General features: G+C 38.0%; 10 protein-coding genes, 4 long non-coding RNA genes and 6 pseudogenes across 29 annotated transcripts; 12 read left to right on the forward strand and 8 right to left on the reverse strand.

Annotated features, from left to right (window-relative positions):
- Positions 1-3,703: 3,703 nt before the first annotated feature.
- LOC137719691 (LOB domain-containing protein 33-like) lies at positions 3,704-4,571 on the reverse strand. The gene is made up of 2 exons (XM_068458736.2): positions 4,244-4,571; positions 3,704-4,150 (listed from the first exon to the last, which is right to left on the reverse strand). The coding sequence occupies exons 1-2, from the start codon at positions 4,520-4,522 to the stop codon at positions 3,773-3,775; spliced, it is 657 nt and encodes a 218-aa protein (XP_068314837.2). The 5' UTR covers positions 4,523-4,571; the 3' UTR covers positions 3,704-3,772.
- Positions 4,572-9,366: 4,795 nt separating this feature from the next.
- LOC148699043 (LOB domain-containing protein 33-like) lies at positions 9,367-10,487 on the reverse strand. Its single transcript, XM_088679234.1, has 2 exons — positions 10,160-10,487; positions 9,367-10,066 (listed from the first exon to the last, which is right to left on the reverse strand). The coding sequence occupies exons 1-2, from the start codon at positions 10,436-10,438 to the stop codon at positions 9,689-9,691; spliced, it is 657 nt and encodes a 218-aa protein (XP_088535360.1). The 5' UTR covers positions 10,439-10,487; the 3' UTR covers positions 9,367-9,688.
- Positions 10,488-14,300: 3,813 nt separating this feature from the next.
- LOC137721232 (ribulose bisphosphate carboxylase/oxygenase activase, chloroplastic-like) lies at positions 14,301-17,191 on the forward strand (annotated as a pseudogene). Its single transcript, XR_015962879.1, has 7 exons — positions 14,301-14,449; positions 14,802-15,118; positions 15,242-15,347; positions 15,444-15,529; positions 15,934-16,406; positions 16,506-16,787; positions 16,921-17,191. The product of XR_015962879.1 is annotated as a ribulose bisphosphate carboxylase/oxygenase activase, chloroplastic-like (transcript).
- A 12,445-nt stretch (positions 17,192-29,636) lies between these two features.
- Positions 29,637-32,462, forward strand: LOC137720019 (L-type lectin-domain containing receptor kinase S.4). The gene has a single exon (XM_068459010.2). The coding sequence runs from the start codon at positions 30,027-30,029 to the stop codon at positions 32,118-32,120; it is 2,094 nt and encodes a 697-aa protein (XP_068315111.1). The 5' UTR covers positions 29,637-30,026; the 3' UTR covers positions 32,121-32,462.
- Positions 32,463-36,776: 4,314 nt separating this feature from the next.
- LOC137719376 (L-type lectin-domain containing receptor kinase S.4-like) lies at positions 36,777-39,034 on the forward strand. The gene has a single exon (XM_068458420.2). The coding sequence runs from the start codon at positions 37,133-37,135 to the stop codon at positions 39,032-39,034; it is 1,902 nt and encodes a 633-aa protein (XP_068314521.2). The 5' UTR covers positions 36,777-37,132.
- A 14,417-nt stretch (positions 39,035-53,451) lies between these two features.
- Positions 53,452-56,851, reverse strand: LOC148699044 (uncharacterized). 3 transcript variants are annotated; one of them, XR_015962895.1, is made up of 4 exons: positions 55,292-56,851; positions 54,666-54,729; positions 53,932-54,194; positions 53,452-53,658 (listed from the first exon to the last, which is right to left on the reverse strand). It is a non-coding gene; the product is annotated as an uncharacterized LOC148699044 (long non-coding RNA). The 3 variants fall into 3 exon arrangements; XR_015962896.1 differs by lacking the exon at positions 54,666-54,729; XR_015962894.1 differs by having other exon boundaries at positions 54,666-56,851.
- A 922-nt stretch (positions 56,852-57,773) lies between these two features.
- LOC137720119 (L-type lectin-domain containing receptor kinase S.4 pseudogene) lies at positions 57,774-60,005 on the forward strand (annotated as a pseudogene). Its single transcript, XR_015962901.1, has one exon. The product of XR_015962901.1 is annotated as an L-type lectin-domain containing receptor kinase S.4 pseudogene (transcript).
- A 1,816-nt stretch (positions 60,006-61,821) lies between these two features.
- Positions 61,822-63,747, forward strand: LOC148699045 (uncharacterized). 2 transcript variants are annotated; one of them, XR_015953138.1, is made up of 4 exons: positions 61,822-62,062; positions 62,155-62,199; positions 63,113-63,223; positions 63,500-63,747. It is a non-coding gene; the product is annotated as an uncharacterized LOC148699045 (long non-coding RNA). The 2 variants fall into 2 exon arrangements; XR_015953134.1 differs by having other exon boundaries at positions 63,113-63,747.
- A 4,632-nt stretch (positions 63,748-68,379) lies between these two features.
- On the forward strand, positions 68,380-70,960 carry LOC137720118 (L-type lectin-domain containing receptor kinase S.4). The gene has a single exon (XM_068459129.2). The coding sequence runs from the start codon at positions 68,600-68,602 to the stop codon at positions 70,679-70,681; it is 2,082 nt and encodes a 693-aa protein (XP_068315230.1). The 5' UTR covers positions 68,380-68,599; the 3' UTR covers positions 70,682-70,960.
- A 188-nt stretch (positions 70,961-71,148) lies between these two features.
- On the reverse strand, positions 71,149-74,435 carry LOC148699046 (uncharacterized). 5 transcript variants are annotated; one of them, XR_015962909.1, is made up of 5 exons: positions 73,825-74,435; positions 73,122-73,187; positions 72,988-73,023; positions 72,244-72,309; positions 71,149-72,163 (listed from the first exon to the last, which is right to left on the reverse strand). It is a non-coding gene; the product is annotated as an uncharacterized LOC148699046 (long non-coding RNA). The 5 variants fall into 5 exon arrangements; XR_015962915.1 differs by having other exon boundaries at positions 73,122-73,899; positions 73,998-74,433; XR_015962910.1 differs by lacking the exon at positions 73,122-73,187.
- Positions 74,436-75,695: 1,260 nt separating this feature from the next.
- Positions 75,696-79,421, forward strand: LOC148699047 (uncharacterized). 2 transcript variants are annotated; one of them, XR_015962920.1, is made up of 5 exons: positions 75,696-75,946; positions 76,038-76,135; positions 76,742-76,802; positions 77,109-77,202; positions 77,976-79,421. It is a non-coding gene; the product is annotated as an uncharacterized LOC148699047 (long non-coding RNA). The 2 variants fall into 2 exon arrangements; XR_015962922.1 differs by lacking the exon at positions 77,109-77,202.
- Positions 79,422-80,425: 1,004 nt separating this feature from the next.
- LOC137720980 (uncharacterized) lies at positions 80,426-83,955 on the reverse strand. The gene is made up of 5 exons (XM_088694701.1): positions 83,903-83,955; positions 81,885-83,707; positions 81,295-81,496; positions 80,996-81,192; positions 80,426-80,898 (listed from the first exon to the last, which is right to left on the reverse strand). Exons 2-5 carry the CDS (start codon positions 83,683-83,685, stop codon positions 80,819-80,821), a joined length of 2,280 nt encoding a protein of 759 aa, XP_088550827.1. The 5' UTR covers positions 83,686-83,707; positions 83,903-83,955; the 3' UTR covers positions 80,426-80,818.
- A 1,195-nt stretch (positions 83,956-85,150) lies between these two features.
- LOC137719693 (thaumatin-like protein) lies at positions 85,151-86,058 on the forward strand (annotated as a pseudogene).
- A 350-nt stretch (positions 86,059-86,408) lies between these two features.
- LOC137720301 (pumilio homolog 2) lies at positions 86,409-94,312 on the reverse strand. Its single transcript, XM_068459350.2, has 9 exons — positions 93,216-94,312; positions 90,942-92,431; positions 90,709-90,850; positions 90,453-90,560; positions 89,769-89,981; positions 89,531-89,641; positions 88,053-88,247; positions 87,092-87,266; positions 86,409-86,827 (listed from the first exon to the last, which is right to left on the reverse strand). Exons 1-9 carry the CDS (start codon positions 93,831-93,833, stop codon positions 86,784-86,786), a joined length of 3,096 nt encoding a protein of 1,031 aa, XP_068315451.1. The 5' UTR covers positions 93,834-94,312; the 3' UTR covers positions 86,409-86,783.
- Positions 94,313-105,757: 11,445 nt separating this feature from the next.
- On the forward strand, positions 105,758-108,712 carry LOC137721474 (glycerol-3-phosphate acyltransferase 5). Of its 2 annotated transcripts, XM_088694721.1 has the most exons (3): positions 105,758-106,571; positions 106,763-107,653; positions 108,413-108,712. In XM_088694721.1, exons 1-3 carry the CDS (start codon positions 105,999-106,001, stop codon positions 108,413-108,415), a joined length of 1,467 nt encoding a protein of 488 aa, XP_088550847.1. In that variant the 5' UTR covers positions 105,758-105,998; the 3' UTR covers positions 108,416-108,712. The 2 variants fall into 2 exon arrangements, with proteins under 2 accessions (XP_088550847.1, XP_068316669.1); XM_068460568.2 differs by lacking the exon at positions 108,413-108,712 and having other exon boundaries at positions 105,859-106,571; positions 106,763-107,828.
- A 2,020-nt stretch (positions 108,713-110,732) lies between these two features.
- LOC137720840 (putative E3 ubiquitin-protein ligase RHC2A pseudogene) lies at positions 110,733-112,314 on the forward strand (annotated as a pseudogene). Its single transcript, XR_015962934.1, has one exon. The product of XR_015962934.1 is annotated as a putative E3 ubiquitin-protein ligase RHC2A pseudogene (transcript).
- Positions 112,315-119,602: 7,288 nt separating this feature from the next.
- Positions 119,603-121,048, reverse strand: LOC148699048 (uncharacterized). Its single transcript, XM_088679375.1, has 2 exons — positions 120,627-121,048; positions 119,603-120,351 (listed from the first exon to the last, which is right to left on the reverse strand). Exons 1-2 carry the CDS (start codon positions 120,909-120,911, stop codon positions 119,620-119,622), a joined length of 1,017 nt encoding a protein of 338 aa, XP_088535501.1. The 5' UTR covers positions 120,912-121,048; the 3' UTR covers positions 119,603-119,619.
- A 6,766-nt stretch (positions 121,049-127,814) lies between these two features.
- LOC137721565 (aspartic proteinase PCS1 pseudogene) lies at positions 127,815-129,999 on the forward strand (annotated as a pseudogene). The gene is made up of 2 exons (XR_015962935.1): positions 127,815-129,424; positions 129,785-129,999. The product of XR_015962935.1 is annotated as an aspartic proteinase PCS1 pseudogene (transcript).
- Positions 130,000-131,893: 1,894 nt separating this feature from the next.
- Positions 131,894-135,130, forward strand: LOC137720302 (E3 ubiquitin-protein ligase SDIR1). Of its 3 annotated transcripts, none has more exons than XM_088694729.1 (10): positions 131,894-132,088; positions 132,370-132,440; positions 132,533-132,673; positions 133,009-133,063; positions 133,151-133,203; positions 133,309-133,537; positions 133,691-133,805; positions 133,966-134,011; positions 134,204-134,329; positions 134,659-135,130. In XM_088694729.1, the coding sequence occupies exons 3-10, from the start codon at positions 132,596-132,598 to the stop codon at positions 134,773-134,775; spliced, it is 819 nt and encodes a 272-aa protein (XP_088550855.1). In that variant the 5' UTR covers positions 131,894-132,088; positions 132,370-132,440; positions 132,533-132,595; the 3' UTR covers positions 134,776-135,130. The 3 variants fall into 3 exon arrangements, with proteins under 3 accessions (XP_088550855.1, XP_068315454.1, XP_068315452.1); XM_068459353.2 differs by lacking the exon at positions 132,370-132,440 and having other exon boundaries at positions 134,659-134,813; positions 134,933-135,130; XM_068459351.2 differs by lacking the exon at positions 132,370-132,440.
- A 178-nt stretch (positions 135,131-135,308) lies between these two features.
- Positions 135,309-137,114, reverse strand: LOC137719696 (peptidyl-prolyl cis-trans isomerase FKBP20-1-like; annotated as a pseudogene).
- Positions 137,115-143,107: the final 5,993 nt, after the last annotated feature.

Genomic DNA, 143,107 nt, shown 5'->3' on the forward strand with positions numbered 1-143,107 from the left:
ACCATTTTCCCAACCGCAACTATGGTCGTCGCCGCACCTCCACCGCCTCTGCCACCTACCCCAGCCCCAGATTCCTTCAACGACGTACCCCTGGGCTCGACCCCAATATGCTACATGACTTAATGAAGAAATGAAGGGACAGAAGTTTGAATTATAGATCTACCAAGAACCACGAATTTTTCTATCTAAATCAGAACGAAGAAGGTACACCAGATCCATACAATCTACCAAGAACCATGAATTTTTCTATCTAAATCAGAACGAAGAAGGTACACCAGATCCATACAAATTTTCCAAGAAAATCCACCCTACGTATATTTATATGACAAAAACTTCAAATTTATTATACCATCTTCGCCTTGCGCGCTATCTAATTACGATGTGGGGGAGGTAGATAGGTTCAACCGCTAGCGGCAACGACGGCTGGGGATGTGTCGACATCGACATGGTGTGCGACACTGTTGAGGAAGGAAAGGAAGCAGTGGAGGCGGAAGGCTCTTGCTCGTTGAGGAAGAGGTCCTCAGGAACCTTAAAGGTGCCGTGCACAAAGACAACTACGCCATCGACGGCAAGTAGGGGTGGGTTCGGTTTTTTGCGAAAACCGGAAACCGAACCGAAATTACTGTTCGGTTCGATTTTCTATCAGTTTGTGTTCGGTTTGGTTTGGTTTGTATTCGGTTCGGTTTCGACCCGGTTCGGTTTTTTTTTTTTTTTTTTTTTTTTTTGCTTTTTTCCCCAAGTAGGCAGCAGGTTCTCAAAACCAACAGGTATAAATAACCAATTATCAAATTATCAATTATCAAATCAAGATCAAGATCATTTGGTAAGCAGATCAAGATCAAGATCAATTATAAAAAAAAAATCAACATGTATAAATAACCAATTACATTTACAATTTCTGAAAGGTTCTCAAAACCAACAGGTTCTCAAAACCAACAGGCAGCAGGTTCTCAACATGTATAACCGATTACAAATTACAATTTCTGAAAGGTTCTCGAAACCAACATATCGAAATCGAATATTACAAACTACAATTTCTGAAAGGTTCTCAAAACCAACAAGGAAATAACCAACATATCGAAATCGAATATTACAGTATAACCAACAGGTTCTCAAAATCCCAGAAAACCATCAAAATCTTCAATCACGATTCACGACAAAGAATAATTAATCAAATATTACAAATTTACAATTTCTGAATTCTGAATCTGCATGCAATTTTAATGATTGGTAATTTGGTAAGCAGAAGCAGAAGCCCAGAAGGCCATAATCGGTAAGCACTAAGCAGAAGCAGTTAAGCAGAAGCCCATAATCGAATATCGATATTCCATAAGCAGAAGCAGAAGCCCAGATATAAGAGTATGAGACCAACCTTTTGCAGTCTCACGGCAAGATCAAAGACTGGCGCTGGCGGCGACTGGCGAGGGCAAGGTGTGACCGTGTGAGAGATTGAGACAATTTGAGAGTGAGAAAGGTCCGCCGGTCGCGAACTCGATGTCACCTCGGATTCAAGACTGAGAAAGACAGAGAGTTTGAGAGATACAGAGAGTGATTGAAGTTGAAGTCTTGAAGACCGAGAGAGAGAGAGAGAGAGGAGGCTAACCTTTTGCTGTCGACTGTCGAGACTTGAAAACGGCAAGAAAAATCTGACGGCGAGATGAGAGAGAGTGACTGACGACGAGGGCGAGGTGTGAGAGATTGAGAGTGAAAAGGGTCGCGCCGTCGCGAGTTGCCTGAGAGATTGAGAGAGACAGAGCGAGAGAGAGATGACGCTCAGGGCCTCAGGCTGCGCGAGACTGCGAGAGGGTTACTACTGGGTTTAGGCCCCTAGGCCTAGGGTTCATGAAAAAACTCTGAAGAAGAAGAATTGAAGGCAGGGAAGGGAAGTAGGGAACGAGAGAGAAGAGGCTTAAGGGTTAGGATTACAACAACTTACACCGGCGGCTTTAGTTACAGGGTTGTTATTTGTTAAGGCTTAAGGGTTTTGTTAAAAAGATTAAAAAATTAAAAATAACCTCACAAATCCTGGAGGCATGAGGGTTCGAACCCATGCCTCCAGCTTGTAAAGTTTCATTGAAACCAACTTGGCAACAGGTTCTGTTTTGTTATGATTGTATGACTAAACTATTTATAAATATTCAAAAAAATTATATATATATATATATCGGTTTGGTTCGGTTCGGTTTCCGAGCCTCAAAAACCGAAACCGAACTGGTCAGATTCGGTTCGGTTCGGTTTGACAATTTCGGTTCGGTTTTTTTGCGACCTCGATCCGGTTCGGTTGTCGATTTTTTTCGGTTTTCGGTTTTTTGAACTCACCCCTAACGGCAAGAGCGGAGATGAGGACGGATCTGACAGATGTGAGGAAGACGACGAAAACATAGAGGCGATGAGGCCCCATAAGGTTTGGGTTTCGGAGAATGTGTGGCCGAAGATGACGAGGGGCTGATCAGTGGTGCGGCAGTAGCAGTGGTTGCGGTTGGGGAAAATGGTACTGCGCCACCGTGGTGTAGGAGGAAAGGGCTGGGTTTTACATAGAGGACCTGTTCGTGAAGGAGGGCTATAGGAGGAAGGGGTTGGGGAAGTGAGGGAGAGGTGGGTTGGGAATGGAGGAGAGTGGAGTCGAAGAGAAGGGGAAGAGGAAAAAAATTTGATTTTGATTTTTTTTTTTTTTCCGAAGTTTTAAATTTTTTAAATATTCACATGGAATCATATTGACACATAGCTTCTAGTTATTGTCCACATGAGTGTTACGTCATAAGGTAACAGCTAATTTAACAGCAACTTTAACAAAGATATGAAGTTATTCCAAAATTATGATTTTAGGTACCATTCTAGAATAAAAAAAATTGATGTATCAAATGTTGAAAATCAAGAAACTCTAGAGTAGTAAATTAAGATTAATCTTTCTCTTTAAATATAAAAAATTTGAAATGCACATGAAAATTTTGGAGTGACAATACAATTTTAAAAAAAGTATGGGATAAAAATTATCAGTAATTCTCTTGCAAAAGTGCTTAGGAATTCCTTATTATTTTTGTCTAAATTTTATGTTTATTTCTTTATTCAGACAATAACACTTTTGCTAGAAATGAAAAACAAAAAAATTTCAATAAAAATTCAAGAGCTTTCTGCATGTTCACTTGCAGCTGCGTTTTCTAGAAGCACTGATTTGTACTTCCTCAAAAACCTCAGAACATCTAATTTCATAAGGCACGTTTATCTATTTTAGTCAAACCCTATAAAAAGTGCTTTATTTAGTTAGTTGAAATCACTTTCAACACTCCCATAAGACATAAGGAGTTTAAATATTGTCAAACACAGCCTTAATCATACTCACTCTCAACTGATCAATACAAGAGTCTGGCGTAGATATTATAAAATATAATGAAGGTTTCATGTTGAATATGATATTGGAAAGGATAAAAATAGGATTGGATACCATAAAGAGCAGGATGCTTCACCGATACAATTAATAGAAGGATAATTTTACATATGCACACTACGAAAATTTAACAATTATGACTTAGAACCTGAATAGATTAACAAAAACAAAAACCAAAGGAGAAGAACCAAACTAGTAGAAAATTTGCCTTTTTTCTAGATGCGCATTGTAGTGTGAAACCAAGGATTTATCCCCTTGCCTCTGTCTTACACTCACATGATTGTGAGAGAGAGAGACGAGGGGATAAATTTCCGGTTACACCCAAGTTTTTCTCCTGGTTGACCTATGCTAATATTGGACTAGCTCCTGCAATTTTCTGAAAGCTAATTAGTATAAATCCCATGTAGCAGTCTCATTTGGCCATGGATTGCTTCCCAAGTTGTCTTGCTCCATGCTTTCAAGAAATCTTTTTAAAGGATCTGGTGTAGAGTGATCCCCAATTAAGTTCACTTCTTCCCATTCCTGTAAAGGAGGCATCTCTATATCCATCTCACCGTTAAACCCTTGGTTGGCAGCTGCACTTCCTATGTGTGGAAATATTGGTGATTCTGGTAATTGATTCTGGATATGTTGTGTGTCAACAGCATCATGTTGTGAAAATACTTGCAACTGATCAACGAATGTGTTGCTATTACTTGGATGGCAAGTTGCAAAATCAACCATTTGGCTCCCAAGAGTTTCGATCTCCTCTTGTAAGTACGCAACCTGTGAGGAAAGACTGATGGGTAAATGGTCTACACAAAATTATGTATTGACATGTGCAAGTGAGAAGTTTGCAGAGGTTAGCAGCATGGAAACCTGTTGTTGGAGTGCAAAGATTTGCGAGACACATCCATACACAGGATCACGCATTCGAGCTAGCGCTTCATACGACATGGTGATGGCAGCATCACTTCGATTTTGCACCGGTAAGTGTAGTAGCAGCTTGGACACATTGCTTGCACCAAACACTTTGTGTACTGCTGCAAAGTGGTCTGCAGCTTGGTCGTAGCAGAAGTAAGGAGCGAAAATGCATTCGCTTGTGCATTTTCGCCGTAGGAATTTGCATGCTCCACATGAAGAGCCTAATCCTGCCATATTCCTAAGCTTTTAGTACTAAACCTGTGACAAGGGTTTTTTCAGGTGGTACCAGAAATTTACTGGTGCAGATCCAAAGTTTAGATTTAGTCTTTATAGCCATCACTCGAAAGGGTTTAGATTTAATCATTATCATTTATAATTTGAACGGTTATAATCATAAGCACAAACCTTTGTGATTCAAACATCAAAAATTTTGAGTAGAAATTCTTACTCATCTTTGAGTAACCAAGCAATGATCCCTATTTTTTTCCGGAGTAAGTTGGACCTAGTTCGGGTGAGACAAGAACAATAATGTTCTGAGTATGAAATCATCTTGTTTAGCCTAACTTTCTCCCTCTCAGTCGCATTATTAAGTAGACTTGGCCATAGTACAAATACTTGGTCACACATCATTAAATTGGTTCTTTTGACGAAGGATTTTCATAAAACAGGTATATCACTGTCATGACGTTGACGTCGGTACAGGATATTACGATAATGTTTCACTCGTTCTAGGTAAGCTGTAAACCATTTGGTGGGGATAAGTAGTAGTATTGGATAATCTTCAATGTAATCTTATGTTTAGTACTCAAAGCTCAATCTTACAGTTTTGAACTCAAGTTTCGAACCCCAAAACTTCCTAACTAGGCCCTTGGGACTCCGACCAAAGACCTAGCACTCGAAGACCGGACCTAGGATATGAAAACGCAAATTAAAATGATATTGTTCAATTAATCTAGCTCTTTAATCCTGTGTTATGCAATATATATATATATATATATATTTTTTTTTTTTTTTTGGTAAAATGTGTTATGCAAAATATTAATATTGTGTGGTTATTAAAATTGTCCTATCCAACCTTAGTGCTACCCAATACAATCATGAGTACTACAGGAGATTTTGGTTGTTAAATTATCAGAGAAACATGTTAAATATCTACTTGCATTAATATCGATATTGTCCTCAACTTGATAATTATTATCCACACAATCCGTCAGATGTAGGGTTTAATCACAAAACACCTCGGTATTAATTAGAGTAAAATTGTGATATTTAAACTCTTCTTTTTTCTTTTCTCTAGCCAATGTAGGTTATTCTACACAAGTAACTTGGAAGGATGTAAACAAAGCCGATTATTGCACTTATTTACTATTTATCACAAATTTTATCTACAATGATATATTTACTAAGGTTTGGCGAAATAATTTGATTTCAAACTCATCATTTACGAAATTCGAAATTAAAATGTTTTTCATTTACAAGTAAAGAAGAATACCATTAAACCATAACAATAAGTGTTACTATCTACCACATTAAAACATCACCATTGGTGAAAGTAGTTGATGGGAAAATCGATGCTATAGTTTCCACCCTTACTAATAGTTTAGCGCACCTATTCTTGTTACTCGTTGAGGCGAATGGGGAATATTGTGTACAAAATTCGTTATTTACTCATTGATGAACTGCAATTTTGAATCGGGGAGAACTAAAATGGATAATGTTTGTGTTCCTTCTATGAGAAAATCTACTTGTCCTCCCACCTAAGAATAATGCATCTTCACAGTAGAAACATCATAACCGAACCGTTCATTATCTTTATTATCATCTAAAAATCATACATGGAAAAAATCATTTAATTTGAAGATTATCTAGCCATTCATATGCATTCATTATGAGGATGCTACTTGTTATCAAAATTATTGATTGATTTGACATAGATAAATAGTTAAATAATTTACAAATTAAATACTTTTTTTTGTATATATAAATTTTAAATGGACGATAAAGAAAATAAATGATTCAAATTATGTTGTTCGTACGATAACGATATATTAATAGAGGTGGAAGAACAAATAAGTTCTTTGACAACGCAAGCATGATTCAATTAAAATACCACGGAGTACTATTCCAAATAAAAGATCATTAACTATTAAATGGGCAAACCCTATCCTCCCATAGAAAAAGAATAAACAAACAATAACCTAAAGCGATGTCTCTTCTCCTTCAAATTTACTTTCCCAAAAAGGAGTGTTTCTTTGTTAACCCAAAGAATTTTGTTTTAATGAATTGTTATTAGCATTCTAAAAATCTCATTTTACATTCCAAATTTTCTATATTAGGAAAGAAAAATATACTTATAAGGAGTATAGAATGAGATTTTTGAAGTGCTAATAATACTTCCTTTGTTTTATTGTGATGAGATGGTACTAATGGGGACTAAAAAAGGAATTATCATAAATTAAAGCATCTTCTAACTTTTATATTCGATGTAATTCTCAACACGTTTAAAGGTTGGTTTGGTATTGCTGTGCTTTGAAAAAAAGCTGATTATGCTGTGCTGTGAGAATAAGCGGCTGTGAAATAAAGCAGCAGAGTGTTTGGTAAACTTTTTTGTAAAAGTGCTTTTGAAAGAAAAAAACAGTATTATAGTGTTTGGTAAACTTTTATGTAAAACAGATGTGAAAAAAAACCGATTTTTCAAAGCTGGGTTTTGCAGCTTCTTGTTTTGGCTTTTTTTCACCAAAAACTGTGAAAAAAAGCTGAAGCTGAATGTTTACCAAACACAAAAACAGCTCCCAGCTTTTTTTGATACCAGCTTTTTTCAGAATCACCTCAATACCAAACCAGGTCTAAAAGGTGGGCAAGTACTACTGAATAGCGAATTGCTTTGATGCATAGGGTGAGTCGTGTTTCATGTTTAAGTACTCTTTTGTTTTTGTAGTTTAAATGAATTTAATATAAATTATTAATTATTATATTATTTGTAAAAAAAAATTAGTACTCTAAAATATTATTGTGCACTCTTCATATGGTGTAATTTTTTTTTTTTGGATTAATTTTAGTTTATTACTTTAAAGTTTATAGGTTTTGAACATTTGATACATCAAGTTTTTTTCATCCTACAATGGTACTTAAAGTCATAATTTTGGAACAATTTCATACCTCTATTAAGGTTGTTGTTAAGTTAGCCGTTAAATTATGATATGACTACAATGGTACTTAAAGTCATAATTTTGGAACAATTTCATACCTCTATTAAGGTTGTTGTTAAGTTAGCCGTTAAATTATGATATGACACCCACGTGCATAATGATTGAACGTCACGTGTCAATATGGATCCACGTGAATATTAAAAAATTAAATTTTTTTTTTTTTTTCACTCCCCTCCCTCTTCGACTACTCTCCTTCATTCCCGACCCAACTCACTTCCCCACCCCCTTCCTCCTAAACCACAGTGGCGCCAATACCATTTTCCCAACCGCAACTATGGTCGTCGCCGCACCTCCACCGCCTCTGCCACCTACCCCAGCCCCAGATTCCTTCAACGACGTACCCCTGGACTAGACCCCAATATGCTACATGACTTAATGAAGAAATGAAGGGACAGAAGTTTGAATTATAGATCTACCAAGAACCATGAATTTTTCTATCTAAATCAGAACGAAGAAGGTACACCAGATCCATACAAATTCGCCAAGAAAATCCACCCTACGTATATTTATATGACAAAAACTTCAAATTTATTATACCATCTTCGCCTTGTGCGCTATCTAATTACGATGTCGGGGAGGTAGATAGGTTCAACCGCTAGCGGCAACGACGGCTGGGGATGTGCCGACAACGACATGGGGTGCGACACTGTTGAGGAAGGAAAGGAAGCAGTGGAGGCGGAAGGCTTTTGCTCGTCGAGGAAGAGGTCCTCAGGAACCTTAAAGGTGCCGTGCACAAAGACAACTACGCCACCGACGGCAAGAGCGGAGATGAGGACGGATCTGACAGATGTGAGGAAGACGACGAAAACAGAGAGGCGATGAGGCCCCAGAAGGTTTGGGTTTCGGAGAATGTGTGGCCGAAGATGACGAGGGGCTGATCAGAGGTGCGGCAGCAGCAGTGGTTGCGGTTGGGGAAAATGGTACTGCGCCACCGTGGTGTAGGAGGAAAGGGCTGGGTTTTACATAGAGGACCTGTTCGTGAAGGAGGGCTATAGGAGGAAGGGGTTGGGGAAGTGAGGGAGAGGTGGGTTGGGAATGGAGGAGAGTGGAGTCGAAGAGAAGGGAAGAGGAAAAAAATTTGATTTTGAATTTTTTTTTTTCGAAGTTTTAAATTTTTTAAATATTCACATGGAATCATATTGACACATAGCTTCTAGTTATTATCCACATGAGTGTTACGTCATAAGGTAACAGCTAATTTAACAGCAACTTTAACAAAGATATGAAGTTGTTCCAAAATTATGATTTTAGGTACCACTCTAGAATAAAAAAACTTGATGTATCAAATGTTGAAAATCAAGAAACTCTAAAGTAGTAAATTAAGATTAATCATTCTTTTTAAATATAAAAAATTTGAAATGCACATGAAAATTTTGGAATGACAATACAATTTTAAAAAAAGTATGGGATAAAAATTATCAGTAATTCTCTTGCAAAAGTGCTTAGGAATTCCTTATTATTTTTGTCTAAATTTTATGTTTATTTCTTTATTCAGACAATAACGCTTTTGCTAGAAATGAAAAACAAAAAAATTTCAATAAAAATTCAAGAGCTTTCTGCATATTCACTTGCAGCTGCGTTTTCTAGAAGCACTGATTTGTACTTCCTCAAAAACCTCAGAACATCTAATTTCATAAGGCACGTTTATCTATTTTAGTCAAACCCTATAAAAAGTGCTTTATTTAGTTAGTTGAAATCACTTTCGACACTCCCATAAGACATAAGGAGTTTAAACATTGTCAAACACAGCCTTAATCATACTCACTCTCAACTGATCAATACAAGAGTCTGGCGTAGATATTATAAAATATAATGAAGGTTTCATGTTAAATATGATATTGGAAAGGATAAAAATAGGATTGTATACCATAAAGAGCAGGATGCTTCACCGATACAATTAATAGAAGGATAATTTTACATATGCACACTACGAAAATTTAACAATTATGACTTAGAACCTGAATAGATTAACAAAAACCAAAGGAGAAGAACCAAACTAGTAGAAAATTTGCCTTTTTTCTAGATGCGCATTGTAGCGTGAAACCAAGGATTTATCCCCTTGCCTCTGTCTTACACTCACGTGATTGTGAGAGATAGAGACGAGGGGATAAATTTCCGGTTACACCCAAGTTTTTCTCCTGGTTGACCTATGCTAATATTGGATTAGCTCCTGCAATTTTCTGAAAGCTAATTAGTATAAATCCCATGTAGCAGTCTTATTTGGCCATGGATTGTTTCCCAAGTTGTCTTGCTCCATGCTTTCAAGAAATCTTTTTAAAGGATCTGGTGTAGAGTGATCCCCAATTAAGTTCACTTCTTCCCATTCCTGTAAAGGAGGCATCTCTATATCCATCTCACCGTTAAACCCTTGGTTGGCAGCTGCACTTCCTATGTGTGGAAATATTGGTGATTCTGGTAATTGATTCTGGATATGTTGTGTGTCAACAGCATCATGTTGTGAAAATACTTGCAACTGATCAACGAATGTGTTGCTATTACTTGGATGGCAAGTTGCAAAATCAACCATTTGGCTCCCAAGAGTTTCGATCTCCTCTTGTAAGTACGCAACCTGTGAGGAAAGACTGATGGGTAAATGGTCTACACAAAATTATGTATTGACATGTGCAAGTGAGAAGTTTGCAGAGGTTAGCAGCATGGAAACCTGTTGTTGGAGTGCAAAGATTTGCGAGACACATCCATACACAGGATCACGCATTCGAGCTAGCGCTTCATACGACATGGTGATGGCAGCATCACTTCGATTTTGCACCGGTAAGTGTAGTAGCAGCTTGGACACATTGCTTGCACCAAACACTTTGTGTACTGCTGCAAAGTGGTCTGCAGCTTGGTCGTAGCAGAAGTAAGGAGCGAAAATGCATTCGCTTGTGCATTTTCGCCGTAGGAATTTGCATGCTCCACATGAAGAGCCTAATCCTGCCATATTCCTAAGCTTTTAGTACTAAACCTGTGACAAGGGTTTTTTCAGGTGGTACCAGAAATTGACTGGTGCAGATCCAAAGTTTAGATTTAGTCTTTATAGCCATCACTCGAAAGGGTTTGAAGTATTCTTTTTGTACAGAGGACATCCTCATTTTAGTGAAAGCTATTGTTCTTTTGGGTCTCCTTTATGGGGTACATCATCAATCTCAAATTGGGCAAGCATTCCCTGATTAATTAATGCCTCTAAATTATTAAGGGTCCTTGTTCTTAATTAAATAATCTTCAAGAATGAGTCCAATATTTGATGGAAGACCTAATCATTATCATCATAAGTTGGGCTCAAAAAATGAGAGAGCGTAGCTCTAATTAGTACATTATTCTTGACTATCTAGTAGAGACAAGTACAATAGCCATACATTTCTTTCTCATGTATGGAAAGTATATCTTGCGCAAAATAAACTTATGGGTTCTATAGATGTACCTTAATCAATCTTGTTTATGTAGCAATCGTGGATTATGACGGTTGGTTCAGTAGATCTATTCTCTTGCATTCGAGTTTAATTCATATTGAATTGTAAATGGAAAAAAAACACCTTATTAGTCAAAATTTGAGGGTTGCAAATATCAAATTGAACTACTTTACTATAAGCTTCATTAATGTAATTAAACTATATTTTACTCTACTAAAAGTTCATTAGTATACTAGATGGCCATGGAATTCTCCTCTATTCCACTTACTAGGGCAACCATTCGACGAGTCGATAAGCCAGTGCATGAGGAATTCATGGAAAACACTGTGTTGCAAATTATAATATACCTTGAGCCAAAATCAAACGATGGGGTTGGTGGATTCTGCTGTGTCATTCTTCCTCAACTAATGAGATTAGAGTTCACATTCTTATTAATTCATCCTATTTTCCTAGCTTAGAGATTGGATGTAGAGCCTGTGACTCATGGCGTCTCTACTTGTCGTTATGCTCCATTATTAACCTTGTTTTAAATCCATAATGCACGTCTTAATTAGGTCCCCATGTTTATATTTTAATCCTACATTATCAGGTTGGCTGTTGGCCACTTAATCCGGCCGGGTCGCTGCTAAGACGACTGTTCTTGTCTCTGGAACACCAAAAAAGCTTCAAAAATAGCAAGCTGCCAATCCCCCACAAACCCTAGCTATCTCCTGTTTGACAATGAGTTGTAATAAGTGCTTAAATTTCTTCTTCGGGCTCTAGGTTATAAAAGCAGAAATATTCGGGCAAATAAGAGAGTGAGTTGGAGGCGACAAAATGCTATTTTCAGCAAAACGCATAAACTTTTCTGCTTTCTGTCATTTCACATATCACAAATGTGAAAATTCCTTTTGGAATCGAGTGAGAATTAATTGATGCATGAGAAAGGAATGTATGAGGGGGATGGTGGGGGCGGTAGCTTTCCGTTTTCGAGTTTCGAGTTTAACGATGAAAGTGTCCTTCCCTATCATGGCGTCCTTTACAGTTTTACCCAGCTGCAATGCTAGTAGCTAGGGTTTGTTAGCTTCGTTCGCATTTTTTGGTGCTCTGTTTGTACTTGTTTGTTACCAATACCAACAGGGTTGCTGCATGTGAATCCTTTTCACTTGCGTTCTTGATAAAATTTTGAGCTGTCATCAACTGAAGTAATTGAATACAGTTTCTCATTTAAATGCTACACATCACACTGCTGAATCTTGAGAGAGTTTAAGAGTTTTTAATCATAAGGAAGAAGATTTAGTTAAAAGAATCATGGGAGTTGTTAACCAAAAATAAAAAAACAAAAAAGAATCATGGGAGTTGAAGTATGTGGTTTTGTGAGTCATCAGGATTAAGAGGTGTGATTTTCGGTTTTTTTATGTTTTAATTTTAATTTTTATATAAAACAATATTCTACACCAAATTAATCTAAACTACGGGAACAAAAATTCAAAATTTGGGTAGATCGGGGAGCGCTTTGATTACCCCAGGTCTTTGCTCCAGTCTTTCTATATATTAATTTGCTGGCTTTTCTTTCTTGCCCTACGTATTCAACAGCAAATGGTTTCAGGGAGACATGAACCTAATATTAAGAAATGTTTTTAACAACGTTTCTGTTTCGTATGACATACCATCTTAATAATTAGGTGGCCAGTTATCCAACGGGAGGAGCTCGATGCTTGCTTTTGATATTAACCAATTATATATTGACACGTGCTTATTCTTTTTAGAAAGATAAAAATAAATAAAATCAGAATAAGAGTTTGAATGTAATTAGAAGTTTCTACAAATGAGGACTCTTTTCATCTTTTTTTCCTTTTAAAAGGACCAATCATACTTATATTAGTATTATGACTGACACACAAAGGTTGTCTCTTTTATATTCCCAATTAATTTACAGGATTAGAATGGAACATAGGGTTTCTCATGTTGTGTTCATGGGTGAAATAGTCTATATATGTCTTCATATGATTGAAGAGTTTTACTTGTGCAATTTAGTGGTGTGTCGTGTTATAAAGAGTTAAAGGTTGTATATAAAAGCATGCCTAAGCGTTAACTAATTAACAACTTAATATGGTGCTAACTGTTCGATTAGGTCTCCTCTACAAATTGAACTTATGATCCGTTCATTTTTTAGTGCTCAGTCATATTATTCTTACTGAAATTGGAAATCATTTAATCTTTTAATTATTATTGTTTTTTAGGGAAACAAATGCAAATTCAGTTATCAAACAGATGTGTTTGTCGAGAGAGAGAGAGAGAGAGAGAGAGAGAGAGAGAGAGAGAGAGAGAGAGAGAGAGAGAGAGAGATAGAGGGGGGTTTGGATGATAGAAAGGGGACCTAATTATTAATTATCATTGTAAATCACTAAATTGTATTGTTTATTTATTTATCAAGTCCAGTTAAATAACTCATCTTCAATTTTAATTTTAATGAAATTTTACAGGATGATCTTTCATTGATAGCGTAAAACTTGTCAGTTCAAATTGTAAAAAATATTGTGAAACGAGTTTAAATGAGTAATTAGCACCATATTAAGTTACCAAGAGTACCTTGTAATTTTGTTTGTTACAAATGCTATTCTACACTAATATACACTAAGAAGAGGAGAAGCTTTGAACCGAAGAAGTAACGAATAAAGAGGAAGCTTCTCTAACTTCCAGTACCAAACAATCCATTACTTGTACTAGTTTGATAAGTTTTACTTTCACAATCAAATTGTATTATGTCGTGTTAACAAGTAAAATGGTTGATAGGCTTGAGATATGGGCCGGGCCAGGACTCTAAGAGGTTACAATCAGTGTACATTTCTGAGGCCAAGAATGTGGCTCAAAGGAACAAAATAACCAGCCCAATGTAATCTTATCTTCCCCTTGGTTTCTCTAAACATTTTGATTTACTGATCTTTGTGCCCTGGCATAATATATACATTTTTGTTAAAATTCTTCCACAAATCCAATTTATTTATAAGGAAATGAAAATTGTTGCTAGTCACTAACATTTTATTCATGGTTCACCTTATCTCTTCATGCATCTTCATTCAAGAAAACAACAAAATAAAACCCCACAATAATAGACATGGGTTTTTCCAGTTTCTTCCATTCTCAATTCTGTGGCCAATAGATTGTCTGATTTTTATTTTTTGTCACAAAAAAAATTGCTAATTTTTGGTGGAGAAGAAGAGAGCTTAAACACTAACCTCAGGTCCTCAAGCACCAAGAACCGAGTCAAATGACTGAGTTTCCAAGCACTCTTTGTTTGACACGTGGCATCAATGCAATCTTCATTCTATGGTCTCAAACCATTCAACAAGCAAATCCAAACGATGTCAAATTCTGTACACTCAGCAACACTATAAAGGCAAACCAGTTCTCATTTCTTTTCCGCTCAAAACACAATAGCATACTGTGCTTGCAGGCAACCAGGAGTGCCCCCCTGTCACTCACACTAGAACACAACCGTCCGATCCGCAGAGATCATGGCCACTGCTGTCTCTACCATTGGATCTGTCAACAGAGCACCCGTATTACGCCTTTCCCACCTTTTTTATGCCTTAACTTTTTTGTGTGTGTTGTATGCACAATCATCAGGTGCTGAGAAGCTAAACAGTAGTTAATTGTCATTAATTATATATTAGTTACCTACTTAGGGTAATGTTTTGTCACACTTATGTTTTCAAGTCTTCTAGATAAATACTTAAATTATTTATCCAAACTACATATACAACCAAGAATCAACCTAATAAATAGTTCATATTCATAGTTTTGGGAAACAGAAGTTATCATACCTATGTGAGTTTGGGAAACAATTTGTGAGTTTTGGAAGGTAATCACGATAAAACTAAAGGAAAACTAATCGTTGCACTTTTAATGAAGCTGAACCTGAATGGCTCTAGCAGCAGTGCTTTAGTTCCAATCTCAACCTTTTTGGGAAGCAGCTTGAAGAAAGTGAACTCAAGGTTCACCAACTCCAAGGTTTCCTCTGGGAGCCTCAGGATTGTCGCGAGTGTGGACGAAGATAAGCAGACCGACAAGGACAAATGGAAAGGCCTTGCCTTCGACACCTCCGACGACCAACAAGACATCACAAGAGGAAAGGGTATGGTGGACTCCCTCTTCCAGGCACCTCAAGAAACAGGAACTCACTTTGCCGTCATGAGCTCTTATGAATACATCAGTACGGGGCTTCGCCAGTAAGTTCAGAGATCATATATATTCTTATGAATATTTCACGGTTCCAAATCCACGACCAATATAATTGTTTCTAAGTTTCGGATTATTACAGTTAACAAGATAACGAGATGGTTCTTGAATAGGTACAACTTCGACAACAACATGGACGGTTATTATATTGCTCCCGCTTTTATGGACAAGCTTGTTGTTCACATCACCAAGAACTTCATGACCCTTCCTAACATCAAGGTAGATATCACTATCAAAGATTTAACTATGAGTTTCTTCCATAATTATATTAATTGCAGGAATTTAACTTAAATCATCACTTAACTTTGTTTGCAGGTTCCTCTCATCTTGGGTATTTGGGGAGGCAAAGGTCAGGGCAAGTCTTTCCAGTGTGAGCTTGTCTTTGCCAAGATGGGAATCAGGTTAGTTCATTTGTCACACGTGCTTTATGTCACTCAATTTAAATTGTTCATGTATTAAGATTTGAATGTCACACATTGAAAAGCTAAGTAACTAAAGGTCGTTTGGTAGCTATTTTTTTTTTCAGTTTTCAGATTTTGCATGTTTCAACTTTTTTTTTTTTTTTTATTTGAACAGAAAACTCCTTTATTTTCTTTAGTAACTTTTTTAGAACTGAAATGTTTTTTTGGTAATTGAATACTACTTTTGTGAGTTTTCATATTTTAGTTTGATTTTGGTTTTCAAATATAATTTCTTTGAAAACTTAGAACTGAAAAATAGTTACCAGTTTGGCAGTTTATGGTCACTTGGTCAGATAATAAGTGCGCTTCTTGCTCAACCTAGCTTTTTGATGATATTTTTTCAGCCCTATCATGATGAGTGCCGGAGAATTGGAAAGTGGAAACGCAGGAGAACCCGCGAAGCTGATCAGGCAAAGGTACCGTGAAGCAGCCGACATTATCAGGAAGGGTAAAATGTGTGCACTCTTCATCAACGATCTTGATGCAGGAGCTGGTCGGCTTGGTGGAACCACCCAATACACTGTCAACAACCAAATGGTGAATGCCACCCTCATGAACATTGCTGATAACCCGACAAACGTCCAGCTTCCAGGTATGTACAACAAGGAGGAGAACCCCCGTGTCCCAATCATTGTCACCGGTAACGATTTCTCAACATTGTACGCTCCTCTCATCCGTGACGGTCGTATGGAGAAATTCTACTGGGCTCCCACCCGCGAAGATCGTATTGGAGTTTGCATTGGGATCTTCAGGAGTGACAATGTTGCTAAGGAAGACATTGTCAAGCTTGTTGACACCTTCCCAGGCCAATCTATTGGTATGCTAAATGTTTTCGTGTACCTTAATTAAATAGTCTGACATCCTGACATGTTAGGTAATAAGATAGTCATTCTGACGCGATGTCATAATTTTGCAGATTTCTTTGGTGCCTTGAGGGCTAGGGTTTATGATGATGAAGTGAGGAAGTGGATTACGGGTGTTGGCGTGGATAGCATTGGGAAGAAGCTTGTGAACTCAAAGGAAGGACCCCCAACTTTCGATCAGCCGAAGATGACTATCGAAAAGCTCCTCGAGTACGGAAGCATGCTTGTCCAAGAGCAAGAGAATGTGAAGAGAGTTCAATTGGCTGATAAGTACTTGAGCGAGGCTGCTCTTGGTGATGCTAACTCAGATGCTATGAATACAGGAACTTTCGACGGTTAGATCCTTGATATTTAGAGAGCTCCTGTGGGAGGTTTGGATCCATTAACTTGATTTGGTAAATTTACAAAATGTATTAGGGCCCACGAAAAAATATATGTATTAACGGTTTTGTAATTGTCCTTGTGTAGGCCAAGCAGCGCAGCAAGTGAATGTTCCAGTTCCTGAAGGTTTTTCACTGATCCAACTGCAGAAAACTTTGATCCAACGGCTAAAAGTGATGATAGAAGTTGCTTGTACACATTTTAAGTCGTTTTCTTTTAGGTTATAATTGAGGGGAGGGTGGAAGGAGAGAAGCACTTTGTAAGGATGTTAAGGGTAAAAAAAAAAAAAAAATTTTGTCTTCCTATGTCGGATTGGTGTCATGTAATCTTGTATTGTAATGTACACTATGCAATCTCAGTAGGCGCAGCGGTTCAGTTAGTCATGTTGTGCTGCTTATCTGAGTTTATCTCCGTCGTTTCTCCCATGGAAGTCTCTTCTTTTTGTTAATGTGAACCCAAATGCGAAAATATACATTTAACTATTTCACACCATCGTACATCTATATTTAAAAACTTAGCATGTAAGACCATATGATTGATACAAGCAAGGTTTAATTTTCGGAAAGATCGAAATTGGGGAATTATATTTCCTTTTTTTATCAGAAGGGAAATCTAATTCCAGTCCAAACTATCGCAAAGGAATTTTCTCTCAATTTAAAAATGAGAAATTTTATTTGAACCCATTTAACCTATTTCTATATTCAACTTAAACTTTAAATGTGAAATATCTTTATTATCCTATTGCATAATTACCATCAAGTACAAGATAAAATTAACAAAAAAAAAAACAAGATTTATAAATAAACTCACAATCAATAACTAAACTCTAACCATTATGTAACTTTTAACATGCGTTTTGTTCTGGTAAAAACCCTAAGATGCTTTCATAAAGAAAAAATAAGCTCTTTTTGACAGTTGGAGAGTGATTTTGAAATTTTTAATCCTCCAACTAAAATATAAATTTGTCACATCCCAGACCGACTCCGCCATAGCACGATATTGTCCGCTTTGGGCCCCGACCATGCCCTTACGGTTTTGTTTCTGGGAACTCACTTGAGAACTTCCCAGTGGGTCACCCATCCCTGGGCTTGCTCTCGCCCGAACTTGCTTAACTTTGAAGTTCCGATAAAATCCGAAGCCAATGAGTTTTCAAAAAGCCTCGTGCTATAGGATCACCCCCTCTTCGTTGGTCAATGTGGGGATGTTACAATCCACCCCCCTTAGGGGCTCGATGTCCTCATCGGTACACTCGCACCACACGGCAGAGTGGCTCTGATACCAAATTGTCACATCCCAGACCGACTCCGCCGTAGCACGATATTGTCCGCTTTGGGCACCGACCATGCCTTATGGTTTTGTTTTGGGAACTCACGTGAGAACTTCCCAGTGGGTCACCCATCCCTGGGATTGCTCTCGCTCAAACTTGCTTAACTTTGGAGTTCCGATGGAATCCGAAGCCAGTGAGTTTTCAAAAAGCCTCGTGCTATAGGATCACCCCCTCTTCATTGGTCAATGTGGGGATGTTACAATCCACCCCCCTTAGGGCTCGATGTCCTTGTCGGCACACTCGCACCACACGACATTGTGGCTTTGAAACCAAATTGTCATATCCCAGACCGGCTTCACCGTAGCATGATATGGTCCACTTTGGGCCCCGACCACGCCCTCACTGTTTTAATTCTGGAAACTCACATGAGAACTTCCTAATGGGTCACCCATCCCTGGGATTGCTCTCGCCCGAACTTGCTTAACTTTGGAGTTTCGATGGAATCTGAAGCCAGTGAGTTTTCAAAAAGCCTCGTGATATAGGATCACCCCCTCTTCATTGGTCAATGTGGGGATGTTACAATCCACCCCCCCTTAGGGGCTTGATGTCCTCGTTGGCACACTCGCACCACACGACCAAATTGTCACATCCCAGACTGGCTTCGCCGTAGCATGATATGGTCCACTTTGGGCCCCGACCATGCCCTCACGGTTTTATTTCTGGAAACTCACGCGAGAACTTCCCAATGGATCACCCATCTTGGGATTGCTCTCGCCCGAACTCGCTTAACTTTGGAGTTTTGATGGAATCTGAAGTTCAGTGAGTTCCCAAAAGGCCTCGTGCTATAGGAGATGGATATGTACATATAAGGCACATCACCCCCTATCTGTTGATTGATGTGAGATGTTACAAAATTTATTTATGCGAGAGTTGAATTATTGATTTATTGATCGATATGCCATATACTAACATTCTGACTATTAGCTGTATAAGTTTATCAAGTATTTGTTGTTCCTTTTGGATACCATTTACTAAGTCTTCTACTACTTAATTTACATATAACCATAACATCCTGCTTTTGTTATTGGATTACATATCAAATTGCTACTACTTAATTCGAGAGTCACAGTTTAGATAATAGACAACATTGATTGGCTAAGTTCCTCATGTTTGCGTTCATAAAATATCTTACTGATAATATTAGTCTTTGCTTTGCAATCTAAATTCTAATTAGCCAAACCACCAACAGCTACGTTCTTTGCATCATTGTTTTTTGCATGTTTTCCAGCTCTTTTCATTTGATTTTGGTTTTTTATTTTTTAAATGGGTGTAAAGATAAATTTACATATTTGAATTGGGTTGTGAGGACAATTAAGGCAATAAATTTGGGTCTAAAGATATATTGAAAGTTTAATTAAAAATAATATGGGTGTAAAGAGTAAGCTGAGTATAGAAAGAGATTCAATGGGTTCAAATAAAATTTTCCTTTAAAAATTTTCAAATTTTAACATCTATTACGAGAGATTTTTTAGTGTGACCAGTACATAGGAAGATATACCACATATCACTATACAAATGGTGAGAAATGTGTGCTAAAAAGTTAATAACTTAAAAAATAAAATTTTTCACCGCTTCTAATAAAACACGTGGTGTACCACTTGTGTTTATGTTACAATAAAAAATTTCTCATCTATTACGATTCAAAAAATTCTGAAATTTGTTAGAAAATGTTAAAACTTCCAAGTTTAAGATTTTTTTTTAAAGTAATTTAAAGTAGAATATACTGAAGATTTCGAAATCTCCAACTTATATGTAAAAAGCCGAGGAGGTAGCAGCTCACATTTTGGGCCTTAGGTATATGTCATGATTATGGTTTAAAGCCGATGAAGTATCTTGGCAATAAGAGATGCATTTGAAAAATTGACTTTCAAGGCAAACTTTCTTTACTGAGACGTGTTCTATGTATTTTAATTAACTTCGTGTTTCACGTGGTATGTTATTTTATTTAACACTACAATTTTAAATTCATCTGAAACGCGCACATCATGTTCAAATTAGTTATGCTTCTACTTGGCTCTCAAATCAAATGGATATTATATATATTGAGAAACAAGTCATGAGCAGGCAACTGTGTGACTTTTGTCAAACAAGGCCATATAATAATAAATAATATCGCAAGAGAACAACCCGCAGTTGCGAGCAGCTGTTGACTTAGGCAACCAAGTAAAAAAGAATTTTGCACTCTTATTTTACTTACACACGTTTTTATATTTCATTTAACCTTATTATCGATAGAGTACTTTTTAAAGAAAAGTTAAAGAGCAAAAACAAGAGAATGATGCAAAATGAAGAAGGAAAAAAAAAATGAAAGTAAGAAAATCACATAATCTAATTAAATCATATTTTGGAAAACCGCATGAGAAGTTGTCCTAGCAGTTTTGTTAGACGCATATGTGTGTTCTAATTAAAGTTGTTCTAAAGGTGGCGATTTTCATTCTTATTAGTACATGCGCACATACAAAGTGTGTTTGAAATATTTTACTTTTATTTTTAAATTTTGAAGGGGAGAGAATGTGGGAGTGGGAGAAAGAGAGAGAGGTTTTTATTTTATTTTATTTTTTATTTTTTATTTTTTTTAATTAGACATGATACAATCATTTTTAAGTGATAAAAAATAAAAAAATTTAGTTTTGTGAAATTGCCTTACTATACTTAACTTTTTTGTTGATAAAAATGTTTTTTTCACCTTCTTTTGGTTGACAAATAAGGTTTCATTAATATGTAGTTTAGATTTTATTCATTTGTGATTGTTATTGGCAATCCAGAAATTTCATTTTGCACTACAAATTTTCTATAATTAGAAAGAAGAATACTTAGTAAGAAGTACGTAAGTAGAATGAAAATTTTGAAGTGCTAATGATAGTTCTCTTTCGGTTTAGTAATTAAGTAAACAAAAAAGTCTCAAAACATAAAAAAAATGAACGAATGCAAATAGATAAAAAGAGAACATGAAAAATCTTTACTATATTTCTTGCTCAAAGAAGTTAAGAGTGAATCGCAGTTGATCGAGTGTCCACTTTGAAATATGAACCATACTCCGCTATGAACTAAATATATAGAGTTAATGGGGTTGATCGAGTGAATCACTTATCAATTGACCAGTGGCTGAGCTGCTTTGCCTAGCCAGATCTGTGACGTCTCCTCCGGTGGATGCTATGGATACCTCTAAAAGCGGTGTAGTTGGCACCACGGTGTCGAGTTGATTAGTGGTTTCCTTCACGGAGTAGTTAACTTTGTTTAATGTTTTGTGTTGTGTCGCTTCAATGAGTGCTGTGACCTTGCTATTACATAGGTGGTGCAGTGTGGCCTCGATGCTTTAGCAGTGGTTTATGTCTGCATTCGGTGCCTGATTTAATGCGTCTATCGTCTTGAGTGATCGATTATACCATTTGCTTATAGTTCTTTTGTGTGGTACGTACCCATGTAGAGGTTTTATCTCATTTGTTGATTATGGAATTTCTCTCCAGACCAAGAAATTGGTCACCAAAGAATATGCACGCATTTGACAACTCTAATAAATTTGATTTGTGTTATGAAAGCTCTATATCGTTAGAAAACTACATACACAGTTTTAACAAAACATATATAATCTCTAACAGATTATTTAAGCGTCTGGGTGACTTCAGATGCCATCATAGCCGTAAGCATACAGTGGTTGAGCTCATTGGTCGTATTAACTTTTGTTAAAGTAGTATTCAATCTAGTAATCCAATTACGACCATGGCACTGAAAATGCAAAACGAAAATAAAATGTGATTTCAAATGGAAACACTGCAGACGTATGTCGAGAAGAAACTAAAAGATTCCCCAGCATTTTCTTGAATTCATTATGAATACGATTGAAGTTTGTTTAGCCATTTTCCTCACAACTTGCGTTAATTGGACCTTATCTCCATATCCATGGCGAATTAGTTTGGTACGGGAGAATAAGGGTACCTACCTTCTGGATGGACCTATCCTATGGAGTTCCATTCTTTTTGGGTCTCCTTGACGAGAGAGGAACCGGGAGGATCCTCGCCGGATCCTCTTTGTAAGAATTTTGGGGATTTTTCAATCACATCCGTTTATCGTATATCGTGCGGTCAGTTTTCGTCTAGTACTGTTTATATTCAATTTTAAATAAAAAAATTTACAATGATTTCTAAGGCCATCTCCAACCGAAGGGTCCAGAGGGACAAAAATAGTTCGAAAACCGTCTCCAACCGAGGGCCAGGCCAAAGGGCTCGTGGGCCCCACTGGACAAAAAAGGGCCAAATGGCCAACCAACCCGGGGCTAGGCCAGAATTTGAAAACCAAGGGTAACTAGTTGACGTTAGCTAGCTGTTTTTTATTTTTATTTTTTTTTATTTTAAATTATTATTATTTTTAATATAAATTTTATTTATTTATTTATTTACACAAAATTTGTTTTAAAAATTGTAAAAATTCTTTTTTTCCCTATAACTTCCTATAAACCATTAAACATTACCTAACATTAAGTAACTTGAAACAACATTAAACAACATAAAAATTATATAACATAAAATAAAACATTTAACAACATAAAACTTAAACATCATTTTTAAAAACATTTAACAACATAAAACTTAAACACCTGTTTCATGCTTCTTTTGGCCTAAAGATGTGCAACAAGATCATGTTGTAGGTACTTGTTTGTGGCATGAGAATGTATCATTCTATAGCGCCTCATGTACTCATTTAAAGAGATACTACCAATTCTAGGATTGAAAGGAAAATTAGGCCCATCATATATTTTTGAACGAGCCCTTCTTGACCTATTTGGATCGTCTTGGTCGTCATCGGACTCTCCATCAATATACCCATCTCACTCATCCTCCATAATCATGTTGTGTAATATAATGTAAGACATCATGATGGAGTCCAAATTTTCTCGACCTTACCCTTTTGCCGGTTTGCTGATGATCTTCCACTATGCTTGTAGAATACCGAAAACTCTCTTAACATCTTTTCAGTATGCCTCTTGGTGTAAGGTAAACAACTTTTCGGCGTCATTCGCAGGATTTGGAATTGTTTGGACAAGTGTCATCCACTTTGGGTAGATGTCATCTGCCAAGTAATACCCTATATTGTACTGACGACCGTTGATGTAGTAGTCAAGTTAAGGTGCTTTACCTTCCATCAGGCTATTGAAGATGGGTGAATGCCAAAGAACTGTAATGTCATTTTGGGATCCAGATATTCCAAAGAAAGCATGCCAGATCAATGTGTCATACGAGGCAACCGCCTTTAACACAATAATGGGCTTTCTTGACCTTCTGTTGAAGCCTCATTGCCATCAGGTGGGACAATTCTTCCAATCCCAATGCATGCAGCCTAATGACCCTATCATGCCTGGAAACCTATGGTCTTCAACTTTGCAAATGAGCCGATCCAGATCTATAAGATTCCACATCGCCCAGGTGAGTGATCCTTATATATATATATTCCCATCCCTACCTAGCACGAGGTCTTTTAGGAGCTCACTGACTTCAAGTTCCATTGGAACGCCGAAGTTAAGCGAGTAGCGTGCGAGAGCAATCCCATAATGGGTGACCCACTGGGAAGTTCTCGTGTGAGTTCCCAGAAACAAAACCGTGAGGGTATGGTTAGGGCCCAAAGCAGATAATATCGTGCTACGGTGGTGGAGCGGGCCCAGGATGTGGTGGACCCCGGGTTGGGATGTGACAATTTGGTATCAGAGTCTAACCTTGGCCGTGGTGTGCCGATGAGGACGTCAGACCCCTAAGGGGGTGGATTGTAAGATCCCACATCACCTAGGGGAGTGATCCTTATATGTATATTCTCATCCCTACCTAGCACGAGGCCTTTTAGGAGCTCACTAGCTTCGGGTTCCATTGAAACTCCGAAGTTAAGCGAGTAGCACGCGAGAGCAATCTCATGATGGGTGACCCACTAGGAAGTTCTCATGTAAGTTCCTAGAAACAAAACCGTGAGGGCGTGGTCGGGGCCCAAAGTAGACAATATGGTGCTACGGTGGTAGAGCATGCCCGGGATGTGGTGGACCTCGGGCCAGGATGTGACAAGATCTTCTTAATTTGGCTCGCGGAGGTGCTCGTCTTTGTAAAGCTGAACAATTGTGTCACAGAATTCAGCAAGAGTATCAAGCCATGTAGACTCAGACATACCATGGGTTTCATCCATCGAATCAGCTGGGGAGCCATAGACCATTATTCGGAGTACAACAATAACCTTCTGATAAGATGTAAAACCAGGGCAGCCCACTTTGTCATTCTTCTGTCGAAAGTATGGATTGACCTGCTAGACATCACAAAGTAAACACTCGTAGACATGACACCTTATCCAGAAGCGACGTCTAAAATCCTCTTCTGTGTACACCGAGTTGGGGTTGAAGTAGTTGTTCATCAGATTGGCATGCATCATTACTATGTTTCGTGGTTTGTTAGAGCGACCAGCAACAGAGCCACCCCATTGAGGTTGTTCCTCAGTTGGCTGATACACCATGGCCGCAGCCATGGCTGCCATATATTGTGTGTTGCGACATGCTTCATTTTCTTCATCAGACTCCTCATCTTCTCGTTTCATCTGCGCCCATTTTTCTTCTAATTTGGAATTGGATGAAGACCCTCAGTTGGAATTTGAAGAGGATCCAAAGTTGGAATTCATTGCAAACTTGAATTGAAAGAGATTGAATTCAAAGGTGTGTGAATTATAACCCAATATCCACCCTATTTATAGCAAAAAAAAAAAAAAAAATTAAATCCAACGGCTAGCATACGTCACTTAGCCATTGAATTTGAATTTAAGCTGTAGTTTTTAAATAATAAATTATGTTTGGCCCTATGGCCCTTTGGCCTTGGTTGGAAATGAATTTTTGTGACAGGGCTAAAACGAGCCTTATGACCTTTTGGCTCTCGGTTGGAGATGGTAAGAAATATGTCCATGTACTGTTCATTAGAATATTAATTTCTTGGAGGGCCAGAGGGCTAAAAGGAGCATTCTGGTCAGCCTTCGGTTGCAGGTGGCCTAACCGCATGATGTACGATGAACGGATGTGATTTGAGGATCTCTAGGATCCTCACGAAGAAGATCTCCGGGATCCTCACAAAGAGGATCCTCTCTCCTCCGTGACCTATCCTAGTTTTTTTTTTTTATTTATTTTTTTTAACAATCATTATTATCTACACTAAAGGGAGAAGGCTAGCCTTACAATGAGCTAGCAATAATGTGGTTCAAATTCACCTTTAGCAAGAATCGAACTAAGACCTCTTACTTACCAGTGAAGAGGAATACTATTAGACTGTAATACTAAGTGGCTTGACCTGTCCTAGTTGAGAATAAAGAGAATAATTGATCTTCTATTCATTTTTTTTCTTTGTTTACAATGTTAAAGGGTTTTTGTTTGATAAAATAGAGAATTACGCGATAGTAAACATTCGGAGTAAGGCTGTATATAGAATGCATAACACTCACCCTCAACCTCTTTTAAATATAGAGAATTAACAGATGTGACACATTAAGTGAGACTAATATGATTAGATGGATGATATAAAAATAAAACTATTATAGATTGATTTATCATTCTAAAATGATTTTCATGATTTCACCTCAGATTTGGTTTAGTTTTTGTATTTAAGCATCAGGATTGGTTTAATGACTTTTAATTTCTGTTTTGTTGAGAGAGGATCGAGTTTAAATCAGACCCGACGACCAGGACTAGGTTATGCTCCAACTAACCCCATATTAGAAAACATTTCTAATAATCAACCAAACCTAGCCTAATCTCATCAGTAATCTTATGACCTAAAAGACTCAGACGACTATTCTAATATCTGTAATTGGATCCGTATCTAGTCGAAATCTTATAGACGACACTCATTAAAAAAGAAAAGAAAAAGTACTCGTTGACCCTAAAAATTACAAAGCCTATGTGGCGTGCAGGCCGAGTAACTAATAAGCTAACTACGTCATTCGGTTGAATGTGGGGCGTGCCAACTTGTCGGCCGAGCTCGGCCGAGGAGTAAAATTTGTTGATGTTGTGTTGAGCGCGTTGCTGACTTCTTTATCTTGCGACTACGGCCGAGGAAGGAACGAGTCTCGGCCTTTGGATTCTCGAGCATGAAGACAAGGCTGCTAGTTCTGCAAAGTTCAATATCAAATTTGGCTCTCAGAGTGCCGAATGTAGTAACCTGGTAACACCTCACTTTGCCGAGAAGGCTAATGAGATGACCTTTGCCAATAAGGATTCGAAAATCCTTCTCGACCAAGACTTGGATAGATAACCAGTCGGCCTCGACGCAGTGCTGTTTATCCAAACTGAAGATGCTTCGCGGTCGGCTAATTCTACGACAACAGTGTTGTTTATCCAAACTGAAGGTGTTTGTCGGTTGCCTTCACAGTGCTGTTTATCCAAATTGAAGATGTGTCGGCGGAAAAAGAAAATAAAAAAATCTCAAGGTGTTTGAGAGGTTTGCGCAGGGCAATTGTGTGTTGAATTGGAGGTCCCTTCCATGTTGCACGACCTCTTGTATTTATAGTGAAGTTTCTGCTCGCAGCCTGATGGTATTTGTAGAATTCAATTGCAACTAAAACCATTTGATAAGCCAATCCCTTTGCTAATAATTATCATAACCTGAATTGGTGCTAGTCATGCAGCATATTCGAAACGCCTAATGCCAACCACGTGCAATAGAACTCTCATTAATTTCAAACCCTCCATGCTGCTTGGCGGCTAAATCCTCCACGTATGTGAATTATGTATGTCGTAAACACCTGCAATTTAATTGCAATGCCAACCCCTGAAAGCCTTATCACATCCCATTAATGTTACCAAGCCTAGGCTACCTAGGCTTCCTATCTTATCACCTTTAAACTCATCCATCCATGCATGCATCCTGACACTTCTTTCTTGAATACCAGCTTTGCAGCATATCCACACGTCCACACATATCCCAACTCAATTTAAACTATACCACTTGCTTCGGGATATAATTCGCACCCTATTTACCTGGTTGAAAAAGATGCTAGGATAATTCATATTAAAAGATAATTACTATGATAAAAACCATAATATTATCCTTTAATAATGACAAAAATTATCTTCACTTTTCCATCCGACGATTAAGAGCTATGTTCACTCAATGACCTTGATTGCACGGACCGATGATGTAAATTTTGGGTCCAAACAGTACTCAATTAGATTATCAAAGCAAAGAATCCTAGCTATTTTCCAACTTCACATTGCATATATCACTTTCGGTTCTGTTGGGGCATTGATTCAAACCAAACCATAACACTTTTCAATATGAATCACAAATAACATGTGGTTGAAATTGGGTGGTATAAAATCATACCAACATATATAGCAACTGAGCTCAAGTGCAATGCCAATGAATTCCTACATGCATGCATGTATCCACCAAATCTTAACCCTAGATACAAATAGGTCAAGAAACATTGAATGGATGTTCCACCTGGGCAACTATCGTCTCTAATGGGTCGTTGTTGGCTTGGCCACCTATTGTTCTTTATGCTTTGCTGGGCATGAATATTACATATCGCTGTATGTACATTTATATATGCAGATTTTGTCTTCGTTTTATCTGTACGAATCTTTCTTATTTGTTTTTATGAATAAATTTAGAAGGCATATTTGTCCTAGTGGTATCAATGTCATGCGGCCTACCTAAAGCATTATTGGGTGTGACATGACATCAATATTCCATGTGTTTTTAGTACTTAAAGATCAATTAATTTAAATTGTCAAGTATGTGTCTGCACTGAATTAGTGTAAATAATAACATATATTCGATTAATATTATTACGATGTTGCACGTCTAAATGCTATCAAACTACACATGCTCTAACCCTAATTTGCATAAGACCAAAACTGATATCCTCTTCTTTTTTTCTCTCTCGTAAAACTTACAAAAGCCGTTGAGAATCTCTAATTGAACTATATATCCTTATTTTGTACACAAAAATACGAAAACTATTGCTTTATTACTTTGATTTATTCCAACACAGATAAAAGAGCACGCGCGATAGTGCGCCACCATCACCATGAAATATATAAACATGTGAAACAAACGTTTGTGGTTTTCCTTTTATTTAATTTGAGAGTTGACAAAGATCAAACATCGTTTTGTGAATTTGTAAGGGAAGAGGATCCTCATTAGATTTACTTTGTGTGGATTCTAAGGATCTTCACATTCTAACTATTTATTGTATATCGTGCTATCAGTTTTCTTTAGATACTATTTGTGTTTAATTTTAAATAATAAAAAAAGAAAAACTAATGAAAATGGCTTAAAAACTTTGAATTTTAACGATAAAAATAAAATAAAGATTAAAGTGAATAGTATCAGGATCGACTTTTTAATGTAAAAATGTGGTTTTTCGTTAAAGTGAACAATACCGGGAGCTTTTCGTTAAAGTTCCCATAAAAAAAAAAATTCAAATGATTTCTAATTGCACGATACACGATAAATGATTAAGATGTGGAGATCCCGAGGATCCCCACAAAGTAGATATGGATGAGATCCAATTCCATTTGTAAGTTGTCGTATTGCAGTTGGACAGTTCAATTACCGCCCATTGATCAACAGGAACATCAATCACCCAATAAAGAAATAAAAAAAGAGTAATGTTAGGTAGATCAAAAATTTTAATCAAATTTATAGAGTAAATAATGTCTTACCGATAAAAAATAAGTACGTTAATTAATACTTAATTAATAATTCAAATCATTAATAATCACATTATTTGTTTGTCAAAATTTGACTTAAGAATTTGATCTTCGTAACATACTCATATAGAAATTGGTCATGTGTCAATGATTCCATGCAGCTTGCCTAGGTTTCAGTGGTGGTCGACTTTATGATATCGTAATTTGGCAACTTAATGACCTCCATGATAAAGTTATAGACAAAGTTTTCACCCGAGTAATGATGAATTTGTACCTACTTTTTTGGTATATACCAAGTTACAATCAAGCTTGTGGGAGAACAATTCAAAAAATAATAATAACTGAATTTTAAAATAACTGAATTTTGTTAATAAAATATAATTTCAGCATACAGTGAAAACTATAATAAAAAATTACAAAAAATGATACTAACTTGATACCGATCAGAATACAACTATCTAATCCTACAACTTACACATTCTAATCTTGAAATTATTATAAACGTAAAAGTAGTTAAACTTACGTGTCATGTGTAACACAAAGTTAAATGTGAATTGTGAATTATGCACACATAACCTTAGTTGCATGAATGAACTCTCTAAATCATGTGTGCTTAACTTACCATGTAAGTATTTTTTTTTTTCAAAAAAATTATCATAGACTAGCAATAATGTGGTTCAAATTCGATAATGTCAAGAATTAAACCTGAGACCTCTCATAAATGAAAAAGAATGTCACTAGACCATTATACAAGTAACTAAATTATTATAAAGTCAAAAGCAACCAAATTTACCCGATCCACGCAACACAAAGTCAAATGTTAGTAACCAATTGAACACAAAATCTCATGTGAATCAAAGTTCTGGAAAGCGAATCAATGCGTGGTTCCAAATCCAAACCATCAAATGGCCTAAAGTGGCACAGTAGCCTGCAATCCTAATCACTCAGTCATCTCATATATCGAAATGAAATACCGGAGATATGCCTTTTTCCCAACCCACCAACCCCAAAAATCCCCTGCTTCCTTCTCTTTCCCTTCCCTCTCCCACAACCTTCCAAGCAAACCACTAAAAAAATCGAATTATTGAAAACAATTTCAAGCACACCGACACTATATCAAGGTAATCCAGCACAATATACTGAAAACTCCATTGCCATCTGCTTAACCAAAACCCAGCAAAGACTCGAACTTTACTTCCTATGGGATTCCAAAGATTCATACTTTGCTGGGTTTTCCTCCTCTTCCTCCCAAACCCAGCAAAAACCCAGCTCGACCAAGAGCTCAACTTCAACGGCTTCAATGGCGTCTCCAACAGCAGCAACATGAGCTTAAACGGCGTCGCATCAATCGAGCCCAACGGCATGCTAAAGCTCACAAACGACACTCTCAGAGTCCTCGGTCACGCCTTCTACTCCGCCCCAGTCCGATTCAAAAACTCTACCAACGGCAAAGCCTTTTCCTTCTCCACCTCCTTCGTCTTCACCATCGTCCCGGAGTACCCAAAGCTCGGCGGCCACGGCCTTGCCTTCATAATCTCGCCGTCGAAGTCGCTCCCGGGATCCCTTCCCAGCCAGTACCTCGGCATCCTCAACGCCACCGTCGTCGGCAACTTCTCCAACCACATCTTTGCCGTCGAATTCGACACAGTCCAGGACTTCGAATTCGGGGACATCAACGACAACCATGTCGGAATCGATATCAACAGCCTGGCTTCCAACAAATCGACCCCGGCCGGGTTTTTCAGCAGTGGAAATTCGACGAAAGAGAACCTCAATCTCAAGAGTGGGCTGCCGATCCAGGCCTGGGTCGATTACGATTCGGTGAAAAATCAAGTCACTGTCATGCTTTCACCCGATTCGATCAAACCCAGATCCCCGATTTTAACATTCGATGTCGATCTTTCACCAATTTTGGAAGATTTTATGTACGTTGGGTTCTCTGCTTCGACCGGGATGCTCGCCAGCTCCCACTACGTCTCCGGTTGGAGCTTTAAGATGAACGGAGAAGCCAAATCTCTGGATTTAGATGCTCTGCCTAAACTTCCCGGCCCGAAAAAGAAGCATTCATCAGCGTTGATCGTTGGCGTTTCACTTTCTGTTCTTGTTTTCTTTATCTTGGCCGCCGGATTGGGCTTCTACATTGTTCACAGGATCAAGAACGCCGAGGTGATCGAGCCGTGGGAGCTCGACATTGGGCCTCATAGATTCAGGTACAACGACCTGAAGCAGGCCACCAGAGGGTTCAGGGATAAAGAGGTGATCGGGTTTGGTGGATTTGGTAAGGTTTACAAAGGGACACTGCCGAATTCGGAAACCCAAGTGGCGGTTAAGCGAATTTCGAACGAATCGAGGCAGGGTCTGCAGGAATTCGTGTCGGAAATCGCCACCATTGGCCGTCTCAGGCATAGGAATTTAGTGCAGTTGTTGGGGTGGTGTCGCCGGCGCGGAGATTTGTTGCTTGTGTATGATTTCATGCCTAATGGGAGCTTGGATAAGTACTTATTTGAGAAGCCAAAAGCAATTTTGAGCTGGGAACAGAGGTTCAAGATAGCTCAAAATGTAGCTTCTGGCTTATTGTATTTGCATGAAGGTTGGGAGCAAACTGTGATTCATAGGGACATAAAAGCAGGAAACGTGCTTTTGGATTCTGAGATGAATGGAAGGCTTGGAGATTTCGGTCTTGCTAAATTGTATGAGCATGGAGCAAACCCTACAACAACTAGGGTTGTTGGGACACTGGGTTACCTCGCTCCCGAGTTGACTCGGACCGGAAAACCAACTCCGAGCTCGGATGTGTTTGCTCTTGGTGCTCTGCTGCTGGAGCTGGTGTGTGGGAGGAGACCCATTGAGCCAAAAGCCCTGCCGGAGGAGCTGATGTTGGTTGATTGGGTTTGGGAGAAGTGGAAGGCTGGTGCAATTCTTGAAGTTGTGGACCCCAGATTGGGGGCTGAGTTTGATGATCTGGAGGCTGTGGTGGTGCTGAAGCTAGGGCTGATGTGCTCAAATAATACCCCCAAGGCAAGGCCCACAATGAGGCAGGTGGTGAGGTACTTGGAGGGTGAGGCAGCGCTGCCGGACGCAGTGGCGTCTCCCGGGGCTTATGATGGGAGGAAGGGTGGTGAGTTTGAGGATTATGTGCATTCTTATCCCACATCATCAGGTTGTGAGAAGGCAAGTGCTTGGTCTTGTGATGATGCGGATGTTGATTTTGAAGGCGGTTCTAGCTCGCCTCCCTCAGTATCTGGTAGTCGTAGAGGTGGTAGTGACAGGTGCCCAAGCTTGCAGGGATTCTAGCGTGTGATGGGGGATTTATCCGCCCTGTCTCTATATCTCACATCAAGTCAGAGATAGAGGCAGGACAGAAAATTCCCATCTATGCTCAAGTTTTTTCTATGTAGGCGTGACAATCCCCTTTTTTTCCCTTTGTATTTTGCTTGTTTTTCTTTTGTATGATTATAGTTGTGTTAGTATTTCTGTGTTGATGTATGAAAACTTGATTTTTGTGACACACCTTGTTGGCTTATTTCCTGCTGAGATCCCAAGTCTCCAAGTGGGCCCTCTTGGCCACCCGCAACCTTGGCTTTTTGGAGATAACTTGTAAATATGTTCCGGTAAATGATGTTTCTTTGACGTGCATTTATATCTTCCTCTTTCATCTTTGAAATTCATTGTGTTTATACAAGTCTTCACATCATTGACTATATCTTACTTGACATCGACCACAAGGTTCCGTATTCGAATCTCATTTGAGGTTCTATGTTAGATTGTAACTTCCCTCAATTTTAGTGGTATAAAATATAATAAATAAATAAAATAGAACATAGAACACATGAGAAGAGCTTGCACGCTTAATGTCATGAAACATTAGAACATATAAAACCAGTACAAATTCATCTCTTTATTTCTGAATACTTTTACATAACATCGTCTGTGATAGTTTTGCAGGTAACCTGACCGCCCCGCGCCCCCCCCCGGGCGCCCGGTCTTTGTGTCAGTTGTCGAGAGGTCAACAAATGAGGGTTTGTCTACATGAGGTAGACCTGACAATTTATTATCCGACTCGTTAGCATAACACAAAAATGATACAAAAATAATGGGTTTCGAGTCAACACAATAACTAATAGTCATTATTGGACTGCTCGTTAAGAACCCGTTAATGACGGGTTTACACACAAGTAACTTGTTTCGACCCGTTAAAAAAATTATTTTGATGATTTTAAAGTTAAGGTACTAAAAATACTTACTATGAAATACAATAGCATATTATAGTAAAAATTTAATCCCTAAATTCATAAAATGTCAGTTTTTACATTATTTTCCAATATAGCAAAAAATCTTATCAAATTGACATAAATACCCTCAAAATTAAAACCCATGATATTTGAGATTGTCACCCTAAAATTCCATAATCTAAACTAGTCATTCAACTAGATTTTTCTTTAAACTTTCCACTAGCATATTCACACAGTATTTATGTGTTAATTGGTGAGTCTGAAGCATCATTTGCTAAGACCATCTCCAACCCTTAGCCTAAAACCTATAGTTTTTAGCCTAGAAAATTTAGGTTTTAACCCAGAAACAGCTTTTCTGCTCCAACCCTTCTGGCCTAAAATTTTAGCCCCAAATTATCAAAGAATGAATTTAGGCTTTTTTTTTAATTGATTTAAAAAAAAATTATGTAGACTATCCGAAATTAATTTTATGAACATTTTAACCTAAAAATATTTAAATTCCGTTAAACATTGAAAAATCACTAAACCGACACATGAAACTCATGAAAGAAACACTATAGAAGAATATGAAACACAAGATAGAAATGTTTAAACATAAGACACATGAGCAAACACATGGTTTGGAAGATAGTAGAATTATAGGAGAAAATTGAGTTTTGTGTGGATGTTTCAATAAATAGATAGGTAGTTATAGAGTTTTCAGGTGAATTTTGAGTTAAATAATTTTTTATAATTATTTTAACATTTGAATTTAAATTTGGGCCATTAGATTTTTTTTTTTTTTTTTTTTTTACCTTTAGATTTGATCATATTCGATCTCAGTCGTTGAACTCAATAGATTTATAAATATAAAACCAAAATATTAACTAAATTAAATATGGATCGTTGGATAACCAACAACCCATTGAATGTGAGCAGTTGATCAACCAAAAGAGTTGTTGGGCTCAATTCTATTGGCAGACAAGTGAGAGACAAAGCCATGTGGGTGAAGGTTTCACCACTAATCTTGGCGTAAATTCTGGCCTAAATTTTGTTTTTTTGTAGGTTTTAGGTTTTAAGTCCAAATTAGAACTTGGATTGAAATGGATTGGAGGGAGAATAGACGGGGAATTATAGGTTTTAGACTATGGGTTAGAGTTAGCCTAATAGAATAGCTCCCCAACCTATTTCTAAGGCATCTGTTGGAATTATTAAGTAATTATTGTCTAATGGTAAGGAAAGCTCTGGTATGTTTTTTATTTTTTCTTTGATTCTTTTGACGTGGGCTATATCTTCATGATTGAATTTGATATTTCTTGTACTACTAGTTTTCTGATATAAGCTACTAGTTTCTCTTGACAAATTTTGAATAAAAGGCCTTGCATGGTTTAGTTTTCCTAAAAAACTTTGTAATAATTTTTTATCTGCAATCATCAAGAACCTTGCAACAGAGCCATCAATAACATTAGCCCACCCATTTTGCTGCAAACGTCCCTGCTTGCCATGTCCTTTTGGTTCAGGAACTCCATGTAAACTACCACATGAAAATGAGGAAGCCGCAGTGGAATGGACATTGTATGAGTTTGAGACCCTCTTATCTCACATTAGTCAATAATATTTTTTCACTAGTCTTTATATAGGCTTATTCCTTTTTCTTAGTAATTAGAACTTGGACCATTTGGAAATGGATTGAAGGCTTGGGCCTTATGATTGTGTGGATTAGGCTTAATGATTATACTATAATATTAATATTAATTAATCAAGACAAGGGCCTTGGGATTAGTTTTAATTTCGAATAAAATTTTTAATTAATAGACACAAGGTGTATCTCTTTGGAAAGAGTTGTATAGCTTCAGATACATCCAAAAGGTGTTTGAAGAGGTATGAAAGAGCCTATATAACTGGAGTCCTCAGTTCCATCATATATCATCTTTTTTCTTCCCCCTTGTATTCCGTACAAAATTTCTAGAGAGTAAACACGCAAAGCAATTCGCTAGAGTTCTATAATCCAGTGCGGGTTGTAGAATTAGGTAGTTGTATCCTGGTTGAGTAGACGTTGTAGAACCACAAGCACACGAGTGGGACGGAAATACTGTTCGAAGGACATAGCGTTTGAGCTAGTCTCTACCTTCAATTCATTCAAGTTAGTATCATTTAAATTTTTTGTAATTATTGTATTATTGCATTATGTATTGCAAGTATTTTTGAATAATAAAGTATAAGTATTTCGGTTCTGTATTTCTGTTATTTTATTGTTTCTAAATTGTTCTCCAACAGAAACTCCCTACCTGATTCGAGTTGTATCTAAGCCAAACTTCAGCGATTTCAGGCTATTCCAACCGCTCCTGTTCCCAAGCGATTTCTGGCCACATGGTTTATTATCGACGACCATGATGTTTTGATCTCGATGATCTAGAAGTAATAGATCTAGAGACCATAAGTTAAAACCTAATTGCAAAAAACTGACGTCAATAATATGAAATCAAAGAAATTATAGACGTTAATTCTTTTTTAATTGCTATCCAATTCAGTCAAGCATTTACGGTGAAGAATTTTTAGAGGCAGAGCCTCTACTATGAAATCACATCCTCATATTTCACTATTTAAATACTGTATTTTATAAATTTATGGTGTAGAACTTTTTTCAAAATTTGAAAAATGATGAAAATGTCTCTGTTGGGCTATGTGGAGTTTTATGTGGACGTATATTATCCTTCCATGTTTTGCCACACTTATTGGCATATTCCGATAGTACGTGCTGATACAAACGCGTAAGAGCAAGCGAGATGTAATTGGAAGCCTACGGGCTTTACCTTTGTTGTACAATTGTATATATGTGACAAAGAGCGCCCCCCGCCGCCCCCCTCTTCCGATAGTACGTGCTGATACAAACGCGTAAGAGCAAGCGAGATGTAATTGGAAGCCTACGGGCTTTACCTTTGTTGTACAATTGTATATATGTGACAAAGAGCGCCCCCCGCCACCCCACCCCCCCCCCCCCCCGGCGAGGGTTGTAAATATTGTTCATTTCAATACTAGTATTCATTTGTGTCTCTTGTTTGCATCTCCTCGTGCCCCCTACACCTGGTCGTCACGCGTTGATCTTGGATGAATATTGGGATCGGGGCGTGACATCTGAAGTCTCCATTTTTTTTCTTTTGAATTGTCTCCAATTTGGAACAAACGCAAAAGATCAAACAGGTTTTAGAATATGGTTGTAATTCGGTTTTATTATGAGGATACTTCGGTTTATTCAAGGTGGTTTTCTGATTTATTTGAAAGATATTATAAAAATTGACATTTGTGCAATTAGAGTATAAAATTTTGGCTATAAACGATAAAAACTCTAGCAATAGTGTACATTAAATATATATTATTGTATTATTATTCTATATAAGTAAAAAAATTAAGTTTTATTTATTTTTATTATGAGAGTTTCTTCTTATCATTACTGGAATAAATTTTACATGTACTGTTGTCCAAAATTCAAATCAAGTAGTATAGTATTAGTATAGATAAAAAGCCAGACGGTCAATTTTAGAGTCAACACATAACAATGATTTTCATTCTCTCTCGTATAGTTATACTCATAAATGTTTTATCCTCTTAACAATCAGATTAAACCATATTAAAAAACAAAAATATTAAAGTACTTGAAAAAACCAAACACATTAACAAATTCATAATAATTAAAACCATTTTGTATTATGATTCACGAGGTTTGGTGGCAACTAACCATTAGGTCCTCCAACACAAATTTCAAATCCCCATTCTCCACTTCGCACAACTGGCGCGAACCAATGACCCGCCCACAATTACCATTCAAATGAGCCACGAACAAAACGAAAAAATGCAGACCAACCGACTCTTTATTCCACAATTACCATTCAATTGATCCATCCCCATTTGCCGTTAAAAATGCGTCACGAACAAAACGAAAAACTGATTTTATTGAAATTAAAGGTCAAATTTTAGCTATATTTGGTAAAAAATCGACACTGAGTGTACCCACCTAATCCAGCGCAATTAATATACTGAAAACTCCATTGCCATCTGCTTAACAAAAACCCAGCAAAGACTCCAGCATTCCTTTCTATGGCATTCCGAAGATTCACACTTTGCTGGGTTTTCCTCCTCTTTCTCCCAGACCCAGCAAAAACCCAGCTCGACCAAGAACTCTACTTCAACGGCTTCAATGGTGTCGCCACCAACAGCAACATAAGCTTAAACGGCGTCGCATCAATCGAGCCCAACGGCATGCTAAAGCTCACAAACGACACTCCCAGAGTCCTCGGCCACGCCTTCTACTCCGCCCCATTTCGATTCAAAAACTCCACCGACGGCAAAGCCTTTTCCTTCTCCACCTCCTTCGTCTTCACCATCGTCCCTGAGTACCCAAAGCTCGGCGGCCACGGCCTTGCCTTCATAATCTCGCCATCGAAATCTCTCCCGGGATCCCTCCCCAGCCAGTACCTCGGCATCTTCAACGCCACCGTCGTCGGCAACTTCGCCAACAGCATCTTCGCCGTCGAATTTGACACCGTCCAGAGCTTCGAATTCGGGGACATCAACGACAACCATGTCGGAATCGATATCAACAGCCTGGCCTCCAACAAATCGACCCCGGCGGGGTTTTTCACCGGTGGAAATTCGACGAAAGAGGACCTCAATCTCAAGAGTGGGCTGCCGATCCAGGCCTGGGTCGATTACGATTCGGTGAAAAATCAGGTCACTGTCATGCTTTCACCGCATTCGATCAAACCCAGATCCCCGATTTTAACATTCGATGTCGATCTTTCTACAATTTTGGAAGATTTTATGTACATTGGGTTCTCTGCTTCGACCGGGTTGCTCGCCAGCTCCCAGTACGTCTCCGGTTGGAGCTTGAAGATGAACGGAGAAGCCAAGTCTCTGGATTTAGAAGCTTTGCCTAAACTTCCCGGCCCGAAAAAGAAGCAATCGTCAGCGTTGATCATTGGCGTTTCTGTTTCCGTTCTTGTTTTTTTTATCTTGGCCGTCGGATTGGGGTTCTACATTGTTCAGAGGATCAAGAACGCGGAGGTGATCGAGCCGTGGGAGCTCGACATTGGGCCCCATATATTCAGATACAGCGAGCTCAAGCAGGCCACCAGAGGGTTCAGGGATAAAGAGGTGATCGGGTTTGGTGGATCTGGTAAGGTTTACAAAGGGACATTGCCGAATTCAGAAACCCAAGTGGCCGTTAAGCGAATTTCGAACGAGTCGAGGCAGGGTCTGCAGGAATTCGTGTCGGAAATTGCCACCATTGGCCGTCTCAGGCACAGGAATTTAGTGCAGTTGTTGGGGTGGTGTCGGCGGCGCAGAGATTTGTTGCTTGTGTATGATTTTATGCCTAATGGGAGCTTAGATAAGTACTTATTTGAGAAGCCAAAAGCAATTTTGAGCTGGGAACAGAGGTTCAAGATAGCTCAAAATGTAGCTTCTGGCTTATTGTATTTACATGAAAGTTGGGAGCAGACTGTGATTCATAGGGACGTAAAAGCAGGAAACGTGCTTTTGGATTCTGAGATGAATGGAAGGCTTGGAGATTTCGGTCTTGCTAAATTGTATGAGCATGGAGCAAACCCTACAACAACTAGGGTTGTTGGGACACTGGGTTACCTTGCTCCCGAGTTGACTCGGACCGGAAAACCGACTCCGAGCTCGGATGTGTTTGCTCTTGGTGCTCTGCTGCTAGAGCTGGTGTGTGGGAGGAGACCCATTGAGCCAAAAGCCCTGCTGGAGGAGCTGATATTGGTTGATTGGGTTTGGGAGAAGTGGAAGGCTGGTGCAATTCTTGAAGTTGTGGACCCCAGATTGGGGGCTGAGTTTGATGATCTGGAGGCTGTGGTGGTGCTGAAGCTAGGGCTGATGTGCTCAAATAATACCCCCAAGGCAAGGCCCACAATGAGGCGGGTGGTAAGGTACTTGGAGGGTGAGGCAGCGCTGCCGGATGGAGTGGCGTCTCCCGGGGCTTAGAGCAACTCCAACGTTGGAGCCCTCCCCCCTGGCAATACACTATTCAATCCACCTAATGAACAGTAACTGCCCTTAATGAACAGTAAGTAGCCCTGGCAATAGAATTTGCATCTCCACCGTTACACTTCAATAGCCCTGCAATAGGCAATAAAATATTAGTATTTTTTTTTATTATAAAATAATACAAAATAATTTTAATTGTAATATCGGATAAGATTTTTAATCGTTCTCGGTGCGCCACGTGTCATTATCCGAAGTATTATTAAATAATACAAAATAATACAATTATTGGTGATGGATTTGTGATAAGATTATTAACCAATCACGTCGCGCCACGTGTCATAATCGGTTCACAATCTTTGAGGATAGATTTCCATCAGATTTTTAACGAATGACGACATGCCACGTGTCATAATCGGTTCACAATCTTTGAGGATAGATTTCCATCAGATTTGTAACGAATGACGGCATGCCACGTGGCATTATGCAGAACCTAATCATTTCTGAATCCTCAATATAATCCACCATCCATCCTCACAAATCTCACACCAAAATTCTCAAGATCTCTATCGTTATTCATAGTTTCTGCTTCCTTCTTCACAAAAATTTGTATCATTATTCATAGTTTCTGTTTCTTTCTTTCAATGTCGTCTTCTTCTTCCTCAAGGATGATGTGGGAATACAATCAGGAAGAGGAAGAATTGTTTAACGAATCTGAAGCAATCTTCAATCACCAGAGGGTAAGAAATGAGAGGGAAGAGGATGAGGAGCGTCAAATGAGAAATGACGAAGTAAGAAGGGGCAGAGCCTCACATTCCCGTCGAGTCATCCAAGCTGCGGCTCAGATCTGCAGGCCCAGCCGTTCCGGAAACCTTGATAGAAGCAGGCAACGACGAGGTATGGAACTCTTGGATGATTATTTTGTTCCTAATAGTGCATTCCCTAATACGTACTTTAGACGTCGTTTTAGAATGGAACGACATTTGTTCAACAAAATCATGATTGCTGTTTGCAACCATGATTCTTATTTTGTGCAAAAAAAAGATGCTTTTGGTGCTATGGGTCTACTGCCTGAGCAAAAAATTACTGCTGCCTTGCGGATGCTTGCATATGGAGCATCTGCAGACCAAGTGGATGAGATAACGAGGATGGGGCAATCAACCATTCTTGAGTCCCTGATGAGGTTTTGCGGAGCAATCGAATCTATCTACACCGCTGAGTACCTCCGCAAACCTACACACATGGACTTGGAGCGGCTGTTGAAGAAGGCGGAGATGCGTGGCTTTCCGGGGATGATTGGAAGCATTGATTGTATGCACTGGACGTGGAAAAACTGTCCAAGTGCATGGCAAGGCGCTTACGGGGACAGAAAAGGAGTAAAAAGTATCATTCTGGAAGCGGTGGCATCTTTTGATACATGGATTTGGCACGCCTTTTTCGGGGTCCCGGGAGCTCAAAATGACATCAACGTCCTTGCCCAATCCCCAGTGTTCAACGATGTCTTGCAAGGAAATGCACCAAAAGTTACGTATGAGGTCAACGGACGTATGTACGACGGGCCATACTACCTAGCTGACGGCATCTACCCGCGCTGGTCAACCTTTGTCAAAACAGTGCCACGTCCACGGAGTGCAAAGGAAAAACACTTTGCAAGCTGTCAAGAGGGGTGCAGGAAGGATGTAGAGCGTTGTTTCGGTATCCTCCAAGCTCGCTGGGCGATCGTCAGGGGTGCTGCCAGATTGTTTGATGTAGAGTCGCTTCGATCCATCATGATGACGTGCATCATTCTTCATAACATGATTGTGGAAGATGAGTACGATTATGAAGCCGTTGATGAATATGAGCCAGACCCGATGAACAATTCAAGAACACGTATATATTGTGCTCATGACGCCACCGATGAGCCTGTGCAACATGAGCCATTACAAAGGGATGAACGTTACAATGAAAGGCTCATTCAACGATATACTGCATTTCAAATGCCAGACATGCACAATGCCCGACAAATTGACTTGATAGAGCACCAGTGGGCATTGAAACAAGCTGAAGATAATTAAGTTCATTTAGTGTGTTTTTTTTTAATTTGGTATGTTTATGTTATTTTATTTGGTGTGTTTTATTATTTGGTATGTTTAAGTAATTTTTTTATGTTTATGTTTATGTAATTCTTAGTATGTTTATGTTTATGTTTATGTTTATGTAATTTTGTTATGTTTATGTTTATGTAATTCTTAGTATGTTTTATGTTTATGTTTATGTTTATGTAATTTTGTTATGTTTATGTTTATGTAATTCTTAGTATGTTTATGTAAAGGACTTTTAATTAGAACGATGGACTTTTAATTATTTTATACAAGGACTTTTAATTTGAACAATGGACTTTTAATAAATAACTTACCAAATTAATTTGAATAAATATTCAAGAAATTGGAAACAACATAAATAATACAAACAATAAATAATAAATTACAACCCAAAGTGATTGGAAAATTATGGGCTCCGATTACAAAAAGTACTCTATTCATCATCACTTAACCAATTTGTGGTGCTAGGATGATCTTCTCTTGCGGTGCTAGAACCACCTTGGCTTGCTATTGCTTCTCTTGCACGCCTCCTTCGCACAACGTCCGCTTTCTCTGATTTCCAAAAAAATTTAGAATTTGGAGACTTCCCTTCTAAAGACATGTTCATAATCTCACGATCTTGTTGAGCCCGTCTTTCTTCTCTAACATGTTCCCTTTCTTGCCTAAGTAGCTCTCTTTCTCTCTCATTAGCATAAAATTCTCTCTCAACAGCTGCTTGTTTTGATGCCTCTCTAGCCTTTTCAGCCTCATCTTTCGCCAGGTCCCTTGCCAAAGTCAATTCACCTTGGCGAGTAAGTTCTTCCATGAACTTTGCATAATCGTTCTTGGAAGCACTACCTTTTCTCTTTGAAGCCTTCTTACCTTGAGGCTTAATTGGAAAACGGGTCGAACCCGACGCGCGTTCAGGGAGGGGCGTTTCGGGCACTTCTTCTGCATCATCTTCATGAACATGATCGGGTGTAGAGTGTAGAGGGGTGCTGTTCATGTGCACTTCTGGACCGACTGGCACAACTCTAAATTTAGGACAATCTTTGACAATATTCCAACATTCCCACCGGTTGAATGATTTATTTTTGCTTTTGGTTTTGGCAGCGTACCAAGCTTGTGCTTGAAGTTCCTACACAATAAAAATAAGTAACAAATAAATAAGTAACTAGCAAATACATACATATATATATATAAGTAACAAATAAATAATTTTAATGAAAATAAGTAACTAGCAAATATATACATATATATATATAAGTAACAAATAAATAATTATAATGAAAATAAGTAACTAGCAAATATATACATATATATATATATATATATATATATAAGTAACAAATATAATGAAAATAAGTAAGAAGGCTTCAAGTTTAGTAAATAATGAAAATAAGTAACAAATAAATAATTATAATGAAAATAACTAACTAGCAAATATATACATATATATATAAGTAACAAATATAATGAAAATAAGTAAGAAGGCTTCAAGTTTAGTAAATAATGAAAATAAGTAACAAATAAATAATTATAATGAAAATAACTAACTAGCAAATATATACATATATATATAAGTAACAAATATAATGAAAATAAGTAACAAATAAATAATTATAATGAAAATAACTAACTAGCAAATATATACATATATATATATATATATAAGTAACAAATATAATGAAAATAAGTAAGAAGGCTTCAAGTTTAGTAAATAATGAAAATAAGTAACAAAATAAATAATTATAATGAAAATAACTAACTAGCAAATATATACATATATATATAAGTAACAAATATAATGAAAATAAGTAAGAAGGCTTCAAGTTTAGTAAATAATGAAAATAAGTAACAAATAAATAATTATAATGAAAATAACTAACTAGCAAATATATACATATATATATAAGTAACAAATATAATGAAAATAAGTAAGAAGGCTTCAAGTTTAGTAAATAATGAAAATAAGTAACAAATAAATAATTATAATGAAAATAACTAACTAGCAAATATATACATATATATATATATAAGTAACAAATATAATGAAAATAAGTAAGAAGGCTTCAAGTTTAGTAAATAATGAAAATAAGTAACAAATAAATAATTATAATGAAAATAACTAACTAGCAAATATATACATATATATATAAGTAACAAATATAATGAAAATAAGTAAGAAGGCTTCAAGTTTAGTAAATAATGAAAATAAGTAACAAATAAATAATTATAATGAAAATAACTAACTAGCAAATATATACATATATATATAAGTAACAAATATAATGAAAATAACTAAGAAGGCTTCAAGTTTAGTAAATAATGAAAATAAGTAACAAATAAATAATTATAATGAAAATAACTAACTAGCAAATATATACATATATATATAAGTAACAAATATAATGAAAATAAGTAAGAAGGCTTCAAGTTTAGTAAATAATGAAAATAAGTAACAAATAAATAATTATTGTAACATCCCGTTCCGGGATTTTTAAAACGTACGCGTGGATTTACGATTTTACCCCTAATTTGTTCGTTTACACGTTAGTGTTGTGTTGTGTGGGTTGTGGGACCACACACAATCATACATTTTCCTTTTCTTCCCGGGATTCCCTCCCTCATTCCCTCACTCTGTCTCTTCTCTCTCTCAGTCTCTCTCTTCCTCCCCGAGTTCATCTTCTTCTTCTCCTTCTACACACGGACACACATACAAACCAACTCAAACCTTCACCAATCAAGGAACCAATTACACCATTGAACTCGTGAGGTTGTGAGGAGCACAACCATACCAATTCCAGGTAAGAATTCGAACGTTTTCACGTCGTTTCAACAACGGCCGAATTATTGCACTGTTCATGCAAACCTAAACTAGTGTGTTTTTGGAATTTCTAAGCTTGTAGATGTGTTTGTGAGGTCCCAAGGAGCCTCGGAGTGGTTCGTTGGGTGAATTTGGACGTTGGGAAGGCTAGGTTCGAAGTTGGCCGAACTTTGAAGTTGTGGACAGGTATGATCTAGCAATTTTTAGGCCTTAAAAGTAGTCCAACGTGATTCTACTAGTCCTAAGCTTCATTTTGGTATAAAGATCGTGAAAAATGGTTGAAAAACGAAGGAGAAAACTTAGTTTGAAAATTACCCAGTTTTCGGCGCCGTCGCCGGCGCCGGAGTCTCGCCGGAGAAGACAGGGGAATATTTCGTTAAGTATAACGGAATATTCCTAACGGCAGTGACGGAATCCGGTTAGATTTGACGGAATATTCCGTCAGTTAACGGAATATTCCTGACGGCGTCTGTTGACACCGTCAGTGTGCAGTGCACGTGGCTGCGCGTGGGGGGCGCGTAGGTCCGTGCCTTGGCCGGCGCGTGGGGGCGCGTGCGTGGTCCAAAAATTATTCTAAAAATATGGGTGTGATCCTGAGGTTGTGTAGGTCACGTTGGTATATTCATTTGTCCAATTTGAGCAATGTATGAGAAGTTATTACGAGAAGTTGCTTAGGTGCTTTTAAATTAACGTTTTCGTAACTTTGTCGCGTATAGGTGATTCGTTTTCCGAGGACGAGCGTACACACTCGAGGCAGGGGGGCTACGACCCTTCTAATTACCTGTGAGTAGGCTTTTGTTTTCCGTATATACCTATATACATATTAATTCCCAGAAATTAAATAGAAAAGGTTAATTGTTTTATGCCATGCATCATATGAATGTTGTTTACTCATCATCGCATGTATTAGTAATGGCATGCATATATATATATATATATATATATATGTGTATTTGGTGCTGTGGACGCACAGGTAAGTGCCAGGTAAGCGGTATTCATGTGGTTATGCATTCCTGTTTATTATGCAATCGTAGTTTGAAATGCTTAGAGAGCTCATAATCTGCACCCCCGGTGTTAGTGCTCCCGCCCAGGGCCAGGGCATAGTCCTTCACGTGATGTTCACCCGCACCACACGCTCGCCTTGGATCCAAGTTAGGTGCAAGCCTTGTCGTGCAGACCACATTAGGTGGTTCCGACTCGTAGGTGACCCGCGATTATTCGCATAGTCTTCACGTGATCGTAGCACTAGAGCGTATGTATTACACCCAGTCCTGTCGTACAGACCACGTTAGGTGGCTCCGACTTGTGTGCAGATTCAGATGTTGAGTTGAGATTGGAGCTCTATAGGCAGCGGTACATGTCACGTTAGGTGACTCCCGGCTGCCAGATTATATGTTATTGATGTGGTTATGCTTGAGCATTTATATTTGATTATGAGATTCTGTTGTGGCATATTCTCAAGCATGAATGGCATATTGTGGAACATGAATGGCATATTGTGGAACATGAATGGCATATTGTGAGCATGAATGGCATATTGTGGAACATGATTGGCATACCTATACATACGTATATATGTTCATTTTCTGGGAAGTATACAGGTTTTACGGCGAGGGGTTAGAATGTATTTTGCTAAAGAGTTTTCAAAGAACTTTGTTTTTGCCCACTCACGCTTTTGTTTTTGCGCCCCTCCAAGTTCTAGTGGTCTAGCGAGTTCGGTGGTTTATCCCAGAGGGCGTCCCGGCATTTCTGACAGACATTCACCATTGTAGGGTCACCTTCGGGTGTACATATGTCGTATCTTTCCTTTTGGACTGTTGTAGACTTGCTCTGAATTGTGTCTCACATACACTAGTACTTTGTATGTTATTAGGTTTTTAATTATTCGTACTTTTATTACCTTCTCATTAGCTTCCGCACGCGCACATGGTTACGTCACCTTCGTGTGACGGCCAGCACGCCCTGATCTCGGTCGGGGTGTGTCAATTATAATGAAAATAACTAACTAGCAAATATATACATATATATATATAAGTAACAAATATAATGAAAATAACTAAGAAGGCTTCAAGTTTAGTAAATAATGAAAATAAGTAACAAATAAATAATTATAATGAAAATAACTAACTAGCAAATATATACATATATATATAAGTAACAAATATATATATATATATATATATATATATATTTATATGTCATTTTAATCATAACATGGGGCTAGAGTTCCAAGTTTAGTAAATAAATAATACAAACAAACAAATAAATAAATAATACAAACAACATAATTATAATGTAACAAATAAGTAACAATAAATAATAAATTGTTACCTGATCCGAGTAATTTTCCCCACTTCGAATATTATTACTAGCTTGTGCCAAAGCGTTTCTCCACGTACTAAACGATTGGCTAAGTAATTTCCAACGACTGGACATCGATTCTTTGGTTCTTTTCCCACCAATTTTCTCAAGAAAACTGGTATGAATAAGACTCCACATTTCTCGCAACTGCATCTCATTACCCGTAAGCGAACTATGAGTAACTTCAACCCAGCTAGTACACAACGCAACATCTTCAATAAGCGACCAATTCGTACCTGCACCAGTGGTCATTTTGTTGAAAAAAAATGGATTCAAATTTTGAGACAAAGAAAGGAATGTGATTGAAAGTAGTTGAGAAAATATGAAATTGTTGTGTAAGGTAGATGATAATGAGAAGGTATTTATAGAAAAGTAAAAACAATTTTTTTTACAATTTTTTTCAGATTTTTCAGATATTTTTTTGAATTTTTTACATTTTTTTTAAAATTTTTATTCAATTAATTAATCTCTGCCGTTGGATATAAAAAAATTTGAATTCCAACGCTCCAGATTGTGTCACGTGTCACAACGGTAACTTTTCAGATTTTTTAAACTATTTTTTCATTTATTTTTTAATTTATAAAGCATTTTAATATCCACCGTTGATCTCAGATCGAACGGTGGATATTAAATCTGACATTTTTTTTTTTTTTTACCGTTGAGATCTAACGGTCCACATTACGTGACCGTTAGGATCTAACGTACCGTGGGAAGCCACGTGGCTTCCCAACGGTAACTGACAAAACCTTTTTTTTCTGATTATTGTGTCGGGACGCGCCCCCACGCGCGGGTGGGGTGCACGCGCCTGACACAAAAAAAATTAAATAATACGCTGGCGCCACCCTGGCGTCAGCATGGCGTCATCCTCAGCTCGGGCTCAAGGCCTGGCAATCCCTCACGGGCCTGGCCCTCGGGCCTCCCCCATCCCCCGGCCTGCCTCACGCTGGAGGCCATCCACCGGCCCTCGGGCCTTTGTTCTGGAGACTGTCCCCTGAGCAAAAAGCTACGGTGGGAATGCTTTTATGATGGGAAGAAGGGTGGTGGGTTTGAGGATTATGTGCATTCTTATCCCACATCATCAGGTTGTGAGAAGGCAAGTGCTTGGTCCTGTGATGTTGCGGATGTTGATTTTGAAGGCGGTTCTAGGTCACCTCCTTCAGTATCTGGTAGTTGTAGATATGGTAGTGACAGGTACCCAAGCTAGCGGGGATTCTAGCGTGTAATGGGGGATTTATCTGCCGTGTCTCTTTCTCTCACATCAAGTCAGAGATGGAGACAGGATGGAAGATTCCCAGCTACGCTCAAGTTTTTTCTATGTAGCAGTGACAATCCCCTCTTTTTCCCTTTTGTATTTTGCTTGTTTCTCTTCCTTTTGTATGATTATAGTTGTGTTAGTATTTTTGCGTTGATGTATGTAAACTTGATTTTTGTGACACACCTTGTTGGATTGTAACTTGTAAATATATTTCGGTAAATGATGTTTTTTTGACCTGCATTTATATCTTCCTCCTTCATCTTTGAAATTCATTGTGTTTATACAAGTCTTCTCATCATTGATTATATCTTACTTGACGTTAAAGATGAGGTTTTGTATTAGATTGTAACCTCCCTCAATTTCAGTGGTATAAAATCTCTTATATATAAAACCAGGGCCCTAATTTGGGGTCATGGCTTCAACAAAATAATTAGGACAAAATTGCCCCTCAACCAAAAATATCCAAAAGCAACCCAATATAATATATCAAATAATGTAGGGGTAATTTGGTCATCATAAAATATAATATAAATATAAGCGGAAAGAAAGAAAAGAATAAAAAAATGGAAGGATGAGTGAAAGTTGATAGTGCCCAAGTGAAGTGGAAAGAAAAATATAATAAAAAAGGCAAATCATGAATATTATGTTCAAAACATCTTAAGAGGTGCATAATGTCGGTGATAAATTAGTAAAGTTATTTTATTTTTTATTTTTTTATTTTTATTTATTTTTAATTAGTACCTTACAATAGGCTAGCAATAATGTGATTCAATTAGATGTTGTGAACAATGATTTTGGTGTCATCAAGCCGTTCAAAACATCTTAAGAGGCGTGTAATGCCGATTATAAAAAAAAAAGTCTTTCACATGCTGATAATAATGTGAATAAATTAGTTGTCAAATGATTTTTTTTTTATAACAAACGATATTATCTACACTAAGGGAAATGGTGTAATACCCCGTATTTAAAAAAAATGGTTATATAAATGTGCGTGCACTTACTTATATCTATTTCAAATGTGATGATTTTTTTTTTTTTGGAATTTTGTTTTATATATTCTTAGCTATGCGCGACTTACATGTTTTGAATGTATTTATATGCATAAATTGACAAAAGGAAAGTCAAATATTTGAAGTAAATGAATCATTTTGATCATGCTAAAAGTAACATCTCATAAACCAATTAAAACAGCTAAATTCACATAATAAAATCGGTCTCTATAGAATTTACATTAAGAATAGAGAAAATAATATTTAATAAACAATTAATTGAATCACATTATTGCTAGTCATTGTAAGGCCAATCTCATCTCTTCCCCTTTAGTGTAGATATTATCGTTTGTTAAAAAAAATTAATAATAATCATTTGGCAATTAATTTAATCACATTATTATTCGCGTGCAAAAGACTTTTTTGATAACCGGTATTACACGCTTCTTAGGATGTTTTGAACATGTTTAAAAATAGAGAAAATAATATTTAATAAACAACTGATCGAATCACATTATTGCTAGTCCGTTATGAGGCTAAGTCCACCCCTTCCCCTTAGTGTAGATAATATAGTTTGTTACATAAAAAATAAAAAAAACAATCATTTGACAACTTATTCAATCACATTATTATCCGCGTGTGAAAGACCTTTTTTATATCACGTGGGCACTATCAACTTTGTCATTTGTTTATTATTTTCTCTCTTCCTTTTCATTTTTGTATTCTTTACACATGAGACGAAAACTTTGGTGTCACCCACTCTGACAAAAGAATTGAACCAAAATGCCCCTCAGCCAAAAAAATTCAAAACCTACCCAAAATCATATTTCAAATTATGCAAGGGTAAATTGGTAATTTGGTTATCAAAAATTTGATCTCCACTATGATGCACTGTTCATCACACCTCCGGCTTTATATATAATAGATAAGTACAAGAACTTGTATTTTTGACATGTAAGTTAGTAGGGATTCTTTCACTACAAAAATATTTTTGTGCCTAACAAGTACTTTCATACTGAAATGTCTCCAACTAGAGAGGTTTCTATTTTTTTTTGGCATCCTGATCATAATTTTGTAACTTTGTCCAATAACTGTATATCTTATATGTGTGTGCGTGCGCGTATATATATATATATATATATATATATATATATATATATGCATTAGTTTGATTGTTAGGGTTTCTACAGACCCTTTTCGTGCCAATAGCAACTAAGTTACCCTTGCTAGCCTTTTTGATCTTTAATTAGTGAAGTGTAAAACGCTGAGTTTTTAATAGAAACTTAATGGAAAAGGAGGATTGACTCAAGGAGGAATTGGTAACATATTGCTTATCATTTACATTAAAGATTATTACTTTGTTGTTAATATTATGATTATATTACTCTTGTCACTAACAATTTGATTAGGTTGCAGATGTTTTAGAGCATATGATTATTAATATCCTTGTTACATGGCATATACATAAGCATTCTTGTAAAGTAGGAAAAAGAGTTAAGTTGTGTTTGAGATGTGAGGATATTCAAGGGTTGAAGTTTCCCTTGAATATAAAATAATGAACTTTGTATACGTTAGGCGTCGGGGGAAGGGCTTGAGTATACAACTAGTTGATTATAAAATAATGAAATCATGTATATGTCAGGTATCGGGGGAAGGGCTTGAATATACAATTGGGCGTCGGGGGAAGTGCCTGTATAATAAAGTGGAAACTGAGAATTTAATTACAAAAAATTGGGTTTAAGGGATGAACGAGAGTTAACTCATATTCTAAGATATTTGAAGCCAAGCGGTATAGGCATGGTATGGGACGTGCAGGCTTGGGTACCTTAGTTATGGGTTGACGGGTTTAGAAGGGAGTGAGTACATTCATGCATCTCATTGCATACATTTTATGTATTTGTAAGAGCTACTCATTTCAATTATTATTTTAGTTGGTACTTTTGTTATGAATTAATTTTGTATACTAATATTTTATTTCCACTGCGTATTCAATAAATTATATGTGGTAAACTCAAGCTTTTATTATGTAAGATTTGTTATATGATGTATTGTGTAATCGTTATAATTTAATTTAATTTTCCACCATATCTTGGTTGTAGAATTTATTTCTATAGCTAAGATGTGGCTCACACCCTAACTCATGAATAGTCTTTATTCTCAGGTCGGGTCATGACAGAGTGGGGGTGGGCTTAGTCTCTTAATGGGTTAGCAATAATGTGATTCAATCAGTTGTTCATTCAATATTATTTTCTCTATTTTTAAACATGTTCAAAGCGTCTTAAGAGGCATGTAATGCAGGTTATAAAAAGGTCTTTCACACGCGGATAATAATGTGATTAAATTAGTTGATTGTTTTTTATTTTATTTTAACAAATGATATTATCTACACGAAGGGGGAGGGAGGGGGTGGGCTTAGCCTCACAATGAGCTAGCAATAATATGATTCAATCAATTGTTCATTAAATATTATTTTCTCTATTCTTATTGTAAATTCTATAGAGACCGATTTTATTATGTGAATTCAACTGCTTTAATTGGTTTATGAGGGGTTTCTTCTAGCATGATCTAAGATTATTCATTTACTTCAAATATTTGACTTTTCTTTTGTCAATTTACGCATATAAATACATTTAAAACGTGTAAGTCACGCGTAACATGCCGTGCGCACGTGCATGAAGGCTAGTATATAAATAAATAAAATAGAACATAAAAGACATGAGAAGAGCTTGCACGCTTAATGTCATGAAACATTAGAACATATAAAACCAGTACAAATTCATCTCTTTATTTCTGAATACTTTTACATAACATCATCTGTGAAAACCAGGTCACTGGATGGGAACATATAAATCTTTCTAACAATATTTAAATTGCTACAAACCATCTGCTCCTTCTTCTAATTAATAAAGAAAGGGATCCTTGGATCATCATTCTTAGGATTATACTTTCTTGCAGGTAACCTGACCACCCGCCTTTGTGTCAGCTGTCGAGAGGTCAACAAATGCGATACTCTAACACATGCTGGAGCGGGTTTGTCGGTAGACCTGACAATTTCTTTACGACCCGTTAACACAACACAACAATTACACGAAAATAACGGGTTTCGAGTCAACACAATAACTAATGGTCATTATCGGGCCACCTATTAAGAATCCGTTAATGACGGGATTACACGCGAGTAACCCGTGGGTAACCTATTTTGATCCGTTAAAAAAATTATTTTGATGATTTTAAAGTTAAGCTACTAAAAAACTTACTATAGAATACAACAACATATAAGTTTTTATCATTTATAGTCAAAACTTAACCCTTAAATTCATAAATGTTAGTTTTTACATTATCTTTCAACTATAGCCAAAGAAGTCTGCTATCCACACATCCCATTTTACTTTCACACACCCCTTGATAATTTATGTCTGTTGATCTTTTTCAATTCATCTGATCCGATGACCGAAAATTAAAAAGGTGTGTGAGAAGTAAAATGAGGTATGTGGATATCACAACCCTAGCCAAAAATCTGATCCAACTGACATAAATACCCTCAAAATTAAAAACCCCTGTTATTTGAGATTGCCACCCTAAAATTCCATAATCTAAACTAGTCATTCCACGAGATTTTTGTTTTAAACTTTCCACTAGCATATCCATAGAGTCCTTCTGTGTTAGCTGGTGAGTTTGGAGCATCCTTTGCTAATAGAAAACTCCCCAACCTATTTCCGAGGCATCTGTTCGAATTATTAAGTAATCATTTGTCTCATGGTAAGGAAAGATCTTGTATGTTTTTATTTTTTATTTTCTTTGATTCTTTTGACGAGGGCTATATCTTCATCATTGAATTTGATATTTCTATTTAAAAGATTTTGAGTAAAAGGCCTTGCATAGTTTAGTTTTCTTAAAAAACTGTAATAATTTTTTATCTTCTAATTTATCTGGCATTTCTAACATTCCTTTACTAATATGAGGTGTTAGCTTAATTCTCCCACTGGATAAGGATCCTCTCCGGATAAATTATACCGAATCCCCATGATCAAAACATCCTGGCCGTCAGTAATAAATCGTGTGTAAAAATTAATCCCTCACTTCAACACGTTTTCTCCTTCCCTTTTCCTCTGCAATCATTAAGAACCCTGCAGTTTTGAAATCCTCAACAATCATCAATGGATCTACCATCAAATGAACCCTCTCTCTTCTCCTCTGGAAGCTGCTGCAAACACCCTTGCTTCCCAATAACATTAGCCCACCCATTCTGCTGCAAACGCCCTTGCTTCCCATATCCTTCTGGTTCAGGAACTCTATATAAACTACCACATGAAAACGAGGAAGCCTCGGTGGAATGGAACTCCTTACCTGATTCGAGTTGTATCTAAAGCTGAACTTCGGCAATTTCAGGCAATTCCAACCGCTCTCTCTCCCAGGTGATTTTTGGGGCCACACGGTTTATTATCTACGACCATGATGTTTTGATCCCGAGGATCTAGAAGTAATAGATCTAGAGACGATTTGAAGACCGTAAGTTAAAACCTAATTGCAAAAAACTAACGCCAATAATATGAAATCAAAGAAATTATGGATGTTAATCCTATTTTTAATTGCTATCCAAATTACTCAAGCATTTACGATTGAGAAGTTGTAGAGGCGGAGCCTCTGCTATTAAATCTCGTCCTCTAATTTTACTATTTAAATATTGCATTCCGTATTGTAGTACTTTGACGCGTTTATATTTACGGTGTAGAATTTTTTTCGAAATTTGAAAAAGGACGAAAATGTTCTTGTTGGGCTACGCGGAGTTTTACGTGGACGCATTTGATCTTTTCATGTTTTGCCACACTTCTTGGCATATTCGGATTGACACGCCCTAACACCAATATCCCTAAATATCAAGGTAGGCATGTGTTGGCCGACACTCGAGGATGACGAAGCCATTTTAAACACACATATAACAAAAACATTAATTAGAAAGAGATACACAAATGCATAATTGTGTTCAGAGTATACAACTAATCAAGAATAATGTGAAAGAATTATTATGGAAAGGTACAAACCGAGGAATGGAACCTACACAGAGGAGGCTCGAAGATGCCTAAGTAGAAATGCCTTGACATCGGAATTATGTGCCTCAATTCTAACTCCTGAGGAGACGCGAAACCAAAAAGGTGAGTGGACCAAAGTTTATAATAATATTGATAATATGAAAACCATTTTATTTCTGAACATACTAACCCCCTATTTTGAAAACACATATAATACTACATAATAGGTTTTTCTGAAAACTCTAACATGCCATGAAATGCGTTCGTAAAACATGTACATGTAAAATGATGCTCAATAATGGTGCTATCACCGTCGGAAGGCAAATCCGCAAATCTCATCAATAATGTACTCTCTAGGGGTATCATAGTCACCTGAAGGCAATATCTGTCCATCACCAAATGTGAAGTTGTACGACACTGGGGTTACACCAATGAAGAAACATCGTAGGCTCCATTATCTGTAGGTGAAGTTGTACGACTCCGGGTTACGCAAGAGAAGAAAATATATACATCACACACCGACACTGGTTTTGACAGTGAAACGCTATCCGACACTGCTTTCCGCAGTGAAGCTGGGGGTATGGCATAAATATCATCAACTCCTCATCTGCCTGAAGGCAATACATGTCCATCACCTGAAAGTGAAGTTATACGACACTGGGTTACGCCAATGAAGAAACTTGGTAGGCCCCATCACCCGAAGGTGAAGCTATACGACTCCGGGTTACGCCGGAGAAGAAATGTACATCACATATCCTTAACTATGTCCTATGGCCATAGACATCTACATACCCGTGTTGTGTGGATGTGTTATATGATAAGCCACTAGATACGTACTGAAAACATATCTCAAAAATCTCATATCAAAATCCAGAGCTCTAAGCTCAAAACCTTATCTTATCAATCCATGATAGCACATACTCATAAATCCGTAAAATAAGTCATATTCGTAAATCCCTAGAAAATCCAATCATTTATAATCTTTTGTAAAACGTAATTTCGATAAGTCCTAAATATCTTAGAAACATGTTCATTTCATGAAATATGCAACGCATGCAAACCTAATATTTTATAAAACCATGCAAGTTAAGAAGGGATCCACTCACAAATATTTTGTTGCCTAGGAAATGCTCGAGCTAGTGAGGATGGAGTCACTTCCCACCGATGCACCTAACCATAATTTGAGATCATTTAGTAAAACTATACCTAAACAAAAAAATTTGGGAAAACGGATGGCGAATTCGGATTCAGCACGTCGAAAGACCTAAGGGACCTCGAGTTTCCCCCATGTGTCGCCGCACGAGCCGCCACGAGGAAAGAGAGAGGGATTGGAAGTAAGGTGGTCTAAAACTTTTAATATAAAAAAAAAAATAAAAAAAAAAAAAAAAAAAAACAGGTGAATATCAGTTTACTACTCTCAAGTTTCATGGTTTTCAACATTTAGTACATGAAGTTTTTTTCATTCTAAAGTCATACCTAAAGTGTTAATTTTGGGACAGTCTCATACATCTGTTAGTCTGGTTGTTAAGTCTTATGTTAACTGATGACGTGGTGCCTATGTTTACAATGACTGGATGCCACGTGTCATAAAGGGGTCCATGTGAAAATTAAAAATTCAAAAAAAAAATTTCATGCCCAAATTTAAAATATTAAAATAATATATATATATATATTTTTTTTTTTTTTAAATCAAGACCCTTCATCTTCCCCCATCCAATTTCAAAGTTCTCACCTCCACTCTCACATTCTTCCTCCTCTTCCTCTTATTAATATCCAGCTTCCACACTTCCCTCACCGGTGGCGGTGGGGGTGGTGTTGTGAAATCCTCGCGACACGTTGAAGGCGGCGGGGCAGCTCAGGGAGTCGATCTGGTGGAGCCGGATTCTACAAAAGCACATAACAGCGTCTCGAAATTCCATATGGAATTGTTCCACCGCAGGCATGCTCAAAATTCCATATGGAATGCCAAATCTAACATAAACATATGGAAAACATGACATGAATGCCAAATCTAACAGCAAGCATGCTCGAAATTCCATATGGAATTGTTCCACCGCAACCAATTGACATCTGAGGCACTGGAGGGAACGTTCCAAATGGATTTGTAGCAGCCTAGCAGGTACTAGTTGTACTATTTGTATTGTTGGTACTGGTTGTACAGCTGTAGGGCTTTAAGCAGCAGGAAATTGTCCATTGTTGATATTAAGAGGCTTATTTTGGCTATGCCCCTTAAAACTTTATTTTGATCTCATTTTACCCTTTGTAACTCAAAAATTAATATTTTACTCCTTAACTCAAAATTCTTTTCACTTTGAATTATGAACTATCTGTTCTCCCTGAAACTAATATACTGTCTCCAAAAACATATGTGGGACCCAACACCTCATAAGACAATGCCACAAGTCCAATAAATTTGATTATAAATCTCTATTATGCGTTAACGTTCAACAATCAGAGAATATTAAATTTAAAAGAAATTAAAGAGATGAAAAAAATAAAAAATAAATTGATTAGCCTGGCACACTCATATCAAACCGACATAAGAAATTAATAGATCTAAGTCAATATGGAGTGAATTTTGATTTTTATGGAGATGACTTTCAAGTTTCAGGGGGTAAATGGGATCAAAATCGAGTTCAAAAGGGCAAAGTGAAACGAACTTTGATTTTTAAGGAGTAAAGTGACAATTTTTTAGTTACAAGAAGTAAAGTGAGATTAAAAACGGGTTCCAGAAGATGTAGCCAAAAATAAGTCATATTAAGATATATCAAATGGTCATAACGGGTTCATTTCTTAACCTTGCCCATAATATATCAAAACGAAGCTAGAAAAGTGTAGAATAAGATTATACTTATTTGGAAACCCAATGGTTGCCGGATATGATCGAAAAATGGCCTTAAAAGTGACTGGTCCGTGAAAAAACTAGGGAACTATCCTGAAAAATGGAAAACTTTAGACGTCCATAACTTTGTCAATTCTTAACCAAAATTGACGATCTATATATGAAAATTCATCCACTCAACGAGAGGAATCCAAATATGGTGGTTAGAGACCTCACCTTGGCTGGAATAGACGAGAAATTGGCCGGGAAAGTCGCAGCTTCAATGGAGGATGTAGGACTTGCAATTGGACTTTGATTTTCAAAAACCCTAGGTTGGATTCATGTTTCTAGGGATGCTAGGAGTGTTTTGATGGTGTTTGTGTTGCAGAGGGAAGAGGGAGACACGGCGAGAGAGAGAGAGAGAGAGAGAGAGAGAGAGAGAGAGAGAGAGAGAGAGAGAGAGAGAGAGAGAATGTCTGATTGATGAGTAAAATAAAATAAGGAGAATGATTAATCGGTAGGTATGGTAGGTGAGAATGATTGATTTTTAAAGTTGGAAAGATTACTGTAGCAACATTATTCACGTTATAAATTTTCCTCAAATGAATAATGAAAATACTATAGTAATCCAACCGTTTTTCTTCATATGAATAGTAATTCATCAGATTTTTCTTCATATGAATAGTAATTCTTCTGATTTTTCTTTGGATGAATAGTAACGAACTATTAAATTAAAAGTCGAATAACAACGTCCATGTCAGGTTCCACTTTGCCAACATGGGGATAATCGTCAGTTTACATACTCGGGAAGGAAATGACATAAAAAATTAGAGATGGGTCGTCACAGTGAGAATCCTAGAGATCCATAAATCTTGTCTGTTTATCGTTCGGTTAGTTTTTGTCAAGTATTATTTATGTTTAATTTTAAATAAAAATATTTAAAATAATTTCTGATTACATGATACACGATTCACGAATCTCTGGACGAGGATGCATCGAGCAGGAAGAGGACCAAGTCGAGCAATACAAGGACGCAATCAAGCAAGACGAGGATGCGAGCATCGATGGTATTAGCAGTCCGCTGGTTTTCGAAGTGCCTCGCTAAGACCGTTTAGCGATGGATTTAGTCGGGGCGAGTCCACCCTTATCCCATTAAAATTAGTCCCTCTAGCTAACAAACAACATACTACACTAATCTTTAGTCTAGTCTAGTGAGGGTTAGTCAGGCCAAACAAACATCCTCTTAGTGGGTACGGAGGGAGAACATTCCAGGAGCTCACATAAGTTGAAGGCATTTAAGTCTTTCGAAGTTTTTTATTTTTTATTTTTATTTTTATTGAGAGAGATTTTGAAGTTTATTTTTAAAAATATATGATATTTTTAAAATTAAAGGTGAAATTTTAGTTATATTTGGTACCGCGCTCCATTGCCATCTGCTTAATAAAGACCCAGCAAAGAATCGACCTCTACTTCCTATGGGATTCCAAAGACTCTGCTGGGTTTTCCTCCTCTTCCTCCCAAACCCAGCAGAAACCCAGCTCGACCAAGAGCTCAACTTCAACGGCTTCAATGGCATCTCCAACAGCAGCAACATGAGCTTAAACGGCGTCGCATCAATCGAGGCCAACGGCATGCTAAAGCTCACAAACGACACTCTCAGAGTCCTCGGCCACGCCTTCTACTCCGCCCCAGTCCGATTCAAAAACTCTACCGACGGCAAAGCCTTTTCCTTCTCCACCTCCTTCGTCTTCACCATCGACCAGCAGTACCCAAAGTTCAGCGGCCACGGCCTTGCCTTCATAATCTCGCCGTCGAAATCGCTCCCGGGATCCCTCCCCAGCCAGTACCTCGGCATCCTCAACGCCACCGTCGTCGGCAACTTCTCCAACCACATCTTTGCCGTCGAATTCGACACAGTCCAGGACATCGAATTCGGGGACATCAACGACAACCATGTCGGAATCGATATCAACAGCCTGGCTTCCAACAAATCGACCCCCGCCGGGTTTTTCAGCGGTGGAAATTCGACGAAAGAGAACCTCAATCTCAAGAGTGGGCTGCCGATCCAGACCTGGGTCGATTACGATTCGGTGAAAAATCAAGTCACTGTCATGCTTTCACCTGATTCGATCAAACCCAGATCCCCGATTTTAACATTCGATGTCGATCTTTCTCCAATTTTGGAAGATTTTATGTACGTTGGGTTCTCTGCTTCGACCGGGTTGCTAGCCAGCTCCCACTACGTCTCCGGTTGGAGCTTTAAGATGAACGGAGAATCCAAATCTCTGGATTTAGAAGCTCTGCCTAAACTTCCCGGCCCGAAAAAAAAGCATTCATCAGCGTTGATCGTTGGCGTTTCTCTTTCTGTTCTTATTTTCTTTATCTTGGCCGCTAAATTGGGCTTCTACATTGTTCACAGGATCAAGAACGCCGAGGTGATCGAGCCGTGGGAGCTCGACATTGGGCCTCATAGATTCAGGTACAACGACCTGAAGCAGGCCACCAGAGGGTTCAGGGATAGAGAGGTGATTGGGTTTGGTGGATTTGGTAAGGTTTACAAAGGGACACTGCCGAATTCGGAAACCCAAGTGGCGGTTAAGCGAATTTCGAACGAGTCGAGGCAGGGTCTGCAGGAATTCGTATCGGAAATCGCCACCATTGGCCGTCTCAGGCACAGGAATTTAGTACAGTTGTTGGGGTGGTGTCGGCGGCGCGGAGATTTGTTGCTTGTGTATGATTTTATGCCTAATGGGAGCTTGGATAAATATTTATTTGAGAAGCCAAAAGCAATTTTGAGCTGGGAACAGAGGTTCAAGATAGCTCAAAATATAGCTTCTGGCTTATTGTATTTGCACGAAGGTTGGGAGCAGACTGTGATTCATAGGGACATAAAAGCAGGAAACGTGCTTTTGGATTCTGAGATGAATGGACGGCTTGGAGATTTCGGTCTTGCTAAATTGTATGAGCATGGAGCAAACCCTACAACAACTAGGGTTGTTGGGACACTGGGTTACCTCGCTCCGGAGTTGACTCGGACCGGAAAACCGACTCCGAGCTCGGATGTGTTTGCTCTTGGTGCTCTCCTGCTGGAGCTGGTGTGTGGGAGGAGACCCATTGAACCAAAAGCCCAGCCGGAGGAGCTGATTTTGGTTGATTGGGTTTGGGAGAAGTGGATGGCCGGTTTAATTCTTGAAGTTGTGGACCACAGATTGGGGGGTGAGTTTGATGATCTGGAGGCCATCGTGGTGCTGAAGCTAGGGCTGATGTGTTCGAATAATTCCCCCAGGGCAAGGCCCACAATGAGGCAGGTGGTGAGGTACTTGGAGGGTGAGGCGGCGCTGCCTGACGCAGTGGCGTCTCCCGGGGCTTATGATGGGAAGAAGGGTGACAGCGATGGCGGTGGAACGGGTGGTGAGTTTTGAGGATTATGTGCATTCCTATGAAGATATGGATACAGCAATACGATACGACATAACACGGCGATACAAAAAATCTTTAAAATGTAGGATACATTGGAACATATTTTGAGAACACAAGAATTCGAATTCATCATCCAAATTCAAATTCATTTGATAAATCTAATTCCCTTGATATATATCGAAGAAGTGTGAGAGTTTTATTCAAAGTTTCAATTAGAGGTTAGTTCTTCATATTCATTAGATTTGAAAATAAAGTTTTGTCTCTTATTAATTTTTTTTCTTTTAATTTCTGATTTGAAAGTGTGAAAGTATCCTAAAAGCATGATTCATGTATCTCACATGTGGAATATGTGTATCCATCAAGTCAAACTTAACCATAATACATATCAGACGAGTATCTAACAATATCGGATGCGAGATACGCGATCAAAGTGAAGTATCCGTTCATCATAAGCGCATTCTTATCCCACCGTTCATCATAACTACAGTTAGGGACTAATGGTCATTGATTTTTAATTGAGGCATCATTGTTTCAAGTGGATTAAAGTTATGGCAGTTGAAATAAGGCAGTTGAAATTTTGTCTTTAATTCAAACAAGATTTATTATCATTTTCTCTAAATATCATAAGGCAGTTGAAATATTCAATATTTTCAAGTTAAAAAAGACATCTTTTTTTAAAAATTCTATAATGCACTGGTGTATCAGATGCTGAACTTAGCTAAATAATTTTGACAATATCATGATGTAGGACAGCCATTCTGATTAGGAATTATTTATCCTATTAGCAAAACAACTTAAACTGTTGCAGTATTTATTATGCCATATATGTCCCCAGGTGTATACGCCTCTCGCTGCCTCTCTCCTCCTGTGAAAAGGGTACTCGCACACATAAAACCAGCTTAAGTTTTAGAATTCGTCATCGAACTAAAAATCCCCATCCACATAGGGCTGGGTTCGGTTTTTTTCGGTTCGGTTTTTTCTCAAAATCGAAACCGAACCGAAATTTCGGTTCGGTTCAAATTTTTTTCGGTTTTTTTTTTTTTTTTTTTTTCTCCCTCCAAAATTATTAAAAAAAAAAAAAAGGAAATATGAAAGTTCACATTCATATTAATAGGCCAGGCGGAATGAAAAATAAGGAGGAGGAGGGTTAGGGTTACACTTAAGGGTTTTGTTAAAAAGATTAAAAAATTAAAAAAAATCTCACAAATCCTGAAGGCATGAGGGTTCGAACCCATGCCTCCATGCTTGTAAAGTTTCACTGAAACCAACTTGGCAACAGGTTCTGTTTTGTTATGATTGTATGACTAAACTATTTATAAATATTCAAAAAAATTATATATATATATATATATCGGTTCGGTTCGGTTTCCAAGCCTCAAAAACCGAAACCGAACCGGTCAGATTCGGTTCGGTTCGGTTTTCGGTTTTTTGAACCCACCCCTACATCCACATGTGACATGCACATGAACTTCAAAAATAAGCCATCAAACTCTTTCTTTTAAAGCTGCAATCCGTCCTTTGCCGCAAGGGACTTTAAGGGGATGATAGGAGAGAGAATCCAAGTCGTCGTTACATTCAAAGACTCTAATTAACGAATTTTAAATTCAATGACGAATTCTAAAATAATGTCCAAGTTCAGGAACCAAGTATATATTTTACTCTAATTTTTAAATTTACCCGAAATTAGAGTGAACAATTTCATCTCTCTATTTCCTAATACTTATACATTTCATCTGTGATAACAAGTCACTGGATGAGGACTAAAATGGAAAATTATATCTTGCTAACAACATTTTAATTGCTACAAACTATCTACTTCTAATTATCACCGTGTAACAACCCGTCCCGATTTTATCGGAACGAAAGGAGTATTTTCGTGAAATTTGCATCTTGGCCTAGATCTTTTTCTTTTAAAATTGTTTTTGCGTGTTAAATGGTGTGCCCAAGCGGTCCACCTGTGATCCTTGTCCCCCTGGCCCCTCTCCCCTATTTTCTTTTTGGACCCGTGAGTCCCCACTCTCCTTCCTTTTTATTTTTCTGAAAAAGCTTTCTTTCTCTCTCGAAACTCCTTCTCGGCTCTTTGGATCTCAACCTCATTCGAGGGCTTTTCTCACCAACAAACAACACCACAACAACATCAACATCTCCATTAACACCCTAGTGAGCTTATAATCGAAAGAGAACACCCCGAACCCCTTCCTTCCTCTCGGCCTACACTATTCACCGAAGTTCTCCGGCTAGTTTTCTCCTCCTCCGGCGAAGGTAAGCCTTGAACCTCGTCCAATAGTTGTAGATCATGTCTTAGTGTATGTTTGGAAGTGGTTTTAAGAAGTTTTATTGATGTTTGGACGTAGGAACCTCACGGGGGAAATCTTCCCCAGTTTTGGTCAACGTGCAAGGTATCAATCTCTTCATCTCGCTGAGTACTACAACTTTCCTTTTTGTTTCACCGAATGAGTCACAATAATATCACCATATTTGCTCCATGCACTGCCTTCCACCGAATTTTCAGAACTTTTTCCTTATTTTGTCTTGTAATTCAGTGAAAACCAATCACCATCAAATCTCGTTGCCTATCTGTCCCAAGAAAGAATGTAGCATGGCGCCGAATGGCCACCAGGAAGTGGCCTACATGTTAACACTTCCTAACCCTATCGAAGCTATTTAAATATCCTGACTCTTGGATTTGACAGCCGAACTTCCAATATAAAACCCCATGGCCGACTCTTATACACACACAGACACACACACACACACACATACTTTGATAGTCCTCCAATCCCCCACTTTTCTTTTCTTTTGGACAAAGGAAAGTGAGGAAACCGCTTTATTGAAAAAGTGTGCAACCACCGGTCCCAACTTCTGTCAAGGTGGAAAATCTAAGCAGGAGAATTCGCCACTTGTCCCTTGCATGCACATGCATACATGTATGCATTCTATTTAATGTAGAAAATGAGAGAGCTGTCGCATCTCTCAACTACCGAGGTCGAGAAAAATGGCAGCTCGGCCTATCACCAATCAAGGTCAACGATTGGAGCAAATAATGGTCACCAACGACTAATAATGTTGCCCCCTTGTTTTCTTATGCATTGGCCTAAAAGGCCAAATGGTTAAGAAAATAATGTACTCTTTTTCTTTTCTTTTTTTTAACAAAAGGAAATGAAAACGGCTAAGTCATAATTAGGAGGATCTTGTCTTGAATGATCAATGAATGATTCAATGCCGCATTAAGGGCTATGTTTTTCTTTTGGGTTTTTTTTTCTGTTTTTCTTTTGGTTCCAAGTTTTTTATTGATTGTTATATGTGAAACAGGAATTTAAGGGCTATGTTTTCAAGAGATCATGGGAGGTTGCGACAAGCAAGGTTTCCCCATGAAGCAGGGAGTGTTGACCTCTGGCCATGTTCGCCTCTTGCCCCACAGAGGTTGTTTTAAACTTATGCATTTATATCAGTATATTAGTTAGATATGAATAATATGAATTCTCTCTATGAATAGATGACTCCTTAATTGTGTTTCCTCTTTATGAATATATATGAAGTTAGTCCTACGCTTAAGGAGAAAAGAAAATTTTCGATTACATTTTGTACTGTCCCAGTCCTACTTTATTAATGGAATCCTTGTAACGGGAATACACGTCCTTTTCTTTTGATGTTGTTGGCTACCTTGTGTATATAACGTTTGCAAATTGACACTATGAGGTATTTCACCAACAAGAAGGGAGCAACCACAACCATCAACAAGATCAAGGGGCCGAAGAGGCCAACAATCTTCATAAACTTTAAACTTTTCATTTTGCTTTTGGTTTGTAACGTAATTTATTTTGAAACTTTGGTTTGTAACTAATTTTTTTGCTTTTGGGTTTGTTACTTCATTTATTTTGAAACCTTGGCTTGTAATTAATTTTTTTGCTTTTGGATTTGTAACTTAATTTAATTTATTTTTGTTGCATGCATGTGTAATAGAATAGGCAAATCAAATTGGCTATTGTGAGTAGGGGATATATGCAATGATTTTGGTTTGATTTTATTTCTACAGAATAACTTGATCACTTCATTCATGCTTGGGAACTATAGATATGCAGAGTGGCTGCACACTGCACAGCAGCACAGACAAGTTATTATAGCCCAAAAACTGAAAAGCCCAAAATTATTTCGGGATTCCTGAAAATTTGGTTTAGGATCAGTCTTGAAATTAGGAATCCTGAAAATTTCGGTTTGGGAATCGGAACAACGTTTTTGGTTCGGTATCCCATATCGAACCAGCCCTAGCCGCATAGGATGTTCCTTGGCCCACTATATAAGACCTTGATATAAACAAGCCTAGTGTGAATTGATCTACTCGGTGTCCCACTGGGCGTGCCACATGGGATGTTCCTCGGCCCCCTTTATTTTCTTAAGCATCGGCTGAGCAGCCGAATGGTTAAGAAAATATATATTTTTTTTTAGCAAACGAAAATAAAAATGGCCAAACCATGAGGAGGAGGCCAATGATGCTTTATTACAAGCCGAAATCTTTTTATATCAAAATTTTCACTTTGAGTTTTTCCAAGGCCGAATAGAAGATCATCTTCAAATATGTTCGACTAGACGAAAGATTTTTTATCATCGGGCGTCGAATGTGTTGAACAATTATTATGCCCCCCCAGGCACAATAATTTCGTTAATTTCGGCTTTTAACTCAAATAACTTAGTCGAACATGATTTCTCCATATCGGCTTTATCACAATAATCATATCGATTGGCGTGGTTTTTCTGACTAGGCCTATGTCTCCAATGACCATATCAATTGATGTGGTTTTTTCATCTAAAACCGTGTATCGGTCCTGTTCGTCATTGGAACACTCATCTGACGAATCATTTTTTGAGTCGATTTTTGGCTCAGAAACTTGAACTTTTTCTTCTAGGCCACCACACTTTCAGTTTCGACCGAGACAACAGGTGGCCTAGGTATTTCTTCAGCCGTCTTGACAATTTTCCTAGGCAGAATTTTGATTGTGGCCGGAGCAGAAAATTGCTCCCATCTTCTATGCCACTTCTCAAACAGTTTTGCTCTCTCCTTGTGGCAATTTTCCAATTGCTTTAGGAGCTCGTACAATCGGCTACGTGGAGCCGAATTGACGTCTTGATATATCATATGAACTTCACAGTTTTAGCACAAGGGTCCCACTAGCGTGCCAAAATGTTGACCCTAAAAACTATCAAGCCTACGTGGCGCGCAGACCGAGTAATTAATAAGCTAACTGCGTCCTTCGATTGTGTGCAGGGCGTGCCAACTCGTCGGCCGAGCTCGACCTAGGAGTAAAATGTGTTGACGTCGCGTTGAGTGCACTGTTGACTTCTTGATCTTGCGACTGCGGCCAAGGAAAGAACATGTCTCGGCCTTCGAGTTCTAGAGCCTAAAGACAAGACTGCTAGTTCTACGAAGTTCAATATCAAATTCGACTTTCAATGTGGCGAATGTAATAACCTCAGTACGCCGAGAAAGCTAATGAGATGACCTCTACCAATAAGGATTCGAAAATCCCTCTCGACCGAGACTTAGATAGATAATTAGTCAGCCTCGACACAGTATTATTTATCTAAACTGAAGCTGCTTCATCAACGGTTGATTCTACAGCAACAGTGCTGTTTATCTAAACCGAAGGTGTCACCGGTTGCCTTCACAGTACTGTTTATCCAAACTGAAGATGTGTTGGTGGAAAATCTCAAGGTTGTTGAGAGATTTCGCGTAGCGCGAGAGCTTGCGCAAGGCAGTTTGTGTGTTGAATTGGAGGGGGCCTTAATATTGTTTGCGACTCTGTATTTATAATGGCTGTATTTTGCTTAGCACAACCTGATAACTTTGTAAAGTCCAATCGCCTCTCTAACTTTGTAGAATATCACCTGCTACGTTGACTCTGAACCATTAGATTGTGTGGAACCGCCTTAGCCATCCAATATCCCCCAATTTTCCTTGAAAAGATAAAGATATCTTTCCACATGCATGGCCTGACCAAACTAATGCGACTTATTCCAACTAAAACTTCTCTTTTCCACCATGTCGGTCCAGGTACAACCATACATGCATAATAAATTACCTTTAATCGCAATATAATCTGATACTTTAAAGACCACCTTCCATCAAACTTATCATTTGACAGACTTCATGAGAAGACAAACGCATATGCCATCCAACTTTTGCACGGCATCAATCAAACACCCATTCAATCTCATATGTACCTCTTTGTTCTCTTATCTGACCAACATTTAATTTGCACGCAAATTGTTGTTTAACCAGATAAGAGTCCCAAAGCTTGAGATATAGTTTGCATCTCATCTATCTTGTATCAAGATAATTCACCATCAAAAGATAATATCATGATTAAAACCATAATATATCCTTCAATAATAATTATCTTAACTATTCTGCCATCCAACGGTTGAGAGCTATGTTCATCAACGGCCTTGATTGCACGAACTAATAGTGTAAAATCGGGTCCAAACAGGTTCAAATACGAAAAACAGAATACAACGATTAAAAGTTCCGTTTCTGTTCCTAGAAAGGTAATTTCGGCGTCATAGTTACAGCAAATATACCCAAAAGATCAAAGAGCTTCCATCTTTACCGGGATTAAACAAAATCGAACGCTTGAGTTGATCTAATACATACAAATGCTTATAAATTACTAAGTACCACTTGAATTGGAACAACAATATTTATCCGACTTAGCATGCACGCATGCATATCGAACGGTTTATTCGGATGTGCTAGTACTTATGGCATTGCTAGCTAAGTCATGAAACAGAAGTTAGAAATAACAAAACAATCGAAAAGATTAGTCCCTCACCAGGAAGCAGAGTGTCTCTAGCCCTAATTGCCATCTTCCTCCAAAAATCTCCAGCAGCACTCCTGTACAAATTTAGCTCTTCGATGATTTTATCTTGGACATTTGTATCAGGAACCAATCTCTCGATGCAATCAAACGTACCCGAGACAATATCACTATGCATATCTCCTTCGATACTGTAAATATTTTGGGGTTAAGGTAGAAGCCTGCAGCATGAAGAGGAGAATGCCACAGCTGTTCCCATCGTTGCTCTATGATATTCCAGTATACCATGTACTCCTCCCTCTTAATGAGTTCTTTCTTAATTGTTTCTTTTGCCCAATACATTCCAGCATACACGTATCCCATTGCAGGCCTCTTCTCACTACCAACCATTCTCAAAACTCGCAAGAGAGGATCTGTCCGACGAACAATCAACATGCATGAGGACCAAAATGACTGATTACTAATAAGAGACGTGCGTCACGCCGCCTCTAATTCATGGTACGCTTCTTTGTGTTTTTGTGTGAAAATGATTGTTAAGGTCTTACCTAGGGTTTACTCTACAAAGTACAAAGAGAATTATCACTTCACCAATAACTGAACGGTTTTAAAAAATGCAGCTCTAATCATTTTGTAAGATAAATGATGTGATTGAAGATAATTGAATTAGTACTTAAATGTTAATTAACATACTTATTTATTATTTATGACACAGCATTTAATTTACAAATTTAATTAAAATTTTGATCTCTTGTTACTTTCACATTTTCTGATGTAAAAATTTGATCTCAAGTCTATTAATTTAATTCAAACCATTTTCTACGATGATTGACGAGGTGAGGTGATAGCCCACCATTGGGTCCTCCATCACAAATTCAATCCAGTCCTCTACTCCAGAGGTTGATTCTCTCATCACTTAAGCTCTCTCTTTTTTCTTTCTCTTCTACTTGAATGGTTACGGTTAAGTTATATTAACATTTTATATTAATTTTTTTTATTAAAACACTAAGATAAAAAACGAAGTTTGAGAGAAGATAAGAAAAGATGATGAGAATAAAAGACGAGAATCCCACTCCGCACTAGCACGAACCCAATGACCCGCCTCAAAATAAGAACTGTTGGCCCACCGACTGTTTTATTCCGCAAACCCAATTGAGCCGCCCCCAGGTGCCGTTAAAAATACGTCACGAACAAAACGAAAAACTGTTATTTCTACACATTGGATTGGGAAATGTGGAAATAACCAAGATCCAAAACTCTAAAAGTAAAAAAAAGCATAAAAAATATAAAAAAAAAAAAGAATATAAAAATGAAAAGTGTTATTGGTACTTCAAAAATCTCATTCTGCATTCCTCATAAGTGTATTTTTCTTTCTAAATATAAAAAATTTAGAATGTATAATGAGAAATTTGAAATGCCAATAATAATTCTCATAAAAATTTCCATCTGCATATGTAAATTTTACAATTACTAATTTACTGGGTACGGAGAGAACATCCCAGGAGCTCACAGTTTTATATTTTTAACAAAGATATTTTTTCCTTAGAGATTTTGAACAGTTTTATATTTTTAACAAAGATATTATACACCAAAGGGAAAGTGGTTAGGTTAACCTTGACAATTAGTTAACAATAATATAGTTTAAATTTATCTCTGAAGAGAATCGAACGTAAGACCTCTCATTTACAAATGAAGGGAAATACCACTAGACTGTAGTATTAAGTACTTGACACTATACGTTAATATACTGAACTCCATTATCATGTGCTTAATAAGAGATTTTTCAATATGATTGATAAACGAGTACACCACATGTAATTAATGATGATATATATATATATATATGTGTGTGTTAAAAAGTTAATAACTTAAAAAATAAAAAATTTCACCGATCTTATTAAAATACATGATGTACCACTTGTGTACCTACCACAGTTAAAAATTTCTCGTGCTTAATAAAGACCCAGCAAGGACTCGACCTTGACTGCCTATGGCATACCAAATGTTCATTCTTTACTGGGTTTTCCTCCTCTTCCTCGCAAACCCAGCAAAAACCCAGCTCGACCAAGAGCTCTACTTCAACAACTTCTATGACGTAGCCCACAGCAGCAACTTGAGCTTAAACGGCGTCGCAGCAATCACGTCCAACGGCATGCTCAAGCTCACAGACGACACTCCCAGAGTCCTCGGCCACGCCTTCTACTCCGCCCCAGTCCGATTCAAAATCCCCACCGACGGCAAAGCCTTTTCCTTCTCCACCTCCTTCGTCTTCACCATCGTCCCGGAGTACCCAAAGCTCGGCGGCCACGGCCTTGCCTTCATAATCTCGCCTTCGAAATCGCTCCCGGGATCCCTTCCCAGCCAGTACCTCGGCATCCTCAACGCCACCGTCGCCGGCAACTTCTCCAACCACATCTTTGCCGTCGAATTCGACACAGTCCAAGACTTCGAATTCGGGGACATCAACGACAACCATGTCGGAATCGATATCAACAGCCTGGTTTCCAACAAATCGACCCCAGCTGGGTTTTTCAGCGGTGGAAATTCGACGAAGGAGAACCTCAAGCTCAAGAGTGGGCTGCCGATCCAGGCCTGGGTCGACTACGATTCGGTGAAAAATCAAGTCACTGTCATGCTTTCACCCGATTCGATCAAACCCAAATCCCCGATTTTAACATTCGATGTCGATCTTTCTCCAATTTTGAAAGATTTTATGTACGTTGGGTTCTCTGCTTCGACGGGGTTGCTCGCCAGCTCCCACTACGTCTCCGGTTGGAGCTTTAAGATGAACGGAGAAGCCAAATCTCTGGATTTAGAAGCTCTGCCTAAACTTCCCGGCCCGAAAAAGAAGCATTCATCAGCGTTGATCGTTGGCGTTTCTCTTTCTGTTCTTGTTTTCTTTATCTTGGCCGCCGGATTGGGCTTCTACATTGTTCACAGGATCAAGAACGCCGAGGTGATCGAGCCGTGGGAGCTCGACATTGGGCCTCATAGATTCAGATACAATGAGCTGAAGCAGGCCACCAGAGGGTTCAGGGATAAAGAGGTGATCGGGTTTGGTGGATTTGGTAAGGTTTACAAAGGGACACTGCGGAATTCGGAAACGCAAGTGGCGGTTAAGCGAATTTCGCACGAGTCGAGGCAGGGTCTGCAGGAATTCGTGTCGGAAATTGCTACCATTGGCCGTCTCAGGCACAGGAATTTAGTGCAGTTGTTGGGGTGGTGTCGCCGGCGCGGAGATTTGTTGCTTGTGTATGATTTTATGCCTAATGGGAGCTTGGATAAATATTTATTTGAGAAGCCAAAAGCAATTTTGAGCTGGGAACAGAGGTTCAAGATTGCTCAAAATGTAGCTTCTGGCTTATTGTATTTGCACGAAGGTTGGGAGCAGACTGTGATTCATAGGGACATAAAAGCAGGAAACGTGCTTTTGGATTCTGAGATGAATGGAAGGCTTGGAGATTTCGGTCTTGCTAAATTGTATGAGCATGGAGCAAACCCTACAACAACTAGGGTTGTTGGGACACTGGGTTACCTCGCTCCGGAGTTGACTCGGACCGGAAAACCGACTCCGAGCTCGGATGTGTTTGCTCTTGGTGCTCTCCTGCTGGAGCTGGTGTGTGGGAGGAGACCCATTGAACAAAAAGCCCTGCCGGAGGAGGTGATATTGGTTGATTGGGTTTGGGAGAAGTGGAAAGCTGGTGCAATTCTTGAAGTTGTGGACCCCAGATTGGGGGATGAGTTTGATGATCTGGAGGCTGTGGTGGTGCTGAAGCTAGGGCTGATGTGCTCAAATAATACCCCCAAGGCAAGGCCCACAATGAGGCAGGTGGTGAGGTACTTGGAGGGTGAGGCAGCGTTGCCGGACACAGTGGCGTCTCCCGGGGCTTATGATGGGAAGAAGGGTGTTGAGTTCGAGGATTATGTGCATTCTTATCCCACATCATCAGGTTTTGTGAAGGCAAGTGATTGGTCCTGTGATGATGCGGATGTTGATTTCGACGGCTGTTCTGGCTCGCCTCCCTTAGTATCTGGTAGTCGTGGAGGTGGTAGTGACAGGTACCCAAGCTAGCGAGGATTCTAGTGTGTAATGGGGGATTTATCCGCCATGTCTCTATCTCTCACATCAAGTCAGAGATAGAGGCAGGGCGGAAAATTCCTAGCTACGCTCAAGTTTTTCCTATGTAGGATTGACAATCCCCTCTTTTTCCCTTTTGTATTTTGCTTGTTTGTTTTTCTTTTGTATGTTTATAGTTATGTTAGTATTTCTACGTTGATGTATGTAAATTTGATTTTTGTGACACACCTTGTCGGCTTGTGACTTGGGCAAATGATGTTTCTTTGACCTGCATTTATATCTTCCTCTTTCATCTTTGAAATTCATTGTGTTTATACAAGTTTTCACATCATTGATTATATCTTACTTGACGTCGACGACGACAAGGTTCTGTATTCGATTCTCGTTTAAGGTTCTATGTTAGATTGTAACTTTCAGTGGTATAAAATATATAAATAAATAAAAATAGAACATAAAAAACATGAGAAGAGCTTGCACGCTTAATGTCATGAAACATTAGAACATACAAAACCAATACAAATTCATCCCCTTATTTCTGAATACTTTTACATAACATCATTTGTGAAATCCAGGTCACTGGATGGGAGCATATCAATCTTTCTAACAAGATTTAAATTGCTACAAACTATCTGCTCCTTCTAATTAATAAAAAAAGGGATCCTTGGATCATCGTTCTTAGGATTATAGTTTCTTGCCGGTAACCTGACCACCCGCCTGTGTTAGCTGTCGAGAGGTCAACAAATGTGATGCTCTAACACACGCAGGAGCGGGTTTGTCTACAGTTGGACTTGATAATTTCTTACACGACTCGTTAACATAACACAAAAATGACATGAAAATAACAGATTTTAAGTCAACACAATATCTAATAGTCGTTATCAGGGCGCCTGTTAAGAACTCGTTAATGATGGGTTTACACACAAGTAACTCATGGGTAACCCATTTCGATCCGTTAAAAAAATTATTTTGATGATTTTAAAGTTAAGGTACTAAAAAAAAACTTACTATGAAATACAATAGCATAGAAGTTTTTATCATATATAGTCAAAACTATAAAGTTTTGCCCGCACATTGTTGCGGGATTAGAAATTGTGTGAAAAATTATGTTTCAAAGGTATAAACACATCAACATATATCACATCTAATTAAATTATTGCAACAACATATTAACGCACTTAATATGGAAATTCATAAACTATTTGACAATACGAAACCAAGCAATCTCTAAACATGAGAAATGGATCTTAGAAAGTATAAATCCTACCTCATATATATTAACACAATTAACAAATTCTCAGTGCATGATCACAAAAAGGTATAGAAAAGTAATTCAATTTCTAAATTACAAAAAATGGAAAAGATAAAAAGAAATGGTCTAAGTTCTCAGTTCTCACCATATCGAAAATTATGATATCGTTTTAACATGAACTTGGGTTGATTTCGGTTACCACCTTTAATAAAGCTAGTGATTTCAACCTGTGCAAGCAAATGACTGAATTAGATGCAAGCCAACTTCAATTTAACCAAATCAAAAAAGAAATCACGATCAAACTAACCTCTCTTCTTCCAATATGTAGAAGCTGTCCTTGTTTTGCCTTTGTGAACAGTGCACTTTTCACTCTCTACACACAAAAAGAATGCACTCAAAATGCTCAGCAACATTATAAAACTTAATAAATTATACGTATAAAATACTATATATGTATTTGGACATAAAGTATAAAAATTTACTAACAGAATCAAGGTTAAATTTAACAAAAGAAGTAATTATGAATTGAAATCAAATGATATTATAGTTGTTAAAAAAAAATACCTGACCAATTTTTACAAATAGCATCATAAATTGTTAAAAAAATAACAGCATTGAAAAATCTAATTACTCAAATCTGTAATTCAATTAAAACACATCACTGAAAACCCCAAGGAGAGAGGTGCATATTCCTAACCTTGCACAGTTAAAATTGCATTTTGTTTGAGGGAGAGAAAAATGATCAAACTAATAAGTCAATACTTAAATAGGTTTACTCTGGTGTCCATTATTTTTTAATACACACATAATGCTGTATGTTTAAATCAACACTGATTCTTGCATACCTTTGGTTATATAATGTTTGGAGTTGAATGTATATATACCCAAATGGGAATTATTCTTTATCCAAAATTTAGAACAAACCAACTCATCCAATAACGCAATGAAATTTAACTGCAACTCCAATATAATCAATGTAAATTATTATAGCGAAACAATGTGATCAAACTTAAACAAAACTCCAAATCCACCAAAAGTATAAATTTCTTACCTTGCGTAGGGCTTCAGAAAACGACGGCGTTCTAGCCTGGAAATAAAACCCCCAAAATCAGAAAAATAAAATTTGCACAGAATTTACAGTTCTAAACACAAAATTATCCACCCCAAATCGGCTAGAGAACTTACCCTCTAAAAACAAAATCAACTCCAAACTTAATTAAATTTGTTTTCTTTTCCAAAACTTGTCTCAATCTGCAACATAATGACCAGCTTGTTACATAACTAAAGATCCAAATGATATAAGGTCTTAAAAATGGTTTATTCTGTAGGTCATTAATTAGTCATGACTCGTGCTTGTGCATACGATGCCTCACTTGACTCAATAGGAACAGACAGATGCTCATGTTTTCCTTGGTACAGATACTCATATTGTGCTTAATTAGCATCACACATCATGACATTAAAGTTCTAATCATGTTAGACCTATGCCATGTAGTTAAAAGCATAAATAAGCTAAACAAAAACACGAAAAATAAGTTTTACGTTTATTATTTATACATGCACTCCTCTAAACTATTTCAGGCTACATCAATTTAGTCCTCTCATTCCTACAAACTGGATGACAATATATTCCCTCACGATATGGAGAACTGTTATTACAGAACTCCTACAGTGGACATTTACATGCATGTATCATCACCAAAAGAAATGGATAAGAAAAATGAAAAAAAAAAAAAAAAAAATTTAATCCACCAAAACTTGAACAAAATCAACCCCAAGGAACAACCAAATTCAACTTCAATATAAACTTAAACAAAATCAAACTCCAAGGAGCAACCAAATTCAACTCCAATATAATAAAACCTAAACAAATTTTTAAATTGCTTACCTTGAGTATAGAGGGCTTCAGAAATCAAAGGCGTTCAAGTTTGAAAACAAAACCCCCAAAATAAAAAAGGGAAATCTGCAAAGAAAACTCATTTCGAAATTCAAATATACAGTTCTAAACACAGAATATTCAAATCACAAAATTATCAACCCCAAATCGGCCGGAAAACTCACCAGGGAACGCAGCTTTTTCTGGACTGAAAATTGTCTTCGAATCGGGACCAAATTCACGGTTTTTTTTTTTTTCCTGATTTGAATTTCTGGGTTGTCTCCCAATCTCAAAAGTATTTCGAACCAACCAGAAAAACCAATCGAAGCGTACAAAAACTGAATAAAAAGCTTGAGTAAGGCAGTAGTACATAGTTAAGGAAGCATGATTGCCATAAGAGATATTCAACAAAAGTAGTGTGATTGTAAACTTTACAGAAGTATCTCAACATGTAGCATATGCATACCTTCGCTTTCTTTAGACTCCTTTCCTTAAATTCATTTTAATTTTCATCAAATTCACGAACCTATGCAAGCCAAACAGTGTTGTTGGTGCTTTATGAGAGAGAGAGAGAGAGAGAGAGAGAGAGAGAGAGAGAGAGAAGGTAATGTTTCCGAGAGGAAAGACGAAATAGAAGCAAAAGTGGAGTTTGTTTTGAAGCAGACCCAATTTAGCTAACCTTCACGATGATCGACAGGTGGACAATGGGGGTAAACACGTAATTTCATTGTGCTGAACACGAAAAAAACATCGGGCCACGGTGATCAAAAGAGGGGCATTTCGGTCAAATCACTGTTAATAAACGGTGTTCATCAACTGAATTTTAGTATATATAATTTAACCCTTAAATTCATAATGTCAGTTTTTACATTATCTTCAAATATAGCCAAAAGTGTAATCAAATTGACATAAATACTCTCAAAATTAAAGCTCTTGTTATTTGAGACTGTCACCCTAAAATTCCATTATCTCAACCAGCCATTCCCCTAGATTTTTCTTTAAACTTTCCACTAGCATATTCACACGGTATTTCTGTGTTAACTAGTGAGTCTGGAGCATCATTTGCTAACAGAATAGCTCCCCAACCTATTCCCAAGTCATCTGTTTGAATTGTTAAGTAATCATTGTCTAATAGTAAGGAAAGATCTGGTATGTTTTTTATTTTTTCTTTGATTCTTTTGACGAGGGCAATATCTTCATGATTGAATTTGATATTTCATGTATTACCAGGTTTCTTATATAAGCTACTAATGTGACAATTCGTACTTACTTTTACAATTTTATTAATTTTAAATAAGTGAATTGACAAAAATGCCCTAGAGATGAGATTGTTGACTTTCATTGACCATCAGTTCGTGAGATGTACAAGTTACTATTTTACTTTTGTCTCGAAGTACTCGACGGTAAAAACGCATAGGCGTAAGCATAATCGAAATCGGAGTTGCGAAGAAGATTTTAAGAAATTACAAATTTAAAAAGTACTTTTATAAAAAATAACTATTTATTATTTTATATATTTCTCATAATTATTATATCATTATTTTGAGATTATTTTGTTATTAAATTATTATTTTAATATTATTTGAGAGTTATTCTAAATATTTTATTAATTTATATTGACCCGTGGGGCTCACACCTCATTTCTTTATCTCTCCCGTGTCACCCTATTTCTCGGGACACTGTCTCTCTTTGTCGACAGATCTTTCAGTATGAACGTTATACAAGGTAGTATTATAAAGGGTGGATTATATATGTTAAAAAATTAATAACTTAAAAATTAAAATTTTTTATTACTAACATAAAATTACGTAATACCATCTATGTTTTCGTGACAATTAAAAATTTCTCCTCTTTTTCAAATCTCACTTATCCTACTCCTCCACTAGATAACTCCCACCTCACCTTTCCTCTCCTACCTCACTCCATCTCTCCCTCTCCCGTGAGACCTCCTTCTTTTCTTCCTCGGTGAAACCCAGCGACGCCTGGAACCACTGCCACTCGCACCTCGCCGGCGAGCCACGTCACCATCACCCCCATCTTGTCTCATCTCTCTATTTCCGAGCCTAGGACCCAAACTCGAACAACTTCCAGACCTCGCACCGGAGACCAAATGAAATGGAGAACTCCGGCGAAGGTGAGCCTCGAAACTAACCTAAACCTTCTTGGACAACGTTTTAGAGTAGATTAGGGTAATTCTGAGATGTTTTGGTGATGTTTTGATACAGGAATCACCGCGAGGGAAAGTTGCCCAGTTTCCTACGAGAAACGCGGCGACTTCGTGCAGTTTTCCGGCCAATCCTGGCCATGGAAGGATCCCCTATTGGTATATTTCTTTTCCTCTCCTTTCGAGCTTCAAATTGGTATATTACACTGTTTGTTTTAGTTGAGTTTCTAAGCTAGGTGAAGCCTGGAAAATTCCCCGGCCAAGTGTCCCCAGACTCCGGCGGTCGGCCGGAGAAGAATAGAGAAAAAAAATGAAAAAAAAGGGGGGGGCCTTAAGCCCAAAAAGCCCGGCCCATATTCTTTTGGTCCAAACCTTAGGCCAACTGGCGCAAAGCCTTGGACCGTTACCTGACCTGGTCCAATTCTAAAATGGGCCTCAAATATTTCAGAATATTCTTGGTGTTGACGTTTTTCCGATTTTCTCAGAAAACCTCCTAGGCTAATTTCGACGTTCCAAGTGCATTTTTGACATCCATTTAGTGAAATTATAAAGTTTTAACGTAGTTGACCACCAGAGCGTCTCGGTTGACTTTTAGGGTTGACCGTTGACTTTTTACAAAATTTGCCGTGTACCCTCCTTAGCGTATTTCGACGCCGTTTTTCAAAATTTCACTGTTTTAAGATAGTTCCTTTATTAGCCGTACTTTGTACGAAAACGCGTAATTACATCAATACATTATATTTACCTAAATGGTTTCGTTTCCAGGCAAAACGTTTCTCAAAGACTGTCAATGCTACAAAGCGGTTTTGACTCAACGACATGATCTGTGAGTGGGTCTTTTCTTTGATATATATATATATATATATTGCTTAGTTTCCATATATACAATTAATAGTAAATTCTCTACATGATTGCCATGATTAAACTTAGGTTTATAAGAAATGCCTTATTGTTGGGAAATGATGAAATAATCCTATGGGATGCACAGGTAAGATTACTATAAGATGATGCCTTAATTTTATTTATGGTCATGAATAATATGATATTGACTAGAATTGTTGAATGGTTGTGGCATGATTATAATTATGTTATTTGCGCATCGTTTGCTACACCGATGTTGGTACTCGCCCAGGTCAGGGCCAGTCTTTCACATGTATGTGCACATCGCACCGTATGCTCACTTTGGATCCATTGAGGCGCCAATCCTGTCGTACAAGTTGCAATAGGTAACTCCGACTCATATGTATTGCGCATAACGCCAGTCTTCACGTAATTGTAGTACTAGAGCGTATATCACTATTACGCCTAGTCTCACGAGTTCATGCAGAGGTATTGATGACGTGGTTATGTATTCGATTCTCGTTCGAAATTGTGTTAGATTGTCACTTCCCACAATTTCAGTGATATATAAAAGTATATAAATAAATAAAGAATCTGTTATTAGCACTCCAAAAATCTTATTCTACATTCCTCACAAGTGTATTTTTCTTTCTAATTATAGAAAGTTTGGAGTGTCAAATAAGATTTTATAAGTGCTAATAACAATTCCCATAAATAAAAAGGAAAACTAATGAAAAAGGTTTGAAAACTTTGAGTTTTAATGATAAGGACAAAATAAAGAGTAAAGTGAATAGTACCAGGATTGACTTTTTAATGTAAAAATATGGTTTTTTGTTAAAGTGAACAATACCGTGAGCTTTTCATTAAAACTCGCTAATTTCATGAAATATTAGAACATATAAAACCAGTCTAATACTAATTAAATATTTACCCAAGATAAAAGTAAACAAATTCATCTTTTTATTTCTGAATACTTTTACATTTCATCATCTGTGAAAACCAGGTCACGGGACGGGAACATATCAATCTTTCTAACAAGATTTAAATTACTACAAACTACCTGCTGCTTCTTCTAATTAATAAAGAAAGGGATCCTTGGACCATCATTTTTTGGATTATAGTTTCTTGCAGGTAACCTGACCACCCGCCTTTTTGTCAGGTGGCGAGAGCTTAACAAATGTGATACTCTAACAAGCGCAGCAGCGGTTGTCTACGACAGGCATGCTCGAAATTCCATATTGAATCATTTCACCGCAACCGATTGACATCTGAGGCACTCGAGGGAGCGTTCCGAATGGATTTGGAGCGGGTACTAGTTGTACTGGTTGTACAGCTGCAGGGCTTTGAGTAGCAGGAAACCGTCCATAGTTATTCTGAATTGGCAGAGATGAGAAAGGCATGGAAACAGAAGGCGGAGCTGCTTCATTAAAACCCATTTGTCTGCTTGTACTGTCATCTGGCACTGTCGGTGCAGCTGAAGGAGCTGTGGGATTGAATTTGAAAGTTGTACTAGTGGAAGCCGGATCAAAGCTTGAGGGATTAGAGATCAATGGAGGTAGATTGAATGTGGAAGTTGTATATGTAGAAGCCGGAGCAAAGCTTGACAGATTAGAGATCGATGGAGATGAGGTTTGTCTAAAAACTGAAGAAGTGCCCTTATCTCCCAATTGATGATAATACTCCCAACGGATTTGCTCGTGACTTTTTTCTTCATGTCCTGGCATTGCTGATATCGACAACACTTTTTCAGAAGCCTCCCAGCGGATTTCTTCGTGACTTTTTTCCATATATGCTGGCATTGCTGATATTGACACCAATTTCCCGCCACCATCAGATTCACGACTTGCAGCATGTGGCACAGCCACCATACTGCTCCCGCATTGTTGGTCCATAAATGCAGCTGTGCTCCTAAATATTGTTGATTGAGCTCCAGTTGAAGTCCCACTCCTTGTTAACGAGCCAAATACACCAGTTGAAGTTCCACTGCTTGTTTGCGAGCCAAATACACCGGTTAACGTTCTACCGCTTGTTTGCGGGCCAAATACACCGGTTGAAGTTCCTTTGAAGATAGAACTCCCAGTTTGCCAGCCAATTGCTGTTTGCGTGCCAAATCCACCAGTTGAAGTTCCTCCAAACTGAGAACTCCCTGTTTGCGGACCAAATACACCGGTTGGAGTTCCTCCAAATATAGACCTCCATGTTTGGCGCCAATTGCTGTTTGCATGCCCAATACACCAGTTGAAGTTCTTCCAAACACAGAACTCCCCGTTTGCGTGCCAAATACACCAGTGGAAGTTCCTCCAAATTGCGAGCCAAAACCAAAAGGTATGGGAGCAAAACGATTGTTACTTGCGCTGCAAGTCTGCCCAAATTCCGACAGGGACCCAAACGGGCTGCTAGATGACTGCCCAAGACTAGAAGAAGAACCCAACATCTTTTTCACGAGAAGGAGGAAGTAACCGGCGTAGTTGGTGGAGGGTCTGAGTGATTTTTAAGACGGAGAAAAAAGAGAGGGGCTCGTTCGTCGTTGTTGCACCGATGTCACAATCGGGACAAGGCAATAGGCATTTATTCGAGCGGGGAGGCGCGTTGCGTACAAGTAAGCGCGCGGGGGGGGGGGGGGGGGGGGGGCGGGGGCGGGCGCGGGCGCGTCGCGTCATATGTGAAGTAAACTGGTGTCTTTCTCGTCGTAGGCCGCCGAAACTCACTGAGTGGGTTATTGTAGCGTAAAGTAAGATTGTAATGTGAATAATGAAGGGCAGTAAAGTTATATATATTTTTTTAATTAAAATCTTTGCAACGAAATTTTAATTTATAGTCCTTCAACTTTAACTTAATCTAATTGAAGCAGTTATGGTCTTTTTCGTTAACTCTGTCAGAACTTTCATTTAAACGAGTAACGTTGGAAGAATTATTTCTCCAATTGAGTTAAGTTGAGGGACTATTTTGTACAATATTTTTATTTAGTTTCTCATTTTGCATCTTGATTTAGTCTCGTATGCTTGGCAAGTGACATATTTTGATATAAATTTTAACGAAGTTGAAGAAAATCCATAACTTCACGTTTTGATAAGTTAATGACTAATGATCATAGATTTTTAGTTAAGACACCATTGTTCATAAGGCAGCTGTAATATTCAACATTTCAAAAATTCTATAATGCACGCTGAACATAGCTAAATAAATTTGACAATATCATTGATGTAGGACCGCCATTCTGATTAGGATTTATTGATCCTATTAGCAAAACAATTAGATTAATGAACCTAAAAAATTAAATTGTTGCAGTATTTATTATGTCATATGTGTCACCGGGTGTATACGCCTCTCGCTGCCTCTCTTCTCGTGTGAAGTTTTAGAATTCGTCATCGAACTAAAAATCCCCCATCGACATGTGACATGCACATGAGCTTCAAAGTTGAAATAAGCCATCGAACTCTTTTTTTTTTTTTTTTTTAATCTCAAATGGAAAGAACCCAACCTCACCATGAAGGGTGATTTGGAGGAGGTACACATGAAACCACGAAATTGGCCGCACGAAAAAGTTCAAAAAATAGGAAAAAAGAAACTTCAAATCGAAGGGGATGAGAGGAGAGATAATCCAAGTCGTTGCCACATTCAATAACTCTAATTAACGAATTTTAAATTCGAAGACGAATTCTAAACTAATGTCTAAGTTCAGAAACCAAGTCTATATTTTACTCTAATTTTTTAATTTACCCAAGATTAGAGTGAACAATTTCATCTCTCTATTTCCTCATACTTTTACATTTCATCTGTGATTAACAAGTCACTAGATGAGGACTAAAATGGAAAATTACATCTTTCTAACAACATTTTAATTGCTACAAACTATCTGCTTCTAATTTCATCTATCCAAATTGAAAACTACCTTTGTGGACATCTACTTCACTGCATCTTCCTCTGCTCGGTTGCAAAGAACAAGGCGATGATTCGTAACCACAGGTCCTTGATGTCGATAACTGACTCGTGGATAAGGCTCTAACGATTTTCTACGTTGTCTTCAACATTTTCCTCTTCACCGTCTTTCGCTCTACTAAAGATCTCATAATCGTCAAACCCTGCATATATCGACCAAGGTTAATCAGTGTACAATGCGATTAAGAACAAAGCTCAATTTGGTTTTTAGCATGTATCCACATCCGAGTATAAAATTACCAGAGCCCAAGTCATCGGCATCATCATTTGACGGCCCTAGAAGCATTGTGCTTACAGAGTTTGAATCGAGTTCCATCCAGTCGGAACTCCCATTGTCATCTAAGCACATGTCCTTCCTGGTAACCCAGTCTTCGGTCATGCTAATGTTTTCAAATGATATGGGATCCATAACATCTTGTCCGATGTTCTTACCAACCCTGTGCGAAAACAAAAATTGTTATTAGCAAAAGGAAAGGAATTTCTCCCCATTATATTTAAACAGCCATTCCTAATTCCATACAGTATTGCTTTGTGCTTACATTTGTTTCAGTCGCAAGTTATAATGAACAAAGATGAGGTCACTGACACGTTGACGCTCAAGGCAGTTCCTTGTGTTGTGTGCTTTCCCAAAAGGAATTTCATTTCGCCTGCAGCCAATCGAACTGCAAGTTTGACTGAGAATTCGGATTGCCAAGCGTGTCAAATTTGGGCAACCTCCTCCATATGTTGACCACCATTCAGCTAAGAGAAGTACATTGTGGATAAAATTAGCTAAGTGTGAGAAAGAGGTTCAAATACGAAAAACAGAATACAATGATGAAAAGTTCAGTTTCTGTTCCTAGAAAGGTAACTTCGGCGTCATAGTTACACCAAATACAGCCAAAAGATCAAAGAGCTTCCATCTTTACCAGGATTCAACAAAATCGAAGGCTTGAGTTGATCTAATACATAAAAATGCTTATAAATTACTAAATACCACTTGAATTGGAACAACAACATTTATCTGACTTAGCATGCATGAATGCATATCGAATGCTTATTCGCATGTGCTAATACTTATGGCATTGCTAGCTAATTCATGACACAGAAGTTAGAACTAACAAAGCAATCGAAAAGATTAGTCCCTCACCAGGAAGCAGAGTGTCTCTAGCCCTAATTGCCATCTTCCTCCGAAAATCTCCAGCAGCACTCTTGTACAAATTTAGCTCTTTGATGATTTTATCTTGGACATTTGTATCAGGAACCAATCTCTCGATGCAATCAAATGTACCCGAGACAATATAACTATGCATATCTCCTTCGATACTGTAAAATATTTTGGGGTTGAGGTAGAAGCCTGCAGCATGAATAGGAGAATGCCACAGCTGTTCCCATCGTTGATCTATGATATTCCAGTATACCATGTACTCCTCCCTCTTAACGAGTTCTTTCTTAATTGTTTCTTTTGCCCGATACATTCCAGCATACACGTATCCCATTGCAGGCCTCTTCTCACTACCAACCATTCTCAAAACTCGCAAGAGAGGATCTGTCAGACGAACAATCAACATGCATGAGGACCAAAATGACTGATTACTAATAATGTCCAACATCTCCAGTCCCCCCGGTTCCTTTGAATATAGGGAGTCCATCAACTCCTGGGAAGTAGCCATAACCTGTAAGCAGTGTTTTAGATCAACCAGTCGTTTTAATGTTGTAAAGTTTGTAGCAAAGCGAGTGGCGCCTGGTTCTACTATATCATTGCCAAAAGTAGACCTTCTGACCATATTCAACACTGTACTATGATTGTACACAAACTTTGTAATGGATCTTGCTTGTTCAATGACCGTATTTATCCACTCAATATTACCAAAATCTTCGAGTATTAAATCTAAGCACCGAGCTGCACATGGAGTCCAATATAGCGTAGGGAAAGTATCAGTCAACCTTCTCCCCGCAGCCATATATTGCTCTTCACTACTAGTAATCACTTGCAGCACATCTTTTACTCCAACTTCCTCTACCACTCTCCTAAGCAATTCGTAAAGCGCATTCGGGGAATTTATAATGTCTGATGCATCAACAGATTCCCAAAAAACTGTTCCTTCAGGACAGTACACCAAAAAACTTAGCAAAACCTTACCTGACTCTGTGTTCCACTGATCGACCAAGACTGAACAACCCGTTCTTCCCCACGTTTCCCTATGTTTATCAATACTGTTCCTCACTTCTTCAACCGAATTCTTCAATATCCAACTACGAATATCATGGTATGTAGGAGGCACAACCCCTGAACCACCCGAAGCAATTGCATCAATCATCGGTTGGAAATACGCAGAGTTCACTGCATGTGGAGGCGCCCCAATATCATACAAAAACCTTCCAATTGCCTCGTGAACAAAATTGTTCACCTTTGGAGAACCTAAAGCAGCACTATTACAAACAACAAGAGCACTATCTCCTGCATAAGAACTTTTGCCTCTCCCCCTTTTCCTTCTCCCCAAACTCATCCCACTTGTCATTCCTTCTTGATTCTCCAACAACCCCGAATTGTGCTCAAGTGCCTCGGGAACTCCAATCAACTGACCCCCATTACTCACATCACTCTGAACAGCAATCGGTTCTGCCTCACCATGAGGTGAGGGATTAATGTTAGTAATCTCCTCATCAAGCTTCTGCCTATTCCTCTTCTTCAGCACAACCCCATCTAAACTCTGCTGCATTTGAGCCCGAACATCAGGCGGAACTCTCAGACAAGTTGACGCATTACCTTTCTGACCAGCAAGGTGTTCCTTAATCCTATGAATCCCACCACCCTTAAACAATTTGTTACAATATATGCACTTCAGCTGAACCCTCTCCCCAATCTTAAACATTTGACAGTGTTTCCATGCCGGGTCGTGTTTTTGTGACGTTATCGGCACGGGCTCCATTACCAGACCAGAAGCCATGGCCAAAACCTCAGAGAATTAACTAGTTTATGCAAAAAGGCCAAACCCCATTACAACAAAGACATGAACTTTCTTCTTTAATTCGAATTAAACCAAGTAATTAACAGAAACCCAGTAAACCCAGCATCCAAATTGTTCAAATAATCCACTAAATTTAATTAATTGAATTAAAATTAAGAGTGAGAGAGGAGGAGGAGGAGAGAGAAAGAGAGCTTACATGTTTCTCGTTTGAATGCTTTCTGATAAACAGAGAGGAAGGGAAACAGAACCGAGTTAGGGTGGTTAGAAGGAGATTATAAAACCGTGCGCGACGCGACCGGATGGACCGGTTAGGGTTGGGCTCAACCGGTTATTTTGTCCATTATTTAGTTTTTTGGTTTTTTTTAACCGAGTGGCCCGCTCAGGTTTAGTTGAGGCGGTTTTAGACAACGGGAAACCGAACCTTCCGGTTGTCTGGCTGACGAGCCGTGATTCTAATTGAAACTCGAATCGGCCGCCGCCCGGAAAATGAGTGAACCGGCGATTCATGGTAGTTAAACTAACAGAATTAAGGCATGTTTATTTACGTTAAGAGTTTCGGAATTATTCTGATATGAACTTCTTTGCATTTATTAAAACACGGGTATTGAAATTATTTCAGTTAATAACTTCCTAAGTATTTACGAACACGTATGGAATTAAAAAATAATAATTGATTCCACATTATCATTAATAATCTCGTTCTTCAAATTAATTTGTTAATCCCTTATCAATTATCTTGTTTCGCTTTTCAATTCATGATTTTCACATTTTAAGCAAGTAAAATGCCGAAGCTCATCTAGTTACGAAGTCTTATATGTTCATACCATGTACTTGCTACATCTGACAAAAAAGAAAATGATTTTGCACTCATGTTTTTTTATCATGTAGTCTTTTATTTTTGTTGCAGTTTTAGGATTAAACAGATCAAAGAATTAATGAATACAAAAAAAGAAAGCAGAAAGCGAAACTTTTGATTGTAAAAAGTCACCATCGAAAATGAATGCACTCGTTTCATGTAATTTTTTCTCAAAACCTTCCTGGGACATATTCATATACATTTTCCCAAAAATCATCTCAAACAAACCCTAGAGTAATCTATATTGGTTTCAAGTGTGCTTTCTTGTGCTGTCAAATTCTCTTCACCTTTTTCACTTAAGCAATCCTCTTTTTCTATAGACAACCTTCATGAGAGGCTCATAGATCCAATCCACATGAATAAAACTAAACTGCTTTAATTTAAGTGAAAAATTGCAGACGCAATGTCCTAACCAATTGGTCTAACCTATGCAATTTGCAAACCGCCATTACATGTGCAGTTGTTCTTAAAGCTACCACTCCTTTCCATGATGGCGAGGACGAAGGAAACCCCCTTTTCACTTTTCCACACTATGTAAATAGAAGAGCCTCCCAGTTACCAACTCACATCTCCATTACTCATGAACAAATGCCAATCTCACATCAAATCTTCTTCCTACTCTCCTTTCTCATTTCCCTCTCCTTCACAGGTAATCAAGTACTCTCTCCTTTTTTACTCGAAAATTTTTGGTTACATCGGAGAGAATCGAACGCTGAACATTCCTTATTTGTTGGTTTCTATAAAACTTAGGTTGACAAATAGCATTGTTGTTTGCGGATGGGACTCAACTCATCGTAGTGAACTACTGCAAGGAACGCGGCTTCCACCTCTCCAGCGGCGAGCAACAAGTCCTTAACGTCCCCGAAAACTGGTCGGGCAGGCTATAGGGGGTAGGCAAGGCTGCTGCCTTGATGAAAAAACTGGCAAAGGCACCTGCCAAACGGGTGATTGCGCCTGCCTCTTACAATGCTGGGGACTCGGCGGAGTCCCTCCAGCCACACCCTTTGAAATGATGCTCGGAACCTCAAACTCCGCCTTGCATTACTACAATGTGAGTTTGATTGACGGATTCAACGTGCCAGCTTCAATGAGGCCAATAGGTGGTAGTGGGTGTGGAGTTGCTGCCTGTGAGGCTGACTTGAACGTTTGCTGCTGCTTGCCTTGGTGGTCAAGAAACAAGGTAGGGTGCAAGAGCGCTTGCTTCGCCGGAAATCGGACCGGTATTGCTGCAGAGGGGAGTTTGCAGATCCAGAGAGTTGCAAGCCTACTATTTTTGGGCATCCTTTCAAGGCTATTTGTCCTAGAGCTTATAGTTATGCCTTTGATGATTCTACAGGGCTTAAGATTTGTACGGCTCCTAGGTATGTCATAACGTTTTGCCCTCCTAAATATGGTTGATTTGAGCAGACCAAAAACTCTAGGGCAAAATTCTGGGTACGTTTGGTGGGTTTTTCTTGTATTGTTGGCAATTTGGCACTATTTGTCAGTGCTATGTATTACTTGGCACATGAAAATATTTCTGCAATTGTTTTTTCTCGCCATACACTCCTCTTTATTCTAACCGTTGATTGAAGAATCAATCAACCGAAGCAATGATCAATGCATAAGGAGAAGACCGGAATGCGGAAATCAGTTCCCTGAACATATAAGCCTCAGTTAAAGGCTAAGATCTTCGGGAGGACAGATATGAAGCTCAAAAATATTCACGATGCCGTTCAACAAGCACGACCACTACGAGTCACCAATTTGAGCTTCATCATGTGCTCGAAATATCGAGAGAAACAGCAAAAGGTAAAATTTGAAATTTCGTAACAGCAAAAGGTAAAATAGAATCTCAACTCGCAAATTGTCCGAAAAAAAGGTTCCTTAATTAGAAAATAATCCATACGTTAAGAAAATTTATGGAGGACTCCACCTGGTAAAACATTTGTACAGTCACGACCACAAATTCTACTACCGCCTCGCTTTTTACACCCTTCAAACTTGTACACTAATTTATCTCCTCTGCAGGGGCCTCAGGTGCGTTCACCGTCTGCGCCGTGACTACTCTAAGGTATATCCTCAAACTAAAAATGTACAGTTTTAAGTACAACCAATGATCTTTATTTTCATCGCGCCTTATCCATCTCAATACATAGACGTAGCCTTTACTTGACATGAAAGAAATAGAGGGGCTCATATTATCCTCAGTTAGCTGTACAACTTCGTCCCCGTACCCCATCTAAGCAGCAGAAGCCTGGGGAGCCAGAATGCTAATCCTCCTCTCTGCAAAAGATTCAGCACCTTGTTAGCGATTTGAGGCAACCAGGTTTGTTACACCAGTAGCAAGTCCAAGGCTTGAAGCCGGAATAACAATACATATTAGGCTAGAAAATCATATTATTCATATTGGAAACGACAACCAACTTCTTGCATTGCAAGAAAACCCAAACGATGAATCAGAACTACTTTTGTGTATCATGTGTTAAAGCATCACTATGAGATGTACGATTGATATGAAATGACAAAGGAGAAAGGGCGAAAAAGTACCCCCAGCAGCAACAAGTTTCTCTACACGGGCAACTATATGCTTCCCATAAGTATACTTCTTCAGGGCATTCAGGTGAACCTTAATTCGGTTAAGGATTAGTTCAAGTTGCTGATCGTCACAAGTTTCCAACACTTTCTGTACAACATAGTTTGCGAACTGATCCTTCATCATCGCCTAAATTCAAACAGAACAAGAATAAGAAGGCATATTAAAAGACCCTAGTCTATGCATATACCCGTCTTCAAAACCAATGCCTGGCAAATCATTTTCCTAGAGCCATAGTATTTGGAAAATTTGATACTAACAAAATGAAAAACCTTCACAATTTAAAAAGTTTGTGTTCGTCGAACTCATTTGAAAAGTAGTCAATGTTAATCAAAAACGAAAATGATATATGCATTAATAAATTCAAGCTTTCAATAGTCGTACTAGCACATTGTTGAATATTATATACTAAGGACACGATTCAAATACTTTGTCAAAACAGCTAGATGCATCAAAAAAGCAATTGATTTGCAAAGATGAGGCAAACTGTCATTGAGAATGTTAAGGTCAAAGTTAACTGTTACATGTCAAAGATAATACGTGAAAGTACACCCAATGAGCTCACTAGTATTCAAATGAATTCACGAGTTCAACCTAAGAAACCATCGTTTCAGGTAACAGCATAATCATAATAAAAGTAATCATAACAGCTTCGGAAGTTATAGAAAAGTTACTTCAAACTGTAAAGAGTATTTTCATAAAACCCCCAAAAGTTAGAGACATCAACTCTTTTCAGTAATTTGAAAGGGTTCGCACTTAGTTCAGGAACACATCTATGCAAACTTGACCAGAGTAAAATATATTTGAAGATGGCACATTGAGACAAGTAAAGAATTAAAGAAAGAAAATTATACTATAACAAAAGAATACATTCACCAACAGTGCACACCAAAAACTTCATAGTAAGTAGCAAACCTGAAGGGGCTCATTTTCGTCAGTGGTACCAAGCATCTCAGTTACAAGGGCCTGGCGTTCAGCAAGAGTTCCAAAACTTAAACACTTTTCTATGACATTTGACGCAAACTTCTGCTGGCTCATTTGAACGATTTGCCCAGTTAGTTCCTTAATTATGCATGACCGTTCATGTGGCTTTCCATGTTCCAGCACATGCTGTAAAAGTAAATACAATCAATTAACTGAGTTCAATGTAAACAAAGAATAAAACATATAGTTTACTATATAAAGCAAAGGCTACGTATTGTTGTCTCCAAATTAAACCACAATTTAAAGTATCCACAACTCCTTTGCGGGTTCCATGAAAAGAAAGTTCATGAATCTAGTTATTACATGCACGTCTTTGAAGTAAACATCAGGCTATCAGCTTATGGGACATTTATTTGTTTTTACGGTTTCTGAGTTAGCTTTTGCAAGCCTATTCTGAAATGTAAAGAAAGTAAAGTTTACAAAGCACAAAGGACCAAAGGTATAAAAGAGGTACTCAATTCTTCTTAAAAAATTGTATGTCATCAACCTGACATAATGGCTCTGGTGCAAAACCAGAGGCAGGGAGGTAACTCTCCGAGTAACAGTTCAATGATGTGATTACGTTCAATCAACAACAGTGTCTACCATATTATACTTCCACAGATCATCACAAAATATAATATTTATCTTTTGACTTATTGCAAGTGCAAACAAAACCGTATTCAGTTAATAAATTACATCAGGAAACAATCAGGTATGGGTGCATAAACTCATTCAATAAGCCAAGTAAGGTGCATAAACAGAGCTCAAAGAAAATAAGTATGAAAACATTAAATTGGTGGTGGAGGGGTGGAGCGGAGCTGAAATCATCTTATTCCTCAATTCTATCCAATCCCTCCATCTAAATGAGATCATGTATAAACAACAGAGAAAACTGAAGATACATATTGTTGTGAGACTAAATAACTGACAATGTAACATTAGTAACAACCGTTGTAACCCCACCAATTTTTTAACAACCAACTAAATGCATAAGCAATTTAAAACAGAGAGCTAATTTGACACTAACATCAAGAACCCCTTTACACTCCAAATCCAGGCTAAATTGAAGTGTGACTGATGAAAAGGCATGAATCACACCCATATGATGAACATAATGGACAGCTAAAAGTCGCATTATAAGCATGAAAACAGAAGTTGATTAATTGGTTTAAGTGAAGTCACAAGTGCATAAAGAGCCAACAAAATTGAGCTTAAGATGAGACTAGGATGTGCAGAGAAAAATCAAAATTGAACATCTATACTGTATAAAATAAGAACCAAAATAACATCCAACAAAGAAAATTAGTTGATTACGTTAAGAGGTCCGTTTGATACTTAAACAACAGATTCCATTAAACCACTGTGGAATTATTTCCTTTAACAATAAGAAGGTAGAGTGACAAAAGTTTCTTAGAAATGAAACAAACCTGGACAACATAATTTCCATATTGGTCTTGTGCCAAAATGCAAACAGACTGCAAAATCTCATCCATCATTATTTGCTGCGTTTTGGGGTCATGGCAGTGCTCCAAAACTCTCTGTTAAATCAAAGTTATTATACCATTTAGTTGCATTCATAAGCATTTATCTTCAACATATCCAACATATATGATTAATAGGCAGATGCAAAATGAATGCGAGTCAGAAAATGGTGAGGTTCTTAACCTGTATGACACGACAACCATATGGATGAGTAGACAGTGTCACGACTTGGTCATAAAAAGTTGAAACAACAAACTGGATGGCATCTTCAGGTACACATTCAATACACTTCTGGACAACATGGTTGCCATTTTGATCACGAACACAACGCATAACATGACCATCCAGTTCAGCTACCATTTTAGTCTGCTGGTCCAGCTCAACAACTTCTATAGCCTGAAAGCACATGAAAGCCAAGTTTGATGGTGATATGATAAACATCATTGACCATTGATATTTTCCCTGAAAACTAAAAAAGAATAAAAAATCTACATGATTATGAAAGTAAGAAACATATGTTTCTCTCTAAAATCTTTGATGATTTATATCTACTAGGTCGTACTCCAATTCCCAGGTAGTACAAGAACAATGAGCTAAACCGTTGTGGCTCATGAAATTCAAACTTGAGAAAACCTAAAATTAAATGGTGTTTTCTTAAGAGACTGAAAAGTTGTTCGTTTTATAGACAAATAATTTCCCAAGGATACCCCGAAACACATTCTATTAGATATGTATCCTGTCTCCTGCAACACGTACAATATGTAGAAGGCAATCCTTCTGAGTTCGTATGAAAGCCAATGGTAAAACATGCAAGGAATATCAATATGGAAAATTAATTACTGTGTTCAGTCAGCTAACTGTACATACCTTCTGAATCACTCGACAGCCATACATTTGAAGGCTAAGGGTCAGCACATGCCCAGTGAGCTGGTCTGCAAGTTCTCTTATTTGTGCTGGAGTTCCATGCTCAAAAAACTGAACCAAAGTGCAAAAGTCAGACATAGAAGAAAAACTGCAACACTTATTTTCCGCCACTTAACCACTGCATATCATGATCATGCTAAGGCACAAGGATACATAAAATTGCACATAAAGGCAAATCAATCTAAAGGGGAAAAGGTACCTTCTGAATCACATAATTACCAAACACATCGGTCATAAGAGATAGTGCTTGGGGCATAATTTCATCAAAAACCATGTTCTTCTCTTCAATTGTGGCAGTTTCAAGTTTCTGTTGAATAAACCGACTTCCATACTGGTCGGCACTGTTCAAGGTATTATATGAGTGAATTAAGTTGTGGATATCTGGAACAAATAAGGGCACAAAGATTTAAAGAAACAGTCACAAATATTTACCTGAACTCAACAACATGCCCTGCAATCTCTGAAAGTTCAAAACATTTAGTCTTGTTGCTTTTGAACTCATCTAGTAAAGAGGAGGCAAAACTTTCATCCAAATTTCCACCATTTTCGGAGTGCCAAGCTCCCATCAGACCTCCACCCATGTTCCTCAACCCAGAAGAAAAACGCAAGTTCCGCTCACCATGCCTGGCAGGACTCCCAGGTCCAACAGGAGAGTTTGGAAGAAGGGGACCACCCAATGGTGTTCCAGAATAAGACATCCCATGCACATATGATGGATTTCCATAATAACCGTGATTCAAGCTACCAGACCTGCCAATGTAGGGAGCACCAAATTGTGATTTTTGGGGCGAAAGCAATTGCCCCAAATAAGCTTTTTGCAAACCAAGTAAATCCATGTACGTATTACCCATGCCTTCCCTATCTTTTGTGGGATCATTAAGGGCTGCAAGCTGTGCAGCTGCATATTCATTTGATCTCAAGTACTGAACATACAATGGGTCCATCATGGGAACCTGAAGAGCACTCCCACCACCGTGATTTCCAACCCTAATATTCTGCAAATCAGCAGCTGCAGACAACAGATTTGGTCCTAGAGACATCCCTCCAAAAGCTCCAGAGTCCAAGCCACCCATTGCAGATGCAGCAGCAGCATTTTCAAATAAGGGTGGTAAACTACCATTACCAAGTGGACTACCCATCATTGATGGAGATGAAGGACCACCAGAATAGCCATAGTTAGGAAATGAGGTATTGTCTACATTCTGATAGTGGGAGTGTGAGCTTCCTCGGCCATTAAGAGCTGGCACAGGTCCTCTTAAGTATGAGTTACCAGAAGATACAGCAGGATTATTAATATCAACTAGATCGTCAGACATATAAGAAGGGCTGTTCAGATCCCTACCAAATCCACTACCTCTTCCCATATTCTGATAAGAATTGTTAGAAGATTGGGAAGCAGAATGCAGATGAAAATTCCCAGAATCAGACTTATTCAAGTACGAATTTTGTTTAATATGGTTCCAATCACCTTGCATGTCATAAAGGTTATGGTGATTATCAATTTCATGTTGCATTTGTGAGCGTGCACGATTCTTCTCATCAATCCTACCATTTGTTGACAGGTTCATACCAGATAATGCAGCTGCCAGATCTGCAGACTCATTCACATCAAGCGAGGCACCATTGAATGAGTTTTGACCATTGCCAATTTTTTTATCCATGGAGGAAACCCTTCCAACTGGTGGAATTCGAGGACTAGGAGCCCTAGCTACAAGCTGAGGGTCTGGTGTGTTGCTTCTCGATAATGAAGCACCCAGAGCAGAAGCATATGTATGAGAACTAGATGAACCGCCGTTCTGAACAGCTGACATTCCCTGTAAATGAGCAAACTGGGTATCTGAAGCTTCAACACCATCATCAAAAGCATTCCGGCTAGCTGGACGAGAAGGGTGCCTTGAGCCATTTGTATTATGTATATCATCCTGCATTGAAATATCAAGAGTTTTAGACAGCAGATCTGATAAACAAATTCAAATTTTATTTTGCAAAAGTTGTCGCGGGCAATGAAATTTAACCAGGAAAAACAAGCGTACAACAAAAAGACCACAGGAGCAAATCTGCCAACAAACCAAGAAAATACATCGAAATACCTTAAGCAGAAACAGTTTCCATTCCAATTAACTTCACATTTTACTGGTGCAACATTTATGCAAAGAGTTAAAATTATAGTTAATAGGCAAGATAAAAGAATTACTGAAAAACAAATTCCACTTTTCAATATCAGTGTCTAGTGTCTACAGCAGATAAATTGATAATTATAAAAAAAAAAAACTGAACCAGTGTCAGGAGAACTAGTTCAATTTCTCATGCCAGCGAACACCTCCATATCATGGAATTAGTCTCATCCGCTAACAATTCAGAGAAACCACTGTCAAAGGCACTAAAGATTGACTTGTTCCACTTCATTAGGATAATCGAAAGGCGCACCCTACTTAGAGGAGCTGAGCTAGATATCGAGTAAATCATATAATGATAAACACAAAATATAAGCGAGAAATCAACGAAGAAACGTAAAGATCAAACCTTTGTAAAACACAAAATTAGAGAAGAAATCTAATCACATAATACTCCAGTAAGCTTAAGCTTATCACACGAAAATTATCATGAATACATAAAATACTTCCAAACGCAAACAAACATTGTATATTCAAGATAACAAGCTATCATATAAACCAATTCAAAAAACAAATTTTACAAACACTTCACCTGAATAATCTCTGCAATACTCTTCTGCCTACTCCCAAGTCCCAACCCCGGCAACCCAATCAACCCATCACCGCCCCACTCTGCCGCACCCTTCCTCGCCGGCACACCATTCTCCTCCTTCCCTCCAATCCCCGGCTGCACAGAAAAAAGTGACCCTTCACCGCCACTCCTACCCCCTATCCTCCTATCTCCAACTGCCGAACCTCCACCTCCACCTCCACCTCCGCCTTGCAACCGCTGGGAAAAACGCCAGTCCTCCTTCGAAAGCAGCGGCGGCGGAAGCCGTGGATTGAGATTACCATTGGAATAGTAGTAATTCACATAAGCTGGATCAGCGAGAAGCTCCTCTTCAGTTGCAAACCCCTTGGTGCCGTTTTTCGTGAAACCCGACAGCGCAGACGCCTCAAACAAGCCTCCGACAGCGTTCAACGAGCCTTCCACGGTGGGCGGCGCCGACCCACTCCTGTATATGTTCAGCTCCTTCTCCCGCTCACTTGCTTCATGCTGCCGCCTCTGTTCACGACTCAACATACTCAAATCTTCGCTGTAATCACCACTCTTTAACATCGATCGCATTGACATTTCAGACATCATCTTTGAATAAGTATCGGTGACCATATCATACAATCAACAACCAAATCAAAGAAAAACCACTGAAAACTGAACAAAGACTGAGACTTTCAGGTCGGGTTTAGCTTAAAACTGCTAAAAACAGATGGGATTGCTACAAAACTTTGGATAAAGCGATTTTCTCGATCAAAAACTACGAACCCATTCTTAAAATTGCACTGAAAGTGAAAAGATTGTTCTTTCCGTAACGTTAAAGAGTGGATTTTTGTACTGAGTGAGACGAGGATCGGAAGCTTAGATGATCAAAAATATGGAGACAGACATTTTTTTTTTAACAAAGGTGAGAATGGAGAAGGGAGGGGGAGACAGTGAAGTAAGAAAGAGGGCAATGATAAGCAAGAGCAGTGTAGGAATCTGAGCCGTTGGATACGAGGAATGACGGCCAGGATTTGGTTCCCGCAAAGAGGTCTTTAGGGTTCTGTTTCATCGACTAACTGCAGCTCCTCCTGCCTGTTTTGTTTGGGATTAATTCATTCATTTAATTCAAGGTCTTAATAGGCATGTTATTTAATTCAAGGAAATGTCAAATCTTTTGAAAAGATTGCGTTATGCTTCTACATATGTATATGAGTAAATTAATTCTCAGTTTTTCGAAGGAAACTTGAATTATATTATTATTAATTTATTATGAGGTTTAGTCAATTTTTATTAAGTAGTGTAGATATTATTTGTTAAAAAAAATGTAAATTTGATTCTTAGTTTTTACATTTGGTATATAATTTCATTCTTTTTTGGAGTGATGATCTAAATAGGAAATTTTTTTTTAAGTACGACAATATATTTTACACTAAGTGGACGGAGAAATTCGATTAAGCCACACATTTGCATAGGAAATTTCATTTGCTAATTGTGACAGCCCGTCCCAAAAATTCATGTTAACGTACGTGTGAAATTACAACTTTGCCCCTAATTCGTTTCGTTATGTTTTTGGTTGCTTGGTGTGGTGTTGGCAGGTGCTGGGCCATACACACACTCCCACTGTCTCTATCCCCTTTCTCTGTCTCTTTCCCTGTCTCTCTCTCTCCCGAGCTCCCTTCTTTCTTCTTCTTCCTTTGAACTCGTACGGACACACACATAACTACACTAAATCATCACAGATCGAGGAAACTAAAGGCACAGCTGAGATCGTGAAGCTCGTGGGAGCACAACCGTACCATTTTCAGGTAAGAAACCCGTTGTTTTCACGTCGATTCGACAATGGCAGATTTGTGTACTGTTCATGCAAAAATTATTCACCAAGTTTTTGGGATTTCTAAGCTTGTAGGTAGCTTGGTGGTGTCACGAGGAGCCTAGGAGTACTTCGTTGGACGAATTTGGACGTCGGGATAGCCTGGTTCGAAGTTAGCCGGTTTTCGAGTTTGGAGATAGGTATGATCCCGTGATTTTTAGGCTTTAAAAGTGGCCTATCGTTGTTCTACTAGTTCTAGGCTTTATTTTGGTTCAAGAATCGTGAAAAATGGTTGAGGAACGAGTGAGAAAACACGATTTGAAGTTTTTCCAGTTTTCCGGCGCCGGCGACGTTGCCGGAGGCTCGCCGGAGAAGGTGACGGAATATTCCTGACGCCGTTGACGGAATCCGTTAGAACTAACGGAATATTCCTCACGGCGTCAGTTGACGCCGTCAGCGTGCCAGGCACGTGCCTGCGCGTGGCCGGCGCGTGGGGGAGCGTGCGGCGGAGGAAAATTTTTCTAAAAATATGGTTGTGATCCTGAGGTTGTGTAGAGCACGTTGGTATATTCATTTGTCCATTTTGAGCAATGTATGAGAAGTTATTACGAGAAGTTGGTTATGTGCTTTAAAGTTAACGTTTTTATAGTTATTTCGCATATAGATGACACGTACCCCGAGGACGAGCGTGCGCACTCGAGGCAGGGGGCTACGACCCTTCCACTTACCAGTGAGTGGGCTTTTGGTTTTCCGTATATACCTATATACTATATTTTTCCCAGAAATTGAATTAATGTTTATTAGTTATGCCATGCGTTACATTATCATTATTCATGCATCGTTGGTTATGTTAGTAGTTGTATATATATATACATATGCATATTGGGTGCTGTGGATGCACAGGTAAATGCCAGGTAAGTGATGTTCATATTTACATTCAGTAGTAGTTTGAGATGCTTAGAGAGCTCATAACCTGCACCCCCGGTGTTAGTGCTCCCGCCCAGAGTAGGGCACAATCCTTCACGTGATGTTCACCTCCCGCACCACACGCTCAGCTTGGATCCAAGTTAGGTGCACAGTCCTGTCGTACAGACCACATTAGGTGGTTCCGACTCGTAGATGACCCGCGATTATTCGCACAGCCTTCACGTGATCGTAGCACTAGAGCGTATATATATATATTACACCCAGGCCTGTCGTACAGACCACTTTAGGTGGTTCCGACTCGTGGGCAGGTTCAGTTATTGATTTTGAGATTTGAGCTCTATATGCAGCGGTACAGGTCACGTTAGGTGACTCCGGCTGCCAGATTACATGTTATTGATTTGATTTATACATGAGCACTTGCATTTCATTATGAGGTTTCGACATGGCATATTGAGCATGATTGGCATACCCTTGAGCATGTTTGGGCACATCTATATACATACGTATATATGTTATTTTCTGGGAAGTATACAGGTTTTACGGCGAAGGGTTAGAAAGTATTTTACTAAATGGTTTTAGAAAAGCTTTGTTTTTGCCCACTCACGCTTTTGTTTTGCGCCCCTCCAGGTTTTAGTTGCTTAGCAGTTTCGGTGGTTTCCCTGAGGGTTCTTCCGGCTTTTCTGACAGACACTCACCAGCGTAGGGTCACCTTCGGGTGTAATTATGTCGCAACTTTTCTTTTGGGCTGCTGTAGTCTTGCTCTGAATTTGTATCTCACTTACGCTAGCACTTGTTTTAGTACTTTGCATGCTAGTTTTAAATTATTCGCACTTTTTATATTACTATTTTATTAGCTTCCGCACGTGCACATGGTTACGTCACATTCGTGTGACGGCCAGCACGCCCTGATCTCGGTCGGGGTGTGTCATAATTTTTTTTTTCTTTCTCAATTAGTAGAATTATATGTGCGCACTCATAGATAGTGAAGGCAAATTCGTGACATCATTTTTTTTACAGAATTTTTACACACTTTTTTGTGGAACACATTCTGTAATGTATTTTAAACTATCTTTTTTTATAGAACATCATTCATAAATCATCCTTACAAAAAATCAAACAAATCCAAACCATTAAGGCATTCATTTGTAATGAAGAAATGAATGAGTATAGTTCTACAAAGAAACCCTAAATTAGTAATCCAACGGTCATATGGTTCCAAATTTAGGTAATTTGGTGCACATGATCTTTGAGGAAATACCTAAAAGACAAACAGTTCGGATCGTTGAAACACATTATAAAGTATGCCCACAAAAATGTGTCTCAAAAATTGTGTAAAAATGTGATGTCACGAATTCGTCTCTATAAATAGCAAATTAAAAATAATTAGCAAATTACATGGTACAATTGTTACGAGGGTTAGAGAAGGACCCAAAACAGTACTGCAATTCAAGCTTACAGGTAGGGATGAACTATAAGAAGTAACTTCCATTCATCTGCTCCTGCAAATAAATTCTTGCCATGACGAGTCAATTTGAATGGTGTCTTTAAGCTTACGGCTTTACCTTACCAAACCATCTCAACAGTTCTGTACTAACTTTTAACTAGTTGCATAACTTTTGTGTGCAAATATACGTCTGCTAAACTAATCTCGGTTTAATATTTTGTGATACAAAAATGTGATGTTCCTAACATTATAATTGCGTTTGAGTTTCCGAGCTTAAAATGTTTGAACCCAACACATCTCAGGAATCATCCTAGACTGACTTTGAGAACCCAACTAAACGTAACTGCTTGGTTGAAAGTGTGATGTCTATTTGCAGTAAGAGCAGCTAAAATCTCATTCATTAGGAGGACTGGTCAATTACTCATTGAAGGACAGGTTTGGCACATTCATAATAGTGGGAGAGATTAATTAGGCAACAATTAATAAGGTGATCAATATAGGGCTGCAAGAATTCTTTAATACACACGCTAGTAACCCTTTTTTTCTCATTACAATTGTCACATTTGTCTGTGTTAACCTCGTACTTTCTCTAATCAATTAGACTCAGTGTCGCTATACCAACTACTTATGAGTGATTGTCTTTCTATAATCAAGTGGGATGAAAGATTAAAAATTTAGTTTTTTTTTCAACATCAAAAAGATAAGTACCGCTAAATGGACAACTAGGTATTTGATACAACAATGGTGTCACTTTTATAATCACATTATCAATGTCTTCCAAGATTTTTCTAGTTTTTTTTCCTGATTAATATAAGGTAGATCAAATTTCATACAATATTTGCAAATCGTGCGATGACATGTGTCATTAATAAGAAGCAGGTACACTAATCAACACTTAAGTAAGAATCTTATCATCAACGACCACGTCATATGATTTACAAAATATGATTTAAATTGATCCATCTCCTTAACATTACCCTTAATTTTTTTTTCCTAGTTAGAATGAAAGAATCTCAATTCGACTCGACCAATCGAATATAAAAACACAACTAAATTTTTGCATCAACAAAATATAAAATGGAATGATGTTATTTTAAACTTTCACTAATACTGCGACCCACAAAAACCCAGAGAATATAATTTTATGCTCTGAATGCAACTTAGAACCCTAGCAGCCACTTACCAGTACCACCAAGACCCCAAAAACCCAAACCATATGGCCAACCAAAGATGCCTTTTTATTTTCTCTTCTTTTAAAATCCAGAAAAAGCACCGATCAAAAAGAAAAAAAATACAGAAGGTGATAATGTTAGTTAAGTGGTCATGTCAGCAAAGAGTTTGTTTACATTTACATATTAATATTTATGCAAATAGCAGTGGACGACGATGATTTTGCAGACGTGTGAGTCACTTTACTTCATTCAACGTATCATATAATATTCTGTGTTTGGGAGGGTCACGTGACTTGTCTGTGCTTCCTTCTACGTGAATCATTAATATGTGCTGCTCCACCTCCACCGCTCCACGTACCTTCTTATCAAATAAACTATTATTCTGTCTGCAGTTCATGGGTTAAAACCCTAATTATACTTTAAACATGACAACCCAGAAAAAAAAAAATTATATATATATATCTGTGTGTGTGTGTGTGTGTGTGTGTGTAAGAGAAGAAAATTAAAGTAGGTGTTTATATAAAAAATAAAAAATAAACATTGTGTAGCATGTTTCCTTTATGGGGCATTTTGATATAGATGCTTCAAATTTGAATTTTTTAATCGAACATCTATAACTTTTAAACTTTTTATCAAACATTTTTTTACTAATTTTTAATTAAAATTTATGATTTTTATTGTATTTAATTAACCAACTAGTTCAGAAAATAATATCACAAATATTCTAAAATCACCACAAACATCATATCTTATCTTATCATAATTCGTTCAAAATGAATTTTTCTTATTCAAATAAACATCCTATTAACATACAATTATGAAATATAACATGCACATATATTAAACATAACGTACCAAACAAATATATTAAATATAACGTACCAAACAAATATATTAAATATAACGTACCAATCATTTGGTACGTTATATAAATTTAATCTGAGTACGTATTAGTATTTTGGTATGTTATAAAATATTATTTTTGGTACTTTATGTGACATCTCACATCGCCTAGGAGAGTGATCCTTAAATGTATATTCTCATCCCTACCTAGCACGAGGCCTTTTGGGAGCTCACTGGCTTCGGGTTCCATCGAAACTCCGAAGTTAAGCGAGAAAGAGGCTAGAGCAATCCCATGATGGGTGACCCACTGGGAAGTTGCTCGTGAGTTCCCAAAAACAAAACTGTGAGGGAATGGTAAGCCCAAAGCGGACAATATCGTGCTACGGTGGTGGAGCGGGCTCGGGAAGTGATCCGCCCCAGGCGGGGATGTGACAATTTGGTATCAGAGCCTAACCCTGGTCGTGGTGTGCCGACGAGGACGTTGGGCCCCTAAGAGGGGTGGATTGTGACATCCCACATCGCCCAGGGGAGTGATCCTTAAATGTATATTCCCATCCCTACCTAGCACGAGGCCTTTTGGGAGCTCACTGGCTTCGGGTTCCATCGGAACTCCGAAGTTAAGCGAGAATGAGGCTAGAGCAATCCCATGATGGGTGACCCATTGGGAAGTTGCTCGTGAGTTCCCAAAAACAAAACCGTGAGGGAATGGTAAGCCCAAAGCTGACAATATCGTGCTACGGTGGTGGAGCGGGCTCGGGAAGTGATCCGTCCCGGGCCGGGATGTGACACTTTATGCAATTCTTTATTTAGTACGTACCGAGTTAATAGTACGATGTATCATCCTTATTTTGGTACATACAAAACTTATGGTACGTTATGTGTAAATTGTGTAACCCAAAAAACTACATCTCAATTTTAATTATAAACGACTCTTGTTTTTTTATAATCTATATAAAATGTTGAGTTGGAAATTGGAAAAACTATATTTCATCCAATTAATCTTGAACCCCAGTAGATATAATTGAATCCTTAAATTGAGGAAGTGATGAGATTCCATAAAACTAGCAATAAATTAATGAATATTATTGAGTGCCTTTTTTTTTTACATAGAAATGGATTTAAAAGAATTTATAATACTTAAATTAAGAATATACCTAGAATATAAAGTTTAATTAAAAGTAAAAGCACTTTAATCAAAAGTTGAAAAGTAACAAACGTTTAATTTAGAAAATCTAAAATAAGGCATTTGTTTAAGCAGAAAGGAAAAGAGAAGAACAGTTTAATTATTGGGCAAAAGACTGTTTACTACTCTCATGTTTCGTGATTTTCAACATTTAGTACATCAAGTTTTTTTCATCCCAGAGTCATACCTAAAGTGTAAATTTTGAGATAGTCTCATACATCTGTTAGTCAAACTGTTCAGTTTCCCGTTAACTGTAATGCGGCGCCTATGTGGACAATGACTGGGCGGGCACGTGTCATCCACGTGGAAATTAAAAATAAATTATTTATAAAATAAATTAATTAATTAAATTTTTAAAAAAAATTAAAAAGAATTTGACCCAAACACTCCCGTCTCCTACCTCACACCCCGTCCCCAACCCCTTTCTCCCTTCTCTCCTCTGCAACTGCACCGACCCTTCCTTCTCTCCTTTGCAACCCGCACCCACCCTCCCGTCCCTCATCTTCATCGTCGGCTCTATCCATCAGCGATCATCCTCTTTGTCTTCGCGTCTCCTTCCATAGCAAAGCCAACAAACCCTAATTTTCTAACAATAAAATCAAACGATGCAAGAGGCTAGGCAATGGTGATGCGTGCGGGATCAATGTGCGTTTTGCTGGTTTTACAGGGGCTTGGAATCCTTGTTGGAGGAAAGCATAAGGCGGTTCATGGCATCGTCCAAACTGGCGACCTCCCATGACTCCGGGGCTCTGAGATCCTCTGCCACAGAGCCCTCCATAGTCTATCGATCGGTCCCTCTTTCACTCTATCTCTCTCCGGGTAAGTCAAATACGCACAATCGAAAGGAGAAAGAGGAAAGAAAATTGAGGCTAGGGTTTGAGGAAGGGAGGCGAACAATTCATCAAATGACGTGTGTGTCCTGTGAGGTCGAGGCTGAAACCCTAATGAGATTTTGGGGTTTGGATTTCATGTCAGATTAGGGGTTAATCTAGGGTTTTAGAATGAGAAATGGAGAGAGAGATAAAGAGACAACGAATGGAATTGCAGAGGAAATGAGCGATAGGGTTTGACGATGGATTCTGTGTGTTTCTACGATTATTCTTCTTCGCCTTGATTTCAGCGGCCATGGCTGCGGGTTGAGAACAGTGAAAGGAGAAACTTCTCCTTTGTTGGTGTTGATGCTGCTTGGCTGCCATGGTTGGATTGCTGCGGGTTGCAAAGTAAAGAAAGGAGGTTGAGTACGGGTTACAGATGAGAAAAGGGATAGAAAGGGGTTGGGGGTGTGAGGTAGGAGACGGGTGGGTGTTTGGGTCAAAATTTTTTTTTTTAAATTTTAATATACACATGACGTCCAGTCATTGTCCACATGGGCGCCACGTCATCAGTTAACAGAGTTTATAACGGAATACTTAACGGATGTATGAAAGTCTCCTAGAATTATGACTTTAGGTACCAGACTGGGACGGAAAAAAGTTCATGTACCAAATGTTGAAAACCAATAAACTTTAAAGTAGTAAACAAAGTTTAACCCTTAATTATTTATCTTATCTTTTATATTCCAAACTCATATGCAGATATACAGATATTTTAATAAAGAAATCAAAGGAATGGATTTATATATGTATACATGAAAGGGTGAGGCATAACCTCGAAAATTGGCAAAGCGGAATTCATGACTAGCCATATGTCTGCCATAAGTATCTTATGTTGCTTTATCCTTATTAGGGCAACTGCATACTGTAATGATATTTTCATTGCTTACCTTACAGTCAATGTACATATATAGTATATAGTTATATTATGTGCTCTTGCATCTCTCATCTTGTCTCCAGTAAATACTTTTAATTATAAATGAGAGCTTCGAACTATGAGTATGTCTCTAAACTACTTATACTCTCCATTCTACCACATCTCATTCCTCGTATAACCCTAGTAGTTTAAACTGTTGTCGTTAATCATTTAGCTAGATTTTCAACCTTGCGCACAGGACTCAAGCAAGATTTCAACCAAGGTAGAAGATCTGTTGATGTGAAAGTGATCTTTGTTGATTTGAAAGGTCGGTGAAACATTGAAAGGAAAAGTAATGACCTAGTTAGTTCACAGTCGGCAGTGAACAAATGCCAAAGACTTTTGATTTTTGATTTTTTTGGAAAAACAAAAATATCCATTCACTTGTGGACACGATTTACGAAAAGAATTCGAAAAGAATCTGTTAGATTTGCTACTAACAAAAAGAAGTAAGGATTAGATCAAGTAGGTTACCCTTCACTGTAACCGAAACTATACATGCTACCAATGACGCTGTTTCATGGAGAAGTTTGTCCACCACCATAACTACATTTAACACTTGTGAATAGTGATTCTTTTTGAAGAGGATTATTTCCGGATTCATTTTGTTACTAAGGATCCTCACATCTTAGTCATTCATTATAGTTTGTTCGCTCAGTTTTCGTCAGGTATTATTTATGTTTAATTTTAAATAAATAATTTAAATAATTTTTAACTGCACGATAAATGTTAAAGATGTAAGAATTCCTATGATCCTCATCATTTCAATCCGGATGGAATCCAATTCCGTTCTATTGGATGTCAGTTTCGTTTAGGTCATCATATCAACTTGTATGCTCCTGCACAACCCCAAAAATCTAAGCCCATTCAACGTTTTGGTGGGTTGGGATGAAGGTTTTCCTCTTGAAGGCCTGAACTGTCAATGTTGGGCCTATTTTGGGTGGGAAATTGAACTTAATTATATGCTACCACTTCTTCACGCTAATCGAAACGCACCTACAGGCCGGAAAATGTACGTCGGCACGTGTATCGGAGTCAGCCGGAGCATGTGACTAGCTGGTGAGAAATCAAAAGTAAGAAAGCCAAATTGAAATTGGGTTCGAGATTAGTGATTTTGTAGTATGCTCTGCCTGTATATATATATATATGTACAGACCTTTTATGGAGAGGGATCTCCATTTTGGAAGGAAAAAAAAAAAAAAAAGAATAAATTGTAGAAATGGTCCATTAATTTTAACTTAATTGAAGCAATGATCTATCAACCAAAAATCTATTACCATTGATCTCTCAACTCATCAAAACGTGCAGCTATGGTCCCTCAACTAAAAATTCATTACCATTGGTCCCTCAACTTTAATCCAACTAGAGAAATAGTCCCTCAAATTTAACCCAATTGTCGCAATGGTTCTTCCAAAATAACTCATTTTGACAAAATTCTAACAAAGTTGACGAAAATGACCATAGCTACATGTTTTGATAAGTTAAGGAACCCTAATTGTAGCAATGATCCTTCTAACATAACTTATTTTGATAAAATTTTGACGAAGTTGACGAAAATGATCATAGCTACACATTTTAATGAGTTGAGGGACCAATAGTAATGGACTTTTAATTGAGAGATCATTGCTCCAATTTGATTAAAGTTGAGGGACCATTACTAGAATTTACTCAAAAAAAAAAAAAGGAGATTAATATGGGACTCGCTTCACATCGAACTTCAACAATTTGAACCGTATATGTTATAAATTTCGATTCATAGGTCATCCTTGCAAAAATTTAATACAATCCAAATCCATTTGCCCATTCAATTGTCACAATGAAAATTTCAATCCGAAACATTTGATTATTCAATAGTCCCAATGAAATTTTAATGTTTCTTAGACAATAGCGTTCATCAATTTCATTGAGCTCAATTAGATGCCTCAATATTTACGATTTGGCTAATATTTTGCAAGGATAATTTATGAGGTGCAACTTGAAAACTAGATAGTTTAGATTGTTGAAGTTCTGTGTCGTTTGGGCCCACAACTAATTCTTATTTTCTAAAAAAATGGAGATCCCTTCGGTTAAAGACTGTGTGTGTATATATATAATGATGAAACTGAAATGTTGGTTTTCATCATCTATTCAAACCAACCTTACCAAACTTGGAGCAGAAATTTTCCGTGTCAATCTGATAAAGCAAATTAACAGCATACTTGATCGCACGAAAGCCGGAGACGGCAGATGGCTGGCCTGGTTAATTTCTAACCTACTTTGAATTGATTCTTCTTGCAAGCTTTGCTAATTGCTTTACCTATATGCAAGTGGCTAGCTTGATTTGAGGATCAATATAACAAGTGATTTGAGTTCTGTGTATCCTCCTCCTTTGAATTCTATTAGGACATTTGTTAGGTATGACCTACGCGAATTTGATATATTTTCCTGATTTATTACTATCCTATTTGAGTTATTGACACATTAATCAACACAAAAACTTGATATTGAAGATTTGTTACCTTTGCAAAACAATTTCCAAGGATATGAATCCTCTTGTTTTTACTTGACTTTTAACCTAAGTTATCTTTCCTTAATTTGCAAGTTCATCCATAAACCCGTTTAAACTAGAGCATAGAAGAAAAATTTTGGGTTGGTGACACAAGCAGGCAATGAAAGTTAAATATTGTCAAAACAAAAGTACATGAGATATTCAATTAATTTGTTGTTTTTTTGTAATTTTGTATTGGGTACGAATGAGAATCTTTACTTTTGTGAAATACGTACATATGACGTTTTGTTAGTATCCTCTTCCGTTTTATAAGATGATTATATATTATAAACCTACAGCTGGGGGATCTTTGTAGTATGTCCAAGTAATCTGTATTACGAAATCTCCAATTTTGACAGCAAAGAAAACACATCAATCATGAGTGCCAGTTTGTAAATAAGAGAATGCAAAAAGGAAATTAGTACAATGTGATCATATTCTTAATGGGAAAAATCTGTTAAGAACAAGGAAAAGCCATATAAAACTATATACATCAAAATCTAAAACGTGGAAAAACCAAAAGATCGAAATAATCGAAACCGATATCTGCCAAAAATTTCCTCATCAACCAGCTATTGGCATGGACTCGTATGCACCCCGTGCAACATGAACGTGGGGTGGCCACTGTTACAGAAACTTTCTGCAAGCCTTATATACGAAGATTGATTGAATAACATGTTCACTAGTAACGTTGTAACATGTTGAAGTCAGTGACCTAAAGGCACCAAGTCAGACCTGCTATTAGGTGTGTACAGATGGACTTTTGTATCGCAAATTAAACGTCCACGTCACCAAAGTTGCTGGGGTTAAGTAATCCATATTTTCTGTGGATTTATGTGGCGTATGATACTTTTTCCTTTGCAGTTACATCCACCTCAAAAACCCAAAAGCTGAGGGTCGAATTAGAGGGAGAAAGTTTGATCTTAGAAAATTTTATAAAGTAATTAGGGTTGTTGTAAACTGATAAACCGATCCATTCCTTCATTCTTCTAACCAGTCGTCAAATAATCATTATCCTAAGCCAAATATAGTACTTATAACCACATAATCCTTGTCTTAATTAATCCCAAACCGAGAAAAACAAGAATCCGTAGAAAACAAATGCAAACCCATACTAGCTCAATGGAGTCTATTGTTTCGGAGCTCGAAGGAACACTTCTAAGGGATCCTGACCCCTTCTCTTACTTCATGTTGGTAGCATTTGAGGCGTCAGGTTTGATACGGTTTGCCGTGTTGTTAATGATGTGGCCGGTGATCCGGTTTCTGGAGATGATAGGTATGGAGGAAGCCGGGCTTAAACTGATGACTTTTGTTGCTGTTTTTGGTGTTCCGAAATCAGAGATTGAGTCCGTGTCTCGTGCAGTGTTGCCAAAGTTTTACGTGGATGATTTGGATATGGAGGCTTGGAAAGTGTTTAGCTCATATGATAAGAGGGTTGTGGTGACTAAGATGCCAAGGATTATGGTGGAGAGGTTTGTGAAGGAGCATTTGAGAGCTGATGAAGTTATTGGCAGTGAGCTTCTTGTAAACCGATTTGGGTTTGCCACCGGCTTTGTTAAAGGTGAAGTTGACATATACAGTCGAGTGGCCAAGCTGTTTGTGGATGAGGAACAACCGACATTAGGGTTGGGAAGGCCTTCATCATCCGGTTCTTCATTTGTATCCTTATGCAAGGTGCGTGCATATTTGAAATGAATAGTATTATTAACTAATGACGTGATACATAATATATACATATTGGATCTGAACCATTTGTTCTATTCATTATCAACACATACCATAACGATGCATACTTACTAATTTAGTAAATTATCTTGGTGTGGTACTAATGAAGTAAATTATGCATGCTTGGCTTGTCACTGCAGGAACAAATCCACCCACCATTTATGATCACCAACAAAAAGCATGATGAACAGCAAGTCCTCCGACCACTCCCGGTGATCTTCCACGACGGCCGACTAGTCAAGCGCCCTACGCCCTCAACCGCCCTCTTAATCCTCCTATGGATGCCCCTAGGCATCTCACTTGCCTTCATTCGCCTATTCATGGGATTGATATTGCCAATGAGGGCTATACCCTACACGTCTCAACTATTTGGTGGTAAAGTCACTGTGAAAGGCAAACCACCACCGCCCTTCTCCGGTGGAAACTCGGGCGTGCTATTCGTCTGCACTCACCGAACCCTAATGGACCCCGTTATACTCTCCACCGTACTCAAACGTAGGATTCCAGCAGTCACATACTCTATCTCTCGACTATCAGAGCTCCTATCCCCAATCCCCACCGTTCGATTAACTCGTGTTCGGCACGTCGATGCTGAGAGAATCAAGCTTGAACTAACCAAAGGGGACTTGGTGGTTTGCCCCGAAGGAACGACGTGCCGTGAACCTTTTCTTTTGAGGTTTAGTGCACTCTTTGCTGAGCTTACAAACCGAATCGTCCCGGTGGCCATGAACTACAGGGTAGGGTTTTTCCATGCAACGACAGCAAGGGGCTGGAAAGCTTTGGATCCCATATTCTTCTTCATGAACCCTAGGCCAGTTTACGAAGTTACATTCTTGAACCAGTTGCCTGTGGAAGCCACGTGTTCATCTGGGAAAAGCCCTCATGATGTTGCGAATTACGTGCAGAGGATCTTGGCCTCCACGTTGGGGTTTGAGTGCACCAACTTCACAAGGAAGGACAAGTACAAAGTGCTTGCTGGGAACGATGGGACCGTTTCGTATACTTCGTTTGGCGATCAGTTTAGGAAAATGGTGAGTATCTTTAACCCTAAGACGATGAAAGAATAAGATGAACTTCTTTGTTTTGTGGACTACCGTGTGTGGACGTATGAAATAATATTAGTTTAGTTGGGGTGAATTAATTTGTATTTGGTTAATTAATTATTATTTCTTGAACTGTTGAATAAAGTATATGATTGTAAATGCCCATGATTTTGATTGCAACTGATTTTGGGACTTTGAATTGCTAATTAATCAAAACGAAAATGCTAGAAAGATCATTTTTCTATATCATATTTTGTAACCAAACGATGCAGTCGTTGATGGTTGGATTTCATTTTCAATGATTTTAAAGAATAATCTAACCATCAACCATCACATTACATAGTCTGCAAATATGATATAAAAAGACAGTCTCTAGGGTTAAATTAACTATATTCTTAATTTGGGTTTCTTTGTTTTACTATTGTTTTGATTTGTGATTGATGATCAAATGATGATGACTTATTTTGGAGGATTTATAGAGTGGGCCAGACCTTGGGCCGTAATATTGGTAGCTGGTATTTGATTTTTTAGGCTTAGTCCGCACCTAAAATATTTTTCGTATTTTTTGTCATCATTCTTTTTTAATTGAAAATATTAAAGATTTGAACAAACAAAAGAGCATCTGACCTTATCAAAATTGACATTGTCAAAACAAATATTATTGACTAACATACAAAACGATATTTTATTTATTTATTTGTCGTAAAAAATTAAAGTAATTTTTTTGTTGAAATATTTGTTTTCTAGTGACAAAGAATACAAAATGAATAATGAATGGAAGCAAACGCAGCGTTTAATGGAAAGAAGACAAAGAGGCATGCGATGTGACGAAATGATGATGACGTGTTGGACAACGAACCAGTTCAAATGATGACTCAGCTCCTTAGCCGTAACCACGTTGCATCTTAGGCCGAGCCGCCATTCACTCGGAGCTCGCTCCAGTTGGATTGCATATTAGCAATAGATCAGAAAGTATAAAAATATAGACAAATTTTTAAAACAAACGATATTATCAATATTAAAATAAGAGGAGCGGGCTTAGTTTTATAATAAGTTAGTAATAATGTGATTTTATTCTTACCAAAATAGTGAGCTTAGCCTCGCATTGGCCTAACAATAATATGATTCAAAATTGCATTTGACGAGAATCGAACCTTAGGATATTTCACTTAAAATAAAGAGAAATATTATCAAATCGTAGTATTAAGTAAAAAATACGTAATAATTTTTGTATATGTTTTTATGTTTTAACTGAAATATACGTTTCTATTCTTTGTACGTGTTTTATTATATGTTTTATTTTGGTTTTTTCTCCACAAAATAAAATAAAAGTCAGCAACATACACTACCAAAACATTGTGCTATTCTATAAATAAATAAATAAAAACGTTGTGCTATATTAATAGTTAGTAACCATTTTGGTGTATTTTAATGGGGCATGCCAAAAAGTCAAACAACATACAACAATTTTCACATAAAAATAATATACCAATACGGAAAAAAAAATATACCAATGCGGAAAAAAAATAAAGTAAACCATTTTTGGCGTATTTTGAAAAGATTTCACGTGCGGCAAGCAACCCAATGTTTAAGGAAAATAACAAAAAGAAATTAAAAATTTTAATTTTTAAATAAAAGTATTCAACCAACTTTTTTTAATAGTTAAGACTAGGGGTGCAATTCGGGTGAGTTGGACGAGTTGGAAGATCAATTCAATCATAACCCAACTTTTACAATTCGGGCTCGCGTTCCGGTTGGGTTTCATTCGGGTTCATTTGGCCTTGGGTTTAGTTGGGTTAGGGTTTACTTGGGTTGGGTTCGGGTTGCCCAACTTTTTCAAGTTTAATCTTGTAATAACTTAGTTTCCAAGAATTCCTAAAAAAATTAAGCCAAGTAGCATCAAGGCTAGCTAACTTTAATTTAATAAATCCATCTACTATAAAGCTTTAGGATTTAGAGACTACAAATATGGGCTAACTAATCAAAGCCTCTTATTTCCTAAAAACTTAAATAATTATAAAGGGTAATTTATTAAAAAGAATATTATAAAGTGCATTGGTTTTTTGACTTGGCTCACTTGGGTGTAGTATGATCATTAATTGATATGGGTTACAATCTGGTTAGATTGGGTTTGGTTAGTCGGGTTTGGTTGGGTTGGGGATGGACGGGTAAATAATGAACCCAACTCAACCCAATTAATGAACGAGTTGAAATTGGGTTGGGTTCGGGCATGTTATAATAACTCCAAAAAACCCAATTATTTGGATTTAAAGTCGAATTGGACATGGGTAGTTTCGGATTGGCCCAACCCAAGTTGCATCCCTAGTTAGGACGAAAAAATAAATATCACATTTCACACACCGTAGTTAATAGGGGCCTTACCATCAGCCACATTGATTTTAGCCCCAAGTCTAGATCCATGGTAAATACCATTAACAATGGATGCAGAGTAGCATAATCATATCAACATATTCTAAATTAACCTCAACTGTTAAAATAATTTGGTGAATAATAATTGTTATGACAGTAACTATTCACAATTTACTATTTAAATGGATAGTATCTGCCACAAGTACACTCTCAAACCCAAATTCAAATGCGTGTAAATGATCTTATAAGAGAAATTACAAAATGAATAACAAATGGATCTTACAAGAGATATTTAACACGTTTCAATTTACCTAACTCTATTCTGTGTACTCCTCCAACTGAAATTACACTTTTCAACCTAAAAAAAAAAACTGAAAAAACTCCTTTTCCCCATAAATAGAATAACAATAGAAAAATAAATTTAAAAAAAAATCTCAGTTGAGAAAAGTCTCGCCACGTCAGCCAGTTTACTGTTTAGAACAATGTGAAGCTTTCAAGCCTATAGATTTCGTGCCGGCTCGGCGCAGGCCTCTATTCCCGCGGCTTCTGAAACTCCGTTCCGTTTCATCCTCGAAATGCGCCGTCTCCTCCAAAATTCGACCGACTGATATCTAACGCTGACTAAACGTCGTTACGTGTCAGAAACTTGCGAGAGTTCTCACCACGCGGTTTTGCCGTTACTACCTCCATAAATCTTTCTGTCTTCGTTTTCTCAACACGCAAAATATCAAATTTGACCTTCCCCAAAAAAAGAAACCTTTACAAAATTTTCTCTCGGGGTTTTTGTCCATTTTCCCGTCTCCCAAACAATAATTTACGATTGGGAAGATTCGCATTTTCTCGGATCGAATTTCGTTCCGATTCCGACTTTCAACGGCGGAGTTTTGTTTTCCGATTGAGGGAGCGTTGATTGATTCTCTGCATGTCCGCGGCGACTCCGTCTTACTGGTGCTACAGTTGTAGGCGCTTCGTTAGGGTTTTCAACGACGCCGACATCTCCACCGCCTCCGACCTATCCTCCTCAGTGGTGTGCTCGGACTGCGAGAGTGGCTTTGTTGAGGAGATCGACAACCCGACCTCCTCCGGAAACGTGGACTCGCGCCGCGGCAGGAGGTTTTCAGCTGCCGCGATGTACATGATTGGAGCCAACAACCGCTCGGTTTCCCGTCCGGATCATACCGCTTCTGTTCCGTCCGCCCCCCGAAGAGTTAGACGAAACAACGGCGACCGCTCGCCGTTCAATCCGGTAATCGTCCTCCGCGGAACAACGGCCGAAGGAGCCGTCACCACCGAGGAAGGCCGCGGATATGAGCTCTTTTACGACGACGGTAGCGGCTCGGGGCTTCGATCCTTGCCTACAAGCATGTCCGAGTTTCTACTCGGGTCTGGGTTCGACCGCCTACTCGAACAGCTATCGCAGTTCGAAATCAATGGAATGGGGCGATGCGAGCAGAGACCGGCCTCGAAGTCGGCGATTGAGTCAATGCCGACGATCAAGCTCGATGAGGCTCACATAACGGCGGAGCATCACTGCGCCGTTTGTAAAGAACCGTTCGAAGTTAACACCGAAGCTCAGGAAATGCCCTGCAAGCATATATACCACTCCGATTGTATACAGCCGTGGCTTGCGCTCCGGAATTCATGTCCGGTATGCAGGCACGAGCTACCGGCCGATTCGACGCCCGATACGGGTCAGGGTCGAGGTCAGGAGGAGGACGAAAACGCGGGTCTGACAATCTGGAGGCTGCCAGGCGGCGGATTCGCGGTGGGAAGATTTAGCGGGGGGAGAAGAGGCGCTGAGAGAGAGCTGCCGGTAGTGTATACGGAGATGGACGGCGGGTTTAGCGGCGGCGGAGCTGCGAGGAGGATTTCGTGGTCAAGAAATGGACGAAGAGGGAGACAGAGCGGTGGGTTGAGGAGATTTTTCATGAATCTGTTTGGCTGTTTCAGCGGGGGTGTGTCGTCGTCGGTGAGTTCGAGTTCGGGTTCGGAGATGAGGGTGGGGACGCCGACGCCGCCACCATCGACGGGTCGTAGAAGAGTGAGGTTTATGGAATTGGAACCGACGGAGACGTCGACGCCGAGAGGGCGGAGGACTTGGTCTACGGAGGTGAATAGCGGGATTGTGAGATGGTGACACGTGGAAAATGTAGGCCATATGCTTTTTTTGTCCGGGGAATTATGCTTATACGATAATATGCGTAAATGAGCGATTTTAAGTTCAATTCTCGTGAAATGTAAATTTAGCATTATTATTGTTAGCATATTGTAATGTCAAACTTCCCGACTCCCTTTAGTGTAGTTTTTCGTCACCTAATAGAGGCAGTAGTCCCCTTTAGTGTAGGTGGTCGTCGCCTAGTCGGGGCCACGGGAGTTATCTGTGTAATATTGTTTATTAAAAAAAAAATATATATATATATATATATATATATATCATTTAAATGTACTGACTTGTCGGTTCAATAATTCACCCTTTTTCTAATTCAAAAAGTTTGTAAATGCATATCAATTTCAATTTCAGAATCGAAATTTTGAATTCCATATACTCGTGTCGAATTTGGTATTTTTGAAATTGGATTATTTCATTTCAAAATTATGGGAGTTGTACCAAGAGAAAAAAAAAATGTCATCCCATGGCTCTCTCTGCAACCATAAAATTTTATAGTTCTCAATTCTTTTGTGGGAGTAATATATTTAAGAGAGTTGTAATTGAAAAAGATAGTTACATATTTAAGTACAAAGTCAACAAGTCAATAATTAAGTGTGTATCAGAATTGATGCAAGTTTTGAAATTTCAGATCGGATTCAAAATATTAATTGCATTTCAATTCCTATCCAAATTGTTTTCTTGTATTTTTGTATTTTTGTATTTTCTTTAATTTTAAAATTATCGATTTCCGATTCCAATTGGACGAAATATTTTCAGAATTATTTGGACTCGGAATTAGTTTGTACCCTAAATGTATGTCACACTATAGTTCTTGCATTGCTTAGAGGAAACTAATTGCTTGGAATCACAATAACGAATCATTCCGAAATAATGCTTTTGTCGAGTTCACATCGGACTGTTGTTTTTTCTTCTTGTATTTGCCATTTGGTGTGTATTCCATATGAGTCACGAAAATTGAGTGTACGTTTGCCAGATGCCAATAAATTCCAAATGGACAGTGACAGAGGAAAAAAGACAAGGCTTTCAGTATCCAAGTTAGAAATACAAGGTATCTTTCTACTGTTTAGGCTAGCTGGGTTTACAGCCTTTTCTGCAACCCCTCTCTTTTGGGTTGGGGAAATGTCGACAGATGCATCCTCCCCTCTCTCTCTCTCTCTCTCTCTCTCTCTCTCTCTCTCTCTCTCTCTCAATCGCGTAAACTCACTTCAAGTTATGTCATGAATGATTGCAGTGCCATGTAACCGATGACGTTTCATGACAAATATTTGTTGAATAGTTAAAGTAAGTTTTGAACACACGATAACATTTAACGGAGTGACGATGCCAATGAGATTATATATTGGTTTTGAAAAAGAATCTCTCATGCAGTGCACTCTAGTTTCTAGTTCTTGATGGGAAATTTCAACATTCAAATGGATATGACATAAGAACACATCTGAATTATTAATATCAATAAACGGTTCAGACAGTGTTCGTATGTGAAGGTTGCCAAACCCTATTTAGACAAGTACCTTGCTAACATAGTTGACTACGAAACCAATACACAAAATGATCGTCTAGAGTTGCGAAGAAGCAAAGCATAGCACATGCCGGGTGTACCTTTTTGGTGCCAACAGTGTCTCGACCGAAACCGGTAAATATCTTGAAGGGATTTGGAACACGATTTGATTCGATCCTCGCCTGATTTAATTGATTTGTTTCAGTTCTTTCTTTCACGCAAAATACGAACCGCACAACTTGAAAGCTAGATGCCATGAAAACATTTTAGAACCAGATATTGAGTTAGAGAGTCCATGAATTTTACCAGATTTTTTTTTTGTAGACAGGAGTAGACAGATTGGTGTTACATAAAAACTTCCATGCAACTGGTGGCATTCATTTTCACTTTGAATGAGATGTCTTAGGTTTGAATATCTTGGATAATGAATTCGATACCAAATTAAGTTGCATATTGTGTGGCTTAGCCGAACTCCCTCTCTCTTAGTGTAAAATTATTGATTTACTAAAAAAAATATTAAAGTTCTAGAGAGACAAGTCATGGTGACCCTAATAGCATCGATATTGTCCCCACTTAATCACCCGTGCAATCAATAGGTGTAGTTTTTTATGCAAAAGATCTCGATACAATTAAAAGATAAACCATTTTATATAAGTTGTGATTTGTTATGTAAGATGACATGGGACTCTTTACTTTATTCAACACGCCGGACCACTTTGGAGTTGGTCGAACATGGAGCTACATCAGTCATGTTTGGAAGTGAACCCGATAATTTGGGCAAGATTTGAAAGCCCTCTCTGATACTATGTTAAAGTTTTAGAGAGATAGACCGCAGTCCACCACTAATAGTATCGATATTGTCCACACTTAATTGCTCATGCATTCAATAAGTGTGAGGTTTTTATACAAAAAACTTCAACACAACTAAAAGTAGAACTATACTATATAAATTGTAATTTGTTTTGTAAGATAATCGATGTTGGACTTTTTGTTTTATTTAACACATGAATACCTGAGAGGTTCAAATTTTCCCAATATCTGCTTTCACTTCTCTGTTCTTTTACTTCTATAGAAATGGGCCCAAGAGTATTGCCCACGTCGACCCATAACCTTTATCCTTTCTCATACCCCAAAAGAAGATAGTTGGCCCATTGCCCTAAACCCTTTCTCGATTTGAAACCTTCCAATATTATGCAAGGTTGATTGGGACAATTCATAATATTTATGAAACTTTAATGAAAAGTTTTCGGTATTATTCATTTAAATGAAAAATCGTATTTTTACACTAAAAAATTAATTATGGTACTATTCACTTTACTCTTCATTTTGTCCTTATCGTTAAAACTCAAAAATTTTAAGTCATTTTCATTAATTTTCTTTAATATTTATTGGTGCACCCCAATGCCGGCTATAAAAATAAACATGTTAATCACTCTTAAATAATAATTTAATAATTAACATTCATATCACCGATTTACAAAATTTAATTAACAAAATTTAATTTCTAAAGCATTACTCTTGAAAAAGTTCAATCCACCTAATCCATTAAACGAGTTTTTAATTTTATATTATGTATTTTCTCAATATTTAAAGACATAATTCAAATCTCATTTTCATGCTATACGAAACAAAAATGTTCATTGCACAAATTTATTTTGCATTCGATTTATGTTATTGTTAAATCAAGCAATAATGGTTATGAAGAGGCTAAAACACATCTTCAAATCTTCCTAATTTCTAAAAAACGAAGACATCAGCCAGTCTTTTTTTTGAAAAATAAAAAATAAAACATACATGGTACACTGCAATATTTAAAAGCTGTAGGTTGAAGACGGTGGACATCATATGGTCGGGCTAATTACTTTGTCAAAGTCGTGGCTATATGCAGGGTGCTGTGGGTATTTAATTGAGGGAGTAATCTGGTATTGTTCACTTTACTCTTTATTTTGTCCTTATCGTTAAAACTCAAAGTTTTCTAGTCTTTTTCATTAGTTTTTCTTTTAATGAGAGTTTTAACGAAAAGCCCACGGTAGTGTTCACTTTAATAAAAAACCAAAATTTTACACTAAAAAATCAAATCTGGTACTGTTTACTTTACCCTTTATTTTGTCCTTATCGTTAAAATTCAAGGTTTTCAAGTCATTTTCATTAGTTTTTCTTTTAATTAATTTTAAGTTGGGCCAAATATTTTTAACCTAATTTCAACAACCCCATTAAAATATATAGAGTGGGCAAACGCTCTACACTTCCATTATTTATGTAACACTATTTCTCCCATGCAACACAACACTTCGTGAAGATGCGATTTAATGAAAAAAAAAAAGAAGAAGATATTTTTAATAAATGTTACTTTACCTTTCAGTCATTGACTAGGTTTTTGTTTGTTTGTCTTTTTTTTTTTTTTTTTTCTTCCTTATCTTGTTCCAAGAAATATTTTTTTGTAGAAGTTTAAATTTAAAATTAATTAAAAATATTGAGAGAGAACTCGATGTAGGAGTCACACTTTTAATATGTCCATTCACATATGAGTGAGATGACTTATACTTAGCTTGGACAACGTATTCTAAATCATAAAAAATATTTGAGATTTCACCCTAAAATAAAATTTACATTGCAAAGTAAACCCATGCAATTTTTTTTAACTTTCTGTCGTAAGATTTACTATCAACACAACATACAGCTGAGACTGGGTAACAAAACTTGGAGAAAGAACAAAATAAGTCGGTGCCGATTGTCAAACCGCGTTTGCACAACAGAGTCTGTGAAAGAATCCAACTCACGTCACGTACGTATATAAAAACTTTGCATGCAACTTACCTTCCCTCTCCGGTCCCTTGAGTTTGTGAGATTGATTGAGAAAGCACACCCGATTCATTTGTTTGTTATATTGACTTCACTCTCCTCCAACACTCTGGTCTTGTTAAAGCTAATCATCGTTATTCAATCATAAAACTACTATCTTTAGTGACATCAAATCCACTAGAATAATCAAAAGCATTTTTCACATATGTAGACTTAACCTTCTTTTTCTTAAAAAATGGATACTAGAAGCTTGTATCCTCATAATATAAATGTTAAAATTTAATTTTTGTGGAAAGAGTTAATTTTTTGTCGGATACATGTTATTCAGTAGCTATACGTTCAATATCATGTAAAAAAATTAAACCGTCATGTTTTCTAGTTTAACATCATAACATGCAAGATAATTTTGGGAAATGAAAAGTTGGATCGTAGTGAAGTTCCCCTAAAATTTTCTCACTTTGTATACCAAAATTTCCACCAATTACGTGTGTGCCAAATCTTTGTCCCACTGTATGGGAATAAAGGCGTCGGAGACTTTTGAAATATTTCCAGACCAACTTGTCCATGCATGCTAATAATGTTTGGTTTTTTGCCATTAATTCTACCAAGAAAACTTCAAACCCTAGAAAGTCAGGGCTCTTTTATTGGCATTGACAATGCAGATGGTCCCTTAGAGCAACTCCACCCTTATCCATTTTGTGCCAGCACCCAGCCCATTTATCCACTTAATTGAACAGTAACAGACTCAATGAACAGTAATAGGCCAAAGCAGATCCACCCAAAAAAAAAATGTGCTGGCACCTAGTCTAAAAATGCGCTGGCACAAACGATCTCCACCCCTACAAAATGCGCTGGCACCCAGTCCATTTAAAATATTAAATAATTTTTTTATAAAATAATAATAAAAAAAAAAGTTTTAATTTCGGATAGGATTTTTAACCAATCTCGTCACGCCACGTGTCATTATTCGAACGTACTATTTTTTGAATAGATTTCCGCTAAGATTTTCAACCAATCCCGACAACCCACGTGTCACTTCCTGTTTACAATAATTTAGGCAAGATTTCGATAAGATTTTTAACCAATCTCGTCACGCCACGTGTCATTATCCGAACGTACTGTTTTTTTAATAGATTTCCGCTAAGATTTTCAACCAATCACGTAGTGCCACGTGGCATTGTCCAGACCCTCATCTTCTTTTTTTTTGTCCATATAAACCCTACATCCCTACATCCATCCTCACACTAAACTCAATCCTTTTTTTTAGCTCAGAATTCTTCTTTATCGTTTTCAAATCTTGAGTTCTTACAATGTCTTCTTCAAGGAGAGCGTATAAACAGTTGCAAGAGCAGCAGAAAAGGTTGTTGGCACAACAGGAAGAATTGGTCAATCTTGACCAAGATGGAGGTGGAGATGAGGTCTTCGCAATGGAGGAGGATGAGGATGATCACCATAGAAGGCGGAGGGCCTCACATTCCCGCCGTATCATGCAAGCTATGGGTCAGATAGCCAAACCCGGACGTGCGGCAAACATCGATAGAAGAAGGGAAATACGAGGTAAAGATCTCTTGGAAGATTATTTTATTCCCAACAGCGTTTACCCTGATCATGTTTTTAGACGTCGTTTTAGAATGCAACGAAGTTTGTTCGCTAAAATCATGAGTGATGTTTGCAACCATGATCCATATTTTGTGCAAAAAGAGGATGTTTTTCATGTGCTAGGTCTTCTTCCTGAGCAAAAAATTACGGCTGCCTTGCGAATGCTTGCATATGGAGCATCTGCAGATCAAGTGGATGAGATCGCAAGGATGGGAAAAACAACAGTTCTGGAGTCCCTGATGCGGTTTTGCTCTGCAATTGAAGCCCTCTACACCAATGAGTACCTTCGGCAACCCACGCCAAGGGACATGCGAAGGCTTCTGAGGAAGGGTGAGATGCGAGGCTTCCCTGGCATGATTGGAAGCATCGACTGCATGCACTGGACATGGAAAAACTGTCCAAGTGCGTGGCAAGGAGCTTATGGCGACAGAAAAGGAGCCAAAAGCATCATTTTGGAAGCGGTGGCTTCTTTTGATACATGGATTTGGCATGCTTTTTTTGGTGTTCCAGGAGCTCAGAATGACCTAAATGTCCTTGCCCAATCTCCAGTGTTTGACGAACTGCTACAAGGGCGTGGCCCGAGATGCACATATTGGGTTAATGGTACTAAATACGAGGGACCATACTACCTTGCAGATGGTATTTACCCAAGGTGGTCAACATTTGTCAAAACAGTGCCACACCCGCAGAGTGAAAAAGATAAACACTTCGCAAAGTGTCAAGAAGGGTGTAGGAAGGATGTCGAGCGTTGTTTTGGCATCCTGCAAGCTCGTTGGGCCATTGTCAGGAGTGCAGCTAGAATGTTTGATGTCGAGGCTCTTCGATCCATCATGATGACGTGTATTATTCTTCACAACATGATTGTTGAAGACGAGTATGATTATGATGCCGTCGATGAATACGAGCCGGATCCGATGAACAACTCAAGAACACAAATCTACTATGCTCATGACCGGACCGAAGATCCTGTGCAACACGAGCCGTTGGAACGGGATGGACGTTACAATGAATTGATCGTTCAACGATACACTTCATTGCAAGAGCCATACTGGCACATAGCCCGCCAGAATGACTTGATTGACCATCAGTGGAGATTGCACGAAGGCGAAGATAATTAAAATAAGGCTTGTGGTTGAAGAATAAAGTGTATTGTTTTTTAAGTGATCTTATTTAGTGTGTTTGCTTTTTTTTTAAGTTTAAATGGTGAGGTTATGTAATTTTATTTGGTGTTTTAAGTTTAAATGGTGTTTTAAAGTTCTAAAAATAAATAAGAAATTAAATAAAGTTCTAAAAATAAATAAGAAATTACATAAGAAATTAAATAAAGTTCTAAAAATAAATAAGAAATTACATAAGAAATTAAATAAAGTTCTAAAAATAAATAAGAAATTACATAAGAAATTAAATAAAGTTCTAAAAATAAATAAGAAATTACATAAGAAATTAAATAAAGTTCTAAAAATAAATAAGAAATTACATAAGAAATTAAGTAAAGTAGTACAAATAAATGCGAAATTATACAAAGTCTGTGGAGTTAGGATATGTGGTGCTAGGATCTTGGTTGCTAGGATTTCTGTAGCTGGAACCCCCTTGACTTGTTTCGGCATCTCTTGCACGCCTCCTTCGCACGACATCTCTTTTTTCTGATGTCCAAAAATATTTTGAATTCGGAGACAGTCCTACTAGAGACTTGTTCATAGTGTCACGATCTGTTTGAGCCATCCTTTCTTCTCTAAGCATCTCATTCTCTCGATGAAGTGCTTCTCTAATCATCTCGTTCTCTCGATTAACTATTTCTCTTTGTCTCTCAGACGCCGCATCACGAGCCTCAGTAGCTGCAATAATTGCTGCCACAGCAGCAGCTTTTTCCTCATCTCTAGCCTTTTCCCATGCCATGTTCATTTCACCTTGACGAGTAAGTTCCTCCATATATTTAGTGTAGTCATTTTTGGAAGAACTACCTTTTTTCTTTGATGCCTTTTTACCTTGAGGCCTGAGGGACTGACGAGTCGGTTGGGTCTCTGGCACTTGTTCAGGTATCCCTTCCGTGTCTTCAAATGTGTTGGCTTCTTGTTCGGCTGTGTCTGCTTCTGGCGAACTGTGTAGACCCATACCGTGCATGACAACTTCTGGACCGGTTGCCACAATTTGGTATTTAGGGCAATCTTTGACAATTTGCCAACATTCCCATTTGTTGAATGATTTGTTATGGTTCTTTGCATTGTAGAATGCTTGTGCTTGTAGTGTCTATAAAAATTACATAAAAATTACATAAGAATTGTGGAATGCATAAAAATTATATAAAAATTACATAAAAATTACATAATTTGGAATGCATATTACATAAAAATTACATAAGAAATTAAATAAGAATTGTGGAATGCATAAAAATTATATAAAAAGTACATAAAAATTACATAAGTATTTGGAATGCATATTACATAAAAATTACATAAGAAATTAAATAAATTAAAATAATCAAATCGGGTGGAATGCATATAAATAAATAAAAATATTGTTACCTCATCCGCTAAACTTGTCCCACTACGCAAATTACCAGAAGCATGAGAGAGGGCGTTTTTCCAACAAGTAAAGGATGCGTTGAGTTTTTTCCAACGACCTTGAAGACCTTGACTAGATCTGGCATCTTTTCCATGTACATCTTTTCCATGTACATCGTTGAACGATTTCGTAATTTTACTCCACATTTCTCGCTTATCCATCTCATTACCCGTAATCGGGTCATGAGTAGTGCGAACCCAACATTCACACAACGTAACATCTTCACTGAGCTTCCACGAAGTCATTTTTTTCTCTCAAAGTGTACAAAATATTCAAATGTAGAAAGTGTAGAAAGTGTAGAAAATATTGAAATGTGGTGTAAGGTGGAAGATGAGGGTTAGGTATTTATAGAAAAAAAAAATTAATTTTTTAAAATTTTTCTGTATTTTTTAAAATTTTTTTGACATTTTTTAATTAATTTTTAATAAATTTTAATGTTGTAATTAATCGGGACCGTTGGATTTGAAAAATAATCAAATCCAACAGCACTCATTACGCCACGTGGCCAACGGTCAAATTTCTGACCGTTGGGCCTTTTTTTTTTTTTTTTTTAAATTTTTGGTGAAATAAACGTGGACCGTTGATCTGTGATCGGACGGTCCAATTTAAAATTGAAATTCAAATTTTTTTTACCGTTGGAAATCCAACGGCCTAAAAAACTAGCCGTTGGAAATCCAACGGCTATGAGGAGGCCACGTATCCTTCACCCCGGACGACTGCAAGTTGCCCTGCCGCGCGGGCCCCACCGCCTGCAAAGCTGTCGGCTACTCGCGACGCCTCCCGCGTGTTGTGCACGCGCCAGAAACAGACCGGGGAATGGGTCTGTCCATTTTGGGCTGGGCTCTTGACTGGCACGGGCTGGGTGCCAGGCAAGTTGGCGGGCTGGAGCACTTTCCCTGCATGCCGGGCTGTTATTTGGACTTGGTGCTGGGCTAAAAAAGCTCCGGTGGAGCTGCTCTTAGGGTAACCAAGCTAATGGACGCACTCAGGGACATGTGGTTGGCCATGGAAGCTCTGATAATATATAAGAAAAACTAATGAAAATGGTTTGAAAACTTTGAGTTTTAACGATAAGGACAAAATAAAGGGTAAAGTGAATAGTACTATGATTGATTTTTTAGTGTAAAAATATGGATTTTTCATTAAAGTAAACAGTACCGAGAGCTTTTCGTTAAAGTTCCTTAATATATATGCATGTAACTTGAAGCCTTCAAACTATTAGGTCTAAAGATTATCACCACATGCTCGCAGCTATATCTTTCTTGTGAGACATTTAGTTTTTGACACTGCTCCAGTCAAAGCATGCCTAGGTATTGTGATTTCATCAGAGAACCCACACGATTCCATTTCAGTCTCTATCTGTTTGGTATTAGGTGTGCTTCAAATTTATTTGAAGATTTTATCCTTGTCGGAACCAGCAAATTACTTAAGTGGTATTCAAGCTTTTAGATGAGATTAGAGTGCATGAGCTATCGCTCTTTATTTGGTGGATAATTGGGTACTCCAATCATTGATCAATTCTCGATAAATACAGATTTTTGGATTATTTAGACTCTACATTTGAGCGAAACTAGATTTATCTAGAATGAAAAACATTTTCCACCAAAGATTGTAGAACATAAGAATAAATCGGAATGATACTGCTAGTATTAGTGACTCAAATTGAATTTAGACGACACAAGATTAACAATTTAACAGTATAATTTATCGTGTTATAGTTTGCATTTAAATTCTAAATTTGAATATTAAGACAATGATTGACGAGGGTCTAAATGATAGAAGTTACATTGACTGAATGAAAAACATGGTATATGGTAAGTCAAGACTGGCATGCAATAAAGCATTTCTGATTAAAGTAAAAGGTTTTGAGTGACATTTGGACTGATACAAGTAGTTGGGGTAGGCTGCCTTCAAGACCAAAGTCAAGAGTTTACATGTATGCCGAAATTTTCAACATTAATATTAATGCCGGTGGTAGTATAATACTGTTGAGCTTAAAAACAACTAAGCTTATTTGTTGCGTATGTCGAATAACTAATTAGCTAACTATGTCTTTCGATTGAATACGTGACGTGCCAACTGGTAAAACCTCACTCGCTGAGAAAATAAAATGGGTTCGACCGTATGGACACAAATATTCAAAAGAGTTAAATAAGTTCATTGAATTGATAACAGACTGTATGGACATAAATATTCAAAAGAGTTAAATGTCTTGATCGAAAATGTAGTTCAGCTATTGGAGTGTCGAAGTCTAAATGCACTTGTGAATATTCAATCATAAAATGGGTTCGACCTTAATGTATCGAACAATGTAACTTGGTAAAACCTCACTCACTGAGAGACTAATAAGATGACCCATTTCAACAAGGACTGAGAGATCCCTTGTTGACAAATTTGGATAGATAGTCAACCGAACTTGGAGCAGTGCTGTTAATCCAAACTGTAAAGCACAGATCGATCGCCTGACGATATAGTTCCAGTGTTATTTATCCAAACTGTAAGATGTTGTCATTTTTCAACTACAATGTTGTTTATCTAAACTAGAAGATATGCTTGACGAAGTTAGGAATGTCGGTGTTATCTCAAAGATGAGAGGGTTTCGCATAAAGCAATAAATTGTGTAGGGCAGATATGTGTGTTATGTTGAAGGTCCAGCAAATGTTGTAGAACCTCTTCAATTTATAGGAATGATTTTCACGTTATTACAACATGCTGTAGTAGCTTCCTATCTGTGTTGTACTTCTCGGCACCAAACTATCCTGACCTCTGCTGACATGCCCCAACCTCAATACTCCCAAATACCAGGGTCGGCACGTGCTGGCCGACACCCGAGAGTGATGAAGCCATTAAAAACATGCATACCAATAAAATATTTAATTAAAAATATATAAACCGATGCAGAATCGTGTTCAGAGCGTACAATTACTAAGAATAATATGGAAGGAATTATTATGAAAAGGTACGAACAAAAAAATGATACCTATACTGAGAAGACTCAAGAATATCTATGTTGTAGAGTCCTGATGCCGGGATCATGTGCCTCGAATATAAATCCTGAAGGGGGTGCAAAACAGAAAAGGTGAGTGGACCAAAGTTTATAATATTAGTACTAATAATAGGAAAATATTTTACTTTTGAACATAATAACCCCTTATTTGGAAAACGTATATATATAATACTACATAGTAGGTTTTATGAAAACCCTAGCATGCAATGAAAAATGTTTGCAAAATCGATACGTATAAAACCATGCTTAAAAATGCTGAAAACGTCGTCCGAAGGCAAATCCGTAAATCTCATCAGTAAAGTAATCAACTAAGGGTATCATAATCGCTCGAAGGCAGTACCTGTCCATCACCTGAAGGTGAAGCTGAATAACCTATCCATCACCCGAAGGTGAAGCTGAATAACATGTCCATCACTCGTAGGTGAAGTTGTATAAAATAGCATACATCCACACCGACACTAGATGCAGCTAGTGAAGTTGTTCGACACCGCTTTCGGCAATGAAGCTGGGGGTATATATAATATATCATATCTCACTCTTCCATCATTTGTGTCTTATGGCCATAGACAATACCCATGGTGTGCGGACGTGCCGTATGATAAACCACTAGGTAAGTATCGAAAACATAACTTAAAACATCGTATCAAAACATCGAAGCTCAAAAACTCAACCCTCGTTTCATAAATCATATAAAACCGTGAAAGCTATCCAACTCAAATCATTCTCATAAATCACATTCCATAATATTTCATAGGGCATAAAAACAATAGTATTAAACATTTTCTAAGTGTAAAACCAATAGTTTATAACGTTTCCTAAAACGTAAATTAAATAAATCATAATATAGAAATCCATAAAATATAAATCATATTCAAATCACAAACTATGCCATGTATGCTAGGTAATATTTATAAAAATATATAGGTTAGGAAGGGGTCCACTCACTAGTTTTCCATTGCCCGAAAGCTGCTTGAACTATCGAGAATGTGATCATTTCCCGCCAACATGCCTAAACACAATTAGGAACCTTTTAGTAAAACTATACTAAAACGTTATAATTTTGGAAAAAGAATGGCAGATTCAAATTTGCCACATCAAGGAACCTTGGGTTTTCCTCTACGTGCCGCCGTGCTTGGCGGTCGGCCGTCCCGACTTGTCGGAAAATCCAACATCTCCAAAAATTTCCAAATTTGACAAAAATAAAGATCTTGATGAGAGGAACAACTTTCATATTTGCGACCAAGGCCAATTTGGTCGGAAAAAGCCCTAATTTCATGAAAACATGTCGAAACCCTAGATTTGGGTGTGTTTTGATTCGACCTCAATTCGAACTCTGACACCCCTAAACTTGTTTGGGCTTTGTTCCTGGGTTCAAGGTGAGTGGTTTGATGGTGGTAATGGTCGACAATGCTTTCACGATGGGCGGATCTCCGCCGTGACACCTTCGGAACCCACGAGTTTCGTTCTTTCTCAAAACAGGGTCAATCTAGGTGAGTTTTGGATGGAAATGAACGAGGGAAGGTTGGGTAGGTGTTTGGTAGTGGGGGTAGGCCGTGAATCGCCTGGAAAATGGACGGAAAAGCCGTCGAAAATTGTTGCAAATGTAGGTCGAGTCGAGGGGAGGAACTAGGTCAAGGGTGATCCGGTGCTCCTCCACTCTCTCCTTTCCCCTCCTTTCTTCTCTCCCCATTGGTCACTCTCTTTTTCCCTTCTTTCTGATCGGGCGTCCCGCCCCTCATTTCTCTCATTTATATTTCATCTCCACCACCCATCTTTTCTTCCCTTTAATTTGGGTCACACACGTGGTTTTCCAGATTTTGTTCCAAAAATCTGGAGCATTCCAGAAAATATTTAAATGACTATTTTGTCCCTATTTTTACTCGCCTATAACTTCTTCTTTATAGCTCCAAATCATGTTCCGTTTGCGCTCACGCGCTCATGTCAATGAGTACTACCCAAATACGCCAAGAAAACAGATTTTACGTGACATGACAAGGTGGCCAACAAAAGTCAACGCATTTGCCTCGAAAGGCATTTTCGTAAATTCACATTTTAAAATTATAAAAACTATAATTTTTGGGGATAGGTCGTTACATCTGCGTAAAGCTCGGCCATTCCTACTAGGCTTAAGACTTTGAATCTAGCTCTCTTTCATGTTTAATTCATTATAGATCTTGATCAGCTATGAACAATGATTAGCCGGATATTACAAACCTTATCATTGTTCAATGATTAGCCGGTTATTACGAACCTTATCATTGTTCATTCTAATCCTTAACAATCTCACTCACTTTTGGACTCAACCGGATCCAATCTTGATCCCCAACGAATCAAATACTAATTAGGACTCGACTATCTCTTTCTGAGCTAGACATTAAGAATAGATGTAGGTGCTGGCAGTCTTCATTTTGGGCCAAACTCAAAGTTGTACTCGGACCATGTCTAATATTTTGGGTCCAAACAAATACATGTTTAATAGTTAATCAAATAATTGTCTACTAATAAGGTTTAAGAGTCGAGCTTCACCACTCAGTACTACAGTCTGGTGGTATTCCTCTTCATTTGGAAGTGAGTGGTCTTAGGTTTGAATCTCGTGGATACAAATTCGATATCAAATTAGGTTGCCCATTGTGTGGCTTAGCCAAACTCCCCTTTTGCTTAGTGTAAAAATACTGATGTATTAAAAAAAAAAAAAGTTGAGACTCAAATTAATAACGAATAATGCTAGAGATATATATATATATATAAAATGCTAGAGAGATCATCTGTCGTTATTGAACCCACGTAAAAAACACCCTATTTGTGTTTGTATAAAACACTCTATCTGTGTTTGTATTTATTCACTCACTAATATAATGAGTATCGTACTATTTCTGAAAAAGCAGTAAAAAAATACAAAATAAATGTAAATTAAAAAAAAAATCATTGACTCATGGAAATAAAATTCTAAAATTAGCGCAATATACTTTGTAAAAAAAAAAAATTAGTGCAATTTACACTAAAAATTGAAGGAAATCAGAGCATAATTGAGGTGATGCTTTCTCCACAAGGAGATTTGATTTGAAACTTTATTTACGAACAAGATTGTTATGGAGTAGTAATAGATGAATAATTATTTTCAATTTTAATCCTCTTTTTGGGGTGGTTGGATTCGAAGCTTAATCAACGAGAAAGAAAAGAATTAAGCACAGTCCAGCCACTAATATATATATTCATGGCTCGTAACCAACAAGCAAATGAAAAAACAGCAGCTGTCTAATTTTACAGAATATAATTCGACCTTTAAATTGTTCACCAAGCAAAAGAAAGTAGAAGAGCAAAAACCAAGCTGTCAATCGTATAACTATTATGTACGTGAGGGATGTTTGAATACAAAATTTTTATGAGAGCTTAGACGGAATATGAATGAAAGCATCTGACTGGCTCTAGAGATGAATATTGGTAGAGCTTACCAAATACACCATTGATCTCAGGCAACATTTAAAGATTACTAGATTGTAAGTAAAGGAATGATATTCCCTTTAACGTGAATATATGTTGGCTTTGAGCTCTATCTAGGCCGGGATCCTGCTCTTGAGGAGGCGGAAACAAAAAGGTAATAACTAAAGGAGTGTGATATTCACACACACCATTTTACTTTTCACACATTTTTTTAATTTTCGACCGTCGGATCAAATAAATTGAAGAAAATCAGCGGACATAAATTATCAAGGGGTGTGTGAGCCGCACACCCCTAACTAAAAATACAAAAAAATCCATTATAACTCCTAACAGATAATATCGGTTTTATAAATAAATGCTCTTAATTGTTTAATATTACAAAAGTTAGCGCTCTTGAGAACTTGATTAATTACAAACCCCTAGCAATAAAATCAAAACTTTTGATTGCGTAACATCTCTTTTATTTTCTTAGCCATCTCACTTTTATTTGGTAGAAATACATAATCATGAGATTTGCATGTAATAAGTATCTTAAAACAAATTTTGTGAGAGAGAGAGAGAGAGAGAGAGAGCACCTACAAGACACCACACTCACACACACTAGCAAGCAGAAATTTACCAATTGTGTCCGAAATACGGATGATATATTACATGTTATTATATAAGTGAAAAAAGTTTTCTTTGTTAAGTAAGTTTCATTGTATAATGTTATGCGGTGTACTCTACTCGTATTCTGGCTACGTGGGAAAATGTCTCCTCACGCGGACCATTCGCCCCATTCACACGCACACCTACAACAAATACAAAGACCCCGCCACAAACTCTCTCTCAAACTCCCCTGCAACACCAACACGTTCAAATCCCAACTCCAACAAAAAAAAACATACATTCCGTTCGAATTCAGTTCCCCGATTCGTAATTTCAGCAGAACAATGCCCATTCTCCTCGCCCTCCTCCTTCTTCAACTCCTCACCACCCTCTGTTTCTCTGCACCAAAACCAGAAACTCTAATCCTGCCCCTCAAAACACAGACCCTCCCACAGGGGTCCCTCCCAAAATCCACCAACAAGCTCTCCTTCCACCACAACGTCACCCTCACAATCTCCCTCTCCGTCGGCTCTCCACCGCAGCAAGTCACCATGGTCCTCGACACAGGCAGCGAGCTTTCGTGGCTTCGCTGCAAAAAAGCCCCCAACTTCAACTCTGTCTTCAATCCACTCGCCTCCAAGTCCTACTCCCCAGTCCCCTGCTCCTCCCCCGTCTGCCGGACCCGAACCCGCGACTTCCCCATACCCGTTTCCTGCGACCCGAAAAAGCTCTGCCACTCCATTCTCTCCTACGCCGACGCCTCCTCCATGGAAGGTAACCTCGCACGGGAAACTTTCAATCTCGGGTCGTCCGCCCAACCCGGTACCATATTCGGGTGCATGGATTCCGGATCCAGTTCGAACGCTGATGAGGACTCCAAGACAACCGGGTTAATGGGCATGAACCGCGGTTCATTATCCTTCGTTACACAGATGGGATTTCCGAAATTTTCCTACTGCATATCGGGTCGCGACTCGTCTGGTGTTTTGCTTTTCGGGGAAGCGAAGTTCGATTGGCTCAAACCGTTAAATTACACCCCACTGGTTCATATTTCAACCCCATTGCCGTACTTCGACCGGGTAGCGTACACGGTCCAGCTGGAGGGGATCCGGGTTGGAGGGAAGGTGTTACTGCTCCCGAAGTCCGTTTTCGTACCGGACCATTCCGGGGCAGGTCAAACAATGGTCGACTCGGGAACCCAGTTCACGTTCCTACTCGGTCCGGTTTACACCGCGCTGAAAAAGGAATTCACTCAGCAGACCAAACCGGTGCTTAACCTTTTGAACGACCCGAATTTTGTGTTCCAAGGAGCGATGGATTTGTGTTTCCAAGTCCCGACGAACCGGCCGAGTCTGCCCGCGTTGCCGACAGTAACACTGATGTTTCGGGGGGCCGAGATGAGCGTATCGGGGGAAAGGCTGCTGTATCGGGTGCCGGGAATGGTGAGGGGCGGGAATCAGGTGTATTGCTTCACATATGGGAACTCTGACTTGCTGGGCATACAGGCGTTTGTGATTGGTCACTATCATCAGCAGAACGTGTGGATGGAGTTTGATTTGGAAAATTCTAGGGTGGGAGTGGCTGAGGTTAGGTGTGAACTTGCAAGTCAAAAGCTTGGTCTCTAGGTGCTTAAGTGGGACCCCTGCTGGGTCTGAGCTGGCAAATCTTTGGTGGGGTCTATTTCTGGAGAATAACTTACACTTCGACTATGTTATTGTAAAGGTATCTTAAATTAATAACGCATCATAACAAAAAATAATTGTTATTGTGCTATTGGTTTAAATACTGTTGCAGTTTGTATCTTACGTTATTAGTTTAGAATATTGGACGTAGATAAGTCTTTTGAATGGACCATGATGAGGCCAACATAGTGTTGGTACTGGATAGGTGGCCCATTTTGTTCAGATATTATGTGGTCATATGTGGATAATTTGGGTAATTACCAAAAATTTTGGGGGGGGGGGGGTACTGTTTTTGGTTTTCGAATAGTTTAATTTTACTATTTTAGTAATTTTAATTTTAAATTTTTGTTAACAGTGAGATTCTCTGAATCTCAGTTGGGGTAATTGAGTTTTTTTTCAGTGACGGCAGGAGGGTGCAGTGTCCATTTCCCAAGATTCCAACTCCAATGGTGATTTTGGATTGTCTGTGGGACCCAGGTGGATGATGAAGGGTAGATTAGACAAGTGGGTTATGTTGTTTCGTGTCATATTTATTATCATAACGAATTATAACGTGTCAAACTCAATAACCTTATGAATTCTTAAGAGATGATTCGGTAACGACCGACTCGTTAACAGTTTATCTTTTTGTGTCAGCTTAATAGGCTATACCTAAAATTATCATGCCTAATGTTAGACTTGGCAAATAGATCGTATTTGTGTCATTTACATATAATATCTATTATTTTAACGTATGATCTGATAATGACATTACTAATTAACGAATTAATTCGAATTTGTTATTTTTGTATCATTTCGTGTCGAGTTAATAGTAAATTTAAAAAAAATTTCACGCCTGCACAAAGATGCTAATCTATCAGGATTCATGGAATTGCACAATTTGCTTTCTAACTTTGAGTGCCCCAATGTAAAACATTAGCTTATTTGATTTGTAGTATAGAATCATACATCAATTTTCGCACTTCAATTTCTTTGGCTGAATTGTGATTTTGTAATTATGCAATGGCAATTCTATATGAAGACTTACATGGAACGTGATTGCCTCTGTTGTGGCGTTCAGATCTAATAATATCATATTATGTGTAAGTTAGTTTTTCATATAATATGTTATTGGATTGAAACGGCACATGATGATGAGTTAGTTTTTCATATAATATGTTATTGGATTGAAACGGCACATGATGATGAACCTATTACATTGAACTTGCTCTCCCTAATAAACAACCTAATTACTTATTTTCTTCTTTTTATATACAATGATATATCTACGCATGAAGATGATGGAATAAATTAGTTGAAAACTCACTATTCTCGAAAATAAGACTTGAAATCTTTTTACTTACCAATGAAATGATTACTATTAAATTGTATTACTAAGAGCATCGTCAGTGGAATCTCTAAATAGGAACAATCACCGTGTAACATAAGTGTAAAACAAATATAAAGACAAAATGAATCTCCAACAGATCAGAAAGAATGGTGTGCTTAAGACAGGATACTGATTGTGGAATCTTGAAAGAGAGATATTTTTTAGTGTGCTGGAACACGACCCAGTACACCAAAAGCGTGTATGTTTGCACTCACTAAGGCTCACTGGACTAGACTGGCGTAGCTAAGAATATTAATCTGTGTTTGCTTCAAGCCAGGACTGAGTTTAATAGGACTACCTCGGACTCGTTCCGACTAAACTCTTCACTAGTTAGGCTTAGCGAGGCCGGGGCAAAAAGGATGGGATTGCAAAGACCAACACTTTGCATCATCATCATGCTGAGGCTTCAACTTCCTATGTCGTCTTCCACATATCTCCAATCCATCGCCATTAAGCTTTTCTTCTCCGACCGTCGCGTCCTTCTCAAGGCCGTTAAGCACTCCGCCGGGAAGATGCGTCAGCAAGTTTGTCATTGATTGGCAGAGATCAATAGAAATCAATTGCAAATCCGACGACCAAGCCTCTACAAATTGAAAAAAAAAATTGGGATTTTTCTGGGTTTGATCTGGAGAGAAAATAAATTAAAAGAAGAGAAATATGAGTTTTAATTGAAGAGAAAGCAAATGAAAATAAGAGAAAGTTTATGGTTTTGATTATTAGTGGGAGAAAATCTGGGCTTGAGATGAACAAAATGCAAACCAGATGAACAAAATGCAGTGTGTATTAATAATAACAAAATATTAATAAAATGAGTTTAAAATGACAAAAAGACTCTAAAATAATTTAATCCGTCGTTTAGTATGATGCTGCACCAAATATTTCAGTATCTTTATACTACTTAGTCCATGTCAAGCCAATCTAGCTTGATTCTTAAAGTTAATCTAGTCCGAAATAATTCAACATAATAAACACATCCCAAGTGTAATGACACTGTATTAAAAGTTTAAATTTATTTTCATTCGATTATATTGTAACACTTGACGTAACAGCCCAGCCCAGGTTCCAAGTGGAAAAACAGAGTACAAACGGCGTCGTGACGAAACAGTAATTGAACTAATCTCTTTCTTAGACTAACCAAACAGTCCGACAGACAAAACAATAAGCTTTATCAGACTAACCAAACAGAGTACACGAGGCAAAACGCGTCCGAGTCGACTCAAATCTCTGCACGCTCCAACTCGCTCCCTTTCTTCCACCGAAGAAACGTTTGCATGGCGTTTTCGTGAAACGCCGCCGGTTTATGTAATCTGAACAATCTAAAGTCGTTTCTTCCCGGCAAGTCTTTAATCTCCTCGCATTTCTCAGTCTCCTCGTGATCTCTGATCGTTTTAATTTTCTTGATCATAAATTATGAAAGGCTTCGTCCAATCTGCCTCTGTAATTCTTAATCTCTCACAGCATTCAATTGCGACCTGAATTACTGTTTTTTTCTTCTTTCTTAAAAGATTTTTTTTTTTTGTTAATTGTATAGTTTAGGGAATGTGATTTGGGGATTAGGGATTTGTTGATTTGTGATTTGCGGATTAGGGTTTTGTTGATATGTGATTTTTTATCAGGAATTTGAAGTTAATTGGATCTTAGTTATTTCAGTCGTGAGTTTTTACTGCAAGTCAATTGGGAATCTTGAGTTAGGTTTTTTGCATCAAACTAGCTTCTTTTTGTTTTTGAATTAAGAGCATTACTGAATGTATGTTTACATATTTTTTTTGCGTGTTTCAGTTCAGTGAACTGGAAAGTCAGTGAGTTCATAGTTTCAGCAGAGGGCTTTTGAACTCAACAATCATGAGTTTTGTGTTCCGGGGCAGCAGAGCGGATATCGAAAGTGGGTTCCCGGAATTCATACCAGGGCGGCGTGCAATGGTACATTTCTTGTCTTTCACAAGTTTTGTATATGGTCTTGGCTATAGTTGTTAGTTTCTATTGCATTTGGCTCTAATTTTACCTTATTCCTTAAGAATAAGGGTGGAGGTTTCAGTTTCATGGTTTAATCGATGGTCAGTGTGTATGCAATTTGAGCTGTTTTTCGCAGTTGCTAATCCCCTTTGGGCCTAATTTCACCTTCTCCCCCTTGAGAGCAAGGGTGGAGGGTGAGTTATGGGGTTTAATTTATGGCGAGTGTCTGTGTAAATTATCTAGGGAAACAGGGGGCAAAGTTATTAGTGTAATTTTTATTGATATTGGCTGTTTTGTATCAGCGTGTTCATCCACCACGCTCTGTCAATTCCAACTCACTTGCTTTTCTTGTCACAGGTACTTATAATCCTATCCTTTGTCTTTTTAGTCTTGTAATTATGTTAGTTGGTTCTAATTTCTGTTTATATGTTTGCAAATTGCCAGTTCTCTTGCTGTTCATGATACTGAACTCACACCAGATGTCACCGAATTTTCTGGTATTGTCTTTCTAGCATGTGTAAATTGTTTTGCTACTTTTACTGGTCAAGGTTGCTGTTCGTTAGATTGTTATATGAGAAATTTAAACATCCTTATGCATGTAGCTGTGGCTAGTTCTTGGTGTCTTTTTGATGGCTACAACATTAAGGATGTATGCAACCTGTCAACAACTTCAAGCTCAAGCACAGGCTCATGCAGCGTCAGCCAGTGGCCTTCTTGGTCATACTGAATTGCGGTTGCGTATGCCACCATCAATTAGCTTAGCAACAAGAGGGCGCCTTCAAGGCCTCAGACTTCAGCTTGCACTTCTTGACCGGGAATTTGATGACCTAGGTTGGTAGTTATATCCCGTCTAAAATGATTTTTATATCTTGAAACCCAATACATGGCTATCAATATTTTTAATTAGCCAAACCATAGATTTTTCTCTTAACGTTGTTTACATGCCTTTACTTTTATGCTAAATACTTTTCTGTTGCATACCAGATTACGAAACTTTGCGAGCTCTGGATTCCGATAATGTTCCAGCAGCTTCTTCTATGAGTGAGGAAGAGATAAATGCTCTTCCAGTCCATAAATACAAGGCTGTGGGTCCTCAAAAGTAAGTTCTCTATTTGTTTATTTTTTATTTTTGTTGAGTGACTGAGATAGACCAACAGAGTTGCAGATTTTAGGGGCAAATGAAAAAAGAATTGAATCATAGTTGTTTAGCCGTTGCATTTTGAATACGTTTGTTTTATAATGGTTTTGTTTGTATGCAGTGGCGCTTCGTCGATGCAACAAGCTTCATCTTCAGTACCTTCTGAGGTATTGGCTATATATTGTCCCTGTTTCCTTTTGTATTTTTCACCCTTTTGCAACCCTTCAAAAATAAAGATGTTCCTGCATTTCAATTTGTATGAGTACAGACAGAAGAAACTTGCGTACATTATTATCTCATATGATATGATAGCATTGCATTTATTCTGTACCGTCGTATATTTCTAATCTATTTTGCAGAAGAAGCAAGAAACTGTCGACGCTGTTGGCAGCACAAAAGCAATGGAAGATGAACTGACTTGTAGCGTTTGCCTGGAGCAAGTTACTGTGGGAGAACTAATCCGCAGCCTTCCATGCTTGCATCAGGTTCGGTTCTCTTTTCAGACATTTTTTCCATCTTCCTGTAATTTTCAGTTGTGAGTTTTAGGGAGTTTTTGCTACACTAAAATGTTTGCAAAGAAATTCTTGTGATGCTGAGTCAAAATGTGTGATTGATTCCAACTACAAAATGCATCTAGTTCCTCTCGACCCAGCACACACTCACACATACACACACATTCCCTAACCAGACACTCTGCGACACTCACGCAAATTGTCAACTGAAAACGCATCATCCGAAGAGTTGATCTCTAGCTAATTGGACTCGAGGAGTCTTTTTTTTATTATCGTGTTTTTTCGCGGTTGCTTTGCTGCAGTTCCATGCTAGTTGCATTGATCCATGGCTGAAGCAGCAGGGAACCTGCCCGGTGTGTAAATTTCGAGCAGGATCAGGGTTGCATGAAAATGGACAAGGAGGGTACCCACCTACATAGTTAGGCACATGGGATTTGGATCCTCTCCTGAGCCCAAGGTGAGGATCCTCCTGACCAAGGAGTGTGGACCGTTGGATGAAAATCCAACGGCTATAATTATTATAATTTTAAAAGGACCCCCTTATTTGTAATCTAATGGCCCACACTCTTTGATCAGGAGGATCCAAATCCAGGCACATGATGGATCCGATTCACAGATTATGCCCAGCATTGGCATTGCTGTAATTATCTTGATATATAGGCATTGGAATGGCTGAATATTATGCCCTCAAAACAACCAAGTTGTGTATATTTTGAATAGCACTCCAAAAGTTTTCTGCCTTTGGGCAAACTCGTTGCGAGGGACGTTGTTGAAGTTAGTGTGCCTTACTTGGACAACAATCGAAGTTTCCAGTCTAACATGCGTCCCTCGGTGAACCGACCGGGGCCGATTTATTGATCCAAAACATGTTTGGCACAAGTTTATAGCACACACTAAACTAGGGAAAAGGGTCATCGTTTGTTCAGTCGGACTCACGAACTAAAGTAATTTATTGAATCTACTTGGTTAGAAGGATCAACCTCGTTCAAACATGCGAGTCTGCGACTAAGTGCTATTTTGCTTTTCCTTTTCCCTCTCCTCCGCCCTTCTTGGCATCCAACTTGGCTTGAATACGAGCGGCGGCCGCAGCTTTTGCCTCTTCTCTCTTCTTCTTCTCTTCCTATTTGTTTGCAGCAGCTAACTCCCTCTGTTTCTTCAGCTCTCTGTTGTGAGTAACAATGAAAAATTCAATCAAACCTACCCTTGATGAAAAAGTTGGTAGATCTCGACGGAAGCAACAAAAAGTGTAAGGATGATGGTATGACTCGCAGTATATCTCTGGAATATAAGTCGCGGAGAAGATGAAAGTGGATAGCTTACTCTAGCCTAGCCCTTTCCTCTGAAGCACTACCCAAACTTAATCCCTTCCGCGGATTGCAAGCAACTAACTCCACCTCAAATACAAGGGTTGCACTGCAGGATTCGTTTGTAATATACAATGCATTAGTTCCAAGGACATTGTAAAGAGACCATTTGTGACAAGAAAATCGAGTTAATTGACCGAGCAAATTGAAGCAGACTGTTACAAGCACTTGGATGCAACCATAAACCAGAATAGTCAATGCACAAATTGGCTTGTACTCGCGTGTGAAGGCTTCCTGGCGAAGGCGAAGTCTTACCCCCCGGAGTTTATGTACTTTTCTTTCCAGCATGCATCCGGAAATTTTACATCTATTCAACATATATCTAGGTTTAAAGTTAGGATATCAAAGATCACCAACTAAATAACTCTTATATCATAAACTAAGATGTAATAGTTGCCAATAAGCATATACCATCCATGTTTGGTGAAGAATTAAGTCTGGACAGTGTTGTTTTGGTACATCGATGCGTAAATATATCTTTAAGTTAAACAGAAGTACTTGCATTCCTAGTGTCCATTAAAAACAATTTCGACATAAAAATAGAACAATGACATTGTGGATGCAAATTTTCGCCTTTTCCTTATTTGACAAAATTGCATCTACAAAACAATCAACATCTTTGGTCAAGGTCAAAAGCCTCACGCGTCCACGATGATTTTTTTTTGGGGGGGGGTGCTTTGGCCGAAGAACCTCCGATGTCAAAGTTAGAATTTAAAGAGAAAAGTGTTTGAAGAGTTTTTGGGAGTTTTACAAGAGTGTGTAACTTAGCTTTTTAGAGAAAATAGGGTCCAATTTATAGAGCATGGCCGGCCCTCTTTGGGATAGAGTGGCCGGCCTTTGGGTGTTTTTTGGGGTGTAATGGGTGAGTTATTTGACAATTAATGGATTAATTAGGTAATAAATCCATTAATTGGCCAATTAACTCAATTTATATAGAATGTTTTGAAGGTTATGGAGTAAATACCTTGTAGGAAATATAAGATGAGGATAGATGAAATAATTTTAAATTTGTTACCTATTTTGGGTACTTTTGGCTTTGTTGAGGGATGCTTGCCTGCTGCTCGAGTGTAGGAAACTTGGTGTGTCTCGAGAGTAATTTTATCTTTTTCACTTAAAAATCCACGTGTCGCCTATTGATTATTTTCGGCTCCACAGACATTACTCTGGTGGAATATCTGGTGGAGAACCCGCACTACCATAGGCATGTTCCGGCTTGCAAGTGATCTTAGCAATCTCCCCAACCTGATGCAACCAACAAAAGAGAAAACATGTAACAGGACACTTTTAACACTTCCAAAATTTCCTTGAAGATAAGCGTATTTTTCGACCTTCATGGTTTTCACGGCAATATCCCAAGCCACGGCATCATAGTCAATACCATCAACGAGCGGCATTATAGTCAACTTAACCAGAAAATACTGTCACAAAACCAACAACAAATGAACACAACCAGCCACGGCATTATAGTCAATTCCCGTCGTTTTGGTGTAGTCGGGTGGTATAGTCGGGAGCTTCGGTGGCCATGGGCGTTTTGGCGTAGATTGTGCTCAACGCAGAAACTTGGGGCTTTTGTACTTCGATGTTTAATGAAATCCCACGCGCACGTGTAGCGTACGATATCAGATTTGCCAGTAATAAAGAAAATTTAAGGTTACTGAGTAATTTTAAAATGACCGAATTGAAACGATGGGATTTTATTTTTAGGATTTGTGAATTTCTTTGTTTGATTAACATAAAAAAAATAACAGAATTTGAATACATAATTCGTTATTTTAAACTCTCACTCATAGAAATTTAGAAATGACACATGTTTACATGAAATTTAAACTTGGGAATTGGTAGTCCTAAATTCCAAGTTCTTTGTCCATGCGAAAATTCTAAATTCTATGTTTATGAATCCAAATAAAGGAGTCGGTGTATGTCAATTCATAAATTCTGATTTTTATTAAATTTTCAAGTTTATTTATCTCATCCAAACATTTAGTTAGGGAAATCAAGAATTTTCAATAGGTGGGTTAATATGTGTGAAATCATTTCTCTAATAGATAATATAAAAAAATAATAATAAAAATCAATCATTAGATTTTAAGCGAATCCACACCATTCCCTCTACATTATTTAACACACGAATGCTATCATTTTTCAAAAACCATAAAGAACAAGCTATATGATTTATTTACCCTATGAATAATTGATATTAAACTTGTCATCTATAAAACTAAACATAAACTTATCAGTAAAGAAAAATATCAATTAGATATATATCGACTATAATATATTGAAAATGAACACAAATGGACCATTTGAGTCCACACTATGCGTAGAATGAAAAAGCCCAAAACCTACACAAAATGGTGCGTCAATTTCTTTAATTTTTCAAAGGTCATACAAAATAGCGTACAAATAAAACATGACCACTGGCCCATTAATAGCCATTGGGCTCCGATTAAAAACTAAAAGGCCGGCCCTTTTACACATATTTCGGCCCGAAAAGCCCATCCTTTTGAGTTCACATGAAAATCTCGAACATTGATGACGTGGACGCTGCATGAAGCATGCACCGACAGGGACCCACGTAGGAGTTCAGTTTCCGCGTGATCGTGGAGAAATTTTTTATTATAATGGGAATACAGATGATACATCACGTATTTTTATGTAAGTTGTGAGAAGTTTTATTTTTTAAGTTATTAAATTTTTAACACACATATTCTAATATTTGTATAGTAACACATAATATATCAACTTATATGCCGATTATGTTAAAAAAATCTCTCGTGATCGTGGGGTCCTAAATGAAGCTCCACGTGAGCAATGGTCCAAAATGGCAGAGAGTGTTTTGGATGATTATTTGTTGACAGGGTGCCACCTGTTGATTAACTTATGTTTCGATTAAATTCCAGGGATGGGGATCCAGAGAGCTTATCATGTCGTTCGACGTGTCCGTGATGTGACCGTTGACTAGACACAGCTCCACTCCAGAATGTTCTACTTCTTCTGCCAGCGCATCAACCAAAGCCATGCCAATTGCTGATAATTGCAATTTTGGTAAATAATTCGCGTGCTTAGATTAGAAAGGATAATCAACAATGTTGGTTAGAACGTCTTCAATGGAGATGACTAAAGATTCAAAAGTTAAAAATGATTGATGTGTTAAAAAATTAATCTCTAATGAAATGACTATACTATAATTCAATAGAGCTAATCAACTGAGCATCAAGGTGACCAATTGTAGCCACCTCCTAACCCCTTTTGTGGTTCAGCTCATCTGCTGTAATAATTAGTTCAAATTTAATGTTTAGATTTGAAAACATTTGAGGGTAGTTTGATTAAATTAACCGATAAATTTAAAATATAAACTTAAAACTAATAATTATTGAGCCCTTTCGATTGGAGATGATATATGTGTCACATCCCAGCCCGAGATGGATCACTTCCCAGGCTCGCTCAACCATCGTAGCATGATATTGTCCGCTTTGGGTCCCGACCACGCCCTCACGGTTTTGTTTCTGGGAACTCACACGAGAACTTCCCAATGGATCACCCATCTTGGGAGTGCTCTTGTGCGCTACTCGCTTAACTTCGGAGTTCCCATGAAACCTGAAGCCAGTGAGCTCCCAAAAGGCCTCGTGCTAGGTAGAGATGAGAATATACATATAAGGATCACTCCCCTGGGCGATGTGGGATGTCACAATCTACCCCCCTTAGGGGCCCTACGTCCTCGTCGGCACACCACGGCCAGGGTTAGGCTCTGATACCAAATTGTCACATCTAGGCCCGGGGGGGGGATCACTTCCCGAACTCGCTCCACCACCGTAGCACGATATTGTCCACTTTGGGCCCCGAACACGCCCTCACGGTTTTGTTTCTGGGAACTCACACGAGAACTTCTCAATGGGTCACCCATCCTGAGAGTGCTCTCATGCGTTACTCGCTTAACTTCGGAGTTCCCATGGAACTCGAAGCCAGTGAGCTCCTAAAATGCCTCGTGCAAGGCAGAGATGAGAATATACATATAAGGATCACTCCCCTGGACGATGTGGGATGTCACAATCCACCCCCCTTAGGGGCCCGACGTCCTCGTCAGCACACCACGACCAGGGTTAGGCTCTGATACCAAATTGTCACATCCAGGCCCGGGGGGATCACTTCCCGGGCCCGCTCCACCACCGTAGCACGATATTGTCCGCTTTGGGCCCCGAACACGCCCTCAAGGTTTTGTTTCTAGGAACTCACACGAGAACTTCCCAATAGGTCACCCATCCTGGGAGTGCTCTCATGCGCTACTCGCTTAACTTCGGAGTTCCCATGGAACCCGAAGCCAGTGAGCTCCCAAAATGCCTCGTGCTAGGTAGAGATGAGAATATACATATAAGGATCACTCTCCTGGGCGATGTGAGATGTCACAATATGTATATGACCTAACACTGTTAATTTAAAAATAATTTTTTGTAGGGCTATAATTCTAGACAATACTATATTTAGCTCTTCGGTTAAAGATGACCTAACTTTATGCCCCATATTTTCACTTGATGCTGCAATAGTAATTCAACGCATGCTATTTTGTTTTTGAAAAGGCATACAGGGCTTGTTTAAAAATGCTTTTAAAATGGTTGAAATTACTTTTGATAAAAATATTTTTGAAACCAATCTTTAGTTAAAAAAAACAAGTAAATCCTAGAAAAATACTTAAAGTGCTTCCTAAAAAGAGCACACATAACTTGTGCTTCTTGCAAAAAAAAACATTTTCTCTAAAAATGTTTTCAATCATTTCATTGTATTTCTAAGCTAGCACATAGTGACTAACACATGTTGCATAATTTATGTTAAGGTAAAGATATAAACTAGTGACTGATCAACATGTATTCGATAGTGTGTGCAAGAAAAGAAAATGGTAGTCGATATTATTTTCTCTCCCAAGTGTTATACTAGAGGAAGTACTTAGTATGGTTTCTATGGAAAGGGATCATCTCGGGATCCCTTCCACCAAGTTCATCAAGGCTATAAATCCAGGTCTTTAAAATTTGATCCAACGGCTAAAGTTATTATAACTTTTAAAGTGAACCCCTATTTGTAGCTCTTAGATCAAATTTCAAAAGCCCGGATTTGTGGCTTTGGTGGACTTGGTGGAAGGGATCCGGAGAGGATCCCTTTTCGGTTTCTATGATGGGGCCACAAAGCATGGAAAAATCTTTATCGGTGCCCCCAAAGAAATGGATAAGAGTGGGCCAGTGTCTGTAATTGCAAAGTGTCAAAAATCTCTCGTACAAGCTTCCTAACTCTGGACCCTACTTTTTAATGCATGGTGGACTCACAATACATACATTCATTAACTTATGCATAAGCAGTTGTACTTAACAAATTTTACAACTGTTATATTTATCATGCATTACATTTAGCATGATGTTACTAATCGATTTCGTATTGACTCTCAGTGGCTAAATCAAGCAAATCGTACAATGTATAAATCGATTATAACTACTCACATGCATACAACGACTGCTACTAACACAACTCTAGCTTTTGATATCATGTAGTTCTCTTTTCACATTAATTAAACAATACTTCAACATCAAGTGTGTGTGGGAAAACTACAGTTCAGGATCATTTTGTTTAAGACGTCCAAAAATCCACTAACATTTCTAATCATCCAAAGGAAAAAGTGGGTTAAGATTTGTGTGAAGATTTGATTCTCACTTTTTCCTTGATGAATCTATTGGGTCCTTGGATTACCTCTCCAAAGTCCACTGCGAGATCCTTTTTTCTCCCTTTTTTTGTTCGTTTTCGAATCCTTTGGCACGCCAAGCTTAATCCCAATGATTAACAGTCAAAACCCTAATCAAGCATGATCTTTTGAGTTGATGTTTGTTTGATTGCCTCTAATTAAAGTGCATAAAAGTGATCACGTTTTAGCAAAGCAAAGCTTTCTCCTTGACCTACTCAACCAATTGATGTATAAATTATACAAAACCCATAGAAATAACAATAAATAAAAGATATAAAAGGAAAAAAATAAGAAGGAGATAGAGCTACAGAGGAAAAGAAAAGCCTACGAAATAGCAAAAAGGCATACGGAAAGAATCGTGGGAAGCGGTAATGCACGAGTTATGATTAGCCTTACTGTTTTACAAAACCCTACCTCAAAATATAAAGTTGAGAAATGCTAGCTAAAGAGAATCCGTTAAGAGTGAGACTCTTTATGAATTTTGACACATAAATTAATGTTAATATACGAGATGACAAATAATTCATGAAGAGTCTTTTAGCATTTCTCTTCAATCTTTGCATTAAAAAAAAAATCTGAATAAGCAATAATGTGTTTCAAATTCGCATTTGGTGAGAATCAAAACTAAAACCTCTCACTTATAAGTGAAGAAGAATACTACTAGACCGTAGTACTAAGTGACACATAATTAACACAACATAATATTATTAACATGACATAGTTAATGGAAGATTTAACCCTATACCTACTACTTATATAATATATGTAAATGTAAATTTTGTAAGTCAGTAAGTAATGGAGCCAAAAAGAAACAGACTAGACCTGAACAGCACCTGAACCGCCCAAACCAAATTGAACAAATCATTTAAAACTAACGCTAGTTTGAAGGCGTTTTAAAATGATTAAAAGCATTTTTAATGAAAATATTTATGAAATCCAAGTGAATCTTGGAAAAACACTTTAAATGCTTTTTGTAAGAAGTACATATATGGTGCTTCTTTCAAGAACTTAAAAATAGTTTTAGAACCCAAAATCATTTTTATCAAAGACGATTTCAATTATTTTAAACACACTTTAACAAACCCTTAATTAGCTCGTTTTGGTTTAGCTTACTCAATGGTTAATTTTTACTGAATCAATCGAACCAATTATCGTTGTGTTATCGTTTATTGCTCCTCAACTTTAGAATAAACTCGATCAAATTTAGACCGCGCACTCCTACAAAAGTTTAGGAACACAAGGAAAAACAACATTTGTGCTTTTTTAAAAAGGAAAATTACGGATTATCTGCTTGGAGCAATATTCGTGCTCTTTTTTCTTTCTTTCTTATCAAGGAAAGACGTTGAGTGTAAATCATGTGTAGATGTTGCCGCTGCCGTGTCAGCCAGTTGGCCAACTTGCCACTCCCTTCCATGTCATTTCTCGAGAGATTTATCAATGCGCTCGAATACCAATAACCAGTTTTTTCTAATTCAAGTTTTCACATCTCACGAACACTAAAAATTCTAGTATGCACCGATGCATTTTGCGACATTATAATTTTCAGCTATTATATATTTGTGGTTAAACGCTATCTACAAATTTAATAGCCGAAAATTATTATTAATGTCACATTACTTATTTTAGTAATTTCGAGCTTTTAAGATTTCAAAAAGCTTCCAATTT

The sequence above is a fragment of the Pyrus communis genome, chromosome 1 (genome assembly GCF_041283825.1).
Source record: "Pyrus communis isolate YQ-2024b chromosome 1, ASM4128382v1, whole genome shotgun sequence".
NCBI classification, from domain to species: Eukaryota; Viridiplantae; Streptophyta; class Magnoliopsida; order Rosales; family Rosaceae; genus Pyrus; species Pyrus communis.

Coding starts and splice junctions, on each gene's coding strand:
- LOC137719691 (XM_068458736.2), bottom strand. CDS start 4,522: ATGGCAGGATTAGGCTCTTCATGTGGAGCATGCAAATTCCTACGGCGA. Junction 4,151..4,243: donor TCTTTGCACTCCAACAACAG/GTTTCCATGCTG, acceptor CTTTCCTCACAG/GTTGCGTACTTACAAGAGGA.
- LOC148699043 (XM_088679234.1), bottom strand. CDS start 10,438: ATGGCAGGATTAGGCTCTTCATGTGGAGCATGCAAATTCCTACGGCGA. Junction 10,067..10,159: donor TCTTTGCACTCCAACAACAG/GTTTCCATGCTG, acceptor CTTTCCTCACAG/GTTGCGTACTTACAAGAGGA.
- LOC137720019 (XM_068459010.2), top strand. CDS start 30,027: ATGGGATTCCAAAGATTCATACTTTGCTGGGTTTTCCTCCTCTTCCTC.
- LOC137719376 (XM_068458420.2), top strand. CDS start 37,133: ATGGCATTCCGAAGATTCACACTTTGCTGGGTTTTCCTCCTCTTTCTC.
- LOC137720118 (XM_068459129.2), top strand. CDS start 68,600: ATGGCATACCAAATGTTCATTCTTTACTGGGTTTTCCTCCTCTTCCTC.
- LOC137720980 (XM_088694701.1), bottom strand. CDS start 83,685: ATGGCTTCTGGTCTGGTAATGGAGCCCGTGCCGATAACGTCACAAAAA. Junction 81,497..81,884: donor TAGAGACACTCTGCTTCCTG/GTGAGGGACTAA, acceptor TACTTCTCTTAG/CTGAATGGTGGTCAACATAT. Junction 81,193..81,294: donor AACTTGCGACTGAAACAAAT/GTAAGCACAAAG, acceptor GTTTTCGCACAG/GGTTGGTAAGAACATCGGAC.
- LOC137720301 (XM_068459350.2), bottom strand. CDS start 93,833: ATGGTCACCGATACTTATTCAAAGATGATGTCTGAAATGTCAATGCGA. Junction 90,851..90,941: donor GGGCATGTTGTTGAGTTCAG/GTAAATATTTGT, acceptor TACCTTGAACAG/TGCCGACCAGTATGGAAGTC. Junction 90,561..90,708: donor GTAATTATGTGATTCAGAAG/GTACCTTTTCCC, acceptor ACTTTGGTTCAG/TTTTTTGAGCATGGAACTCC.
- LOC137721474 (XM_068460568.2), top strand. CDS start 105,999: ATGCAAACCCATACTAGCTCAATGGAGTCTATTGTTTCGGAGCTCGAA. Junction 106,572..106,762: donor CATTTGTATCCTTATGCAAG/GTGCGTGCATAT, acceptor TTGTCACTGCAG/GAACAAATCCACCCACCATT.
- LOC148699048 (XM_088679375.1), bottom strand. CDS start 120,911: ATGACTTCGTGGAAGCTCAGTGAAGATGTTACGTTGTGTGAATGTTGG. Junction 120,352..120,626: donor GGACAAGTTTAGCGGATGAG/GTAACAATATTT, acceptor TAATTTTTATAG/ACACTACAAGCACAAGCATT.
- LOC137720302 (XM_088694729.1), top strand. CDS start 132,596: ATGAGTTTTGTGTTCCGGGGCAGCAGAGCGGATATCGAAAGTGGGTTC. Junction 133,064..133,150: donor ACTTGCTTTTCTTGTCACAG/GTACTTATAATC, acceptor GCAAATTGCCAG/TTCTCTTGCTGTTCATGATA. Junction 133,806..133,965: donor AAGGCTGTGGGTCCTCAAAA/GTAAGTTCTCTA, acceptor GTTTGTATGCAG/TGGCGCTTCGTCGATGCAAC.